At 40.2% G+C, this 143661-nt stretch overlaps 2 protein-coding genes across 4 annotated transcripts; one reads left to right on the forward strand and one right to left on the reverse strand.

Annotated features, from left to right (window-relative positions):
• Nucleotides 1–25287: 25287 nt before the first annotated feature.
• Nucleotides 25288–118300, reverse strand: LOC137866715 (spermatid perinuclear RNA-binding protein-like). Of its 3 annotated transcripts, XM_068702785.1 has the most exons (19): nucleotides 118073–118300; nucleotides 76814–76925; nucleotides 72530–72762; nucleotides 70419–70584; nucleotides 67312–67456; nucleotides 64103–64242; nucleotides 61606–61701; nucleotides 61409–61520; nucleotides 58682–58779; nucleotides 49925–50018; nucleotides 49761–49829; nucleotides 45551–45759; nucleotides 44319–44468; nucleotides 40705–40839; nucleotides 34406–34546; nucleotides 34189–34312; nucleotides 29115–29165; nucleotides 28901–29013; nucleotides 25717–25779 (listed from the first exon to the last, which is right to left on the reverse strand). In XM_068702785.1, exons 2-18 carry the CDS (start codon nucleotides 76814–76816, stop codon nucleotides 28928–28930), a joined length of 2052 nt encoding a protein of 683 aa, XP_068558886.1. In that variant the 5' UTR covers nucleotides 76817–76925; nucleotides 118073–118300; the 3' UTR covers nucleotides 25717–25779; nucleotides 28901–28927. The 3 variants fall into 3 exon arrangements, with proteins under 3 accessions (XP_068558884.1, XP_068558886.1, XP_068558885.1); XM_068702783.1 differs by lacking the exon at nucleotides 28901–29013 and having other exon boundaries at nucleotides 25288–25779; XM_068702784.1 differs by lacking the exon at nucleotides 25717–25779 and having other exon boundaries at nucleotides 27311–29013.
• On the forward strand, nucleotides 84158–91117 carry LOC137866716 (putative proline-rich protein 21). Its single transcript, XM_068702787.1, has 2 exons — nucleotides 84158–84920; nucleotides 90960–91117. The coding sequence occupies exons 1-2, from the start codon at nucleotides 84158–84160 to the stop codon at nucleotides 91115–91117; spliced, it is 921 nt and encodes a 306-aa protein (XP_068558888.1).
• Nucleotides 118301–143661: the final 25361 nt, after the last annotated feature.

Below are 143661 nucleotides of genomic sequence, written 5' to 3' on the forward strand. Positions count from 1 at the left end.
GAAACTAAAACTCACCAATAAATCTAGACTAAGAAAAGCTTTTTTTAACTTAAATTTTTTATGAAAGGTTGCTTTCATAAACTCCCTGGAGCAAACCCTCTGTACATTGTGTGGTAATGTGGTTATTTGATTAAACACTGTAACTATGAATACACTGTACATCATATAAGCAAATACAAAAAGAAAAGAAAAGAAACTGCTTTTGAAACTCGTCAATACAGGGCCTTACAATTAGAAAATGAGCCACAATTAAGCCTCCGGTATGTTGTTATCTTAGTACAGTTATAAGCCTGGGTGGAGATCATGCATTTGGTCATGTGTCTGTGCTAACATACTACTGGACCCATCTGTCTATATGCTCAAGGACATCTCGTGGTTGCAGTGATTCACAATTTTTTGTACCGACATTTACCACAAAAACTGACATTCATAAAAAAAGTTTGGCCTCTTTTTGAACTGTAGATTAATTCCATATCGCATTACAAGATGAATAAATCCCAATTTTTTGGATACCTTTGCCGTCATGCTGACTGTAAGCCTAGAAATCTTTGTTCATGAAATTCATAAATTCCTGTTATTACGAGAGATATCTGAAAAACTTTATCTTGCAAAAAATTGCGAATCAATTGAGGCAAAAGTGAAAGCAAAAAATTGAATAATTAAAATGATGATGATAACATTTTATTTTTCATGTATTTCATTTTGCCAATGCTTTTTTAAATTCGGTTGTGTGATTTTCTTCAACTCTTTCCACCTGTCTCCGACTTTAATTCATTTAATTAACTCATTATTTAGATTAGCTATTAATTGTTGCTCAGCAATGTATTAAAAAATGGTTAACAGTCTAAAACTTAAAGATATTTAATTGACAAAGATTTTGAACAAAAAATCTTGCAATTGCTCACATTTAGGAAACTTTCGTTTTAGCTTGAAAAAATTACTGAAAAAATTATCAAAATACTTCCCAATTATTTTCTCTGACAAATTAATGGATTAATTTTTAGGGCAAATATCAGTCCAAACCTGAGGCCTCTCTCGAGACCAGGCGGTGACCTCCCGTTCTGCCGATTAAAGCCGACGCTTCATGTCTAAAAGCTGCATTCTCTCTAGTGTCCATCAGGGGGCGACTCCTCTGGTTATATAGAAGTCTATGAGAAAATGACGTCACAACAACAATAAATCTGACTTGCAGTTATCCAGAGCTGCTGCTGTTATTGTAAACACCAGTTTACTAAAAGCAAAATAAACTTTCTGGGGATGAACTTTATAAGAATGAACTTTACATATCAAATAAAGCTGGACAGTCTCATTTAGGGAAGAAGAGCGATGGTGCAACGGACTGTAGTTGATTCTGTTATTAGTAAATTGATTAATCATCATATCTCAAAGGCCACAGTTATGTCTTCAATATTCTTGTTATGTTAACGGCATAATGACAAAACAATTTTAACTTACTGTCACATATGACAAAGAAAAGCAGCAAATCTGAAGGGCTGGATCCACGCAGTATGTTTTGGCCATTTCTGCTTGAAAATTAAATAATCTTGTTTATCAAAATAGTTCCAGATGAATTGCAAAATTTTGCCTCATGAATACTGCTGTGATTGTGGCCTGAGGGCCGAAGATAATCAGAGATGTACAAGAGAACGGAGCTAATTTGATAAAACCTAAATTAATTATGTTGCCTTCAATGTTCTAAAAACACTAACCAGATGATAACAATCTGGTGAGCTGGTCCCAGCTGACCTTTAGATATCGTAAACGACAATCTAATTTATGTTCATTCATGTTTGATTCAGCTGCCTTATGGAGAAGTTTAATGTTTTAACATTCAAATGAAGCAAAATATTTAAACTTTTTTGTTAAATTATTAAAGATTGGTGTCCTTTTGTGTTTGATGATAATCCAATTGTGTTTAAAAGGGATTCATGAAGGAGCCTTTAAATTAAGCTCAAATAAACCAATATTGGAGATAAGTGGTGGATGTCTAATTACACAACAGCTGACCTGCATGATAAAGGGATGTTTTGCCAAAAATAAAAAAACTCAATGAGAAAAGGAAATTCACTTTACTGATGGACCGTCAGTCATGATGGAAGAAGTACTCAGTAAAAGTACTAATACCACACTATGAGTCACACATTCAAAGCCTGACTTAAACACCCCAATCACTTTTTTTTCACCTGTATTTAGAAGTGTTGTTGGTGGATTCAGGTCCTAAACTTGACATTTCAGTGCAAAGTATTTTGATTCTACATATATATGAATATAAATACACATAGTGACTACTCTCTGGAGGCAGTTGATGTATATCGAGGCAGCTCCTTCCTATAAAACCAACTTCTACCAACTCTGTAGACTGTGGAGAGAGGATTATTTGTTAAGAGTAGCTGTTGCCCTTTCAATTAGCCTGTGAATTGCTAAGGCTAATCACTAGCATACACAAACATTCCAGCCTTGCATGTAGACTCAAATTCACAAATGTTTTTTAAAAGTTTATACTGTATTTTGTCACCATGACAGACCATTTACAGCACTGCACTACCTACTATAACCATAACAATAGCCTGCATGTTAGCAGTTAGCATTAATGTTTAGCATAAGCTAATTGAAAGGGTAATGGCCATCATAAACGGTAAGTTAAAAACAGGACAGACCAGCTACATCTTAAAGTAACTAAGGCCAAGCCCACCATTTCATGTGTGGCTGTTTATGTTCTGTATCTGTAGCATTAAAGCATGATGTAATTAACTAGCCAGCCCTACTTAATGCTTAATCCACATACTCTTGTCATAGCTAAGGTTAAAGCTTATTTCAGTGTGGAAGAGAAACATGAATTTGGAAGGTGTACGGTGGTATTTTAATATTGCCTTCATTGACGTTTTGGGAGTTTATTTTGTTTATCTATCAGCCGTAGCAATATCGCCTCTCGAGCGCAATGCATCCTGGTACATGTAGGCACAGCTGGAAATATCTTTGCAGCAGGAGAGCTCAGCTTTCAATATAGCACACGCTGGGGAATTTATTTCTTCAGTGGACTACATTTACCATCAGCACTGATTGGACATCCACTTAAAAATAAAAAAAGGTGGCAAATTTTAAATGTGCTTTGAGGCAATGCACAGCTGATCAGCACAGCAGCCCGTCCTGTAGGGGGCGGAGCTACAAGCAGGAAGTCCTGCAGATTTATAGTAAGACAGACACACACACACACACACACACACACACACACACACACACACACACACACACACACACACACACTGTGCATATTCTCAATACTGGTCCATAGATTACACTCCTGCTGTTTTCAATGATTAATTAGCTGTGCTGGTTCCATTATTGCCGTGTTTGTGTGCAGCAGAGAGGTCTCGCTGAATAATAGATTGAACCCTGACTCTGCTGCTGCTGCTGCTGCTGCATGCTTTTGGGGAAGGCAGGGAGGGGAGTAAGGGAGCAAGGAGGGTAGGGAACATAATAGGGTGGAAAGGAATAGAGGAAGGAAAAGGTCATGGGAAGAAGTCACGGTCTGCTATATTTACTTTGAAAACACTGAATGTGAGAATAAGAACGGTCTTTGTTTAAGAAATATTTTGGTTTAAATGGTATTTTTCTTTATTACATGTGGTTTGATGCCTTTTAAGTCCCCCCCTCCCCCTTTAACCAGTTTTCCCTTCTCATGTTGATCTTCTTTCACTGTTTGGTCTGTTTGTGTAGCGTTCAGTAATTAGCTGTGATTTTGACGCATGATTTTGATTTTCTCTTGCTCTACTCCCGCACGCTGTGCTGTCGGTGTGTAAATTAGGATTTTAGATTAGCTCCTGATGGGCGGGTCAGCAACTTGTAGTGCTGTGCTGCCAAAAGGCGATTGATCTACACTCAATACTGCGCCTGAACGCATCCTGTTTCTAGACAGTGATGGAGGACTGCTGCCACTACGATTTCAAAAGAATAATCTGACAATCCCAGTGTAGACTGGTGCCGTCTTTTAACCCTCTGAACCTCTAAACTCCCCCACGGGATGGAAAAGCATGTTTTCTTTAAACAATCGGCAAAGCGATACCGTTTATCTCAGCCAGAAGCTGTAAAATAATGTCATAATCGTCAGATTTTCATCTTTCCGACGGTACTTTAACACATCATGTGTGATGGATGCTTCGATCAGAAAGGGAAACCAAATCGAAGTTTAAAATTGTGATATTTCATAATCTTCAACATCTACAAGTCTCATTTAAAATCTCGCCCCAAATATACTGTTTGAAGTGATGACATCCCATAAAATACATTAAATTCTGAGCTCCTCAACGCAATGAAGCCATGATTGAATCTCCTGAGACAGTCAGTCATGTGACAAAAAAAACGGTGAAACTTTGACGAAAGTTCAGGCTGCTGAACACAGAGCAGAGAGGAGAGAGACTGGAAGTAGAGGTTGTAAAAATGATAGCTCAATGTATACAACACGTACAGCTTCCATTTTTTCCAACATTGGTAACACTTGTGGGCACTTGGAAACTCCATTGTTTTGCCAATTTTTGTATTATCTCTTTATATATAGAGAATAAATGTCTACCTGAGCAGAGAAGGAAGTCACTCTCCCTCTCTGTGTGTGTGTGTGTGTGTGTGTGTGTGTGTGTGTGTGTGTGTTTTGTAATCCTAGCCTTTCTGTGCTTTGTTGACGTAGCCGGGCTGTATGTATGATTGGAGTCTGGTGGCTTTGAGGAGAGCATCTTATCTGTATGTGTTGTGCGTAAATAAATTATATCAACTGTCCAAATACCTGTTGATTTTATTCATGATATATTGCAACACGAGTCACAGATGTTGCCAGATGTTAGTGGGTGTTGGTGATGTTTTTTTGTCCAGTGGGAGAGGGACCAATGTGCTGATTTAAGTCCTTTTATTATAGACATTTATGTAAAAGTATCAATATTTCAGTTGGATGTGAGTTGTGTTTTTTTGATCTGCGGAGCTGCTACAAACAGGCAGTTGACTGTTTGATTAATACTCAGCTAAAAACATTGAAGTGTCCCTTGAAGCGTGTTAGCGAAGGTTTCAGAATCCCCCCCCCCCCACAGTAGTTGAAAATAATTCAGGACCCTCCTCATGTAAACCCTCAGTGGAGCGGCTAAATGTCGTTTCACTGCAGAAAAGAAGGAAAAAAAGAGCAGCGCGAAGTCAACTTGGCCAAATGTTATCGCAGCCTTTATTCAAATCAATTTCCAAAGCGAAAACACAGCTTTGTTAGCGTGACAGCTGTGGTTCCGCTTCTGCCAACAACAATCTCATTTTCTGGAGCTTGGCAGGAGGAATGTGGAGTTTAACACCGATGAAAAGACTCATTATGAACCCGAGGAGAAACCATTAAAAAGGGCAGTCGTCCCGGCTATCTTTGGCTCCGTGGTTGTTAATTAGCAGTGTTTGTTATCCCGTCAGCTCGCTCGGTGTTTATCAGATTTCTGAATGTGTGTCTGCTTATGCTTAAATGCGCTGCCTTTTTTATTTTTTTATTTACAGTTGAGTGATAGTTTCCAAGTCTGTCTTAATATAATGCTCACATCTTGTATGTAAGTTCATTCTGTTCCTCCTCTTCATGCTGGTAACTGCATGTGAGTATTGTATCTAGCTCAACCTAGACAAAAACCGAGATACTGTTCCTCCCGGGGAAGGGTTGCCCGCACCGGGACCTGTCCATCACCATTGATGAAACCGTGGTGACGCCAACTCGGACTGCGAGGAACCTGGGTGTGACCCTGGATGACCAACTGTCATTGTCAGCAAATATTTCATCCGTTACACGCTCCTGCAGATTCCTGCTCTACAACATCAGGAGGATTTGTCCCTTCCTGACTGACAAGACGGCGCAGGTTCTCATCCAGGCTCTTGTCATCTCCCGCCTGGACTACTGCAACTCTCTATTCGCGCAGGCTGAAAACCCACCTCTTCAGGAAGTGCTACCCTGAGCCTTCCACTTAGCACTTATTGTATTCATACTAGCTTGTTGCACTTATTGTATTCGTATTACTTATAGCACTAACTGTTTTTCTTGTTTCTGCACTGTACTTTGGCTCTGAGTTATGCTCTGCTTCATGCTCTTAGATGCTTGTTTATAAAAGGAAATGTACTTATGACTTCTGGTGACTAGTAGTTCTTTTGATTACCAATGTTGAATGCACTTATTGTAAGTCGCTTTGGATAAAAACGTCTGCTAAATGACTGTAATGTAATGTAATGTATAAAGACCCCAAAATATCCAAAACATTTCCCCCTCTGATCCTCTTAAATGATTCCTCATCATCAGATTGTGACGTCCTTTTACATTCCAGGAGTTAGTCTGTGACGGTGTAATTTACTTTATCCATTCATTCCACCCAAATAGCTTGTGAACAGTACCGTGTGTCCAATAACATGCGTGCCCATTTAGGCTGGAATTTAAATTTAATACAGCCTTAAACTGTACAAGAGCTGAGAGGAGATGAGTGGAATCATCCGTCAGTGTCTCAGTTGACCTGACTTTTTTTTTTTTTTAAGAGGTTAGATCTGTGTGTCTGACAATGATAAACCTCTGGGCTCAGGGGATAATATTTGGGGTTCAGGTGTAACCAGTATTTTTAGGCGCAGCTCGCTACTTACGGTCCGAGAGACTGGAGTTAAGAGACGACGTGTTCATCTAGTTTACGAGCTAATTCTAAACCAATAAAAAGTTAAATCATTGTCAGACGATAGACAGTGGGTTCCCACATTACATTTCGGCCAACGCGTTCGCACTCTTTTGCTCGCCACACGGACCGTTTACTTGCATTCAACCAAACAATGCTGGAATTGGTTAATACAACGGAGACCAGAACATTTCGGATGCCAAAATGTCATCCACTTGCCTCCAGATTCTACAATGTGAATGCAGAATCGGTTGCAGTTTGATCTCTTTTAAACAGATTCTGCTTATAAAAGATTAAGATCATGAAGAAGTTTGTGCTCAAGTGAACAATTTAATCATAAACACATTGTTTTTTATAAATATGAATGGTGATGACACAACAAAAAAACAAGTCACGGTAGACGAGAATCAGATCTAGGGGTCTAGAGTTCTAGAGGTATGGAGTTTTAGAGGTCTAGGGGTATGGAGTTCTAGAGTAGAGGTCTGGAGTTTTAGAATTCTAGAGGTCTGGAGTTTTAGAGTTCTAGAAGTCTAGAGTTTTAGAGGTCTGGAGTTTTAGAGGTCTAGGGGTCTGGAGTTTTAGAGTTCTAGGGGTCTGGAGTTTTAGAGTTCTAGAGGTCTGGAGTTTTAGAGGTCTAGAGTTCTAGAAGTCTAGAGTTCCAGAAGTCTGGAGTTTTAGAGTTCTAGAGGTCTAGGGGTCTGGAGTTTTAGAGTTCTAGAGTTCTACAGCCGGTGGCGTTGCACAGCCATGGAGGAAAAACCCTGGCAAGATATTTTCTACAAAAGTGGACCTCATTATGTGGATGCAGCCCTCATGCAGCAATAACAAAAGTTTGAAAAATGTCGGGAAAATAAAATAAATTTAAATCATTACATTTCTTAGTGTTAAATATGTCCGCCATTGGACAGACGGAAGAGCCGCAATGCATTTTGGGGCAGAAAAGCTCACACTCAGAAATTCTTGGTTCTGTTCTCACATACACAAAATCCACATACTATGCACTACACACTCAATTGTACATCCACACCTTAGTATGAATATGTTAGTATGTGATATCGAACAGAGCCAGACAATTGATTTTTTTATATATAACAGCATCTCCTCCCCGCAGTCTGAACCAATGACCGAAGTATTACGTCTTTTCACAAGTCATTTAAATTTACCACTGTTATCTCATTAACTGAATGAAAAGCTTGTTCGGCCTGTAGACCACACGCACACACACACAGCCAGATAAGATGAAAAATTGCACTAACCAAGAAATGCTTGTTTGTTTTCTGGGAAGTCGACACTTTGGAGATATGAGTTTGATAATGAAGAGAGAAACCTCTCTCTCTCACAGCCTCCACACAAACTGCAAAACACACGTTTGGAATATTTCCATGACACATTTAACATTAAAGTTTCTACATTCATCCTTTATTTTCCCCTAAATGGCTCATTTGAACTGAGAACCAGCTGCTGCTCCGAATGTTAAGAATGTGAACGAACCACTTCATCTTTAAAAGCAACACTTTGCACTGTTGATTCAAACTTTAGATTTAGAAAACACACACCTGAAGTTTTGTTACATAAATCAGATTCTGGTATCAAGAGATGACAGCAAAATTATTTTTTATCAAGATACAAAAATCTCTAAAAATTCACAACAGCAGCCAAGTGTGACTGCTGTTTCTGGTACAGTAGAATCACTGAATCTGGGCCAGATGTTCTGACTGTACAGATTAATATGAGTTAAGCAGTTACTGTGCGTCATTATGTATTTTCTACCTTTGTTTTTCTACCTGTGTGAGGACCAATGTGTGTGTCACATTTTGTAAGACAACACATTCCACTTATTTCTGATCTAAATGCAATGACATTTTTTTCCGTTCCGATATGACATCTGGGCTACCGATCCGATACCAGAGTTAATTAAAGGGTAAATGCACACTTAAATGTGTTTTTTAAATTATAAACTAAACAATATGACTGTATCGTCATGACACGTATCAATACTGGTGTTATTAATGACATTTTGTATACAAAATATAATGAAATAAAATCAGCATTTCTTGGTTTAAAATGTCTCAAAATGCCATCTACTGTTTTAAATCAGTATTAAATCTTAAATCTTAAAAAGAGTCGACTGTTTGCCCTCTAATCAGCGGAGGAGAGTCACCCCCTGCTGGTCATTAGAGAGAATGCAAGTTTTTAAGACATTTCCGCATCGGCTTCACTCGGCAGAACCGGAGGTTGCCGCCTAATTTAAATGCGTGCTTGATATATATATATATATATATATATATATATATTTATATATGTGCCCGCATTGTGATCTGATCTCAATATGCAAATTACTGGTCACCAAACACGGTGCGTCCCAGGTCACATGAAAGCAACGCCCACACGCTGACATCACTTTTTAAAATGGGAATACTACACCGCTAGCATCGCTGAAAAAAACAATCACCCGAGTTCATCATGTCCAGGTGAGAGCAGTGTTCCCTATTGGACCCTTTTTTTAATTCTGTGAGACAAAACAGACCGTTTTAAAAACCCATAATCAGAGCCAGAAAATAAAGAACACTAAATTATATTCAAAATAACAACATTGACAGCAACTGATGACTTTTCTGAGATAACAAGACCACCAACAGAATCAACATAATGAGACTCCTGTACCTTTAAGACTTAATATTACAGCTGTGGGTCTGACTTTGTTTGTTTACGTGGATTCCTTTAACTCAGTAATGAAATCTTCTTTTAGAAAGTCCCTCCACAGATTAAAGTAGTGAACTCAGTCACTCTGAAACTCGGTCACTGAGTTCCTGCTGATGTAATGCTGTAGTTCAGCCTCTCTGCTCACCTTTGGTTTATACAACACAGTTCATGAAGTAGTTACGAAACGGAAATCTGTCGGTTTCGTGTACAACGACACAAATTGTCCAGTTTTTCGGCACACTTTTTTTTAAAGTTAGGTTTAGGTGACAAAACTACGTAGCTAGGTCAAGAAAAAAACATGAAATAACTATTAACAGTTAGGTTTAGGCAACATTAAAATAAAAAGTTACATTTTTTATTTTAAAATTGTGGAAAATTCCACAAAGCCCAAAGCTCAACTTAACTTGGAAAATGTCTGAAAACCTTCCATAAATATGCTGACCATTTGCAACAAACAGATACAAACTTAGCTTTAGATGGTAAATAATAAACAAACAAGGAAATCAGACTAAAGTCACAAAATGAAAGCATGACAACCTTTCTGTTTATTTCACAGTTACGCCGGTTTTATTTTTGTGACGACACACACTGAGAGAGAGAGAGAGAGAGAGAGAGAGAGAGAGAAAAGTGAGTGAGCGACAGAAGAAAGACAGGAAGTAAGAATGTGTGTTTGTATTGACTCTATTTCTTGTTATCACACACACACACACACACACACACACACACACACACACACACACACACACACACACACACACACACAGATTACATCATGCTGCTATAAATTAATTCTATTTTTGTCAACTGCAAATCTGCAACACAATAAACAGAAAATAGGCATAAAGAAGAAGTGTGTGTTCACTTTCGTACTTCCAATACATAGCACCACTGATTATTACAATGTTGTACCCAAAAGAAGGGTTGAGACCAAAACAAGTGAGAAGCCCTGTAGGCTCATTTTCTCATAGACAAAGATACAACCAGATTAGACCAATAGACCTGAAAGTGGGGCACTTTAATTTTTGTTTAATGGGTTAAACAAAAGGATTAGAGTTCTGTGGCCTCATAAGTATAGATGTAGAAATATATAATCAAACATGCATTTGTATGTGAAGACGGTCATCTGTGTATATCTGTCCTTGTATTTTATTTTTGTTGTTGTTTTAAGTCAAGTAAACCAAATCTGTCAGACAAATGTAGTACAGTAAATAGTACAATATTCACCTCTGAGATGTAATACTGTAAAAAGTACAATATCTACCTCTGAGATGTAGTACAGTAAAAAGTACAATATTCACCTCTGAGGTGTAGTACAGTAAAAAGTACAATATTCACCTCTGAGATGTAATACTGTAAAAAGTACAACATCTACCTCTGAGATGTAGTACAGTAAAAAGTACAATATTCACCTCTGAGATGTAATACTGTAAAAAGTACAACATCTACCTCTGAGATGTAGTACAGTAAAAAGTACAATATTTACCTCTGAGGTGTAGTACAGTAAAAAGTACAATATTTACCTTTGATATGTAGTACAGTAAAAAGTACAATATTTACCTTTGATATGTTGTACAGTAAAAAGTACAATATCTACCTTTGAGATGTAGTATTAGTATAGTATTAGAAGCAGAAAATAGAAATACTGAGGTAAAGTACCTCTGATTTGTACTTGAGCACAGTACTTAAGTAAATGTACTTAGTTACATTCCACCACTGTGCCTTCTGAACCTAAAGTTGAATAACATTATTTCTGTTTCTCAGAACTGTTCACATTATATGACTGTAGTCTTTGTTCCTGTGGTATGCAGGACGCCTATCTGTGCATATATATCTGTGTGCGTGTGTGTACATGTATAGTGTGTGTGTGTGTGTTCTCAGTCAGGTGAGTCGTCTTGGCTCCAGGCTCATCCTCGCCTCTAAGAATAACCGGCAGCATGAACAGACTGTTTTCACTCTCTGATTATAGATAGGACCTCCAGCTTCTTATCGCTCAGGTTCCCAACCACACACACACACACACACACACACACACACACACACACACACACACACACATATATACACACATACGCACACACAGCAAAGAAAATGTGACTAGTCAAACATCTTAGTTTTGTTTCCATACTCACATGGATGTTCATGTTACACAAACAACATAAATTTAGGAAATAATAAAATCCAAATACATTTATCAGATTAAAGAATAAGAGACTGATGATCTCATTTCGAAACCAAATTAACCAAATTAAAATAAATTACTAGAAATTAAAATAAAAAAGACTGAAAAATAAATAAATAAATAATAAATAAATACAAACGACGATCTTTTCGAACGAAAAAATGTTGTCTAAACTTAACTAGGTTGTTTCCTGTGAAGAGGGAACTTTATTTTGAAAAGACTGAAAAGACTTCATGTAATGAGCAGAAATATACACTTGTTGCTGGGCTTTCGTAAGAAGAATTAGTAACTTTTTTTGTAAGATATCATACGAACGGTTGTATGAGGATATGTTAAATTAAATCACATGCAGATAAGTAACAGGAGTAATTATGTAATATAATATTTAAGTTTACAGCCCTAAAAAACAACAATAACAACAACATGAGATGTAAATCTCCAGGTAAAGTCTCTCTAAATACCTTTTGACAAATACAGTTTTTAACATTAATAAGAGAGTTCTGCTTTCATGCCAGGAGCCATCACGTGTCAGATCTCACGTTGGACATGATGTTGTGTGGGCAGTTGAGAGCCGAGCTGGACCGTTCCAAGCTAAATACACATAATCCCCCCCTGCTCTCAGACCTGGTCCAAATTTGGCACTGTTGGTCTCTGTGAAAAGGCATTTCCCCCGGGGGGGGGGGGGGGATTGGAGGCTCTGTGAGTCTGACAACATGGTGATTTTCCCACAGGAAAATAAAAACATCAACTTTGATGCTTTTGGAATCAGGGGGAGATCAAAGCTGAGTCTGCGTGGGATCCGTGCGTGACACCCAAACCGAAAACCCAGCGTAAAGACAGGAAGCAGCTTCCAGCGTCAAAAAGTAATCAGAGAAACAATTCGACACGAAGTGAGACGGTGTTTGATCAGTAGCTTTGTGCTCAAGTAACAAGAGACCGGAGTGAATATTAGCGGACGTATCGGAGGAGTCTGACACGCAGGTTTTTAGGTTTCAAGAAAACTGATGATACAAGTTGAATGTGCAGATTTACACCACAGACTGTAAATAACAAGTAAACATAGTCGTCGTGGCATCACTCATTGGTTTGTGGACTAGACAAGTCATTTTTTCATAGACTTCTATACAAGTAGAGGAGTCGCCCCCTGATGGACATTAGAGAGAATGCAGCTTCAACACTTGAAGCTTTGACTTCACTGTTCAGAACTGGAGGTTGATGTCTGGTCTGCAGAAATCCACAATTAGCTGTAACAGTAAATAAGAGAAGATTAAATACTTTTCCCTTCTTGTTCTTCTTCTTTTTTCATTGAATGATTAATATTTTCATTCGGCGTGTCTGAAGTACATTTTTTTTTAAACTTAAAACTGTTAACTCTTCATTTTCCTTTTTATTTTCCGTCATTCATCTTTGAGTACAGTGCGAGTGGAGCACAGGTCTGTACAGTGAATATAAAGGTTGCATTAATATTTCAGTCTGCAGCCGGCGGCTGGAGAGGAAATGGACGCTTTAGTTCTGAGTAGAACAGTTTGAAATGTATTTTTAATGCGGTTAATTTTATCTCTTCCATTGACTGCATTTATTCCCCAGTGATGGACTAACCTGAGCCGTACCCTTGGAGCTATTTACCAGCAGTTCATATGAAAACATGTCTTCATTTCCTGCGTTTCTGTTTGAATTATACCTCCGACATTCCCTCATGTGTTTAAATATGTTATATTAAGTATATTAGCATGGGTTCAGGGGCAGAGAATCTCCACGACAGGACATATTATCACATAAAGAGACGTATCATAATCCAACGATTCGTATGATATCTCACATAAAAATGTATTTCTAATTTTTTGTATGTTCTCTTATGAATGTCCTGCGCAATCCTCTGCAGGGTTTAGGCAACAGAACAACTCGGTTGGGTTTAGGAAAAGTTTTGTGTTAATATCAGCACATCTGTTACGTAACAAAGGGAACAAACATCTTCTGAGTGAAAGTCCTTTTGTTTTTAGACTCGTTTAACCCATCTTGAGCTCCTCCCTACGTGGACTTAAAACTTTTTAAACAGCGTCACCTTACTTCTTTAGAGGCCGTTATATATGAATAATAGAGCTTTCCTTTTCTTAGCTATAAGTCAGGCAGCAAAAACTTGCATTCTCTCTAATGACCATCAGGGGGCGACTTCTCTGGTTGTATAAAAGTCTATGAAAAAATGACTCTACTTCTCTCTTGATTTATTCTCTCAGTAAACATTGTAAACATGAGTTTATGGTCTCAATCTCTAGTTTCAAGTCTCCTTCAATACAGCATGATGTTCATTTAGTAAATGACGGTCCATTTAGAGTCAAATAGACCATAGAGCAGGGTATGCTTTAGGGGCGGGGCTACACTGTGATTGACAGGTCCATATATGGTCACTTCCTGTTCACTGGTTGCTATAAAACAAAATGGCAGCAGCTGTGTCTGGTTGGTGTCCAAAACCCCAAAGATATTCCCTTTACTTTGTGTTTGACAGGTTTGTTTTCTGTCGATCAAGTGATTGACTAATCGACTAATCTCACCGTGTTCTCGCCGTGACTTTTCATACAGGAAATAAACACAGAGAATGAAACTTAACTCAAAATGCAGAGATTCAATAAGAAGCCACAAGAATACTGCTCTCTCTATAATCAGCATCGTTTGAGTCTTAATAGATATAATGTTCAACCTAAATGTAACCGTGCATCCTTTGTACTGTGGAAGTATTTGTGCACATACGTGACATAATAAGTATTTTAAATTTTTTGTCTTTCACTGACCTGTTTGGGAATTCTTTTCCACTGTTTTTCATGGATTTTTTCAAATGATTTAATATATGTTATTTCAGTTTGTTTTTAATTTTTTCCCCTCTTTTGGTCCATGACCGCCTTGTTTCTCCTCCTCTGGATGGATTAGCCTCCAGCTGTGTGGCTACAATACAGCTCAGTGTTGAGCAGAGAGACAGCGGCTCTGCTGTCGGTCCGTCTCATGATCTGCAGGTGCAGCAGAAACAGAAACGCCAACAAGAAGCTGCAGACAAAAACAGCTTGAGACCAAAAGATATTACATTTATTTTTATATTGGTCAAAACAAAGCAGGAAATATTTCCTGGAAACAACTAATTTTAGGCCTTTTTGATTTAAATTTGTTTTACTTGAAAGCCTCATTGATCAATTAACAAGACTTTCCTGCTCTGATTTGAGTATAAACACAAAAAAACATTTTATAACATTAATAAAGTAACTAATTAACTAAATTAAGATGTTAAATGTTGAGAGATATGTCCGAATCGATGGCCTCGGATATGAATTTGCATTAAACTTGATGTTTGATATTCTCAGAGCGTCCTCGTGATGAACAGTCGCAGCGTTTGTTTGCTGCTGGAGGTGAAAACACTCGCTACCTTTTAATAAATGAGTGACTCTGATCTAGAGGAGATAAAGACACCATGTGATTGCAGCCTGTGTGAAGCCACATATATATATATATATATATATATGTATTTGGCACAAAGAGAGATAAAGTGTTTAGTAAGTTCTCAGTGTCAGAAGAGACAAAGCAGCCAGTGTTTCTGATCTCAGGTCAGAGGTTTGCTGCCATCTAGTGGTTTGATTTAACTCCTGCTGAAACGATGAAGAGGAGAGTTTCTTTTCCATCTTTCTGCTTCTGTCCTCATGAAGATCTTTCCTCTCTTACTTCCAGTCTTCCTCCTTTCTGTCTTCCCTGTGTTGTTGTTTCTTATCCGATGCAAAGGTCCAAGAACAGATGTTCAGTACTCTGGGGAAAATTTGTGATATTAGGCTTTACAAATACAATTTAATTGATCTCTGTTTTCCTTCCATCCTCTTGTTCTTCCTCCTGTCTCCTCTTTTGTTTCTTTTCCTTTAGAGATGGTCCAATACCATTTTTTTCCTTTCCAATTCGAATTCCTAAACTTTTGTATCGGCCGATAAAGAGTAGCGATGATCCGATAGCAGCTAATAACAAACACACCAGTGCGCTTAAAACAAGCATAAAATATATATTTACATATGCATTTACATTTATGTATATTTATATATCCATTTATATTTATATATATTTATACATGCATTATATTTATATATATTCATATATATATATATATATATATTTATACATATTTTTTATATATATAGACATATTTTTGTTTAATATATATATATATATTTATATATATATATATACACATATATATATATTTGTTTATTTATAGATGTATTTATATTTTTATAGATACACTTTTATATTTTCTATAGATTTATATTTGTATATTTGTTTTTATATAAATATTTATTATATATATATATATATATATATATATATATAGGACCTGCTTAAGATGTACCAGAACACACCATTTGTTATAGCCTCTGTAAGGTTTCATGTCTTTCCCCAAAGCCTCCAAACTGAAAACATCACAACTAATATATAAAACCATGAGCCTTGTAACTCCACCAGCAGAGGAGGATGTGGTCTCATACTCGGAAGAACTGTTTGTATCAGAAAACTCAGTGTTGAATGTTAAAATGTCAGCAGAAGCATCGTGTTGTATATTTAATTTGTTACAGTCAGAGAATGAGGAACATCTGTTGAAAATAAAAGATGATTCAGTTACTTTCAGAACTGTAATAGTATTATTAAATACTCATATTGGTAATCATAAATATATAAATATAAAGTATTTGTGCATCCCTACATTTTAATATGTTTAACTTTATCAGGTATTTTTTTACAGATTCTGTGAAGCACTTTACCTCTAACTACTATTATAAAATGAACACTGATAAGTTATTTTGTTACCACCAATATAAAATATCAATTCACAAACATGCTATAAGTGAAACTCAACATAAAATACAAAAATAGCCATTTTTACAAACTTCATTTAAAAATGTGTGCGGGAAAAACAAAAACATTTGACTTTTATTATTTATTTATAATTATAGTTTGACTATGTGGGTCTCAAAAATCATCATAATAATCATAATAATCATAAAATATATATGATAATAATGTAATAATCATAATATTATAATAATCATAATAATATAATAATCATAATGATATAAGCATCATAATAATTATATAATCATAACAAGCATAACAATAATAATAATCATAATAATTAAAGCTGCAAGCAGCATTGATCGGGCCCTCGCAACTACGCACACGTCGAGGGTACTGGCAGGACTCTGGTTGATGCGGCAATGCATTTCTGTGACCATCATACACTGCATGCACAAGTTAGATGATATTTCCTGCGTCGACCAGCAGCATAGCAAGACCATGTTGCCAGGTCTTAAGCCTCAAATGTTTTGAGTGTACCTCCGATACAATCATAAATGTAAGCCTGTTAAGATCATTAAGAAAATGAACGTGTGAATGTGCTTCAGTATTTGTAACATAACAGACTGTCAGGTTACTGGGATGGAGTTCAACTCCCTGCAGTGTCCTACTGATTGTATTTGGACTTACATGAAAGTTAACAGAACAGCAGTGTCATTTGTTTTTACTTGAACACTTTAATTTGACACTGTTTTCATTTTAAGCTCTTCTGTAACTTTAGATTGTAGTGTGAAGCATTCATTGTAACATTTAACCTGATTCTCATGTAGAAGCTCTAGACAGATCATTTATACTAATGCCCACTGACATGGTTTGAAAAACACTGTTGATTAACTTTTGTTCTCCAAGCATCTTAGTTTGCACATATTTAGATCAGAGAAGTCTTTTTCTCATGGTGTGCCCACAAACCCTGTTTGGGCCGCTGTTATTATAGAATTTTGTTTACATCCGTGGTTGCCAGTAGGTGGCGCTATGACTATGAGTTAATATTGGCATGCAGAAGACCTAAAATCACGACAGCAATCAAGCATGTCAAGTTTGGGTCAGTTTTGACAAAGTAAGGTTGAGTTACAAAAGCTTGATGGATGATGGCGAATCATGTAAAATTGCCGCGACACCAAGTCCATGTTATCCGATGAAACATCAAGCTTTTAGTAACTTTTAATTGTTAAGGTCTTTAGGTTGTTCTGACCAAATTCTAAGCTGATCGGATTATTTCCCTAGGAGGAGTTCGTAGTGCAGCACCTGGAAAAGGAAATAAAACCACAAAAAATTCATACAAAATTCAAATTGGCTGACTTCCGGTTGGGTTTAGAGCATGGACCCCTAAGACTTTTTTTTAAGTCTACATGTGATACACCTGCTTACTTAATTTCATACATCTAGGTGAAACGTACTGCGAGGGCTGCATCGTGGAAATATTGTAGGGGGCGCTATCGAGCCGAGTTGCCACTCTGAAGCATTAAAATCACATCAGATAACTACATTCAGGATTTTAAATGTGTGTGACAAGTTTGATTTTGTTTTGAGTATTTTTAGCCCCTCAAAAACACCTTTGTTTTTCATGGCGATGAATGCATCGCCACGGCAACGGCATTTCACGAAACAACAAGCTTTGAGTAACTTTTAATCACAAACGTCTTTAGATTGTTCTGACCAAATTCTAAGTTGATCTGATTAGTTCCCTGGGAGGAGTTCGTTAAAGTAGAGCGCCTGGAAATTGAAAAAACGACACTAGAAATTCAGACTAAATACAAAATGGCTGACTTCCGGTTGGGTTTAGGGCATGGCCCCAAGAGACTTTTATTTAAGTCCACATGTGATACATGTGCCTCCCAAATTTTGTTAATCTATGTGAAACGTACTGCGAGGGCTGCTTTGTCGAAATTTTGTAGGGGGCGCTATTGAGCCGATTTAACACTCTGATTGAATAAAATCATATTATAGAGCTACATTTTGGCCTTGTGATCTGTGTGTCAAGTTTGCTTGTGTTTCGAGCTTTTTTAACCTCTCCAAATGACCATCGTTTTTCACGGCGAAGACTGCGTTACCACGGCAACGGCGTTTGACGAAACGTCAAAAACTTAGAGAACTGGCATTATGAACTTCTTACATTTGTGTGGAACAAATTTGATGTTGATCTGATTTTCCAACTAAGAGAAACAAGCCAAAGTATAAAGACTTTAACTTACTGTTGCCAGTAGGTGGCGCTATGACTATGATTCAAAATTGGCTTGCAGATGTCTTCAGGCCTGGAGTTTAATCAAACATGTGAAATCTGGTAAAGATCTGATGATGCAGAGTCGAGTTACATCAGTTTATTCGTTCATGGCGAAGGATCGAAATTCGCAGAGCCGCCACATCGCCACGCTTCGACAACTTCCTACAATTTTCACAATGAAGCATTATCAAGGTCTTAAGGCTTTTGTGACAAAATTTGAGAGGGATCCGATTAATCTGTGAGCAGTAGGGTGTCAAAGTACACAACCTATGACTTCCTGTTGCCACTAGGTGGCGCTATTACTATGATTCAAAATTGTCATATACATGTGTTCAGGGTCAGGATGTTATGACATCTGAGAAATTTGGAGCAGATTAGGCAATGTACAGCCGAGTTACAACAACTTCCTGTTTCATGGCGAATGGTGTTTTTTTGCCGCCACGCCACGGACACATAGTTTGATAACTTTTTGATCTTTGAGTATCGTTTCACTGCCAAGGTCTCAAGAGCATACTGACCAAATCTGAAGGCAGTCGGGTTTAATCTCTAGGAGGAGTTCGTTAAAGTACGGCGCCTTGAAACGGTCCAAAAACGTCATAAAATTCAAAATGGCCGACTTCCTGTTTGGTTTAGGATATACCTCCTTTTGACTTTTTTGTACGTCCCATCACGTTCCACATACCTACCAAATTTCATACAGCTAGGTGAAACCCAAAGTTGGGGCTACTCTGTAGGGGGCGCTATCGAGCCAAAATGTCATGCCGCAGCTGGACACCCCAATAATACTGGAATTTTCACCACGATTGAATTTTGTGCCAAATTTCAAAAGATTCCCAGTATCCCAAGCACCTCCTTTTTGCGATGAAACTGGTACGATAATAATAATAATAAAAAACATTAGAATAACAATAGGTCCTCCGCTCCGACTACGTCGGTGCTCGGGCCCTAATAATAATAATAATAATAATAATAATAATAATAATAATAATAATAAAAAACATTAGAATAACAATAGGTCCTCCGCTCCGACTACGTCGGTGCTCGGGCCCTAATAATAATAATAATAATAATAATAATAATAATAATAATAAAAAACATTAGAATAACAATAGGTCCTCCGCTCCGACTACGTTGGTGCTCGGGCCCTAATAATAATAAAAAACATTAGAATAACAATAGGTCCTCCGCTCCGACTACGTCGGTGCTCGGGCCCTAATAATATAAACATCATAATAATGACATAATAATATAATAAGCACCATAATAATTATATAATAATCATAACAATCATAATCATACAATAATTATAATCATAATAATATAATATTAATATAATAATAATCATAATATTTATAAACATGCATGCTTAATGTAAACAGTGTGATCAGGTGAACCAGGTGAACAAACTGCAGCAGCAGTGCATCGTGGTCCTGAGCGTTGGTACGAGGTGAACAAGCTGCAGCAGCAGTGCATCATGGTCCTGAGCGTCAGTACCAGGTGAACAAACTGCAGCAGCAGTGCATCATGGTTCTGAGCGTCGGTACGAGATGAACAAACTGCAGCAGCAGTGCATCATGGTCCTGAGCGTCAGTACCAGGTGAACAAACTGCCGTCTGTGAGGGCGACATGTTGCCGGCGTTGTGTAATCCAACACCTTCTGGCTTCTTTGTCGCCGCTAAAAATAGCAGCAGGATCTGGACCTCCATCTGAAAGTCCTCACCGTCTGCACCAACACAAACACTGAACATCCTTCTCCACCCATCTCAGACTAATATCTATTTTATATTCATGTGAAAACATCTTCAAAATACTGGATTTATTCAAGTTTATCACCTAAACTACATTTTACAGATTACATGTGAACATATCACGATAACGTTATAATTTACCTCCAGCCAGGACTCATGTTCACTGAGCAGAGCCTGAAGGCATCATAATGTAACGGAAGTGAACCTCCGTTGGTTAGCCGTAAATTTACTTTTAGCTCCGTCACAAATCTGAGAAAGTGCTGAGTGTCAATAAACACTGTTTACTGTTGGAACATGAAACCTTTTGGGCTCATAAAATGTTTCACAAGCTCTCTGGATGATGTAGAAATGTTCTGACATCAAGCTAAAATCAAAGACAGTCGACATTTTGGAGATTTAAAGTTTCACTTTAAGAGAAAACGTTAATAAAAAAGCACTTAACGGTTAAATAATGACGAGCTCAAAGGTGACATCAGTGGCTCAGTTTAAAATAAATGTCCATCCTCTGTTATTGTTCTTGGACGGCGAGAACATTAAAGTTAATTTCATGTGCAATGTTATATTTTATTACTTTTCTATTTTATTTTTTATTAGGCGGTGGTGTTAGTGTTGCTTCTTAGACACTTTTGTTGTACTTAACCTCTTCTATTTTAATTATTTAATTAAGTTGATCTTATTGCTATTCTATTTTGCATTGGTGTCAGTATTTTTTTATAAATGTAATATGTATTACTCTACATGTTTATTTTTAAATTTTTTAAATTATTTTTTTGTAATCTCTGGAAGAAGAATTTCCTTCAAGATGTATAAACTTCTATCTCATATTGTCTTATTTTATACATTATTTTTTATATTCTTTTTATATTAATATTTAACACTTTATTTCCATATAAATATAGTTGATAGGAATAAAGTTTGGGGAGGTCAATTGTTATTCAATTAACAAGTAATACTTACCACACACACACACACACACACACACACACACACTGGTCCTCTAGTCCAGCGTTCTCTCCACAGTAAATTGGTCGTCATACTCATCTCATCTCATCTTCAACCGCTTATCCGTGATCGGGTCGCGGGGGCAACAGCTCCAGCAGGGGACCCCAAACTTCCCTTTCCCGAGCCACATCAGCCAGCTCTGACTGGGGGATCCTGAGGTGCTCCCAGGCCAGTTTGGAGATATAGTCCCTCCACCTGGTCCTGGGCCTCCCTCAGGGTCTCCTCCCAGCTGGTCGTGCCTGGAACACCTCCCTAGGGAGGTGCCCAGGTGGCATCCTTACCAGATGCCCGAACCACCTCAACTGGCTCCGTTCCACGCAAAGGAGCAGCGGCTCTACTCCGAGTCCCTCACGGATGACGGAACTTCTCACCCTATCTCTAAGGGAGATGCCCGCCACCCTCCTGAGGAAACCCATTTCGGCTGCTTGTACCCGCGATCTAATTCTTTCGGTCATGACCCAGTCCACATGACCATAGGTGAGGGTAGGAACGAAGATTGCCCGGTAGATAGAGAGCTTTGCCTTGCGGCTCAGCTCTCTTTTCGTCACAACGGTGCGGTAGAGCGACTGCAATACTCTCAATTGGTCGTCATACTGTGAAATATTTAATTTTATGAATTATTAATTAAGTTTACAAAAACTAGCAGTTTACAGTCATTATTATAAATATTACTAAAACTGTTTGCACCCGTTTCCAGTCTTTGTGCTAAGCTAAGCTAAATGTCTGGTGGTGGTAGAACTTTTTAAACTCTTTCTCGTCACCCCTCTTTATTCCTCATTAATCAGACTTTAAGTTAAGATTATTTTTGTTAAACTCTTGTTCCCAAGAATGAACTGACGCTGATAACAAACGGTGCATATTGGTGAAGAGCTGTGCATGTTTTCAGCTCCAATGGCTGGCAGCTCATGGTGTCCTCAAAGTAAGAAATATGTTTTTATATATTTTATATTTAGCTGCACCTGAAATACTGTCACTCGACTTGACGGTGACCGCTGACCTTTCTGCAAGAGATGGAACATGTAGACACGACGTTCTTATTTATTATTGTTGAGAGCTGAAAACTTTCTCCACATGTCAGCTGTTGAGCATTTAAACCAGATACAGAAACTGTCAAACTGTGTTTTTAAAGAACAGGTTTTTGAGACATTTTTCCTTAGATCAAAGGTTTAGAATTTCCCCAAAAGACAAAGTTATTCAACATGAGTCATATGAGACTGACGCACTGCAAAGAAAACAACATTCACCATCGTCGTAGAAGCGAGAGTTTATTTAATAGAGTAAATAAATATTCCAGTCATAAACCAACAGGTAAACATTGTCACTTTGACTGATGGGAGTGTTTTTATTATTCCCTCTGCTGTGTGAAGCTTCTGGAAACAACAATAAACTGGATGTAACCTGGACTATAAGTGGTAATATTTCTAATCCAGGGTTCAAATTAAAACTCCTGTGTCGTTATGTTCTCACTGCTGTGTGGTCATGTAGCACCAAGGTGAGATTTCGTGGAACTTCAAAGACCAAATAAACCTCCTGCAGAGTTACAAACACATTTTCTTTTTCGTTCCTCATTAAAAGCTTCAGCGTTCCACAAACAGCTGGTTTGAATGTCTTATTATTTTATTCTCTCAGTGTGTAGTCAGATGTTTTCTTTCACTCTTTTCTCAGATGTAATTAGCTCTGCAGCAGCCGAGTGTGACCGGAGAAATAACCCCCCCCCCGATGAAGAAGAGGTCAGGAACTAAACACACATTTCTGAAACATCTCGCCTTTTCTTGTCACACGTTACAAAATCAGAAAACCTTCTGTGATTTCACAAAGTGAAGACAAAAAAAAATTCAACTCAAACTAAAATGCTGGAGCTCTGCAGAACTATGAGTATGGAAGTTCAGAAATGTCAAAACTATTGAGACAAACACGGAAAGCGAGTATCGGTAAATTAAGATTTAAGAGCATAGACAGATTTGTTTAACTTTTAACACAGAAATAATCTTTTGTTCTCAGTTCAGGCTGAGCGATATGATTTTATTGATGGATGATACGGAGAGAAAAGATTGTTTAGGGTCATGTCATCAGGTAAACAAGACAATTTTATGATTTAGAGTTTGTTTCAAAATATTGTGCATTGACAATGTAACACTGTGGCTGTGCTGCACCTACAGGGATTCATTTTTAAACCTGATTAAATGATGTTGCACCAAACTGTAAAACTAGCTTATAATTAAGAAAGATTCAATTCAAACATCTTGTTAAACGTCAGTTTCATTTTTACTTACTTAAAACTTACTTATACATTCTACCTTTGACGTTAGTGAACTTCCATACAATCAGAGGGCGGGACTTCAATTACAACTCAAGATGTTAAAAAGTAATATTTTTTTTTAGCCAAATCTAGAAACTTGTAGAAACGTTAGACTTTAAACTCCATGAAGTAAAAATAAATGTGGTTAACGATAGTAAACATAAACGGTAAACTCTCCTCTCATTCGGGCTCTTGACCTGTTGAATCAATGTGTGTTTACATTCTACCAGAGACATTCATCAACACTTGAACGTTACATAATATTACATCAGGTTTCATCGACAGTACAGAAGCTTTCCTTCATTTGTGTTCACGTCACATTGATCAGATAAAGTCGGGTTGAAGGTTCCTGAGGTTGAATATTGCTTTAGACATTTTGTGCTTTACAGTCAAGCTTTAATGCACCGAGAACATCTCAGCAGGTCATCTCGTCTGCTACAAATTCAACTTTATCACAGATTAAAGTGGCAATCTGGAGGATTTTCATTTAAGTAAATGTCTGTTGAAACCGTATTTACAGCCAAAGGAGGTAAAAACGAATAAATGCTGTTTTACAGTTTTTCTCCATTCTATAACATGTTGTATGAGACTCAGACTGTAAACTCAACCAGGACTAAAATCGTAAAGACATTTATAATGTTTCTCAGTATAAATACTCTTTTGTGCTCTAGGTTTCTGGTGTTTCGGTTAATTTTAGTCAATTGTTTTTTTTTACCAGTTTCTTGGCAATTAAGATTCATTTTGATAAATTCTCTTGAAGGAAATTTCCACATTTTACTTCCCAAAGAGGCTTCAGATCTTCTTTTAGAACATTAATTAAAGTTTTTCTGTGTTTTATTGGCATCAAAACCTGAAAACTATGAAAACAAACTTTATAAAAAGACTCCAAACTCTAAACAGTTTCTTTCTTCAGTCTTGTTTTGTTCTGAAGCTTCAACATCATGCTGTGGTTTTCTGAATAAATCTGTTAAACAATATTGCAGACATGTAAGGATAATTATTATTATTATTATTAATTGGATTAAATTAAAATTCATAAACCGTACCTCAATTGATCCTCTAAAATATTTACTATATTGCAATATACATTACAACGGTCTGTAAAAAATAAACATAATTCTCCCATTAAACATCCTGTGACCCATAACAGTTGTTCTGCGACCTGTTGTTGGGGCCCTTGCCCCCGGGTTGGGAACCATTGATCCAAACAAAACAGCAGAAGACAAACTTCAATTTAAGAGCTCATTTGTTGGATAAGAAGTCAAATTGAATGCAACATTTCTGATCTTGATGCTTTTGAAATGAACATTGTGTAATCATGTTTAAATAGAGATTATATAGCATCAACATACCAATACAGTTTAGTTATAAACAATTTGTAAAATGTATTTAACTCGTAATATAGATATCTGAGAGAGCTTTAAATACACTACTGTATTTACATTCAGAGATATATTATAAATATCTTTCTTTACCCATCGCTGGATTTTACATATTCAAACATATTTATACATGTTTTTTATATATATATATATATATATATATATATATATATATATATATATATATATAATCAAAACTCACATACATCCATATATATACAGATAGTAAATATCGTATTTACATACATTGGATCACATTGTTGTGAATGTGCTGATGGTCTGTTTGAATTTAACATCTCGAGTCTCTTTGGAGATTTCCCCGAAGGCAGAAGAAGTATTGCTTTGTGTTTTTTATTGACATTTTCTGAGCTAGCTGAGTCCAACAAAGTCTCTTCTTCACTACAAACCAGAACCTGGACTGGACAGCGGTACCCCGAGGTGGTTTTCTCTCCTCTATATTGCTTTCAATATTGCTGCTGTGTCTCTGAGGGAGAAACCCGGGGGATTGGGAGCCGCCAACAGAGTTTTCAATAAGTTGCGAGAGGGTTTAAACGGGAGGCAGGGGCCGCCGCCGGGGTCCAGTCTGGTCCGATCTGGTCTTGGTGTCGGTCTGGGTCCGTCGGCGGGGTCAGAAAAGGTCCTGAGGGCCCAGGTGGATGATGATGGGCGTGGCGATAGTCTGCGGCTGGTAATAAGCGCTGTCGATGTACAGGCCGCCTACAGAACGGGAGACACCAGCAGCCAGAGGTTAGCAAGAAATAATCAGCAGCACTTCATCTGGATGTTTGTTTTTGTGATAGATGGATGAGTTTAAACCAGTAAAGAGGAAAAAGTTCAGAGTTCAGAGTACATACTTTGTTGTAGCTGCTCTCAGGAGGCCTAAAGTAGCTCCCAGGGTTCTTAGCACTCGAGGGGGAAAATCAGCAGATTCACTGCAGCCGGTCACTTTGAATGTTTCTCTCTAGCACAGGTGAATTCTGGGTGTTTGGTCCAGATTTGTTGTTGTTATTTGAAGTTATACCAAACTTCTGATATTGTGTCAAACAACCCGGTACAGATTTAATTTAAGGGGTGAATCTGGTTATTAAAACGTTGCAGCCATCATTACTATCAATTAGCGGTGAACGCTAAGTTACAGCTTTCTGTTTTAAACACATTTGTAGTTTTATGATGATATTAACAGCATTTTTTAACAATGGATCCGCGATTTCAGGCTTCTCATTTTTAGCCAGCGACTGATTTTCCGCCCCTCGAGCGCAGACTGGCCAATTGTAGCGTAGCATCGTTTACATCTATCCGTCTCCACAGACTCTCATCAGTGGTTTCAGATGTTCTTCATGTTATGGTTTAGTGGATTTAGAGGTTGAAAGGAGATAAACGTTTCTAAAATTAAATGTTTCTACTTGCTAACGTTAGCACAACGTTAACTAGCGTTAGCATTTCTATGCTACCTGTTTTCATCCTGATAAATCCTTTAAAACATATATTTTAGACCCTTCTGTCTGCTTCTCTCTGAAATTGCTTTTTCCCCAAAAATTTGATATTTCTGCAGTTAGTGACAGTGTGGTCTCCATGGTAACGTAGCTTTTTGACAAACCTGTAGTTTCCTCGTTGCGGTTGCCGAGCTATGATTGGACGTTCGCTGTTTGGGGGGAGTGGAGTTTCCAAATTATTAATCGTAGTAGTATCGTAACTTTGTACTTCTTGGTACATAATACTACCTTTAAAACATGCTGACATCACTTAAAATGTCAAATAAACAAACCAACCACATCTTGATACAAACTGAAATGTGAGGAAAACTGTGCTCATCTATAAATGTGATATTTAGAAACAAAAAACAGTTTACAGTATGATTTTGTTTTTTAAATGCTTTTTGCTAACCCGTTTTCTCTTCTTTCTTTTTTTCTTTTTACTCTAGTTTCTTTCAGTACTTCCAGATCTCAGCGATGAACTTGGTGAGAACAATGTCATTGTTGTTATCATTGACAGAAATAATGACCAAAAGCATTGAAACTAAGTTGCAATAAAACAGAACTCTCCTTTCAGAGTGGACACCCAGTTATGTATCAGGAGTGAAGTTAATTTATGTTCAAATTATACAAATCAAACAAAACAGACAGGTTAGTAATGTAAAATACTATTTTTTTATGTATAGTGCTGCAGGCCATATAATTCCTTTTTGAAAATTAAGTAACTGCAAATCATATCTGGATGAAACCTTTACGAACCACAAGCTACTCAGCTGTTGACAAAAATATTAATTTATTCAAACAGAATATAACCTACAAACAGGTCAAAATAAAATCTCTCTCTGAAAAGAAAGTGTTTTCACTCAACAGCTCAAATACTCAACAACAGCAACTGTAAACAAAAGTCCAACAAAAGGAAAAAGTTCCTCAGTGCAAACGATTATTGTAAACCCATTTTTTTTTCAAATCTTATATCTTATCGCAGAAACTTAAAATATAAGAAAACAGAGACAAATCAAAATACAAAACAGAGTTCACATCCATGAGGGATAGTTAAAGAAACAATAACTCCTTTGACAAAGAAGCTTTCTGATCAAATACACTTTAAAGTCTACATGTTATCAGTTTTCTATCTGCACATTTGGTGTCACTTAGTTCCATACAGCAGATGTTTATCAAGCTCTCTACTTTTAGTAGTCAGGGGTTTTCTTTAGTTCCTTTTAGTGATTGATTTGAATTTGCTTTGGTGGTTGTTGAGTTAGTTCCCATACAGAAGATGTTTGGTTCCCTACTTTGTAGTTGTATGTACATGGACGTTTTTGTTTGTTCCCTACAATTTACTTTCATACCATTGATATTTAGTTGGTTAATAATTTATTTAGTTCCCCACTGAAGATGTTTAGATCCTTGCAGTTTATTTATTTAGTTCCCTGGTTTTCAACATTATGTATTTAGTAGTCTGTGTATGGTAGGTAGGTGTTATTTTAGTTCCCAAAACAAATAGTTGTAGTTCCCTAAGTTGCCTACTTTGATGCTATTTAAGTTCCCTGCAGTGAATATTTAGTCAGCCAATCTAGGGAACTGTTAACAACATAAATAGCTGTTAATATCTATAATAGATATTAATTTACTTTCTGACTTTGAATTTGGTGACCAGTTGTTCTTTTCCTCGCTGTGGTGAATATTTAGATGGTGTAGGGAACTTACTTACTTCTTTAGTTCCCATACAGAGGACGTTTGGTCCCCTACTTTGTAGTTGTTGGTAAGTGGTGGGCATTTTGGTTTGTTTGTTCCCTACGGTGACTGTTTAGTTTCATACCTTTGATTATTAGTTGGTTATTAATTAATTTAGTTCCCTACAGAAGATGTTTAGCTCCTTGCAGTTTATTTATTTAGTTCCCTGGTTTTCAACATTATATATTTAGTAGTCTGTGTATGGTAGGTCGGTGTTATTTTAGTTCCCAACAGAAATATTTTTAGTATCCTAAGTTGGCTACTTTGTTGCTACAGTTGATGCTATTTAAGTTCCCTAACAGTAAATATTTAGTCAGTTATTATTTTTATTAGGTCCATACAATTACTGTTTATTTAGTTTGTTTACTTCTGTGTTTGGCTGTTGTTTTCTATGGTAGGTAATTAATTAGTTCCCTATAGTGAATGTTCATTTAGTTCCCTACAGTGTGGAACCTTGCCCATCTTTCACTCTGCTGAACTTGAATAATGGTTTTGATGATCAAAGAGCTCATTTGTCAAACTCTGTGTTCTGACACACAATTTGTTTCAAGCTGGTTGCTAATGACGGAACGTTTTTTGGGTGTTTGAAGCTTGTGTCTTGAACATGAAGTAAAAGAAAGGGGATAAGTGACCTCCTGTGAGGGGGTGAGGTGAGGGTCCTAATAGGGGTAAAGGTGGGTGACGGGGTATGTTGTAGGGACTCTGATGACTGGGACAACTACTGAGGGCATTCTGGAGGGAAAACCTGAGGAAGAGCAAAGAAAAAGAAAACAAAAAAGAAAGAACTGAAATGTAGTGATGGACAAATCAAATGGATGGATTATTAATGAGTGACTGTGAGTTTACCGTAGGGAGGGAGGGCTCCTGCAGGGCTGTAACCGTAAGGAGCACCGAAACCTAGGAGGAAAGAGAGAGAAAGTAACATACAGTGTAATTAAGTGTGTTAATGTAGTCTTTTGTATTCTGACCATAACATTACAGAAGTTCACAGATAAAAAACAGAACTTTTATGGAGAGTGAGAATAATATATTATCTGGCTACTGTTAGCAGCCAGTTAGCTTAGCATAAAGACTGGAAATGGGGGGGAGACAGCTAGCTTGTCTCTGCCCAACAACAAAATCTATTTACCAGCACTTCTAAAGCTCATTGGAGAAATATTCTGGCTCTTAATTTCCCGTAAAATGACGAGTTGTTGTATTGTGAGACTCAGCTGATTTAATTACAGTTGTATAACCAGGTCAGTGTTTTCTTTATGCTAAGCTAATAGGCTGCTAGCTTTGTTTTAAGTTGCGTTAATTATTTAATCTATTTCTCCTCCAGAAAACAAATGAGTGTATTTCCCAACATTTTTCCTTTTCCCACACTTAATTATTGAACTTCACTATTAAACTGTAACTCAACAAATAATCCTGCATTTGTCTTCTGGTTATTTTTCAGATTATTAACTCCAGTAAGTTTTGGATCTGTGACACCATAATTAAGTACATAAACCTAAAACAAAAACTGTAATAGATAGATAGATAGATAGACTTTATTTCAGACTCGGGGTCCAGAGAGACAAATACATAAAAAGACATACACAAACAGTAAAGTACATAGGCCTAGCAATGCCTTACAAAGAGACAGCTGTACCAATGTCGCCACAGCTGGGACTGGTAGCGTGTGCTACTAAGCCTTATGTTGGTTAAAACAACTATGATGTCATTTTCAGAGTCATTAAGTCGACCAATGAATTTGTACATGAGATTTCTCAAAACAGCTTGGAAGGTATCGACTCATGCATTCACAGACATTTCACTAGCAGTACTCCATCTCGGTCTCTTCAGCAGTATCCTCATGCCGTCATTATAAGCTACTTGAAGTCTCTGTAAGCTCTTCTTTCTATAGTTTGACCACAAGTGTGCAGTGTAGAGTGGTGTACAATATGCTCTGAACAGAGACATCTTCACTTTATCTGTACACATACCAAACTTGCGTAAGAGACTGTTTGCTTGTGCATACATCATACGGCATTGCCTAGAAATGTCCTTGTCATCGGTCATGTGTTCTGTTATAAAATGACCAAGGTATTTTACTTCACCACAGACACCAAGATTTTTGTCAGACAATTTGAAGTCAGGGAAGTTTAAACATTTGTCCTCTTTGGTTTGACAGATCAAGATAGCACTCTTACTGGCGTTGTATTTGATGTCATGTTTGACACCATACACAGTACATATATTAAGGAGCTGTTGAAGACCAGTGCTAGATGGACTAAAAATCACCAGATCATCTGCATACATGATATGGTTAACCAGAGTATTTCCAATCATGCACCCAGTATTACAGGCTTTCAGTTGCTTGGACAGATCATCAATATATAGATTAAAAAGAATTGGGGACAAAATTCCCCCTTGTCGGACACCATTGCTAACCCCAAATGGGGCTGAGACACTTTTACCCCATTTTACTTGCATAGTCTGGTGAGCATACCAGTAAGCCAGAATTCTCACAATGTATGTGGGGATGCCTCTTTGGCTCAGTTTAAAGAACAACTTGCTATGATTAACACGATCAAAAGCTTTGGAGGCATTGATAAAACACATCAGAACTGATGAGTTTTGACCTCTGTATTTGTTGACAATTTCTTTTAAGGCATATATACATAAGTCAGTGCCATGTTTGGCTTTAAAGCCGAACTGGTTATCTGTGGAGGTGATAAAGTCATATATTCTGTCCAGCAGGATTCGTTCTAGGACTTTTGACAGTACGCTGGCCAAAGCAATGGGCCTGTAATGATCTAGGCTACATACTTTACCAGCTTTGTTTTTAATGACTGGCATTAAGAGAACAGACAGCATTGAGTCTGGTAGCAAGCCGTGAATCATGAAGCCAGTAAAACAAATAGCGAGGAGAGGAGCTAACCTCGGACTAGCATATTTAAGGTGTTCAGCAGTAATATGGTCTAAACCACTTGCTTTGCCTTCAGACAGCTTATTTATAGCTTGGTACACCTCATATGACATGATTGACATTGACTCATTACTCTCAAAATTGTCCACCTTATACAAATCACTTTTGATACAGTTGAATAAGGTGCTATAATGCTGTCGCCATAACTCTGCAATGTTGTCTGTTCCTGAAATTCCATCAACAGTGCATGGTAAAGATGTTCTACAGTTAAGAGCTCCCACTTCTTTCCAGAAATCAACAACGTTGTTGCTTAGCAGCTTCTTGGCCATGGAATCAGCCCTCATGAGTTGATCATTTTTGCAGATGAAGCGAATGGCATACTTATATCAAGCATTGGTGAGTTTCTTGTACTCGAGCACTGGCCCTTGTCTGGGTCTATCAGCTATAGCCCATGATTTGAAAGCTTCACAGGTTTCAGCACGATACTCGGCTACATACTCATTCCAACCAGGTTTGATGTTATGGGTCTTATTTTTATGCTTGTAGTAGGGCTTACTGTCTTTATACAGAGCACTTACTATATCATTGTACATGAAGCAGAGATCTCTCCTATGTGCCACATCCTTACAGTTAACGTCAGTACACATCGCTGCATCTCTAGGTAGATGAATATTACCTAAGGATTGGTCTGTATGAGCAGAATAGCCTAAGACGTCCTCTTCAGTGAGAGTTGACCAGTCAAGTTTTTCTGTGTTGACACTATTTCCATTTCTAGATAGTGCCGGTAGATGTTCAACATTTATCGACATAACAAAAGGTATATGATCAGTTGTTGCTGCTCCATAAAGAATGCCCATACATCCCAATGAAGCATGTGCATCAGCTGTACTAATACAATGGTCCAGCCATGATGTAGTGTGCCAGGCCTCACTAATGTATGTATAGCTATTTGTAGGCAAAAGCACTTCGCTTGACAATATAAAATGATTATCTTTACAGAACTGAGCCATGTGATTGGCAAATAATGAGCTTGTGTCTGAGATATCTGCATTCATATCACCAATGACATATATACTAGAAGAAGTATTATCTTGAATAAAGGAATTGATGAAGGCAAGCCTATTTAGATATTCATCCTCATTGTGATTGCACTCATAGGGTGTATAGACATTCAGGATAATGAATTCCTTATCATCATGAGTAAACTGTACAGCAATACACCAGTCAACACCAAGCCTGACCACATTTATTAATGAGTCAAGCTTCTTATTCCAGAGAATAGCCACACCCCCTGGTATCCTTCCTCTGACTATTCCCCTGCTGAGGTCGGTTGTAGACTCCCCAGCACCATGAAAGTTATCATTGAAAGAGTTCAGTGTTTCCAAGTCTTGCTTTGGTAACAATGTCTCTTGTAAACATAGTATGTCACAATTCTCCAAAAGGTTGTCAACAACCATGCGGCGAGCTTTATCCCCTACGCTCTGGCCCACACGCAGGCCACGACAGTTGTACGACAAAGCCCGGATAAACATTTAGCAAGGCAAGTGAGTGCCCATAGCACCAGCAGGCTCACTTATTCCCCCCACAGCAGGTGCATGGTTAGACCCGATAACTCCTGCCCTACGGGGCTTAAAATAGCGCCGGACAAATGCCCCTTCTGGCCAGAGCTCCGGAATGTACATTTCATCAAACTCATTGCATTCAGCAGATACTTTAAATGAGCTGAATCTGCTGTGGACAGTGTCAATCTTTTGACAGTTGACCTCATGGCCAAGTTTTTCCTTAAGATATACAGATAAAGTTTCAGCATCGAGATCTGGTGAGAACCTGGTAGCAAAGACACTCTCCAGCTTGGTCTTGACCGTTTTGATGGTGCTCACAGCTCCGGTCCCGACAACAGGCTTAACGTTGCCGGGTCTCTTTTTCCGCCCGGGGGCGACAGTATGCGATCCCGACTGAGCAGCAGCATTCTCTGGAACATGCATTAGCCGTCGGACTTTTTTCACGACATGACTCCATTTTGGGGAGCGTGACAAGGATATTAAACAATCGGAACTTCTCGCAGCCGCAGCCGCAGCCCTCTCTTCGTCCAGATCGCAGGGTCCCGCCTCAGCCTCAGCTAGGGTATCCCCAAGTCATCCATCGTCAGAGCCAGTGGTCCCAGCCTTCGCGCCTGCAGTGCCTCCGTCCAGCGTCGCTGACGCACCTATTCCACCACCCGGAGTCAGGTCAGTGGGGCGCTCCAGTGCACACAGTCGGCGATCAATTTCCACAGTGATGGCATGGAAATCTTCGCTTACATCAGCCTGTAGCTGCATTGACCGCTTCATTGTGCAGACCTCGGTGTGCTCCATTCTCCCAAGTAGGCTTGAAACGTCCATGTTGGAAAAAGTCACTGGAGGCAGGTAATGAGAGACAAATCTGGGAGTGGTTTCCCACTCATTCAGTACTTTAAGGCAACTCTTAATGTTGTTTATGTCCTTCTGTACCCCTTTATGGGAAACGTACCGCTGTGTAGTAGGGCAGAGATCAAACAAAATTTTTTTCGAGGACTCTATCCACTCGCAGTCAAACGTGTTTGCAGCCAACAGGACGATCTCGTCCTGGCTTAATGTCTTAATTTTCACGCCGAGAAAGTTAAGCAGCTCATCCTCAACAATAACTTTGCCGTCAACAGTTTTGTAAATCTCAGGTTTCATTCGAGACCGGTTAAAAGCAAGAGTGGCCAAGCCTCGACGTGCAACGTCCGCCATTTTTTCGACAGGCTATACTGTGACTGTTTTCGACAGGCTATACTACCAGGCAATCAACACATTGTTGAGTTCAGCCTTTATGTGTTGAATCATTTGGTTTAAAAGGTTAAAATTGGGTAAATAAATGTTGGAAAAGCCAACGATCCTCTGCTTTTAAGTTCAAACCCTTATGGTATGAGTCAGAAAATGTATTTTCTGAAACATAACTGTTTCTTTCCCCTCAGTCTTTTGCTTGTAAACAAACAAACAAACAAACAAACAAACCGTGACTCACCTTGGGGGAGGTATCCATGTGTGGGGGGGGTGCTGATGTAGGGAGCTCTGGGGATGACAGGGACACGTGGAGGTCTGGCTGTGAGAGCCGGAAGGGTCAACACCGAGGCTACTGGCCGCTTTGGCTACACAAACAAACACACACCAGATACCTATGAGCACCAAACATGATGCTGTTTAATTAAAAAGTTGACCCTAGAAGCACTGCATGTACTCACAGGAGGGTTGGGTCTCTTCTTCTTGTTGCTCGTAGACTTGGAGCCGGAGAACAGGCTGTTCAGGGCTGAGAGAGCTGCGCTGGCTTTGGCGACTTTCTTATTGGGACCCGTTCCCCGAAAAACCTGCTTGTCCACCTCCACCTGTTGCAAGACACAGAGAGGAGGATGTCTTCTGATGAAGTTTGTGAAAACAAGAAGTAAATCTAATGTTTATTTTTTTGTCTTGATGTTTGTCTCTTTGACTGAAATGATTAGTTGGTGAATTGATTTATAGAATCGGAGTTAAACTATTGCTATGAACAGAATTGTTCTGAAGTGACATCTTCATTCTGGAAGCAAATGAAGCTGAAAAAGTGTTAATGCTAAAATAGTAAAGAATGAGTATTCCACTTACTGTATTATTTGAGAGTAATGTCTATTAATTAGTTAAAATAAATAAATTAAATCTCATATTTTTTAACATAGTATGGTAAAAAAAAATTCCAAAACTTTTTTCCACATATTTTACCATCACTTTTTTATGACATGCTATACTTTTAGACTCTTTTAATGTTTTTCAACACTTTTTTCACAGTATATCATCATGCTATTCTAGTCAAAAATGGCATGAAAAAAGTCATAGTGTAGAATGTCGAAAGTATATCAGAAAAAATAATCCTTGGTGTCAACGTTCTCTCCATTCAGGACTTTTACACCTCTGGAGTCTGAAGCTGTCTGAAAACATCCCTGCTGACCGTCACAATCTGGACACAACCTGTTACAACTTCTCCCCTCTGGTGGGCGCTACAGAGCACCGTACACCAAAAACAACCACACATAGGAACCGTTTCCTCCCACAAGCCGACTCTGATGAATAATTAACTTCAATCAGTAACATGACACTTCATATTTTATTTTGTATCGTTTTATTGGCAAACTGTTTTGTTGTAACATGAACAAATCAATGTCAAATAGGCCTATGAATTAAAGCTGTCGTATATACTGAATAAACTGTAAACTGACTTGTTTACATGCATATACTGTACATACGCCAACATCATGTATATAAAGCAACCCGTTAAATAGGTCAATAAATATTTATTACAACATATTTGCACTTTCCACTATTGTACTACTGTATTATTGTCTATATTTTTAGAAGGAGTCTGACATGTGGACATTCAATGTTATTGTTTCTTGTATTGTTTATATATATTTACTTCAGCTATATGTACTGCCAATATAGCATATGCTAATTTTATCATGAACAAGTCTTCATATAGTATGTCAAAAAATGTCATGGAAAAAAAGTCAGTTTATTATGTTATAAAAATGACATGAAAAAAAGTCATAGTATAGTATGTCGAAAAAATGGTACGAAAAAAGTCATAGTATAGTATGGGGTCTAAATAGGTGCAGCAGAGAGAGCAGGTGAGAGTGATTGGGCTGAGTCCCCAGTCAGGTGGATGGAGGGGGTCTGGCGGTAGGGTTCCTTTGCCCCGGAGGAAGGGCCCTCATAGTCCGCACCGGGAACCTGCTGGGTCTTTCTGGCATGGTTCGGGGGTCGGAGATGTTACGAGCCGGCACCCATTGCCTCTCTTCCGGACCGTATCCTTCCCAGTCGACCAGGTACTGAAGACCTCGCCCCCAGCGGTCGGAGTGAAGCAGGCGATGAACCGTGTAGACAGGGCCTCCTTCGACGAGGCGAGGAGCGGAGGAGGAGGAGCAGCTGGCACCAATGGACTCTCCCGGACAGGTTTGACCTTGGATACGTGGAATGTGGGGTGAATGCGCATGGCTCTGGGGAGCTTGAGCCTCACTGCCGCCGGGTTGATGATCCTCTCGATCTCGAAAGGCCTGATGAATCTAGGGCCAAGTTTTCTGGACTCCACCCCCAAGGGTAGGTCCCGAGTCGACAACCACACCCTCTGACCCACCTGGTAGATGGGGGCTGGAGTGCGGTGTTGATTAGCTGCTGTTGCGTAACGGTCGGCAGACCGGAGCAGGGTTGCTCGGGCCTTTGTCCAGATCTGATAGCAGCGGCGGTCTGGATTGGCGGTCTGGATCGAAGAGCAAGAAACCTCCTTCTCCAACGCGGGGAACAGAGGCGGCTGGAACCCATATGAGCACTGGAAGGGTGACAAGCCTGTGGCGGAGCTGGTCAGGGAGTTGTGCGCGTATTCTACCCACATCAGCTGGCGGGACCAGGAGGCAGGGTTCTGGGAGACCAAGCAGCGGAGGGCTGTTTCCATCTCCTGGTTCTTCCTCTCAGTCTGGCCGTTGGATTGGGGGTGAAACCCAGAGGACAGACTGACGGTGGTCCCCAGCAGAGCACAGAATTCCCTCCAGAAGATGGAGGTGAACTGAGGACCTCGGTCGGAGACTACGTTGACTGGAATCCCATGCAGGCGGAAGATGTGCAGGGATATGAGTTTGGCAGTCTCTTTAGCAGACGGGGGTTTGGGCAGAGGAATAAAATGGGCCATCTTGCTAAATCCGTTGACCACAGTCAGGATGGCGGTGTGGCCCTCAGATGGTGGTAGCTCAGTGACAAAGTCCAGGGAGATGTGGGACCACGGACGATGAGGCACTGGGAGAGGCTGCAGGAGGCCGGCCGGAGCCTGGTGAGAAGGCTTGTGTTGATTGCAGACTGGGCAGGCGTTGATGAATTCCTTGGTGTTCTCGTTGAGCGAGACCCACGAGAAGCACTGCCGAAGAGCATCCTGGGTCCTTTGGACACCCGGGTGGCAGGTAAGTTTTGAGGAGTGGGTCCCTCAGACCGAAGGCCCTGAGGGACGAACAGACGGTTAGGAGGGCATGCGCTGGGACCGGCTTGACCCCTAGTTGTGGCCCTCACTGATTCCTCAATGTCCCAGGTGAGGACGGCTATTTGGCAGGAGGCAGGAAGGATGAACGAGGAGCCAGAGGTAGGTTCCTCCTCCCCCTGGAACTGACAGGAAATGGCATCAGGCTTGACATTGCGGGACCCGGGGCAATAGGAGAGCGTGAAGTGGAACCGTGTGAAGAATAACGACCTGTCGGGAATTGAGTCTCTTGGCTGTGCAGATGTACTCCAGGTTCTTGTGGTCGGTCCAAAGCAGAAATGGGAGCTTGGTCCCCTCCAACCAATGACGCCACTCCTCTAGGGCCAGCTTCACTGCTAGTAGTTCTCGGTTACCAATGTCATAGTTTCTCTCTGCGGAGGAAAGCCGACGCGAGAAAAAGGCGCAGTGATGGAGCTTTTGGTCAGTGGCTGAGCGCTGGGACAGAACACCCCCAACTCCTATGTCGGAGGCATCCACCTCCACCACAAATTGTCTGTCCAGATCTGGGACTTGGAGGATGGGTGCTGAAGTGAACCTGGACTTCAGGTTCTGGAAGACCTCTTCGGCTGCAGAGGTCCACAGGAAAGGGATCTTGGAGGAGGTGAGGGCAGTGAGTGGGTGTGAGTGTAATTCCTGATGAACCTCCGACAGAAATTGGCAAACCCCAGGAAACATTGAAGTTGCTTGCGGGAGTTAGTGCAGCCAGGTAGTGACGGCAGCAACTTTAGGGGGGTCCATCTGGATGCTGCCCTGGGAAACAATATATCCCAGGAATGAAACTGTGGGAACATGAAACTCGCACTTCTCCGCCTTCACAAACAGGGAGTTCTCCAGTAGGCGTTGAAGCACGGACTGGACGTGGTGCACATGTTCCTCTTGGTTCTTGGAGAAGATCAAGATGTCGTTGAGGTAGACAAATATGTACCGGTCCAACATGTCTCGGAGCACGTCGTTAACCAGGGCCTGGAAGATGGCGGGGGCATTGGTTAAGCCGAAGGGCATCACAAGGTATTCGTAATGTCCTTTAGGTGTATTGAATCCCATCTTCTACTCATCCCCTTCTCTAATCCCCGCCTCACATCTGTTATCTTCACACCAGGTGATAGGCGTTGCGGAGGTCGAGCTTGGAGAAGATGGTGGCTTCTTGAAGTAGCTCGAAGGCCGTCGCGATGAGTGGCAAGGGGTACCGGTTCTTAATCGTGATTTAATTGTTTTTTTTTCTTGTCTTTCTTCTCCACATAGAAGAATCCAGCCTGACATGGCCCTGGACTTGTTGAAAACCTCCTTAAAGTCAGCCAGGGGTATCCCAGAATGAGGGGGATGCAAGGGGTTTGCAATATGTGGAAGCTGATGGTCTCGTGGTGGTTGCAGAACAGCGGCATGTGGACCCCAGAAGATGACCGTCCAGGGCGCTGGCTGGAACAGCCTGGGGAAGAGGTATCCGGTCGATCCCCAACTGTGTCACGAGTTCCTCGTCCATAATGGACGCGTCTGCTCCAGAATCCAAGAAGGTGGAAATCGTATGGGAAGACCCAGTTAATAGTAGCTGGGCATGGAAAAGTGGTCGTTGACAGGCGGAGGGTCGGGAAAGTGCTCGGCTTACCAGTACTTCCCTTCTTACTGGCGAGCCCGGGCTTTTAACGGGCAATTGTGACTTGACTGTTCCTGCCGCTTTGCCAGCCGCCAGACCTGGATGCGGCGATCCACCCTGGAGGTTGCCTCAATAAGTCCGTCCAGAGATGTGGTTAGCTTGAACGCGATGAGTTCATCCTTGATGTAATCCACTAGACCGAGCAGATATGTGTCACACTGGGTGTCCATGTTCCATGAACTTAATCGTGCCTGGATCCGGAAATCAATGGCATAGTCTGTGACAGATCTGTGGCCCTGCTGGAGCCTCATTAGCCCTCCGGTGACATCCGGTCCCGTGGACACCAGTCCGAAAACCTTGCGTAGTTCGGCGGAGACGGACCGAAAGGAAGCACAGGCAGGAGTATGGCAATCCCATTCTGCCGTTCCCCACAGGCAAGCACTCCCCGTCAGGTGGTTGATAGTAAACGCCACCCTGGCATCTTCTGATGCGAAGGCGCGGGGCTGCAACGCAAACAGGATGGAACACTTCGTCAGAAATGCGTTTCAACCCTCAGGATCCCCAGCGTAACGTTCGGGCTCCCCCACCCGGGGCTCAGAGACCGCCATAGAAACAGCTGGAAACATTCCCGAGAGGAGCGGAGCAGGTGACGGAGATGCCGCTGTGTTGGTCTGAGCTGTGGTTGCCGTGAGTTGCCGTACCTGGTCAATCAAACTGGTGAGAATCTGGTTCTGATTTGCCAGGTTGTGGCTAACCTCGGCGGTGTTGGTGACCACCATGGCCTCGGTTCGCTGCATCGCCTCTTCGATCACCTCGAGCTGGGCCCATGGCGTGGTGCCGTCTGCTGGATCCATGTTATGGCCAGATCGTACTGCAACTGGTGTAGTAAGGACCCAGGAGCAGTACGATTTGAATCAAAGCTTTATTTTCTTCGTAACACACAACAGGTAGAATCTTAGAGTGACAGGAGAGAAGGGGCAGAGCTGTGACAGTATAGTATGTCGGAAAAAATCGAATGAAAAAGTCGTAGTACAGTATATATGCTATAAGAAGTCATAGTATAGTATGTTATAAGAAGTGAATATAGAATTTCATCCCTTTGCTTTCCTTTCTCTTACTGAGCCTTGGATCACACCACACACTTCCTCTCCTCAGCCTCCTCCTTCACCCATACGCCTCCTTCAACAATTCACTCCTCCTTTTGAATTTCTCACGTGTTACTTATCAGTGAAATTAAACACTGTGCCCTCCACGTCCTCTCTGGGAACTCTTACAGGAACTAGACGTCCTCCTATTGAACAAACCCCTGATGACGGCTTTCATTTGAACATCCAGACACAGAAGTTGACATCTGACTTTTCCACCTTTACCATCTTCTGCTTCTTCGCTCTTTCTCTACTCACAAAGCTGGTGACCAACTCGACCTTATGTTCACTAGGAACTACTAACTCCTCTTCATGTCCTTCTCTCTTATTCCCACTTCCTCTTCTGCAGCTAAAAGCTCATTCAATCCAAAATTCAACATGATTCTATGCTGATGACACTCTTTTCTTTCTTCATAATATTCTTTTGTTTCTTTTAAAAAAAAAACCCCAACAACCTTGAATCATCATCTAGATCTGCCAAATAATTTTTACCAGGAAAAGACATGGAAAAATGCCACACATTTATCAAAATAAATTCTGGAAACCAATAGAAGTATATTTGTACAAACTATATGTAAAGAATCATTCAGATTGATTTCACAGGATAAAACTGGTTTGATGTTCAGCTCTTATTTAAAGTGTGTGAAGACATTTTAATATGCAGGAAGCAGCGAACATCAAACACCCCCCCCCTCATCAATTCCTAATAAGACCCTCTGAAAGGAAGACAGGAAGTCTATGAAGTTTGTGTGTTTGTACCTCGATGATGAAGCGCTTGTCGTAGCTGCTGCCGCTCTCTGATATCAGCTCGTATTTGAGGCCACGCCGTTTCTCGTTCAGCTCCATCACCGGGTTTTTACCGCCGGCCGTCAGGATCGGACCTGGAGCTCTGGACTGTGGACAGACGGACAGAGTCACGCCTCACATCTGTTATCTTTACATCTGTTATATGTATTTCACATTTCCCATGAGCCCTCTCACATTACCCTCCTACATGTATTTACACATTTATATAAATAGTTTTACCTCCAAAATAAATTGTGAACCGCAACAACCAACATATTTAAATTCAAACAGTTCTGATCAAGATATTTTAGCCATGAATTGTTTTTTAACATAGCCACGAAACATTTTTATCCTTAAATTTGGTTATAAATGAATGACTATGATCTGTACCAAGCAACATTTGACTCTTTAGTATTTCTTGTTATATCAATATAATATTATTGACCGTGCAAATGGATCAGTCGGGCTTTGAGTTATGATGTTGTAAAAGAACAAAAGTATTAAATCTTCAACATCAGTGCTCATTATTTCAGAAGCTCCTTTGTTTTGTTGTGATGTTGTTTTGTGTTGGTTGTTCTTTTAACTGATTATTTTGTATCTTGTTTTTGTTGCACTTTTCACAACAAGATTACAAAGTGTTGTATGAATAAAGTTTATTATTTTAAAAGATGTACATATGTTATAGAGCATTATAATACACTGCCTGGCCAAAAAAAAAGTCGCCACCTGGATCATCATGCCTAGTGCCTACTGTAGAAGCCTGTGGGGGCAGTGCTATGATCTGGGGTTGCTGCAGTTGGTCAGGTCTAGGTTCAGCAACAGTATGTGCTCAAAGAATGAGGTCAGCTGACTACCTAAATATACTGAATGACCAGGTTATTCCATCAATGGATTTTTTCTTCCCTGATGGCACGGGCATATTCCAAGATGACAATGCCAGGATTCATCGGGCTCAAATTGTGAAAGAGTGGTTCAGGGAGCATGAGACATCATTTTCACACATGAATTGGCCACCACAGAGTCCAGACCTTAACCCCATTGAGAATCTTTGGGATGTGCTGGAGAAGGCTTTGCGCAGCGGTCAGACTCTGTCAGACATCATCAATACAAGATCTTGGTGAGAAATTAATGCAACACTGGATGGAAATAAATCTTGTGACATTGCAGAAGCTTATCGAAACAATGCCACAGTGAATGCGTGCCGTAATGAAAGCTAAAGGCGGTCCAACGAAATATTAGAGTGTGTGACCTTTTTTTTTTGGCCAGGCAGTGTATATTCTATATTTCAATTTTATTATTTTGCACTATTTTATATCTTTGAGTCTTTTTTTATACATATTTCATGAGCATCGTTTGAGGGAGCCTGAGATACATTTAGCTTCTCTGCTATTGTTATTAATAAATAACTTGAACCCGAGAGGATGAAGAAACTGACTGGGTATATAAAATGTCTCTAAAGAGTTGACAAAGTTCGGGTCTCTCCAGATTCATACTATTCATATATATATATATTAGGGGTGTAACGGTTCACAAAATTCTCGGTTCGGTTCAATACGATACAGTGGTGCCACGGTTCAGTACGTTTCAGTACAGTAAAAAAGCAGAAATGCCAAATCCTCGCTGGTGAGACTCTCAAGTAGTCTTTAATAATGAAAGGTCGTGTTTGATACTTAAGATCTTCTCTAAAATCTTCCTCTATAAACTCAAACAGACACATTTCCTGGAAAGTTTTATTTTTCAGACTTAGTTACAGCGCTGCGGGTCTCTCTCTCTCACCTCATATTTACTTTAATATTAACACTTACAAAGGTTTACTAGATTATGGGTCCATAAATGTGGTCAACACACGTGTCTCACTCATTTCCTCAGTGTCTTTGTTTCTGTTCTCACTCTTGTTTCTGTTCTCACTCATAGCTCTGCTGGTGGCTGAAGTCTCTGTCCTACTGGAGAACAATCCGTGTTTTGTTCCTTTATAGTTTATGGTTGTTAACTTGTTGTACATAGTTGTACAGAACAAATTAAACATTAATAAGAAAAGGAAAGTCCTCCGTTTTGTGTCCGTCCTCCCTAAAGCCGCTAACCATTACTTCAGAGGGCCGCTCCGTAGGTCTGATACCTCCGCTGGACACGCCGCTCACTAATCGCTCCATTAACAGCTGCTTCCTCCGCAGACATGCAGACTTTAACTGAACAGCAGCTGCTAGAAAAGACAACACGGTCAGCAACACCTGTAATCAGTTGTTCATATTGAATTAACCTGGTAGTCGATCGGTAATCAAGACTATTGTCGTTTGTGAACATCCGGGAACGGTCACGTGATAGGACCGTGGCGAATCAGGGAAGGACATCACGTTAAGTCGGGTGGGTTGCCATGTTTGAGCGCAGTGGCTCCACCAATTTCAGCTATATTTTATTTTTCAAAAGCAATTTAATATTATTCAAACGTATTGTTCTGTTCGAAATGCGTACCGAACCGTGAGCCCCGTACCGAACGGTTCAATACGAATATGTGTATTGTTACACCCCTAATGTGTGTGTGTGTATATATATATATATATATATATATATATATATATATGATTTACATTTTTGTCACATTTATTGTTATTATCTACCCAAGATGTTTCTCGTTGCCAGTGTTTTGGTACATTTTGTAAAAATAAATAAATAAGTTTAATGATATCTTAAGTAAAGAGGTAAAAATGAAACACCAAAGTATGGTTTACATTTTGTACTACCTTGTCATTTGCAAATGCCTTCATTATTTCAAGTGTTTATTGTAAATATAAATGTTTTTTATGTTATATAAATATATATTGTATCATACACCTTACTGTTTACTCTATATATAACTTTACTTACATGCTGTTTGGACACTAAACTGCACTTCATGCAATGAAAATAAAGTTTAATCTAATCAGTACAGTTTGTGTCTACTTATCATTATTCTGTTAAGCACTTCCTGTTTGTGAAATGCAATAAAAATACAGATCATTATGATTCTCTCTTGGTTGGTAAAAGTTGGAACATTTTATGAAATGATACTATTTTACTGCCAAAAGCTCGGAGTATTCAGGGATTCCTGCAGAAATATATTGATCTATAATTTATTTTTCAAGATAAAAAACCCCTCAAACAAATATTACATTTTACATGACACTCAGTTGACGGACCTTTAAGAACAAGAGCTAGAGGAATATTTTAGAGACCTGAAACAGAGGGAGGTGACTTAGTTGAGGGTTGTGTTATTTTGACAGAATGACACTAATTAATAAATATATTTTAATGTCTAATAAGCTCACTGATGTTTTTTACTGACGCATAGTTGTACTAAGAGAGGAACCTTCATCACATGACGGTTGGTGAGACTGTCCGTCTGTTCTCATGTCTACTTGTTATTGATGTGTGTGTGTGTGTGTGTGTGTGTGTGTTTGTGATTTAAGCAGACATTTGATATGTCGACACTAGCCGACACTAGCAGGACATTTGGTATTAGCAGGAAAGGTCAGTGTCCCGCTAATTCTGACAGTGTAGAAGTGTTTCTATGTGTGTGTGTGTGTGTGTGTGTGTGTGCGTGCTCCTCCCACCTCCTGTGTGTCTGTGGAGGAGGTGATGGAGGTGGAGCTGGAGCTGGTGGACATCCTGTCGTTCTTGCCCTCTCCGTCTGACTTCTCGTCGGCGCTCAGCGAGTCCACGTCTCCGTCGGCTCCGAGTACGAAGCCCAGAGCCTGCAGCGCCTGAGGGGGGGAAACGGGAGTCCGTCATTCCATCACCTTCAGTAAATAGTCTGGTCCCTAGTCTGTCATTCCATCACCTTCAGTAAATAGTTGGGTCCCTAGTCCGTCATTCCATCACCTTCAGTAAATAGTCGGGTCCCTAGTCCGTCATTCCATCACCTTCAGTAAATAGTCTGGTCCGACTGTAATTATAAAAGTACCCGGTACGCTTTCTCTAATGTCTCCGACATCCGTCATCTATGACTGAGCTCAAACCAGTGGACAGCTGCTGCTGTGAGGCTGCTAAGTGACCATCACCACCACAGAGACTGGGAGTACTGGGTGCACTGGGAGTACTGGGAGTACTGGGCAGCTCTGATGTGTGAATGTGGAACTGAGTGAATCAATGTGTGTGAACAACAGAACATGTGAGCAGTCAAACTTAACAAGTTCAGTTTGACTTTAAGTTTGTGTTAAACATCGACAGTAAAAGACAGAGAGACGACGAGCTTCTCAAGTGTTTTTTACTCCTTTCACTCACAGTCATTACACGTTTTAGTTCATCATGAATATATTTACTTTCTGGATATCTAAAGGAAGGGTAAGAGGCACAGAAAGAGAGTTTTTATGGAAAGAAAATATACAGAAATATATAAATATAAAGTAAACAAAACCGGAGTTACATTGAGCTTTCTATCTGAGAAGTTTAATTGATTTCCATAACACAGTTTTAATATATTAGTATGTTCATTCCTTGTAAACTAGATTAGTGTGTAGTACACATCGTGTGAAGTTAGTATGTAGGACGGAATTGGGTCACAGCTTTTGTTATAAGTAATAATTGTTAAAAACTAATAGTGGATGGTTATTTTCACTAAAGAGTAAAATGAACTGATTCTGATGCAAATACTCCTTTCCACATTTTATGATATTTATTTTGCTTTTATTCAGAAGACGTTAAAACTACAGCGGAGTCTCCACGATATGAATATTATCAAAATACTTAATTCAATACCATCTTTTGTATATTTTGTAAAGGTTTAATCTGTATTTGCTTATTAATAGTTTATATAATAAAAGATCAACACTTTTAAACTGAATACCTTGAGGGCCACCTGGAGCTTGGCGGTCCTCTTGGAGTTCCCTGTGGCCTGGTAGGTGGTTCCCTGGATCTCCACGGACATGGTAAAGACCGGAGCGTGGACTGGGCCGGACTGGGACAGCAGGCGGTACTGGAGGCCCGGGTGGATCTGGTTTAGACGCATCAGAGCGTTCATGGGGTGGTTCGGATCCATCATCCTCCAGTCCAGGACTGAAAGGAGGAGGGAGTTTAGATTGTGCTAACTCACAACAGAACCGGACTGTGAAGACCGGGTCCCTCTGGGTCACAGTGCGATGCTTCATAACACACAATCTGAGCCTCACACTGGTTTGTAAATACAGTTGATGTGAAGAAAAACCTTTGAAAGCTCATTTTGTCTCAAGGTTTTGTCTCAAACTGTATAAAAAACCTTTCACCACCTCCACATCTACGTAAATGAAATCTTTAGAGATCACATCCAACATTCAGTTTAATTAAACTCAACAACTGTGTGAGAGAACTGGAAGGATGACGTCGTTCGAGGCCGATATCGACCCAAACAAACTCCTCATCACAAGGTTGAAATTCAAGGTACAAACTGCAGCTTTAACTGCTGTTAATGATATTTCAAGAAGCAGCTTTCAGCTACAGTTCCATTCACTTCTGTACAAAAATGCATTAGCTTACTGTTGAAATGTTAGTGAGTTTTTGTAGTTCAATGGTTTCAGAACAGAAGGGAAAATATAGTGAATGTGAAGTTAAATAAATCTGATTAATGTGGGAACAATAGACGTCAGTGCTTCCAGGTATCAAGATTCAGGTTAATAATATTTATAATAATAAGTATAATAAACTATAACATGGGCACCATTAAAATATGATGAAGATCACTTTCGGTGCAGAAGGAGACAAATGTTTGCGACGGCCAGTAACTCATGTGAAGAGGAAAAGAAACGTGATACTCATATTCTTCAGAACGTTGTTTGACTTGTTTTGTTACTGATTTCCTCAATAGTGTTTAAGGTACAATGAGGAGGATTTTACTAAAAAACAAAGAAATAATCCCTCTCAATCATCTCTCATGACCTACTAGAAGTGTGTGGAGGTGTTCATGTTCTAACAGTTTTACATCGAAAGAAAACCAAAGGAGTTAAAACTACTAAACGGCCAAAAGTGTTTTTTTCACACATTAATTGTTTTAATGTTACAATTACAGAGAAGCAATGACGATGTCAGATCTCAGGCTCCAAGAAAGTTCATTAACCAAGTGAAAGAAAGAAATCACAAAATAAAAACAGCATCTAAGATATAAAATAGTACAGACGTTACAGTATGGGGATATAAAATATATAAAAAAATCAAGAAATGTATTTCAGCTGTAATCACAAACATACCGAATGATGTCGTCTTCTTTAAGTGTCTCTGTGTATAAAAGAACAGTGACCACCTTCAACATATTGATGAAGACAATACTGTGATAATTAATATTAATTCTCTCCATATGGACGCCCACAGATGTCCTCTCCTGTGTCACTGAGAGAACACCTACACACACTCTACACACACACACTTGTACACACACTGGTGTCTGTCCTGCAGTCACTGTGAGTATTGACTCAGACACTCTAGACTCCAGTGTGGTTCAGTATGAATATGGATGAAGATGGATGTGATGGACAGGTGCTGGGAGGAAGAGAGGGGGAGGTGTTAATGCACTGTGTGTGTGCAGTATTAATCCCTCTCTATTTCAGCCTTGTGTCACCTGCTTTAACCTGGAAGCAGATGAGAGTTTCTGAGGACGGTCGTCCCAGAGAGGACAATTTAATTACTGTGACACCAACGGGGGGGGTCGGCATAGTGTGAGGGGGAGAGAGAGAGATGGAGAGATATAGAGAGAGTGAGAAAAATTATGTGAGAGAGAGAGACAGAGAGAGAAAAATAAGGTGGGGGGAGAGAAAGAGGGGGAAAAGAGAGAGAGAGACAGAGACAAATAAGGTGAGGGGGGAGAGAGAGGGAGAAAGAGAGAGAGGAGAGAGAGAGAGAGAGAGAAAGAGAGAGAGAGAGAGAGAGAGAGAGAGAGAGCTCTGATAGATAAAACACATCAGCACAACATGAAGTTATGTCGGCCAAGAAATATGAGTTTATGAAAATGTAGTTGTAAACACATATCTGTAGTCATGATGTGAACCTCTACATGATGCTGTGAAGCTGTGGTTCACTATCAGATCATCTATGATGCTATAAAACATGGCCGCCGCAGCTGTACTGTGACAACATTATAGAAAGCGCGAAGTTAGTTGAACCTGCAGTGCTTCTTGTCATTTTTTACGTAATTGACTTATCGTACGATATATGGACATGAGCTCAATCATTTTCACATTATCCACCTATGTTATGATACATGTGTGAGAGTTTATTCAATATCTGGACCGTCTGTGTACTGGATCACTTCGGTACTAAAGACAAACATACAAAAACCTGATTATTCAAGTTCTGCAGTTATAAGGAAGAGTCATTTTTCAATGTTTTTTATATGCAGATTTATGGACATGGATTCATGAAGGACAGCTGAGGAAGTGATATCCTCGGTTACACTGAATATATAAATATGTGCATCATGTGTTAGATTGAGCTGCTGCTGCTGACTGTTGGTAAGCGGCACAAAACCAGCAGAACACTGTCATTTTACACACTATAATGTATATTCAGTATATAAACTGTTCTCTTTAAACATGTCTTTAATTTCTTATTTTCATTCAGGTAATTATAGCATTATAATTAGTCTCTATCAATAGTCTAATCTTGTCTTTATATATTTCATCATCGTTTCTCCTCCAACAGTGAGCTGAGTGAAGCTCTCTGATGAAGACATGGATGAAGAACACATGGAGCACCATTGAAGTGATTTTGTAACCGGTGTCATGCAGCTGGAATCCTCATATGACCCGGTGGAGATATCAGACATGAGTGCTGAATATCAAAACGCTGGCCAACAATGGTCCACCTCCCGGATGCTTTCCTCTCCTCTGATGCAGAGATTGAAGTGAAAATAAAGCGTCTGACACTTCAGCTTTAACCTGACGGCTCGTTGTGATCCTCAAACAGACAGAGAGCATTTCTCAGAGAGAGGTTCAGCCTCACTGATCTTCAGGCTCCACTGACTTGCTGTTATCTTCACCTTTTACACAAAGACTGTCAGACAGCACCTTGTTTACAGTCAACTGTGGCTCTCTCACACACACACACACACACACACACACACACACACACACACACACACACACACAGACTGACAGACACACACATAAAACACACACACACACACACACACACACACACACACACACACACACTCACACCCACACACCTACAAACACACACACATACACATAACACACAAATAACACACCCACACACACGCACACAAACATATCACACACACACAAAAATAACACACATACACATATAAAACACACACACACACACACACACACACACACACACACACACACGCTGAACACCGGAGCTTTCTGTTTTTGTCTTCAATCAATATCCACTTATCTGCTGTTAAGAAACGAACGCTTGGTTTCCTCCTGAGGATTCAGCCTCCAGGTGATGTGAGTTTGACCAATACCGGCTTCTAATACGCTGACACACAGTATTCTGTGCTTACGTTTAATATTCTGACTTAAACTCACAGTTTTCAATCGTATAATGGTGGAAAAAAGGGATCTTAAAAAGTATTAGGACACAAACTGAGATGTGGACTTTGGACATTTGCGACAAAGAGATTGAGTAATCATGTCTGATCCTACAAACACAGTGTTTACAAGTTACTACGAGGAACTTTAATCCCTGTGGACTAAAGTGGTAGTGTGTCTGAGTACCAGACTCCCTTTAGAAAACCTCTAATTTTTCTGCCCCTCTCAGTCCTGGTTCTGGTTCTCCCGTGCCTCGCTTAACTATATAGAAATAGACCATCTTCTCTCTAATGGTCTCTTTACTGATGGAGGTCACATAGAGGATCAGGACTACACTGAGACTGGTTCAGAACCAGTTGAAACCTTCTTATTTGAATATGAAGCTACTGTCTCACACATGTATCAGCCTTGCTTCAGCTATCTGTATTCTAGTCCTCTGTGGTGTGTCAGTATCTCAGAGGTGAGAGGATTCAGATCATCAGAGCGAACTGTGATTCTTTGAAACGAGCGAGAGGATCGGGTCAAAGTCACCTTTCATCCTTTTGATGAAGTCTCTGTCATCCGACCCGATGTCCTCCCGATGCCTCTTCTGACAGCCGCCTGCGGAGCGCAAACAAACACGCCGATCACCTCAACACACGGTTAGAACCATTATCTATTTAGACAGAAGAGCAGTAAAAAAACAGAACACACACCTTCTAACAGCCTCGGTGAGGGCTTGCTGGAGGGGAGAGGATCCATATTCAAGACCTTGTAAAGCTGTCCAAAGGCTAGGAGGCGTAACGCATGCTGAAAAACACCCCACACACACACACACACACACACACACACACACACACACACACACACACACACACACACACACACAGAATAAGGACACATCACGGTATTGGTAAAGCAACCCTCCTGAGGAGATATAATTTATTCTCCGATCAATGCGGTTTTAATTATCAGGGAAAAAAACTTGTGTGAGCAGCCGCGACGTTTGTGTAAACCAGCTAATTCTGTTTTTCATGCACTATAGATGATTAAAAAAACACACACACACTCAACAAATGAAAAGGAAGGAAAAAAAGATAAATATTCTCAGAGAGCAAAACAAAGGCAGCAACAAAGAGAGAGAGAGGTTTAAAGTATCTTTATTTCTAATTCAATTTTGTTTACAGTTTAAAATTACAACAAACCTAATTCATGCAAAAAAAAAAAAAAAAAACAACAACACAAATCATAAGTTCTGAACCAGAACATTCTCTCTGACTGAACACAGAACGTCTTTCAGACCCTAAATGTTCACAAAGAGTTCCGTGTTCTTTGTCTGTAAAAACCAAACTCCACCCTGAGCCGAGCAGCGAGCAGCGCAGTCAGCATCAAACACACGTCCTCTGACCCTTCACCCCTTACACGGTTTTTCCTTGTTTTCCAAATTGCTAGTTTGGCCAGTCCTGAAAGGAAGTTAATTAGTGTGTGGACAGATTTTTTAGCAGTAGTAGTTTAGACCATAGATAAAAAGATAGAAAGAAAAGTATTCTCCTAAGCCCTGAAACCACGCCTGCAGGCGGCTGAAGAGTCTCAGCAGTCTGGAGCACTCAACAAACAGATGGAAGATGGTTTTTGTCTGCGAGCAGAAAGGACAGCTATCTCCTGAGCCAGGATCGAGGTGCACCAGATACCCCCTGTGCACAATCCTCCACTGAAGGTCTCCTGTCTGTTTTTTCCACAGGGGGTTTGTACAGGGACCGCCAACAGCCCCTTGGGGAGGATCCCCTGCCAAAATCAGCCAGGGGTCTGAAGACATACTCACATTCATCGTCCCATTGGTCAGATATTGTACGGTCTCTAACAAACACTCTGAGGCCTTCTGGCAGAGAAGCACAGACCTCCTCCACCAGCCTGAGCAGCAGCCTGCTGGACCGGATGTTGATCAGCTCCGCTAGATGGGGGATGGTGGTCTTCATCAGATGACCCAGCTCTCAGTCTGGATCTCAGGCTGACGGACATCAGGACCTGGGATGTGATTTAGCTACTTCCAAACAGCGGCTCCTCAAAGAGCCACATCCCTGGTGTCATCACAGCTCTCCGCTGGACTGTAAAAACCTGCCACGCCTGTAAGACGGACTGGTAGAACGGTGTCAGACCAGTTAAATCCACTGACTGGAGCTGAAGTAGGAACAGGTGTTTGTCATAACCTAAGCGTCCAGCCCTCCTCAGCAGCACACAGGCAGTATCAGGCCATGGCAGGCTGAAACTGTACAGCAGTCTCTGAGCTGTCTGCAGTCTGAAGGCTGTGATGCGTGATGCAATGTCCACCAGGCCCTGTCCTCCCTCTGGTACACACTCTCTCCATAGCACCCCCCCAGTTCTGTCTTTGAAACTCCTCTGTTCCCAAAAAAACACCCAAAACCTTCAAGCCCTGCCTTCCCCATCTGGTGTTTCCTGGTAGCTTTGGTGTTTCTTTCTCTAACCACTGCCCAACCTGCAAAACTTCACTTTTCTCCCAGTTTACCTTTGCTGAAGATGCCCTCTCAAACAAAACTAAACTGCTACCTAGGAACTGGATATCCCTCTGGTCTTTGACGAACACATAAATAGCATCAGCATATGCTGACACCACCAGCGAGGGCCGCTGAGGCAGCCCAGGTAACATGAGTCCTGATAGACAGGATCTTAACCTGTTCAGAAGCGGCTCAATAGCAATGGAATATAGCTGTCCAGAGATAGGACATCCCTGTCTGATGGCTCTCTGGACCTGAACTGGACAGCTCAGCGCGCCCCCCACTTTCACCAGACAAGTAGCTTCCTTGTACATCAAACCTAACAGTGACACAAACCCTTCACCAAAACCAAATGCTCTTAAAGTGGAAAAAAGAAAACCATGATCAACCCTATCAAAAGCCTTCTCCTGATCTAATGATATAACACCAACATCAATACTGTACAAAGATCCAACAAGTCTCTCATGAGAAAAATGTTATCCATGATGGATCTGTCTGGTAAGCAGTAAGACTGGTCTCTGTGGATTATAATCTCTAGAAAGTTCTTAAATCGGTTGGCGAGCACCTTGGAAAGAAGTTTATAGTCTGTGCATAACAACACCACCGGTCTCCAGTTCTTCAGTAAGGACAAATCTCTTTTTTAGGGTAACAGCGACAGTACTGAATGCCGACATGTCGTCGGTAACAGGCCTGTCTGCAAACACTCCTGCAGCACCTCCCACAGGTCGGCTCCCAAACACTTCCAGAAGTGTTTATAGAAGTCCGCAGGCAGTCCGTCCCGTCCAGGAGCTCTGCCAGCAGCCTTCTGACCCACAGCAGTGGTCAGCTCCTCCAGGGAGATGTTGGCGTCCAGGACAGCTCTGTCCTCGGGGCCCAGCTGAGGAAGGTCCTGAAGCAGCTCATCAACACTCTCTCTGTGGTTGTCCTCCTTCCTGAAGAGGGCGCTGTAGAAGCTTACGGCATGTTGTCTCATTTCAATAGGGTCAGTCGTCATCTTACCATCAGGGAGGTAGAGACACACCATTTGTTTGGTCCGAGAGAGGGACTTCTCCAGATTGAAGAAGTAGGAGGTCGGAGCATCCATGTCCCTAACACCGGTGAACCTTGACCTGACCAAAGCTCCTTTAGTTCGTTCTCGTAGAAATTAACCTAGTTGTTGTTTCTTATGTTGAAGCCTGTGAGTGTCTGTGCTGGTGTGAGTGAACAGACTGTGCTCCAAATCCCTGATTTAATTTCCTAGATCCTCAATGACCCTTTTGATTTTTATTGTGGAGTGTATTGTTGAACAAAGACTCGTATATGTGCCTTTCCTGCGTCCCACCACTGACTCAGGGACTCAAAGTCACTCTTCTTTTGTCTCCAGATCCCCCAGAAAGCCTCAGACTTTTCACAGAAATCACTGTCCTGAAGCAGCTTGCCGTTAAAGTGCCAGTAAGTGCTGCATTTGGTGATTGGTGAGGTGTGCACATCTAAAGTGACTAGGTAATGGTCGGTGAATCCTACTGGGTAAATGTGACTGTTCAATAACCGGTTGCTGAAACTATGAGATATGTAAACCCTGTCCAGCCTGGCTGCCCTAATGTTCCCATCTAACACCTTCACCCATGTGTACTGTCTAACCTGGGGATGTTTGACCCTCCATACATCCACCACACTCGACTCTGCAATCACCTGTGATAAGGTGGCAGATGACTGTAGGTGAAGTTCCTCTCCTGTTCTATCCAATAAGGAATTTATGGTGCAATTCCAGTCCCCACCCCCATCACTACACACTCGTTCTGATCACACTGCTGCAGGAAATCCTTAAGTTTGTTGAAGATGTCTGTTCTGTGTGAGCCCTGGTTTGGAGCATAGATGTTAATAAAAACAAATGCAATGTTTTGTATTGATGCTCTGACCACTAGAGCCCTGCCTGTCACTATCTCTGTGGAGGAGATGATGTTAACATTCAGCCCAGGTGAGAACAGAACGGCTATACCTGCAGACAGATTGGTCCCATGAGACAGGACATACTGGCCCTTCCACCACAAACCCTTCTATCTCATTGAAGAAATGAAAAAGAGTGGTGATGTAGAGAGCTGGAAGAAACAGTAACAGCAAGATTAAGTGCAACACATCCATGACAGACTCACTTAGAGGTTCTCAACCTTTTCGAACCTTTCCCTTTATTTGTCTTCATTAGCTTTCTGAGACTCGTCATGTGTTTTTTAAGACGGAAACGTTTCTTTTCATCTAATGAATACATACCAACCACTCTCTGTAGTGTCAAAACACTTTTTATAAACTTGTCTGCGTCTGGAAAATACTCTAAAACTTTTACAGATTTTCCAAACGTTTCATCTAGGAAATGATTAATTTCCTCCAGCTTGAACAGATCTTCAATTAAAAACTGTGAGTCTGTGACAGAGAGACCGTCAGAGTCAGAGTCGTACTCCATCTCATCCTCCACAACACAAGCCCCCCCACTCACCTCTGGACCAGCAGCCTGACTTTGGTCAGTTTCAGCTGTAGGCCCTTTACTGCTGCCTGCTCCACTTTCCCTGATTCCTTCGTCTGCTCTTGCTGTCAGTGCTTCCTCTGCTACTTTCCTTTCCTCTGTTGTGAGACTCAGAATCAGCTCTCTGTTAACCAACCTGACTGTCTGTCTGCCCACTGTGTTCCTCCTCGGCCACAACCCAGCCCCACAGTTCTGAAGCTGCTCGCCAGCTTCCCGAAGCGCTGCAGCTCCCGCTCCAACACCTGGTTGGGAATGAACGGGGGAACACCAGAGACGGTGACCCGGGTGGAGGGCACTGCGAGCGGGGAAACCTGCAGATACACACCGTTCAACGTGACGCTGCTCGATATTAATTACGCCACAAAATGCCCCTCTTTAAAAAACACCACCACACCTCTGTTCATCCTGGAGACATAGCACAGGTTAGAGTGTCCCACACGGTCTCCCACAGCCAGGAGAACCGCCTCTACCGGGACACACGGGTCAGGCTGAACCTGAACTCCATGTCTCAAAGACAGGGACAGTGTCTCACAGGACGCCATCCCCGACAAGAAACACGATTCTCTGTCTGCCCAAACGCCACTAAACACACCAAAATACCCCGACAAACAACTATTAATCACCACAACTCAATCACACAGTGAACTATGAATGAAAATAGAAAAGTTTCAGAAAAATCACCAAACATTTAGCAACGCTCACCACGCTCTCCAACACCACGCTCTCCACCAGAGAGAGAGAGAGAGAGAGAGAGAGAGAGAGAGAGAGAGAGGAGGAAAATATGATAATATAAGGATGTCTTAATGTTTCTCAGTGCTGATCTTCCACCCCGGGGCAGACTTTGTTGTGTTCCATGTGTGGAAGTAGTAATAGTATGCTGGTGTTAGTGTGTGTGTGTGTGTGTGTGTGTGTGTGTGTGTGTGTGGGGGGGGGTCTTCTTATCTGAGGTCAGAGTCCTGGTTTCTGTGGATATTTCTAGTGCTGACGTGAGGCGTCGACCCGCTTTAAATGACCCCCTCCTTCAAAAGCATGCTTTGTTTTCCTGGAAGAAGCACTGACTTCGGTGCAGCGGGCCGGTGTGTTAAAGTGATGTTTTCAAGGTTTTGGGATCCAGCTAAGACCTGGAAAGCTGTGTGTCGGAGGTCAGAGACAACAGTTTAATGACACTTTTTTTAAATGTTCTTGGCCCCGGAGCAGACGGGACAATACAGAGGAGAGAAATGCTCCTGAACAGCTACTGTCACAAGTGCCCTGAAGCAAGGCGTTTAAACCTCCAGTGAATCAAATCTTCAAACTACCAGAGCTACAGGTGGAAACAATGAATACAATTTAGATATAACAGCTGTTTGCTGAGCTGTTTTTGCTAAATCGTGCCTGAGGTACATATTATTGTGGAATATATTGCACATGGATGTTTCAGGATATGGATAATTTCTTTGGAACCAGGAAAGAAAACCTTCTGCAGCAAGAGAAAGGAGAGAAGCTGCATTAACAGCCTTTAGTTAGTTAGTTAGTTAGTTTGTGGACTGACGTTTTAAAGCATCGAGTTCGGCGATTTCGCCGTCGCCATGTTGGATTACGGCCGTCGACATGTTGTTTTTTTTGCTACCAAAGAACAGAAGTGACCATATTTGGACTGAGGAGGAGTGGCGTGGAGACACTGTATATGTCTCTGGTAGAGACCTGTCAATTACAGTAAGCCCCGCCCCTAAAGCATACCCTGCTTTATGGTCTGTTTGACTCTAAATGGACCATAATTTACTAAACATCATTTAACATCATGCTGTATTGAAGAAGACTTGAAACTAGAGATTGAGACCATAAATTAATGTTTACAATGTTTACTGAGGTAATAAATCAAGAGAGAAGTAGAGTCATTTTCTCATAGACTTCTATACAACCAGAGGAGTTGCCCCCTGATGGACACTAGAGAGAATGCAAGTTTTAAGACATGAAGCATTGACTTCATTCTGCAGAACTGGAGGTTGCCGCCTGGTTGAAATGTTTTGATCTAACCGGTAACTGTTCTTATGGTTCCATTGTCTCAAACTTGAGAATTTTGGTAAATTTTCCTGTCTAACAGAATAAGAAAGGAATGTTTTTTTTGGATGAGTTTTGCAGGTTTTTTTCCATACAGATGTGCTGGCATGTCATTCCAGCACTGCCAGGATTTGCGTCTCCAACAACAGGGCTTCCTGCTTTAAGGTGCATCTTTAACTGATGAAGTTCTTGTCTTGAGTTGTTGACGTTTAAAAGCAGCGGGCCGATCCTTGGCTGTGACTGCTGGGCAAAGGATAAACACAGTTCATTTCCTATCATACTTTCACAATTGAAGTCCTCCGTTTAGTTCTGCTGCAAGTGTTTTTTTTCTCCCTCTCACAGCTCTGCAGGTAGAATAAGCTGTTTACCTGCTGCTGCAGCTCTTCATCTCACTGTGGCTGTTTCTGCAGAATCCTTTTAAAAACATCTTTTTCTCTCTGGTCTCCATCCATCTCGAGCATGACTCGGCTCTTTTAAACTGGTTATGGAAACGTGACTCAACGTGTCATGGTTTGACAAGACATTTGAAGACTGCAGATTAGTGGAGGATGAAAACTAATCACTAGTTGCAGCCCTATTAATAAAGTAATAGGCAACATCCAAATCAGCTGGTAAAATCCTGACACGATGTTCCGGTTCTGAAAAGTGAAGATGATGCTTCATGTCTTAAACTTGCATTCTCCCTAATATCCATCAGGGATTGAGAAAGTTTGAGTTTCAAGTCTTCTTCAATACAGCATAATGTTCATTTAGTAAATGATGGTCCATTTAGAGTCAAACAGACCATAAAGCAGGGTATGCTTTACTGTGATTGACAGGTCTTTACCAGAGATGTATACGGCATCTCTACGTAATATGGTCACTTCCTGTTCACTGATTGCAAAAAACCAAGATGGCGACGGCTGAAATGCCGAACTCACGTCGTACCGAACAGATGTCTCTTTAACCTTTTACAAACGAGGCCTATTTGCAGGCCTCAGCTAGAATAAATATAAGAAATACCTAATTAAGTGTATAATTAAATAAAAAAATAAAAAAATAAAAATATTTTTTTTTAATATATTTTTGAGATGAGAAAAATGATGGAACTATCAGAATACATGTTACAGGTTCACATAAGATAAGGATGGAACACAGCAGAACTTGGAAAACTCAAAAGCTCGCCCTGGAAAAACAGCACTTTTAGGATATTGTTTTTTGGAAAGTATGGAAATCCAAGACTTTAAATATGCTGAGCTCTTAGAACAACTGATATAGGCTCTATATACACAGCTATACATAGATACAGTGAAACATTTATAAAATATAGAGCATATAAAATTAGAAAACTGATCAAATATTCCAATATTTGAATAAAAAAACATTTTTTAAATTCAAAAACACTCTATATCACTTCTATGTATCACTCCTGATGTTCAATGAATCAATAGACAGAAGATTGGACCTTTTTTGAGTGTTTTAAGCTCTTTCTAAGCCCTTTTTAGTTGTTTAGTTTAAGGTCAAATACTGCTTCAGATTCAGCCCTTCTCTCTGTTCAGGGCTGTATCTCAGCCCCCCCTTCTCCGATTTTCACCATTGAGACATCCTTCGAACCGTAGGAGCCAATAGAATTGCCTGAAATTGAAAGCTAGATGATTGACAGCACTATTAGCCAATAAAGCTCAAAAACGTCCCATCTCTGAAATCTAATTTGCTGAGCTTCCAACCCTCCCAAGAATCCGAGGAGTGTCGGAGAGACACGAATCGAATGGATTCACACGGAGCACCAGCAGCTGGACATACATGCAGTGGAAGTACGGAGATATTTCATTTTTTCGCTGAGATTCGACCAAAAGTAAGTACAATATTCAATGAAAGCTGTGTGACTTTTTGTGTTCGAAGCTGAATATCTCTGCGATGGTTTACCGGGGAGAGAAATGGAAACTATGTCCGTAATCTCCGTCAGGCGGACATGCTTTTTCATGCTGCATGTTCGTAGGTAGCACGTTGCTAACGGAGTGTAGCAGCTGTTTTCTCTGGTCTGTCCCAGTCATATCGAGTATGATTTATGATATTTTGTTATTATTTGTTTGCTTGGCTGATGGGAGATGTGTTTGTCTCATGTAGAAGTGACCTAGTTCATGTTGTTCCCAGGACACTGAGGTTTCTGCAGAACTATAACATCATTATATTCGTTCTTCGTGGGTTCTCTGCCAGTTACTTTTAACACAAAACTCTCTAAGTTTTGATGTACTCTGCGTCCAAATGGGGGACCCTCGGGTGTTGCCTCGACTCCTCTCTCCTCACGTCTCTTCCTTGCTTCCTCCTGCTCACATCTGCTATTAAGACGCGAGGAGAGGAGGCAAGGAAAGGAATCGAGGATTGTACAAACAATGAGGCATCCTGACAGCAGCAGAAGGGGCTGATGGGTAAAGAGGACCGACCTGCGCGCTGTGCGTGATGGCGTCGGCCTGCTGGGCTCCAAGGTCGGACAGGACGTCGGTGGGTTCTCTCTCACACGGGTCGTGAACTCCTGGACCTCCTGGACAAAAAACAAAAAAACAGGTTCTGACTCAGACCGGAGAAGATCTCAAAATGGGCAACACACAGTTTCACTTCTCCTGAAAAACACACACACACAGAGAAATAATTGATCGACTCCCTGCTGAGTGTGCACTTCGAATGCAACAGTAACTCATCAATGATTCAGAGCATCCAGGGAACGAGCTGCCACTTCGACGCTGAGGGAGGAAAACCCTGAACCATGATTAAGAAACCCAATCACGTTGCCACAAAGACCAAACAGAGAGCAGAAGGATTAGAAAAAGAGAAAGAACAGAACAACTGAGTATGAAACCTTTTCACTCAAAAGGAGAAACGTTTACACGATGTAGAAGGTGGAGTAAATCTTTCTGAAATACTCCACCGCCAACTTTCACTGAAGGAAACACAAGTAATAGTTTAAATTAAACCATCGTTTACGCTGATGTGGATCCACTGGGACTCTCTTGTAGAGCCCTGAGGGAACCTGCACCCTAATTAATGCACTGTAGACCTCGACAAGACTGAGTGCAGGTGAGACCACACTGCATCATTGGAGACAGTCCACAGTCCAGGTCATGAATCTTTAGGACGCCAGCTCATCCTAAAACACATTTATTTAAAGATGCTTCTAAATGTTTCTCTCCTAAATGCTTCTTAGTTTATTTGCTTTGATTTTATTTTGATTTCACAGCAATCCATGTAATATTTTTTGAAATATTTCACTAAAATCATTAAATAACCTCAAGGGAAAAAAACTGAATCACCAAAGTCAGCATGATTCATTCTCTGGGGAACATGAATGGTTGAACAAAATGTCATGGCAATCCATCCAATTATTGTTGAGATATTTCACTAAAATCTTTAAATCAACCTCATAGGGGCGCTAAAGGAAAAAACAGAGGCTCACCAAAGTCAGCATGATTCATCCTCTGGGGAACATGAATGGTTGAAGAAAATACCATGGCAATCCATCCAATTTTTGTTGAGATATTTCACTAAAATCTTTAAATATCAACTTCATGGGGGCACTAGAGGAAAAAACTGAGAATTTCAAAATAAGCATGATTCATCCTCTGGGGAAAATGAATGTCTGAACAACATTTCATGGCAATCCATCCAACAGTTGTTGAGATATTTCAGTCTGGACCAAAGACTCCAGACTTACATTTCCACACATTCAAATTCAATAACACATATTTTGGTACCACGCTGATGATGGGATCGTCGCTTATTTTAATTTCAGTGTCAAAGTTTTTCATTTCATTTCACTCCCTGAGCAGAGAGTCTGATAACTGGATCCATTCACTGCGGTCGTCTCTTCACCACTGCCGGCTCACGTATATTAACTTCTGAGAGATTAAAACTGTTGAATGTCTCAAACAGAGGGTGTAATATATGCTGCTGCCTACATTAGGAGATACAATCACACATAAAAACTCATTTCAAAATGACTTAATGTTCTGCCACCAGAACAACAATCTTTTTATTCTACTTTTAATGTTTATTTTACCTCAGTTAATGGAGAATACTGTAAAATACACCATTTTTATTGGGGATTAGATCCACCATGTCAACGTTTAGGACTCAAACTAAAATTAAATCAACTTTTTTTGACATTTTTTGTGTACTTAACTATTGAAACAAAAAGTTTTGGGCCATAAAAGGAAAAGATTGATTTTGTATTTTTATTTTACTGTTGCTTCTCTACTACTACTGTGAACAAGTGGGACATTTTTTTTAAATAAACTCAAATAAGTGGAAGTTTTTTTTGCTGGCATGTGACTTTTTGGTGTCATATTTTGTCACAGCTAGTCAATTTGTTGATTTTTATGCCTCCATCGTCTGTAGGTCCGTCTGTACTTCACATTCTCATGAACATAATCAGCGGGACAGGATATCTTTAAATTGTTCACAAACATCCACTTGGACTCAAGGATGAACTGATAAAATTTTCACTGTGACCCCCCAAAAAAAACATGTTTTTGGCCATAACTCAAGAAATAACACACTAATTATGTTAATTTACACAAATATCTAACAGGATAAAATGATGAAGTGATTACATTTTGGAAGGACGAGGATGTAAACACAGTTTGTTGGTAATTCTAGTTTTACAAAGTAGTTTGAACTACATATTTTAAGTAGCTTTAGTTCACCAAACTAGATTCCTCTCTCTGGGAGCTGTAGTTCTTCCAGTGTGGAGTACTTGGTATCTTGGTACTTGGTATTAATCTCCACCGGGTCCTCCAGCTGTGTCTCCTCAGGAGTTCCTCGAGTCTAAAAACAGCCTCTCCTTAATGACTCATCCAGAGCAAAAACATCTGCTCACATCTGACTGCTGGTTTGTTTTCCCACGCTAAGCACAGACACTACAGACGTATTACTGATTTTAAAACTTACCAGGAACTTCTGTCTCTTTTTTTTGTTTTGCTTGAGTTTCCTACTGAAGAAGTTCCAAACAATGTAGCCCAAAATCTGTTTGTATCTATCTATAAATTCTGCCTCTTAGTTTCTTTCACCACATCTTTTATGGGCCATCCTCAAACAACCTCAAGCTCAGACGAGAGAAAGAGAAACGTAAACAGCTAACGGAGCTTTGAGGAGGCGGTGAAGGACCGGTCACTGACCTGGCAGCAGGATCCCCGAGGCGATGCACTCCATGATGCGACGTAGGGCCTCACCTGGACCCAGCGGACGGTTACAGGTGGCGATGGCCTTCTCACAGATCAGCTCCAGAGGCTGCAGAGGACGGACAGACGGAGAGGACACTCAACACACCCTGTCCTGATTCTGGTCCTGGGAAAACTAAGCTTGCTCCACCTACCCATCCTTTGAGAGGCTGCCACTCGGCCAGTCTGTTGCACATGTCCCGGAAAATCCTCAAGATGATGACGCAAGACTTGAGATCTGTGACTCTGGCCTGAGGAGGACAGATGGACAAAGAGACAGAGAGACAGAACTTAGTGACAGCAGTCAGCAGACTCTACAGATACCTAGGTACACGAGACTTCATGAGATCTGCAAAGAGGCGTCTTCGTGACCCCTGAAATCTCAACATGCTGCTGATACCAGTTATGAGTACCAACAGCAGCCATGTTTGTTATTTACGTTCGCCATGATCATTTTGGGGTAGTGGCTTCAGGAGGGACAGACTGACAATGACTTTGTCAAACTTTCTTGGCAACTTTCTCGCCACATTTTAGCGACTCTTAGTAGCTGGTGCCACTTTCATTGGTAAACAGTTGGTGACACTGGGCTATGGTTTTTAGGTTGGATCACTACCAACTCTAGCTTTGTTTATACTCGCGCTTGGTCGCCGTAGTGCGTTTATACTCTGTCTATTATTCTACAAAACACCAGGGGGCGTACCAACAATATTAACTGTGAGGAATCAAGAAGACAACGAGTGTAACTCAGAGATCTGCTCATAGACTGAAGGTGCAGCATCTAAAAACTAATTGTCCTTTTTTGTATAATCCCCAAACATGATAAAAGGGTTTTTAATCACTGAACTATTTGTCATGTGATCGCGTGCAGCGCTCATTTTCCGGCAAGTATAAACTAAGCTCAAGTCCTCTTCCCCCTGCACTCAACTGTGAACTGCTGAAAGTAGATTTCTGTGTCCAGCATCCTGGACATTTATTGTAGTTCTGTTAATCCTCAGAATAGTTAAAATGGTCTTTTTTTTTTTTAAAGCCGTGACAGTAATAATAGACCGTTGACCTCATCGCAGGACATTAAACATACATGGAATAATTCTAAGGAAGAGCTGGAGGAGGAGAAGAGCAACCGAAGATTATGACGTTTAAATCCAAACTTAATAGTGCTGCAGATTGTTGACACTTCAATTTGCACAGAGCGACTATTCGCCACATTAAAGTCTGTGATTTAATCCTTTCACTCAGAGCTCAGAGATGCTGTGGAGGAGAAGAACCACCGCAAACGGTCTCTGCGGTGATTACACGGAGGAGGTCCTCGGGTCAGATCGGTCCTGTCTGGATACGACTGCACTGCTTCAACCTTCGGTCCACGCTGCAGACACTCACTCTGATATCACTTGGCATCCAGCTCTCCTCCTCTCCTCACCTCCTCCCTCAAGGGAAGCTGCTCAGGCTTCACCTGACCTTCACTCATCTGCCTCCTCAGCGGCAGGAGGAGCGACTCTCAGCTCAGCAGCTCATCTGAAACCTTCAGTTACATCCCACTCTACGTGTTCTCCTTCTAACAGTTAAACAGCACGGCTGCAGCTCACAAGCCAAGTTTCCATACAAATGTGGAGCAAATTTTAGCAGAATTTTCCCCCAAAAATTCTGCTGAAAAAACTGTGAATTGATGCACATTTTCCATCCACGTCTGTTATGTGAATATTAGGAGTGTAGTGCATTGAAATAAACATGTTAGGTGACATTAAACCAGAGTTGTATGTATTAATGTGAGGAAGGTTAAAGTCTACTCATCGCTCCTCACAGATTTGATGTTTTTATGGAAGTCATAATTTATTGACCAAGTCTGGTTTACATTTTGTTGCATTTAGTCTTTTTCTCCGATGTGCATAAAAAGAAGTGGATGGATACATACATTATACCTGTTTATAGTACTGTTATGTTTGTTTGTGCACTATATTTTATTGTACATTTTAATATGTTTCTATTTTTTGCACTATGTTGATTGTTGTTGATTGTTTTAATGTTTTGCACATGTGCAACATACCTTGGCAAATAAACGGTTCTGATTCTGATTAACAGTTTACATCATTCATTCACAATACAACAAACAGTCCATAAGGTTATGAAAGTGATCAAATAATACTGAATTATTATCAATAATAAAAACCAGTCTGAGCTTATTGTGCCTTCCCTTAATACTTAACTCAGCTTTACTCTAACTTTTAACAAAAAATAGCAGCAAAACATACAAAATTAAATAACATAAAGAACCACAACATCATAAATCGTAAAGTAGACAAACAACAAAAAAAACAAACAAGAATTGACAAAGTAAAAGACAATAAAGAAACACAAATACAAATCAATAGAATGACACTTCAAATACAGATTTGCAGGAAGTGTAATTGATGACGGTGTTAGGGAAAGTCCCGTCTTCTGCTTCAAGTCACAGTTCACTTTATTTATATTAGTATTATATTATTTATGAGTGAGCCAATCACTGTGAGACAGCTGCTTCATCTTGTGTCTTCATGATGAAGAAGATCACGTTCCACTTCAAAACATTTAATCTGCCGTCTCAGCATTAAAGCCCACAAACGTAATAATCAGAGACGGGGCTGAAATGTTCCGTCACTAGCAACCAGCTGTTCTCACCTGGAACCATTTGGCGTGTCGGAGTGCTGCCAGCGCCGCCCGGCACTTCTTCCTGTCCAGGACGTCCTCCTCTTCCTCCTCCTCCTCTTCCTCCTTGTCCACCTCCACTTCCTCCTTGTCCTCGTCCCTATGGCCCTCCTCTGGAGAGACGGGACAGGATGAGACAGGAGTATGACCATACTGACCTCCCACAGTCCAAAACACACACACACACACACACACACACACACACACACACACACAGGTTAAACCCACCACTGATCTGACTGAATGAGCTGGGAAGAGGAGGAGGAGTCCATGATTTCTTTATTTTTTTGTGGGAGAGACGGGGGAGTTTGTCATGCACAAGGCAGGATCCTCATGACATTAGATGGGAGGGAACCTGGAGCAGACGTGGGGGGGGCGGGGTCTGGCAGATCAGTGGCTGGATTAGTGTTGTTATCAATCACGGCTGCAGGATGAAAATGAGAGCATGGCGACGCCTCGGGGACCCAACCAAAAAACGGGCAAGATTAAAGATTAAAATAACACTTTAGAGGACAGAAGGTGAGACCTTGTGGGACGTTCAAGCAGATGGACAACATGTGGGGGGGGGGGGCAGACTGCAGACCACACTGGTGAGCGCTCACCAGGATCTAAGACCACGTTATCTTTATTCTTCAGATATTAAATCTTGATAATTGTGCCATCGCTGTGGACTCAGAGCCATTAGGGTCCAAAGAGGAGATTAAATCACGGCTACTTTCTCCGAAGCCGACAGTAACGCTGACGCAGAGCGTTTTAAAACATGCTCCACTTCGTAGAGGCGGAGTCTCCTAATTTCGGATATATGCAGTATTTAAATCGCAATTCATCTGTCTGTGCGTGTGATTCATGGTCCGTAACGTGAACGCAGCAGCGAAGGCATTCAGCAGTCCTCCAAAGACCAGAGGACTGGACCTTCATGTTCTGCCCCTGGGACTTCTGGCCGGCATGGTTTTGTCAAAGTGAGCTGGGTTTTTAATCCAGACCTTTTTCAGGTGAACCTGGAGTCCTCAAAACAACTGAAATTGAGAATTTAAGTTACTTTTCTCTCTTTCAAAATACAAGAAACTAAAGTCAAAGTACAGAAGAGGTTCTTTAGATGCGGCCGGCTTTAGTGAACTGATGCCACATAATACAATAGAAAGTGAAGTATTTATCTTCTGCTGACATTTCTTAAATTCTAAACTCCAATAAGACAAAAAAAGTAATTTTATTTCCATTAATATAATTTTGTAACTGAAATCTATGGAGTCTCAAGAGTGACACAAAAAATAAATAAAGACCTTTTCTGTGTTAAATTATAATCAATTATATATTTGATGAATATATATATATATACAGATGTTTTTAAATATCCTTTAAACTTCTGACTTGGAAAATGGAATTCCTTATTTAATAAAAAAAACTGTTACATTTACATTATTTTACAATATTTTTTGACATTTAATAGTTAAAAGTTAAAATAAAAAATGATTTTGATAGTCACTGGGCAGAAGACACCAATAATGTGCAGGTTGATGTAGTAAAATAATTAACAATAACAATTCATACTTTAGGAATGAAAATAAAAAATGTCATTATTGACTATTCTGCCAATTAATTTAGATTAATCAATTGTTTAGTTTTAAGTGTCAAAGAATAGTGAAAAATACCACAAAAAAGAATCTAAATTCTGAAGGTCTCTTCATCTTCTATTGTTTGACATCAGTCTAAAACTTTAAAATGTTATAAAAGTGTTTCTGACCATAATTATTTTCTTTAGATCAACTAATCAGACAGTTAAATGTTTCAGCAGTTGAGAATCTGCTCTGAAGTTTCCATTTTCTGATTAGCTTTCACTTAATTAAGGAAATAATCCTCTTTAATTTAAACATTTCTCCTACAGAAGAAATCAGATCACAGTCATTAAACGCTCACTTGTTCCTGAGGCACTCTCAAGACTCCATAGAATAATACATGAATGAGGAATAAAGGCTTTATCGTAACTGAGGAACATTATTTTCTCATTCTTTTCTTCCAGATGAATCGTTCCCCATGAGAGCCATGAAAGAACGGATCAGTACCCTGGGGCTGCTGGGTAATGTAGTCAATGTTGTGCTCTGCAGACATGCACCAGAATTTCATGGTGACCCAGAAGAACACACCTTACATTTAAATGTCCTGAAACACTGTGAATAAAGAAAGTAACCTGTCAATCACTTTGTAGTAAATATGAGAGTCATGGGATAGATTCATTAGCTTCTGATCTGACAGTTCACAAACACGTTTTTGTGGCATAAACAGAAGTCGTGTTTATATTCACATATTTTAATAATAACTAGAAAAACTGCATGGAAAAAATATATATTTTTGCGATAAAGCTTTTGTGCTCGTTTGTGGTGGATTTTTCTCTTTGTAGAAAACGAGCATTACATTTGGTGAATAAAGTGTGACGAGGCGACTTGTTTTGTTTCCGGTTCTAAACCTCCACTTCTTCTTCTTCTTCTTCTTCTTCTTCTTCTTCTTCTTCTTCTCTGTTAACGGGCAGATTACAGCCAGTTAACTAAAGGAAGCCGAGCCGAGTCTATTCGGAAAACGCGGCTACTTTGCATTTATTTTTACCGACATTTCAAAAGTTAATTTAAAATTTGCTGTCTGACAGCAAAGTTAAGAAAATATTCTAAATATAGGGTCAACTTAAACTGATATTGATTCTTTAATTTGTCTAAAATACGTAATAAATAAGTAATACACTGACTGTGGAGAAGAACCTCACACAACTACACTTGTGTGAGTCCCTTTAAAATATATCAGATGTCGGTTTTCTAACACCAAAAGCAACAACTTCCATATTCAGTTTTTTGTTTATTGTAGTCTTTTCTCGTCAGATGCAGGAAGTCGAGAAGACACCTGAGAGAGAAGTCTCCTATTTCTGCCCAATCCAAAACAACCCCCCCGCCCACGGACATCATCCTTCACCGGCCATCTGCTCTTGACCCAGATCCATATCATCCCTCCTGATCTGCTCTCAGCTTTCAGCTCCTCTCCATGTTTTTTTTCTCTCTCTCTCTCTCTCTCTCTCTCTCTCTCTCTCTCATGGAGCTCAGGTGTCTCACATCCTCTCAGCCCTCTGCTGTCACACAAAGGTCAAATAAAAAGCATCTTCCCAAACAGGAAGCAAAGGAACGAGGGGGGGGGGGCACTACCTTCCTCTGTGGTGCCGTGTTCCTCCCTCATGGTTAGGGAGGAGAGGGTGATCTTCAGAGTGAGTCGGGGGTCTTTGGCGCTGCAGACCCGGATGGCCGCCTCGGGGACGCACGACTGCACCTCGTATTTGTCCTCCGTCATCGTCTGCAACACAGAGATGCACCATTAATTTAAAATATATTGAATATATCACAGAGGAAATACTGACAAACTGTTTGTGGAGAGCAAAGAGCTGCTGTTCAGGACAAAGTCTCACTGGCCTACGAATAAAACACTTAAATAAATATACTTTATTTACCTTAACGGAAGAGACAGAAAGTCCTCTATTTAAAACAGACTCATAATAAAACGCTTTCAGACGCTCAATGTAGTTTCACACGTCGGTTTAATGTGTGAATAAGACAGTTTTACACCAAAGGCATGATGGGAATTTTTTTACGAGATCAGACTTGGAACATTTCCAACACTTCCTGCACAGATGTTTTACAATAAAAGCCTTCTGAGGGTTCAAACTGAATAATCCCTCCATTTGCTGGCGACATTTTAATTTGAAAAGTACACAGGAAGTGTCGGGTTCATCGATGGTGTATTAAAGATATTATCCATCGTGATTTTTTATGAAATCAAACCATTTTCTTTGTTGAGCATTCAAAGCATTTATACAAAATAGTGATATTTAGGAGCTAAGAGAAGTGTTTTTTAATTTTTTTAAGATTTAGCAAATATTTTGCCTTTGTTTGTTTTACTTGATGATTTTACATAAAAAAAAAAAAGATTCTGTTATACCAAACAGGAAACGGAAACAAACTTTTCCTGTTTGGTGTTTGTTGTTATTGCCAGCCACATCCCAGCATGCCAAACTTTCTCATTTTTTTTATTCTTGTTGCCTTCAGCGGCATCTTTTAAAGTGGATTCTCTCTCTCTGACACTTTCTCAGTCTCTCGCTCTCTCTCTCTCTCTCTCTCTCTTTCACTCTCCCTCACTCTCTCTTGCACTCTCCCTCACTCTCTCTTGCTCACTCTCTCTCTCCCTCACTCTCACTCTCTCTCTCTCTCTCAGGCTCTCTCTTTCTCTCATTCTCTCTCTCTCTCATTCTCTCTCTCTCTCTCCCTCTCTCCCTCACTCTCATTCTCTCTCTCCCTCTCTCCCTCACTCACTCTCTATTTCTCACTCTTACTCGTGTCTCTTTTGAGAAATGACCCGTCAGCGCTCCTCCGCCTGTCACTCCCAGTCTGGACCAGGAAATAATCCTCAAATGGTTTCCTCCATTCATTCATGATGAAGCATGGCAGATATAGCCGGTCATTAAACCCGAGACGTTTAATACGACGTTAGCGGGGACGACATGAAGACACTGAAGGGTAAATTATTTTATACAGCTCAAGAGTTTAGGAGCTCTCAGGGTTTCTGGGATGCATCACTTCCAACTGAAAGAAGAAGTCAGAGCTGTAGAGAGAGAGAGAGAGTCTCAGTGGTCAGAGGTTTATCCTGCTGTCTGAGCTTCAGACATCTCAAGGAGACACAATGGCTAAAGATAAATCAAGTCTCAGGACACTTCCTTTTACATCATTTACACTTCAGACCCTCTCCTCTGTATCTCAAACCAACTTAAAATAATCCTTTTATCTGGTTAGAGAATAAAAAAATGTACATGAGGATGTTCTGCTGTCACACAAACTCCTTTAAGAAGTAATTTTTAATTCATCTTTATGATTTGGGGTGTGTTGAAATATTGACAGAGCCTTCTTCGTATCTGCCCCCTCCCAATGGAACTCTCTCCCCAAACACATCCGAGACTGCACTAAACTTTCCATATTCAAATCCCAAATCAAAACCCACCTTTTCAAAACTGCTTTTAATGTGTGACCATTATTGTGTGTTTTATGTTTTTTTAGAGTATAGCTTTTATATATGATGATTTTAATGTAAAGTGTCTTTGAGTACTGATGAAAAGCACTCAATAAATAAAATGTATTATTATCATTATTATTATTATTATTATTATTAATAAGACAATATATTTGTGTGTACAGTGGTTTCGTTGGAGGTATAATAGAAGGCATCGCTGGTATTTTTTTGCGATGGTTTTTAATTACTGAAGTTAATCCGCCGCTGATCTTGCAGGAGATTTGACTGTATAATGAACGTCACATGAAGACTCTTTAATCCAACGCTGATTGAGTGAGTTAATAAGGAGCAGACTGAAAAGATTACGGTTTTAGACCGTAAAACATACCAACGTGGCTCAATGTTTGAGTCTGACTCGGTTGAGCGGATCACTTTGTGACTCTCGTTCATGTTTACAAGTATTACTATAATACATTATTAGTTGTTGTGTACTTTTACATATTGCTCTAAATGCTTTGAATCTATTTCTACTGGAAGATTATTATCATCTTTTATTTTTTACATTTTTTTGTCCTTTTACTCATCCAGTTTAGGACAGAACTCCTTATGTCTATGTATTTTAGATACATATTATATCTTTCATTTGTACCAATTTTGTCTAAACATTTGTTTAGAATTTCAAATAATCTAAATCAGATTTTTTTAATGCAGTAATGCCTTGTTGTCTTTTGCATATCTGATGGAATGCATACCATTGTGAATTAAAAAAAGATCGACTTGCATTCATTTCTCAGAGAATGTTGAACATACAGGGATGTATATCATTAAAATGTGTAGAAATTAGTGTGACAATATAATCTGAGAGCTTCTCACGGGCTCATTTGTTTCCCGTATCACCTTTTCACTGATGAAAACACGCCCACCCGTCACAGCTAACGGGGTGCTTTCATCTTTTAAAGCTTCCTTTTTACCTTCTGCTGTTTTAATGCATCTGAAGGTAAAGAAAAACAGAACGGTGTGAGAAACGAAGAGTGGTTTCTGCACCTTTTTGTGACTAGTATATATAAAGTATAAACAATTCTGAATGTATTATATATTCTGCCGTCTACCACATGTAGTGTTTGTACTATTATTCTTCTCATCGTCATCCTCAGGATGTCAAACTCTTTCTTCCCACATAAAGAACTTCCTGGTTGTTCTCTGTGGACAAGAGTTTCCACTGAACCTCCGATCACAAAGAACCTCCTCCCGAGTGTACCTGGATCTGCAGCGGAAGGTTGGCGCTGACGGTGTAGAGCAGCAGCTTGGTGGGTTTCTCTCTGCACATCAGAACCAGCTCCAGGTCCATGTCTCCTTTGATCAGGAGGCCTTTGGCCACCAGGCCGACGCGCGTCACCCCGCACAGCGCCGGCGTCCGGTCGTGCCTGAGGGACACAAACACACATACGGACCGATTGTGTTTCTAAATGGACAAATGATTAACCATCTGAACCACAAAGCAGTCACATCTTTCTCTCTGTGGACTTGATTTTTACTGTATTCTAAAAGTCCTGCTCCTCTATGGAGACAGAACAATCATGACTAGAAGTAGAGAGAACTAGAACATGTCTTTAGTGCAGAATAACACAGTTAGAAGCAGCCTGAAGTCAAAGTTTCACAGATTTTTTGGCACGTGACTGTTGGTCTCAGTCGAGTCAATCATGGCTTCATAGCTGCATTGAAGAGCTCAGAATTTTATGTTTTTTACAGAATCTGGTTAAAGCACACGATTGATTTGTGACGTGAGTTTAAATGAGAGTTAAAATGTTTTTGATGGAATGTCACAATTTCAGGCTTAGTCTTCAGTTTCTTTCTCTGAGTGAAGCGCTCGTCACACACGATGTGTGTCTGATGCTGTTGCAGCTCCTGGCGAGGATGAAGGGTGTAGTTTTGGCGAATGTTTAAAGAAAATATGCTTTCCAATCCCACCGGCGGGTTTTGGGATTCAGAGGGTTAAAGGACGAATTCATGTACCAAGTCTGTCTTGATACAAAGTTCACATTCCTCATGAACAATGAAAGAGTTACGGGTTTTCCCTGTAATTCTTTTGTCTCTCCATACTAGCCTTGAAATAATCAGTTGAATCCATTTGGTTTGGGCAGCACGCTTTTTGATGTTTGCTGTATTAATTGTTAAAAAGTGGTTCCTACTGATGGCGACCGAAGGCCAAGAATCGGATGTTAACATTATGTCCAAAATTATGTAACGATCACTGTGCTAACATTGCAGACTGGACCTTCTCCTACATATCTATAATACAGTATGTTTCTGTTGTGTTTCTCCACAGAGACGATTCGTTAATCCAGAACCTGTGTGGATGTTTAGGCGACGGGCCAAAAGTTGATAATTTATGACTGTTTGTTGAGCTTGTTTAATCATCCAATCATCCCCCCGATGAAGATTTATAGCAGAGCTCCGTTTTATGAGGGGAAACGTTCTGCACTGTGTTGAGGAAAAAAGGCCAAAGGTTCAGAAAACAAACTGGAACGAGCAATAAATTCACTTCCTCTTACACTGAGAACACGATGCAGAGCAGTCATTATCTTGAGATAGACTTTATATATATATATATATATATATTTCTATAGACTTTCATCTTTCCGACGGTACTTGAACACATCATGTGTGACGAATGCTTCACTCAGAAAAAGTAACCAAAACAAAACTTAAAATTTTAAGATTTCATCGAAAAACATTTTATTCTACATGTCTCATGTCAAAAACTTGCCTCAAATAAACCGCTTGAACTAAACAGATTCTGCAAAAACATTAAATTCTGAGCTTCTCAACACAACTATGAAGGCATGATTGACTCTCCTGAGACCAACAGTCATGTGACAACAAATCAGAGAAACTTGGACTGAACTTCAGGCTGCTGAACACAGAGCAGAGAGGAGAGGCTGGAAGTAAAGGTTGTAAAAACAGTTCAATATATTTATAGCACGTGGAGCCTCCGTTGTTTTCCCCCAACATAGGTAACACTTGTGGACACTTCGAAAAATGTTGAATATATAGATTCCATTGTTTTCCAATTTTTGTAAAAGAAATTATCAAAGAAATTCTACTTGTGTCTTTTATAGATTTAAAAGATGTAAACTGCAGTTTTACTGCACTAAAGACATTTTTGAGTCCTCTCTTCTTCTAGTCATGGTTGTTCTGTTTCCACAGAGGTGCAGGTCTTTATATTGAAGTGAAAAATGAGACCACAGAGAGAAAAATGTGACAGGAACAAAAAACACCCCAAAGCTGCAGTGGGGCTCAAAAGGTTAATCAACGCGGTACAAACATTTAAAAACCCCTTAAAATAAAAACACATCCAGCGTGACGTACTTTGTCTCAGCAGCGTCTTCCTCCACCTTTTTGTCCCCCGTCTCCTCGTTGTTGGCGGAGGTCTTCCCTGAGGACTCATTGAGGCCATCCATCCAATCGGAGACCTTCTTGAGGGCTCCCTCCACGGTGGACACCAGCGTCTGGACGGCCTCCAGCTCCTCCGGCGCCGGGTAGATGCCGGCGTGCTTGGCCATGACGTGACGGTCGTCGTTCGCAAACGATCGGAACGACCTCTGGGGAAAAAGAGAGAGACACAATAATGTTGTTTATTAAATTAATTTCTTTCATTTCAGGCACGTTTTCACTTCCAGCTGACGCTCATATGAATCACACAGACGGAGCAGGTGGAGGTTCAGATGGAAGCTCAAGGACAGTCAGAGAGGAAACTAAATGGACTTCTGCAGGAATTAAACCCGAGGCCTCTGCGACCTCCGTCCGCCTCATCAGTGTCATCGATCGGCATAAATGTCATCGGTGAGCTCGCACTACCTAAAGAGCCTGTACTTCTTAAAGCAAAACACCGGAAAACAAGTATTAAAGACTAAAGAAGGAACAACGATATTAGTTATTCATATTTTTGGAGTTTCTGCTTTATCAGGGTCAGAATTGATTGAGAGGGTTTTCATGTAATAACAAACAAACAACTGTTTGGAGCCAAACGATGAAACATCAGAACAATAAAACCTAACAGAGTAATTCACAAAAGCATTACAGATTCTGTTAAATGTGGTCCAGAGAACTTTCTTCCACCAATACCTTCTTACTTTTACTCTTCTCTTAAGTAAGAGGACATTTTACGAGTGTTTGAAACATCTTGTCATCACACATTTTAGGAATGAATATCATTTAATGAAATTGAAAAACATCCCATTAACACTACAGAAAGCCGGCTTCTGAATGGCTTCAATACTCAACTGCTTTTAGATTTTCCTGTAACACCAGTAAGGTGCATCAGTTTCACTCCTGCTGAAAGTATTCTTCTTCTGACAGCGTTTTTTTGTTTGTTTGCACACGGCACAACAGCCATCCATATATGGGGTTTAAAGGGCATTACCTACGTTAATAACAAAATAATAAAATAAAGAGAAACATTTAAGAGAACGTTGCTGCATTAAGCCCAATGTGTTGCAGTAATATGCCACTTGTTCGAAACGGCTGAACAATAAATTCAAACAATAAATTCAAACTCAAAGCAACAGTTTTCATAACTCACTATGGCAACAAAAAATTAATTAAAGTAAGTCCATCTCCAGAATTACTAATGCCGACATTATTAAACAGTTCATTATGTTCCCATTGAGATGTATGTCTGCCAGCTACATATATGAATTAGTAAACACCGGGCCCCGACAGCGCCCCCGAGGAATCTCAGCCCACCCCGGGGGCTAATGGACTGAGACCCCACGGGAACGCCGCCAGAACCCGGCGCCCGGCCACGACCGACACCCGCACCAGGCCACAACAGCAAAAGGGCACTCCACCAAGCACCAAAGACAGCCTCTGTCATCGTCACTCTGTTTAACTGCAGAGAAACTAATCCTACATGTGTTGACGGTGAACTCGCAGCAGGAAGCAGCAGACGAAATCCAGAGCAAAATATAGATTTTCTTTCTTTCTTTATTCAACAACTGCTGCTGTTTTTCTCTCTGTCGACTTCCTCGCTCAAGACATTCTGGTGCAAAACGCAGGAGCTTGTTTTTTTGTGTGTTTTTTCCGGGTTTCATCATGACAGCGACACCTGAAGCGACCTGATGCTGCTGCCAATCTCTCCGTGTGGCCTAGATACCGCCGCCGTTACTTACCATTAACATTTATGACATGTACTTAAGAGGGATGGAGCCTCTGTGAGGGGGGGGGGGGGGGTGAGAAGAGAAGAAGAAACGGGCCGATGTGCTGAATGAGCTTGAGCATCAAACCATGCTTTCGGTCCAAGGTTAAACTGTTATATCTCTCTCAATCATCCCATCCTCTCTCTCTCTTTCCCCCTTCCTCTTCATCTCCCATCCTCTCTCTCTTCTACTTTCCTCTTCATCTCCCATCCTCTCTCTCTCTTCTCCCATCCTCTCTCTTCCACCTTCATTTCCCATCCTCTTTCTCTCTCATCTCCCATCCTCTCTCTCTCTTTCCCCCCTTCCTCTTCATCTCCCATCCTCTCTCTCTTCCACTTTCCTCTTCATCTCCCATCCTCTCTCTCTCTTCTCCCATCCTCTCTCTTCCACCTTCCTCTTCATCTCCCATCCTCTTTCTCTCTCATCTCCCATCCTCTCTCTCTCTTTTCCCCCTTCCTCTTCATCTCCCATCCTCTCTCTCATCCACCTTCCTCTTCCTCCACTTTCTCCCGTGAAAGCAAACCCTCATTATGGTGAGTTATTTATGATGGCGCTTTAATAATTCATGGCCACGAGTCTCGGGTGGAGGTGGGGGTGGGGGGGTTGCTGGAGTTGTGAGGGTCATTCATCACGACCTCGCTAATCTCTCGCCGAACTGTGTGTGTGTGTGTGTGTGTACGGGGGGGGGGGGGGGGGGGGGGGTATTCAAGGCAGCGTCAACAACCGCGACACAACAAAACGCACACTGTAACGAGATCTAAATGAAAGATTAAAGACTTCCACCCCCCACCCCCCCACCCCCCCTACAGTGATTGTGTATCGGGTCCCTTTTTTTAATTTGTTACCTACAACACGGACGTGTGTTTTCGGACCCTTCGTCACAAATTACGAGATAACGACATTCATTCCGTCTTTAATTAATTCCACTGCGGGGTTTTTGTCGGCAAATGCCATTTACTTAAATCTTGACGTGCTCATCACAAATAATTCCTTTCACATTTTCCTTTTTTTTCTTCCCGGAAGGTTCTATGTGTGACACACACACACACACACACACACACACACACACACACACACACACACACACACACACACACACACACACAGCAGCTCGTTTACAGAATATATGAAAACGTGCCGAGCATCTGTGAAGGCAACTGACAACACACATTTCAAAATGACATCATGACATTATGTTCTCTTAAAAATGATTCATCTCCATCCGTGTGCCTAAGAATAACATGCATCATGATATAAAGGAATATAATATTATTATTATTATATATAATATATACATTACATTATATAATATATGTATAAATATTAGGGGTGTAACGGTTCACAAAATTCTCGGTTCGGTTCAATACGATACAGTGGAGCCACGGTTCGGTACAGCATAAAAGCAGAAATGCCAAATCCTTGCTGGTGAGACTCTCAAGTAGTCTTTCATAATGAAAGGTCGTGTTTGATACTTAAGATCTTCTCTAAAATCTTCCTCTATAAACTCAAACAGACACATTTCCTGGAAAGTTTTAAAAGTTTTATTTTTCAGACTTAGTTACAGCGCTGCGGGTCTTGCTCTAGCTCTCTCACCTCATATTCACATTAAAATCAACACTTACACATACAAATTTACTAGATTATGGGTCCATAAATGTGGTCAACACACGTCTCTCACTTGTTCCCTCAGTGTCGTTGTTGTCTGTTCTCACTCGTAGCTCTGCTGAAGTCTCTGTCCTACTGGAGAGCAATCCATGTGTTGTTCCTTTATAGTTTGTGTGTTACCTTGTTGTACAGAACAAAACAAACATTAATAAGAAAAGGAAAGTCCTCCGTTTCGTGTCCCGCTCCGTAAGTCTGATATCTCCGCTGGTCACACCGCTCACTAATCGCTCCATTAACAGCTGTTTCCTCCGCAATAAAGCAGACTTCAACTGAACAGCAGCTGCTAGAAAAGACAACACGGTCAGCAACACCTGTAATCAGTTCTCCATGTTGAATTAACCTGGTAGGTGATCGGTAATCAAGACTGTTGTTGTTTGTGAACATCCGGTCACGTGATAGGAGCGTTGCGAATCAGGGAAGGACATCACGTTACGTCGGGTGGGTAGCCATGTTTGAGCGCAGTGGCTCCACCAATTTCAGCTATATATTTTTTTTCAAAAGCAATTTAATCTTATTCAAACGTATTGTTCGGTTCATAATGCGTACCGAACTGTGAGCCCCGTACCGAACGGTTCAATACGAATACGTGTATCGTTACACCCCTAATAAAAAAAACAACAACAAACATATATATATATATATATATATATATATATATATATATATATATATATATTACAGCTACAGTTTATGAAGCCTAAAATAGTTTTCATCGGTCAGAAAAATACCATCACCAGCAATGGCTAGAAAACACACAGCGTAAACAAACAGACATTCATTGGACACTCACCATGTCCAGGCAGTGGGGGTGGGGGGGTCTAGGTGAGGACCAGGGTCCCGGTACTCCACCTCTTCATGCAGTCGGATGTCTCTCGGCTGTCGGCCTCTCGGTCAGAGTTTCACTGTAGGAAGGAAATAAAAAACAAAGAAAAATTCCTGTAAGAAAATTGTTCTGAACTTTTTATTTCTCTATTATTAATATTATTAACATTCAGAGGAAACACGTCAGGCCCCCAAGAAGACCACCATTTTATATTACTGCTAAACGGTGGAACTACAACTTCCATGTTCGTCACCACAAATATTTTTTCCCATAGATGTACTGTATATTGAGAAAAAGACGTCTGTAACTCAGCGGATAATTGAAATTTTGTTAAGTGAATCAACTTCTGATTAGTAACACTTGAAAATGCCCTTATTTAAATCAATAGGTCCTAAAAGGTGTAAAATGCATTAATTGCTGAATCCAGAGTTAATTCATGAGAACGAGGCTGGACCGAGGGCTGGGAGGCGGGGCTAAAGGAAATGCTAGTGAGCATGCTCTATGGATCCAGCGGTGCCGAAGATTACCGGAAAGATCGAGATTTAATGTGAATTTTAATACGTGAAAGTCCACTGCCTCCGACGCCGTATCCGGTTCTCTTCATACATCCGTGACACGCGTTTATGTGACGCCTTCCTTTGGCGACGCAGCTTTAACCTTTTTGTATTTGTTGCCTATAATGACGGTGATCCCCCGATTTAAAGCTTATTCTAAACTGCTCTGAATGAGCGTCACCTAAAATGCTTGAAATGTGAGGATGCATTATCGAAGGCTGAAATGATAACAACCAATTGTGCTTCATAACACTTTCACGTTTTCTTGTAAACTAAAGTATTGTATCAGTATTGTTTTCAGTTTGTTCACCCGACAAACTTCATCCTGATGATGTGACCAAACTCCAAAACATTCTCACAATTATGTTAAACTGTTCATGTTTCTTTTTGTAATTAACGGCACTAATGATCATGTGACCCATCCTTATTTAAAAGGTAGATAAATCTGTATCCATGTGTCATATACATCTCAGTGGAAGTCACTCAGCTTTGTGTTTCTCTGTGTTGACTTAAAGATTTTACTGAACAGATGCTTCCTGTTTAAAATGGGACATTTACAAAAAAACGTCTTATCCTGATTAAAACTGCAGCCTTCAACAATACTCTGTTTTTGAGTCTGATGCCACTGTGAAATTGTTTTAACGTTATCTGGCCACATTAATTACATTACGGTGAATATGTTCCCCACTGTTAAATGCATTAGATGAAGACTGTTTTTGCCACACAAGGTCAAAATGCTGATGAGATGTGAGTCGATTAGATTCTCCGTCATCTTGAGCCAACTGCGGCTCATTGTTACAATCGTGTGTTTTAGAAATAAAACTGTTCTGAAGAGGAAAAATGGTGTTGATCAATACAGCAGTGCAATTACTGAGGCCAGCTGCTGAGCTTTCTGCTTTTTCAAATAGACCCCTCGTTCAAGCTCCCGGCCTCTTTTTTTTGGAACACAAAAAAAATAAATATAAAAACTCTCCCCAAACAGCAGAACTTCAAAGCGCTTACAACTGCTCAATAATGGAGGATGTTGCTACGTGAGAGAGAGAGAGAGACCGGAGGAGTCAACACATGAATGCTAACGAGACGCGTTCTCACACCGACGGTGAGAGAGGAGAGGGTTTGATGATGCATCATCACCTCTTCACATCTCTTCATTGACTGTCGATGACTGCGGAGGAGGAAGAGGAGGTAGGTGATGTGGAGGCAGATCGAGGGCGACATGTCGTAAGACACCTTGACACACATGCAGCCTTGAAATAATAATTTAAAAAAATAACCCGAAGGACGCAAACATCTCACTCATTTGGACCGGACATTAAAACAGACTTTACTCAGTACAAAAGTCTAAAGAATTCGGAGGTTGACGTTTCCAATGCAGCTGAATGCTAAACCAGGAAAAAACACACAAGGACAAAGAAGAGCAATAATATTTGTCAGACAAAATTACCAACCGGATATGTGACCGCGGTGTAATCACCTCCGGTTCTGCCGAGTGAAGCCGATGTTTCATGTGTCAAAGATGCATTCTCTCTAGTGACCATCAGGGGGCGACTCCTCTGGTTGTATAGAAGTCTATGAGAAAATGATTCTACTTCTCTCTTGATTTATTACCTCAGTAAACATTGTAAACATGAGTTTATGGTCTCAATCTCTAGTTTCAAGTCTTCTTCAATACAGCATGATGTTCATTTAGTAAATTATGGTCCATTTAGAGTCAAACAGACCATAAAGGGCGGGGTATGCTTTAGGGGCAGGGCTACACAGTGATTGACAGGTCTCTACCAAAGACGTATATGGCATCTCTATACGTCACTCCTCCTCAGTCACAATATGGTCACTTCCTGTTCATCGTTACCAAAAAAAAATGACGACGGCCATATTCCAAGACGGCGACTGCGAACTCAAGGCTTCAAAACATGTCCGCAAACCAATTGGTGACGTCACCATGACTACATCCACTTCCTGTGAATGCGAACTCTCCTGATGTGTGAAAGAGAAACTTCATCTGGACAGAGTTCATATGAGAAAACACAGCTATCGATTACTTTACTTGTAGGCCAACGGAAGTGACAAGTTAGTCTACAAAATAAATTCTGATCTAAATGGATTAACTGGGTTGTAGGCAGATAAAAAAAACACACATTACTGTGGTCGTATCTCATTTTTAAAGCTGCACATATACTGTATTTTAAATCACTTCTGTTCCTGCAGGACATGATACAAGATATCAGCTGCTCCAACCAAAAAAAAATTCAATTTTGGAGAATAAACTACAAAGCAAAAACCGTGATCCTAAATCATTTTCACTTTTAATTCATCTTAATTAAATCCTTCTGCAGGCCAGAGGCCACATTTTACAATTTAAAAACGTGCCCAACATGTGAATCAGTCGATTAGTCTACAATCAGATCTTAAACACCAACACACGGTGACTTTTTGGCTCACTGATAGACTTAGATAGAATAGAATTAAAAGAAGATTGTGATACTTGACTCGTTGGACCAGCTCTCTCTTCTCGTCTGTACGACAAGACGTTCAGGTGAGATTTAAAATCCAAATACACTACATAAACCCCATCCACGTCGACTCATTTTCTAATAACCTTTCATCTCCCTGAGGGGGGGGGGGGGATTAAACGGAGATAATTAAGAATACAGTGATGACTTTTTAAGGGCGTTGACGGCGCAGCAGAAGCAGCAGATGGCAAGCTCAGCGTGCAACGAAAAAGACAATGCTGATTTAAAAAAAAAAAAAGATGATTAAATAAAGAAACCAGAGAGTGAGAAGCAGGGATGTGTTTTTAAATATAGACTTTCTACACGACTTTCAGCACACATCATGAGACAATAAGTGAGAGACTCTCCACAACTTCACATCTTCAAGTGGGAAACAAAAAACATACCTCGTCGGAGCTCTTCAATTTTTATTTAAACCAAACAGCAATTAACGTCATTAAACTCCGGTCGCAGACGAATGTTTGGAACGATAAAGCAGCGAGAACTGAGTGAGGTTCATTAGAGTTTAGTGACGTGTTGCAGATGTCGGGCTTTGAAGAGCACGGAGCCCTCGTTGGGTATCAGGAGCGGTCGCATAGAGCTGCATGAGCTGGGTATGAACTCAGTAAAATTATATTGAAGATTATCCCATTCAAGTGAATGTCTTAGGAACGCCTTGATGGGATTTCTTCACATTTTTGCCACAAAACCTCCACATCACTTTCACAGAACACATTTTTATCTTTCTGCCCCGTAACTCAAGGATCAATGTGCTAATTATTGGACGTAATTCTAGCTTGAAATGTTTTGACCGTGTTGCCGGTTCAATGATGATCGCCCGATCCTTCATCCCAACCTTTTAATCATACCTGCAAACTCATCCTGGGGGCCTGCTCCCCCGGGACACTTTTATTTTAAATATGTAGTTTATTAGTAGTTTAATTATCTGTAGTTTGTATTATATCTGTGGAAAGGGCTCTGAACAAGAGAGTAGGATGCAAAGTGAAGCACTCTCACCAGTCTAACAGACCATGTAAGAGATTGCCAGTAATTACGAGGGAAAGTATGAATGATGCTTTCAGAACAACAAACAAAAACAATGTTTGACTCGTGCAACAGAAGCACATAGCTTCTTTATAATCCCCCCCCCTTCCCTCTCTAATGCCTCTCCCGTCCCCCGGCCTCCATCTTCAGGAAGGTGAGATGAACTGTTATTCCGGGGCCGTGTTTATTTAGGTCGTTTTCACTACGGGGAACTATTTTCATGAGCTGGCTTTTTATGTTCACACAGGACTTCCTCACATAATAACCCCCCCCCCCCCCCGTGCAATCCTGGGAGCTCGCACCGGGCGGGATGGGAAGTAAAAAAGGCCTTGTTCTCTGTTACAAAGCTTTTGTGACGAACATTTGATCCAACAACACAAGGTGCTGCAGATTCTCTCGTAATAATAACAATCCACATTTTTCTGGGGCAATCACATTTCTCAAAGTACTGAGTACTCAAAGCTCCAAAATCATAAGAAAATTGGTAGTTTTATATGAAATCTAAACAGGACGGCAGGTGAGTGAAGCTGCTTGCTGAAGGATAACAGGTAACAAGATATACTGTGACTGAAATGGAGACACTTTTTGTTAAATTACCCCGTTTATGAAGCGGTATGAAGTGGACTCACTCGACTGACTCAAACATGACGGCGTTACCAGCAGGTTCATTGTGTGTGTGTGTGTGTGTGTGAGTGAGTGTGTGTGAGTGTGCGAGAGAGAGAGAGACAGAGAGAGAGAGTGGGTGAGTGAGTGAGTGAGTGAGTGAGCGAGAGAGAGAGAGAGAGAGAGAGAGTGTGTGTGAGAGTGTGTGTGTGTGTGTGTGTGTGTGTGTGTGTGTGTGTGTGTGTGTGTGTGCAGATATCAGGGAATTAAGATTCAGGATGTGTGTCACATTTCTGCAGAGAAAGAATATTATTGTGTGGAGTTCTGTTAAAAAAAACTATAACTATAGTTAAAAAAAAAAACAATATTACACGTATACTTTACATTCATCATTCAGACAGTTCTATCCAGAGCAACTTAAATGTGGTGATTATTTATAGATTAGTCTTTTGTTCGCCACCTTCCAACAAAGACAAAAAGCTTGTGATTAAAGACCAGGTCACATGATTTTGAACGTTTACCATCAGATATTAACATCAGCTTTTATCAAACATATGATGTACTACTATTACTACTATGATATAAACATATTTGTGTATAAATCATCCAAGATTCGGTCAAAAACGTTCATTAATAATTGCAAACGCAGCATCTTTAACGGTTGAAGGACGGGAGCGAAGAAACAAAAAAAATCACAAGGTGAGGGGGAGGGGGGGTTACTTGATAAATTACAGACATGGCAGATTTGCAAAAAGACTCTTATTCATTACAAATCACTAAAGGACCTCAGGTTGTTCTAGTCCTCGGGGCTAAAGGGTCTTTTCACACCTGAATGTCTGAACCAGGGTCCACGTTATGTCTTTACATTGTACACATTTAATCCAGTTAGTTTTAGTTTCTTATTGAAGTCAGATCTTTTTATGACAATCCTACGTCATGTCCTCATCGCCTACGTCCTGTCCTCATCACCTACGTCCTGTCCTCATCGCCTATGTCCTGTCCTCATTACCTCATCACCTACGTCCTGTCCTCATCACCTACGTCCTGTCCTCATCACCTCATCACCTACGTCCTGTTCTCATCACCTCATCGCCTACGTCCTGTCCTCATCACCTATGTCCTGTCCTCATCACCTACGTCCTGTCCTCATTACCTCATCGCCTACGTCCTGTCCTCATCACCTACGTTCTGTCCTCATCACATACGTCCTGTCCTCACCTACGTCATGTCCTCATCACCTCTGTCCTGTTTTCATCACCTCATCACCTATGTCCTGTCCTCATCGCCTACGTCGTGTCCTCATCACCTACGTCCTGTCCTCATCACATACGTCCTGTCCTCACCTACGTCCTGTCCTCATCACCTACGTCCTGTCCTCATCGCCTATGTCCTGTCCTCATTACCTCATCACCTACGTCCTGTCCTCATCACCTACGTCCTGTCCTCATCACCTCATCACCTACGTCCTGTTCTCATCACCTCATCGCCTACGTCCTGTCCTCATCACCTATGTCCTGTCCTCATCACCTACGTCCTGTCCTCATTACCTCATCGCCTACGTCCTGTCCTCATCACCTACGTTCTGTCCTCATCACATACGTCCTGTCCTCACCTACGTCCTGTCCTCATCACCTCTGTCCTGTTTTCATCACCTCATCACCTATGTCCTGTCCTCATCGCCTACGTCGTGTCCTCATCACCTACGTCCTGTCCTCATCACATACGTCCTGTCCTCACCTACGTCCTGTCCTCATCACCTCTGTCCTGTCCTCATTACCTCATCACCTACGTCCTGTCCTCATCACCTCATCACCTACGTCCTGTTCTCATCACCTCATCGCCTACGTCCTGTCCTCATCTCCTACGTCCTGTCTCACCTACGTCCTGTCCTCATCGCCTACGTCCTGTCCTCATTACCGCATCACCTACGTCCTGTTCTCATCACCTCATCGCCTACGTCCTGTTCTCATCACCTACGTCCTGTCCTCATCACCTACGTCCTGTCTCACCTACGTCCTGTTCTCATCACCTACGTCCTGTCCTCATCGCCTACGTCCTGTCCTCATTACCTCATCACTTACGTCCTGTCCTCATCACCTCATCACCTACGTCCTGTTCTCATCACCTCATCGCCTACGTCCTGTCCTCACCTACGTCCTGTCCTCATCACCTACGTCCTGTCCTCATCACCTCATCACCTATGTCCTGTCCTCATCACCTACGTCCTGTCCTCATCGCCTACGTCCTGTCCTCATTACCTCATCGCCTACGTCCTGTTCTCATCACCTACGTCCTGTCCTCATCACCTACGTCCTGTCTCACCTACGTCCTGTTCTCATCACCTACGTCCTGTCCTCATCGCCTACGTCCTGTCCTCATTACCCTCATTACCTCATCACTTACGTCCTGTCCTCATCACCTCATCACCTACGTCCTGTTCTCATCACCTCATCGCCTACGTCCTGTCCTCACCTACGTCCTGTCCTCATCACCTACGTCCTGTCCTCATCACCTCATCACCTATGTCCTGTCCTCATCACCTACGTCCTGTCCTCATCGCCTACGTCCTGTCCTCATTACCTCATCACCTACGTCCTGTCCTCATCACCTCATCACCTATGTCCTGTCCTTATCACCTACGTCCTGTCCTCATCACCTACGTCCTGTCCTCATCACCTACGTCCTGTCCTCATCTCCTACGTCCTGTCCTCATCGCCTACGTTCTGTCCTTATCACCTCATCGCCTACGTCCTGTCCTCATCACCTCATCGCCTACGTCCTGTCCTCATTACCTACGTCCTGTCTCACCTACGTCCTGTCCTCATCGCCTACGTTCTGTCCTTATCACCTCATCACCTATGTCCTGCCCTTATCACCTACGTCCTGTCCTCATCACCTACGTCCTGTCCTCATCACCTACGTCCTGTCCTCATCTCCTACGTCCTGCCTCACCTACGTCCTGTCCTCATCACCTACGTCCTGTCTCACCTACGTCCTGTCCTCATCACCTACGTCCTGTCCTCATCACCTCATCACCTATGTCCTGTCCTTATCACCTACGTCCTGTCGTCATCACCTACGTCCTGTCCTCATCACCTACGTCCTGTCCTCATCTCCTACGTCCTGTCCTCATCGCCTACGTTCTGTCCTTATCACCTCATCGCCTACGTCCTGTCCTCATCACCTCATCGCCTACGCACTGTCCTCATTACCTACGTCCTGTCTCACCTACGTCCTGTCCTCATCGCCTACGTCCTGTCCTCATTACCTCATCACTTAAGTCCTGTCCTCATCACCTCCGTCCTGTTCTCATCACCTCATCGCCTACGTCCTGTCCTCATCGCCTACGTCCTGTCCTCATCACCTCATCACCTAAGTCCTGTCCTCATCACCTATGTCCTGTCCTCATCGCCTACGTCCTGTCCTCATTACCTCATCACCTACGTCCTGTCCTCATCACCTCATCACCTACGTCCTGTTCTCATCACCTCATCGCCTACGTCCTGTCTCACCTACGTCCTGTCCTCATCACCTACGTCCTGTCTCACCTACGTCCTGTCCTCATCGCCTACGTCCTGTCCTCATCACCTACGTCCTGTCTCACCTACGTCCTGTCGTCATCACCTACGTCCTGTCTCACCTACGTCCTGTCCTCATCGCCTACGTCCTGTCCTCATCACCTCATCACCTAAGTCCTGTCCTCATCACCTATGTCCTGTCCTCATCGCCTACGTCCTGTCCTCATTACCTCATCACCTACGTCCTGTCCTCATCACCTCATCACCTACGTCCTGTTCTCATCACCTCATCGCCTACGTTCTGTCCTCATCACCTACGTCCTGTCTCACCTACGTCCTGTCCTCATCGCCTACGTCCTGTCCTCATCACCTACGTCCTGTCTCACCTACGTCCTGTCGTCATCACCTACGTCCTGTCTCACCTACGTCCTGTCCTCATCGCCTACGTCCTGTCCTCATCACCTCATCACCTACGTCCTGTCCTCATCACCTCATCACCTATGTCCTGTCCTTATCACCTACGTCCTGTCCTCATCGCCTACGTCCTGTCCTCATCGCCTACGTCCTGTCCTCATCGCCTACGTCCTGTCCTCATCACCTACGTCCTGTCCTCATCGCCTATGTCCTGTCCTCATCGCCTATGTCCTGTCCTCATCACCTACGTCCTGTCCTCATTGCCTACGTCCTGTCCTCATCACCTACGTTATACATGCAGCTGATAGATTTGTATATCCTTAGAAGAAACCCCACAGAAACTCTCTTGTAATATCTCTGCTACATGTTACTGGTGACCAGTGTGCACAGACTCTGCTTCTTCAGACATCTTGCCTTGAGCGCACACGCGCCACGTTTAGCTCCGCTTGGAGAACACTGACGGATTGTTCTTAGTGGAGGATGTTGAAGGGAGGTCAGGAGAGTAAGAACTACTTCTGGTGCACCAGAACAAAGTGAGCCTTGAAGTGATCTGCTGACCTCCGGGTCCTGATGTATTTCGAGGGAGCTGTAACTCCGGCACATTAGAACATATTTCATTGGCTGCACAAATTCCCTGTGATCTCCTCGCAGAGCCGGAGAGATATCCGACTCTCTGCTGCAGAGCCCATAAAACTGACTACAGACTACAAGGGTTATATAAGTGAGAGCCACAGCTGGCGGGGGGGGGGGGGGGCTGCAGAGGAAAAAGACACACAGGAAGAAGGCTGGTACCTTTAAAAATACCGTAGTAATTTCTCAGCATACTCTGATTTTTACAGCCTGATCCTGAGCAGCAGCAGCTGAGGAGACGTGAAGCTCAAATCCAACCTTCCTGAGACTGCAATTTAATCTTTACATTCTGTTTATTAGTGTGGAATTAAAACCATTTTTTTAGAGCAGCGTGGGACACAAAGATGTGATTTAGTAGAGGAGAAATAAAAAGCCTGAAAGATTGGCGGTGAGTAAAAGTGAAATGTGTGATCAACAGCCGCTACTCTCTCTCTGATCTGCACGTGTTTTCTGCACATTTGGTTTTCTGTAGAAAGTGATAATTGGAGGCCGGCGGCTCTGACCATCAGGCGCCACGGAGGCGGCTGAAGCAGAACTGCGAAGGTGACGGACGCCTGCTCTAACGAGCCGATCAGCTATTAACCAAAGGGCCATTTTTTTGTGGTTTACACTTCTTCTATTAACAAGCTTACACCGCTATCGCTCTATATATTTAGCTGTTTTCAAAATAGCGAAGGCTAGAAATGTTTTTATGGCAAAATTGGGGATAACGGCACACACTCTGGTACAAACGAAAATTTGAATAAAGGAATTCAGAGGGTAAGATATTGAGTTTTTATTATTTATTATCTGGTTTGAATACACCTGGCTACATTCTTTTGAAAGTATTGTCTGTTGTTTTATTTAACACGTGTATCTGAGCACATTCGTGGATGAGTGAATGTACGGTGTGATCTCTGTTCCAGGTGTCTGAGCGTTGTGTTGTGTGATGCAGCAGCTTGGAGTCCAAGACACATTTCCACGTGGAACAATAAAGTAAATCTTATCCGTCTCATCTTCTACTAGGATCGTTAGTAGAAAACAACTTCTGTTTCCTGTGGATACCAAACAAGTGCTGATGGTCGCTGCTACTTCCAGCCTCTCCTCTCTGCTCTGTGTTCAGCAGCCTGAAGTTCAGTCAAAGTTTCACAGATTGTTTTGACATGTGACTGATGGTCTCAGAAGAATCAATCATGGCTTCATAGTTGCGTTGAGGAACTCAGAATTTTTTTACAGAATCTGATTACTTCAAACGGTTTATTTGTAACAAGATTTTAAAAGAGACTTGTAGAATAAAATGTTTTAGAATTTTAAGCTTTGTTTCGGTTGCTTTTTCTGACGGAAGCGTTTCGTCACACGTGATGTGTTCAAGGATCGTTGGAAAGATGAAAATGTGACGATTACTACAGTTTGTGGCTGTGATAAACAGTTTAGGCTATTGTTTTAAAGACAATTTTTAATCCCGCTTGCAGGTTTTAAACCAGGAAACGTAAGAGTAAAACTTTATAGTTTTAAGCACCCAGCTGGGTGACGCACACACACACACACACACACACACAGGGTTCCAGCAAACACAACTGCTTTGTTATGAAACAGCAGCTTCAGTGTGTGTTTTTTCCATGGGAGGATTAGACCTTCATTAATGCATTAATGGATCAGCGGGCCTGAAAACATCCTAGTAAGCACAGCACTCTCATCCCTGTCTGCTACTAAAAGCTGCAGCAGTGTGTGTTTGTGTGTGTGTCAAATTCTGGACATTTTGTGTTGTAGTAGTTTTTGTGTATCAGATGTGTGTTGAGGGGATGCAGTTTGTTGTTGATCCCAGAATAGATCCTCAGTTAAGGAATAAATATAAAGAACTAACCTGGTGGCTTCAGCTCAGAATGTAGAATCAGCAGTTTGTTTGTTTTCTGAGGCCGGATTAGGACGAACATGGCCGGTCATTACAAACGGAGAGAATTATTTTTAAAATCTGGAAGCACTGACTTATTGATGACTGATAGAATTAGGTATCGGAGGAATGTTGAAACACAATCTAGTATTACATCAGCTTCCCTGTGCTTTACGGGATGTTAACTCCCAGTTTAGTTTTTCTTGTTTAAAGTGTGATGGGGAACGTTTTACACATTCCCTGTTGGGTTGTGAACACCTGCTGAACTCATGTAACCCAAAACTAGAACAATTCAGAATCAGCGTTTTTTTGGAACTGAATCAGACATTTTGGAGGATTTTAGCTTCTTAAAAAGCTGAACTCATCAAAGTTTGTACATCAACAATGGATCAAACCATTCGCTTTGATGTGCAACATTTCAGTACGCCTCATGACCCAAAACTGAACAAAAATAGGTTATTAATATAATAGTATTAATAACACTCACACACCCGACACAGAACTTCTAGAGCACGAGATACCCAAAAGATTTGGGGAGAGACCGCAACGAGACCACAGATGTTTGTGTCTCTCTTTCAGAAGCGTCACAAATGGGTGCCATGTTCTTTTTTTCTGAGTTAAAATTTGACATGGTCGCATGCATGATGATAATTTATATTGCTGGTGTGTACGTAACGAGAGGAAAACATTATGAAAGAATCTATTTATCTGTTACCGTGTTTATAAAATAAAGCGGTCTATAACTGATTATTCAAAAAGACACCTACGTCCTGTCCTCATCACCTCATCACCTGCGTCCTGTTCTCATCACCTCATCGCCTATGTCCTGTCCTCATCGCTTACGTCCTGTCCACATCACCTACGTCCTGTTCTCATCACCTCATCGCCTACGTCCTGTCCTCATCACCTCATCGCCTACGTCCTGTCCTCATCGCTTACGTCCTGTCCTCATCACCTACGTCCTGTCCTCATCACCTCATCGCCTACGTCCTGTCCTCAACACCTCATCGCCTACGTCCTGTCCTCATCGCTTACGTCCTGTCCTCATCGCCTACGCCCTGTCCTCATCACCTCATCGCCTGTGAGGAATTTTAAGTTTTAAAGCATTCCTAGTGCTGGATATTATGTGTCACAGTGTGTTTACTTAGGAAGTGTTAAACCAAGGAGTGTGGTCATTGAATGTATATTGAGTCTGTGATGGGGGTTTGAGGAATGTCAGAAGGTGTAAATCTGCGGGGGAAGTGGGTAGTTCACAGAGGTGTCTGCCCAGGACAATGGGTCAGGATCCAAGGAGGAGCTCATTGGACTTCAGCCAATCGTGGAGCTGATCGATAGGTTGAGGAATGTAACTCTGGGGGGGCAAAGGAGCTGTTTGTCCCCTGAGAGAATCAGACTTCCTTCGTACCATGGGGCAGATACATCAATCTGTCCTGTGGTATGAACGGGGTCTCATATTTCTTGAAATATTTGACTATCGGTAGTGTAATTTGGTTTGTGATTGTTTTGGCTTCTGTTAACAATATTAAATACTTTTGATTTTGACCTGGACCTGCTGACTCCTGCCCTGCTTGCTGATGAAACAAAGAGTGCGAAGGGGGGCTGCTGCTTCTTCTCCTCAGTGGCCTTCTTCTCCACTATGGCCTTCTTCCTCTCTGTTTGAGAAATTTCTGAACATTACAATTTGGTGATCCCGACGTGATTTCTTGGAAGAACTGGGAGAGGGCTGAGGGGACGTGGATCGGTGGACACTTTTCGCGGAGGTGTCCGACAGTCTGCGTTTCTGAGAACTGGCTGCTGGGAGAAGCTGCAGGAGGCCGGTGAAGTATAATAACTTGAAATCTATTGTGATGAGACTAGTTACGGCTAAAGCCGCATTGTGATATTTGATTGTAGTCCAGCAAGAGTACAGCTTAGCTGTGTTAATGGCTTATTGTGTATGGACATAAGTAGCGTGTTGTTGTGTTGTTGAAATTGCATTGTAAAGGAGATTATGGTGATTAAGTAAGGCGTGAATTAATTGGTTGTACTGGAGGCTGCAGGCTCTGGTGTCTAACCTTATATATTTAGATAAAAGAGGAGATTATGAGAAATAACTGGTACGTTGGTGAAAGGCCAAGGTCCGGTCTAGTGAAATAGAGTGTGTGGATTTGGCAGGCTATTGAAGTAAAAGAACAATTGATAGCGTGATTAATTGGAGGAGGCTCATGGTTGTGGTAGCATGGCCTGTTGTGTTTGCACAAATTCATGCTCGTGGCAGCATGGCCTCTTGGGATAGCCCAGAGGAGGTTTGTTTAGCCTAGCTTTTGTGCTAGCTGCAGCCATGTGGTTGCCGTTAGCCTAGCCTAGCCTGTTGTGTTAGCTACAAAGCCCATGTCTTTCTAAAAATGTAGAAGAAGAAAAGAAACAACTCCGCCAACTAGCGGACAGGAGGAGTAATTGCTTGATAGTTACAGAAAACTCCATTACCCAGAAACCCTAGGGGCAATTACATAGAACTACAAAAAGTATGTTATCCAGTGGATCAGAAAGGAAATTACAATAGAGTGATTCTAGAGTGATTTCTTATTTTTGAATTTTCATTGTTTTATGATTTCATTTTTAATTCTATAATCCATCATTTTTCAGTTTTTTTGATTTATCAATTTTAAGTTTTGGCCTACGAAAAATTAAATCAACTTGGAGTGTGTTTGGAGCACAGAAAAAGGTGAAGCAGATAAAAATGAAATGATGTCCAAGAGGGAAAGAAAGAAATGTTTAAAGTGGACTGGAAAGCAAATGATATGTGGAGAGAAAGGAATGCAGGAGCAGAAAGGGGGGTGTCACACACACACACACACACACACACACACACACACATCTAAGAATTGGATTGTAAATTTTATCTTTACATGAGACAACGTTGTACTCAACTATAGATTAGCGAAGATGTATTCTAACGTTTACTGCTGATCTTTGGGTAGTTTTTGTTTTGTTTCGTTTGTTTTTTAGTTGAGGTACATGGTCAGTGGATCCTGATCTGGGGACTCCGCTTTGCTGCCATACGCTCCCCAGGCACAAACATCATGAACGACACCCACCACTCAACACTCGAGGATGAAGAAGACAAACGAGACTCATTCAAGATCTACAGTGTCGGCCCTGACTGAAGGCTTTCCGCCATCTATGAGCCTGGAAAACATCACACAAGAAAGTTGTGTGAGATGGACAGAGAAGTTTAGTCAGCACAGGCACTAGGATGCCCAGCTGATAATGTATCAGGTCATGAGAGAGGAAGCTGAAAGAGGGGCAGAGACTTTGAGACTTTGACACACACCAACTGGAGACTTTGGTTGCCATAAATGTGGCCGCTTGGACATTGGAGAAGAGGCTGCTCATTCTCCATGGAGCAAGAAGTGGTGGGAGGGATCGACAATCAGCCATCAGACTGAGGAGGGGCAGCAGGCAAGCGGAGTGGACCCTGGTGATGGACCAACGACGAGCACACACATTACAACACAGAGGGTGAGTTAACTTTAGATTCTTTAGATGACAAACTTGTACATGCAATACACACATTGGAAATTAGACAAACACCACTCACGCCCACATAGCACATGTATTCAAATGAAATTGAAGGATTTAGGAAGTTGAAGGTCAGAGGAAGTATGATTTAGAGAAGGGATAGAAGTGGAAATGTTCTAATGGTAGAATGAGAGTTTATTGGAAGAAATACTGCTGTTGTCTCTGTTTCTGTCTCCCACACAATCTGAGTTGTTTAAGACATTCTGGTACGAGGCCCAGGAATGGTGTGGAAGGACATCTCGGACCGGCAGCAAGTCAGACTCAATTCACCACCATTGGATGACGATGAAACATCGAGAACTATGTGGCCTCAGAGGCACAATGTGTTGTCTACTGTTTTTAACATGTCAATTGTAACACCTATTCTGCTTACACATCATGATGACACCTATGTGTAAGGAATGATCCTTTTCCCTCCATAGCTTGTACTTATTTCAGAAATGCTACACTAGAACTGTTAGAATACTTTTAAACGTATTTGTCTCATGGATTGTTAATGCAGATGTTCAAGTGGACTCCTGCAGAGATTAATTAACACTTAGTGAAGCAAATATACAGGGCAACCAGTTATGAGTAGATGATGCATTGATAGATACAACTGTTTAATAAACTCACTCTGAAGAGTGAGTTAGGGGGGAATTGTGAGGAATTTTAAATTTTAAAGCATTCCTAGTGCTGGATATTATGTGTCACAGTGTGTTTACTTAGGAAGTGTTAAACCAAGGAGTGTGGTCATTGAATGTATATTGAGTCTGTGATGGGGGTTTGAGGAATGTCAGAAGGTGTAAATGTGCGGGGGAAGTGGGTAGTTCACAGAGGTGTCTGCCCAGGACAATGGGTCAGGATCCAAGGAGGAGCTCATTGGACTTCAGCCAATCGTGGAGCTGATCGATAGGTTGAGGAATGTAACTCTGGGGGGGCAAAGGAGCTGTTTGTCCCCTGAGAGAATCAGACTTCCTTCGTACCATGGGGCAGATACATCAATCTGTCCTGTGGTATGAACGGGGTCTCATATTTCTTGAAATATTTGACTATCGGTAGTGTAATTTGGTTTGTGATTGTTTTGGCTTCTGTTAACAATATTAAATACTTTTGATTTTGACCTGGACCTGCTGACTCCTGCCCTGCTTGCTGATGAAACAAAGAGTGCGAAGGGGGGCTGCTGCTTCTTCTCCTCAGTGGCCTTCTTCTCCACTATGGCCTTCTTCCTCTCTGTTTGAGAAATTTCTGAACATTACACGCCTACGTCCTGTCCTCATCGCTTACGTCCTGTCCTCATCACCTACGTCCTGTCCTCATCACCTCATCGCCTACGTCCTGTCCTCAACACCTCATCGCCTACGTCCTGTCCTCATCGCTTACGTCCTGTCCTCATCGCCTACGCCCTGTCCTCATCACCTCATCGCCTACGTCCTGTCCTCATCGCTTACGTCCTGTCCTCATCACCTACGTCCTGTCCTCATCACCTCATCGCCTACGTCCTGTCCTCATCACCTACGTCCTGTCCTCATTTCATTGAGACAAGATCTTTCACTTCGGTAAAAATACTAACACCAGGATTTAAATAAACACTGTTACAGCTAAAAGTTCTGCATTCAAAATATAACTTCAGTAAAAGTATGTCAGTATATAATCAAGATGTACCTTAAGTATAAAAGTACTCACTATGGAGCCAAAAGGGCTCTTTAAGTGCTACATTATGGTAAATGGACGTTATAGTAGGACTGTATAGAACCTCTCTAGTCCCTCAAAGTGCTTTTACACTTCATGTCACTCACACACACACACACACTCACACACACACTCACATTCACATTCACACTTTGATGGCAGAGATGACCATGAAATACTCTTTCATTCCCCATCAACACCGGAGCAACTTGGGGTTAAGCGTCTTGCTCAAGGACACATCGACAATCTTTAGATTGGAAGACGACCCGCTCTGCCTCTGAGTCACAGGCGCTTTATGACTCCATACTATGTTATCATTTTAAATGATTATCACTGAAGCAGTACCATGTAAGATGCTTCTTTAAAGGCTGCAATTGAGCTCATTTAATTCATGTTTTTTAAACTGTAGGGTGGTTTGATTTACTGCATATCAATGCATTTTATTTCATATACTCACTACAAATAAATGTACAGAAGTTAGAGAGGTGAACAGGGCGTAGCATTTAGCAGCTGAAGAGACTCTCTGGAGCTGGTGGAAACTTAAGACAAAGCTCAAAGACAGAGAATGAGATTACATTGATCAGGTGACTCTATATCCAGTATTTCCCCTACCTTTATATTAGGGGATGCCCCGCCCCCCCCCCCCAAAGGCACCCTCCACCCCCCCTTGAAGGTCAAGTTAATTTTGTTTAATTTATTTTCTATATAGCGTCAGATCACACCAGAAGTCATTTAAGGTTAACTTTCCTATAGAACAGGTCTATACCTTGTTATTTTAACAACAAACTAAATAGCCTTATGTTATTTATCGTATTTACAGACGGCATGTCAGTTATATCTCTACATGGTCGAGCGTTTATAATTCTCCTCTGCTCTCTGTACCGAGCACGGCGGAGTTCCGCCCCAATGCGCGCGCACACACAGGTGAGCACACTTCCACCAGCGGACAGAGAGCACGTGTCAGAAAAGATGTCGCGTAGTGGTGTAACGGATCACCCCTCTCGGTTCGGATCACTTGTGAACCACGGATCAATTGAGTATTTTTTAAACAGTTTAATCATCATAGTGTGTAATAAAGTTTTACTGCTGCTGTTCCTTTTCAAGTAAAAAGTGGACAATGTAGATATTTTCATCTTTTTGAAAAAAAATGTAAAGTTGTAGATCAGTTCACAGTAATGTAAACATTATTGGAGTGTATTTGAATGACATAACCTGATAGGAAGTAAACATAGACCCAAGTTGTTGCCTAGCAGTTCAGTTCAGTTGAAACAGTGGAAGCTAGCTCACTGACTGTTTTTCTTTCAATATTGATCAGAGGAAGAGGGTATCAACATACCTCATGTTGCACTTTAACTTAACAGAATTGAGTATTCTTGAATGTTTTATTTTTATTTATTTATTTAATTTTGTTTCAAATTGGACATCTTAAAATTTTTAGTTTTTATGTAAGACTAAAGCCCAAAGTTCTTTGCTTTAAGTGTTCTTGAAGTTCTTTAATTAAGAAATGGAAAGCAAAGTTATATTTGTCTCCTCCCCTTTTCTTTGCTGATCTGAAAAAATATACGAACCGTGACTCAAGAACTGTGATCCGAACCGGACCGTGAAGTTTGTGATCCGTTGCACCCCTAATGTCGCGTCAACCACCTGAAAAGCAGACAACAATATCTGCGTTTTTTAACCTCTTCAACTCCGACCGCCTCCCCTTCCGTTCTGACCGCTTGCTCACGCAAACTACGTCATTAAAGATGGCCGTGTTTGGTATCCCAGCATGCACGAAATCCTCATCTTTGCAAAGAAAACATCGATTTCCTTTTATTTCTTATGGATTTTTCACAAGAGGAGCCCAAACACACACTGTCCAAAGTCGCCATAACCGCTGCAAGTCGGGTCTTGCAGCATTTCGACGGCAAAAGATACAGTACAGACCCGACTTTACTAGTGAATGTACTAGCGGATGTTACCATGGAACTAGGGCCTTCAGGAAAGGCAAGTACAAACCTAACAGGTCTTCCATATAAGCATTCAACCAACCTCATCATAATTTTCACTTTTCATGTGTGTTTTTTTTCTGATGATTCATTAGGGTGTGTTTGTGTCTAAAATGAATTTGGCAATCATAATGACGCCGGTTTTCAATATTGCACTATGTTAGCATCTAGCTAAGCTTTGTGTGTTCACTGACAGTAATGTATTGAAGCCAGGAGACTAAGATATCTCTACCGTGCCCTGAAAAACGTGGATTTGCTCCGTTATTATTTGACTGCATTTCATTAGTATCAGCTAGCGATAAGTTTAGGCTTGTCACACCCCTCATCTTGAGGAGACTTCAGGCATTCTAACAATATGTTGCATGTGCAAATTGAGCTTTCCTGGGGGCGTATAAAGTCACGCGTAACTGAGCCAACTGCATACTCGGCCGTGCGCTATTACGCACAGCAAGTCTGCTATTACAGATACCACGTCTTCGATCATATATACTTAGTTTTTGCAATTTACAATGGCTAAAAATAAAAGGAAAATAATATAATATCAAAATGTATAGGAATAAACACCTTTAGTGTGTCAGAATATCATTTGGTTACCATGTGTCCATTTGTTTCTCCAAATTTCTTTATAGAGCTCCGCCTGGATCTTTTCATGAATAAAACACTGTAGAATGGTAATACTTTGTCCTATCTTCTTCAAATTTGAGGCAGGTGTCCACAGATAGTGTAGTAGCAGCCCTATACTGTCCTTTACCTGTACAGATACAGCCACAGGCAGTTATTTATACTGAAAGATACTTTTTTATTTTAGACAGACACAAATCTTAAATTTTTACTGACTTCAAAGGCCCACTGCTCTGGTTCTGTATGACCTAAATGTTTTGTGACACTTTCACAAGGAACTTTAGGGGGTTTTCTTACTGGAAAGACCTCATTGATGCATATAGTCAGAGTGGTTCAGAAGCTACAGACATTTTAATTTGAGTATGTCATTTTAGGCGTTTTTGCTCCAAAAGTAGGGGGGGAGTGGAAGAGGTTAAAAGAAACACATGAAGCTGCTAAATGCTACGCTATGTTCACCTCTTTAACTTCTGTACATTTATTTGTAATGAGTATATGATTCCTTTAAGTGTTTGTGTCGGTGTCCTCCCCCCCAAGCTGTAAACCTAGGGGAAACACTGGTATCTCTTCCATTGCTGTGAATACAAACAAAGATGGTGCAGGATTTCTTTCTCAACCTCCAAGTTAGTTTAGCAAATACGTTTTTTTTCCATCTTTAAAGTTGCTAATTAAGACTTCCTTCGGGTATTTTAAACATTTCTTACCAAACAAACTGTCACCTCCTGCAGTGATGTTTAACAGTAAACTAATCAATCTGCCAGTCAATGAGCCACAAATAAAGGTTTTTCTGTGAAGACAAAGGAGAGTCAATCTCCTCTGTGGATATCGTCGTGAAGAACAAATGGATCCTCCGGTCGCCTCATCTCCCAGATATATAAAACGCTTTTGTATCGACGAAGACTCAAACCAGGATTCCTGCCAGGAAATTATGAGGAAGAACAGAGAGCTGAGAGAGCCGCCGTCTTCCTCCAGACCGACTTTATTATTCTGGTACACAAAAAGCTGCTTGCCTTGCATTTTTATTGCCTACCGTACTATCTTCTTTATTATCCCAATTCTCTTTGAAAAGCACTTTTGACTCGTCCGCCCTGGAAAGTTTTACACTCGTTTATACATGCAGATTAAGTTTACATTAATGCAGATTAAGTTTACATTAATCAGATTAAGTTAATATTAGACAGATGAAATTAATATTAGTCAGATTAAGTTTACATTAATGTAGATTAAGTTTACATTAATCAGATTAAGTTTACATTAATACAGATTAAGTTTACATTAATGCAGATTAAGTTTACATTAACCAGATTAAGTTTAGATTAATACAGATTAAGTTTACATTAATCTGACTAAATTTACATTAATGAAGATTAAGTTTACATGAATTTGATTAAGTTTACATTAATGCAGATTAAGTTGACATTAATCAGATTAAGTTTACATTAATCAGATTAACTTTACATTAATCAGATTAAGTTTACATTAATGCAGATTAAGTTTACATTAATCAGATTAAGTTAATATTAGTCAGATTAAGTTTACATGAATCTGATTAAATTTACATTAATGCAAATTAAGTTTACATTAATGCAGATTAAGTTTACATTAACCAGATTAAGTTTAGATTAATACAGATTAAATTTACATTAATCTGACTAAATTTACATTAATGAAGATTAAATTTACATGAATTTGATTAAGTTTACATGAATTAGATTAAGTTTACATGAATTTGATTAAGTTGACATTAATCAGATTAACTTTACATTAATCAGATTAACTTTACATTAATCTACATGTGGGTGTGTTTCTGTTCACAACTGACAATTGGAACCTCTGTGTCTAACGACTAATCATGGACTCTCTGCAGGTTTGTTGACCGTTTTCAAATGCTTGCTTTGCAGATTGTTATTCAATTTTTTATAGATTTACGTCACCATCTTAAGCATGTTGGTTTTCCAGTAATATCTACACACATATTTCTGTGTACATTCACGAGTGCAAGTAACTTTTAAAAATGACATGCACCAAATTTATTTTCTCTGCACCGTTTTCACTGAACCATTTGGTTTTTAACGCCAAAGAAATCCAACATGGAGAGCTATGTTGTTTTTTGTTAATGGCAGTTCAAATATGAGGCAATCATCACTATTATTAGGTAATTTGAGCCGACTTTCCATTTAATTTCCTCAAAAACTGTAAAGTGAAATAACTTCACAGACTGAATTACGTCCTCTGAAGGAAAAAATATTTATTTAATTCATTAGTTAAACATTGAGTAATTTAAAATATGTTATAAGATTGTTCGTGGGGACTTTCTCTGAGAAGTAATGTGGAATGAAAAGTACTTTGATTTGTATGGTTATAGGAGTATTTAAGTAAACAGTTTCATCATATTAAGACGTCTTTGGAGAAGTCACATATCTAACAAGATGTATTTAGTTTATGATTTTATTTATGACATTTTTTGCTGAAATGAGAGTCTTTCTTGGGACTTTTTGGGTACTCTGAGTACCGGTACCATACCAGCACTAATAGATGGACCAGGTTTTAAATAGTGTTTCCTCTTTTTGTGCCACAACGTTGCGTGAAAATACGTGCGGCATAAAAGCATGTGAGAAGTGTGAATTGCGTGAGTCTCACAGCCTCGTCACAACATCTCTTCCGTACCGGGGTCACGTGCACGGCTCTAATCTCTTGTGCACGCTAGTATTTCGAGGCCGTGGGGTATAAAAAAGCAGTTTGTGAGCTTTTGAAAACTTGCTATTGATGTGAAGTCCATCAAGTCTGCGTTCTTTGTCGAATTTTAAAGAGTTTGGAAATACATTTTTGTGAAATTAATGGGAACCAATAGTTGCCTGGAAATGTAAAATATTCAAAAGCATTCTGGTTTAAAGAATGTTCAGCTGTGATGTTAAATGATCTGTATTAAATGTGATAAAACCAGGAAAACCCAGATATGATCCATAAAGAGGAGTTCATTCTTCAGTCATAATTCTTCAGCCATAATACTGCACAACTAAGTACAACTAATAATATAAAAAATAATAACTTAAAAAGTGATTGTTCTCTGCCAGTATTCAGTAAAACATGTGTTTCTAGTCTCTGATATCTGATAATGTTTCTCTGTAAACAACCAATCAGTGTTTAAACCAACAGGAGGAGAGCTAGTAACTTTAGCAGCACCGCTAACGGCTAACCAACGGAGGTTCATTTCAGTTACATTATGATGCCTTCAGGCTCTGCTCAGTGAACATGAGTACTGGCTGAAGGTGAATTATAGTTATCATGATGTGTTCACATGTAATCTGTAAAATGTAGTTTTGGTGATAAACTTGAAGAAATCCAGTAGTTTGAAGGAGATGTTTTCACATGAATATAAAATAGATATTAGAGATGAATTATGAGCTGTTTAACTTCATAACACAAGCTCTAAACACACTATTATACATCTTTACAAATAATAATGACTGCATTTGTTTTAATCTACGAAAACATTATCTTGTATTTCCTAATCATTTGATTGCCTGTGGACAAATGTAACTTTTCTGCACGTTCAGCAGGCCGCCCAGTGAAGCAATCAATCGGAATTACTTCCCTGGAAGAATACCAATTACCAACTGAACCACGATATATAATAAGTGCCAGATCTTTCCACTTTAAAAAGGAAATCATTAATCAAGTCTTTAGCACACTGATACCTATCTATTGATTTGCCTTTTCTTTTAAAGTCTTTTAATTTCCAGACAAACAAGCTTCATTCTCCGTAGTTTCATCTACATTTTCAACATGTCAGCTGCTCATCGGGTGTTAGGAATCAGAAAAGATGAAACTTGCCGTAACAAAAGCATCACATCACATCACAACAGCAGCAGTTGGGACGTCCCAGATAGTCCATTTAGTAAACAACAACAAAAACGAGACAGTCAGGAGACTTCAGTATGTCACTGCACGTCACCTCCTGGATGCCATTTCAGCTCCCTGCACAAACCAATCAGAACAAAGTGACACAGCGAGACGCCTGTGGAGTGTGTAAGCAGCAGGTGTGTGTGTGTGTTGTGTGTCGGCCAGGTAATGAAGACATCATGTGGCCGTGCACGGCCAACTGCTCGGAGCTGAGAGGAGACTTACAGAGCGTTTACATTTCAAACGTCTCTGCTTCCTCCCGTCAGCGGCTACATCTCTGTGTAGCTGGAGGAGTTTTATATTTTTTTTCACTGGTAACTTGCTACAAGTACTTTGACATTTGAACAGTTGTATTTTTGTAGTTTTTATTTACTCAACGGATTTCGGTGCATTATTTTTCGTAGCTTTTGCTACGAATGTCGGATGAGAACACGTCAGTTTGTGGTCCGGATGACAGAAGTCACACTGAAAAGAGGAGTCTAACCGGAGCCTGAGTTTAAACTTGTTAAGACTACAGAGGAAAGTAGTCATTGGGAACATCTAGAGACACTTCATAGATGGAGTGTAATATCTGTGAATCAGTAGAAGTCAAAAAGCTACCGTATGTAGCACGGCTATCTGTTTTCTCATCGGTTTAACCGTTCTTACATCTCTTTTTAGTGCTGTTACACACATTATTGAGGACGTGGACAGAATTAAATATTTCCCAGACTTTGCCTGGCAGCCCTGTGTGAACTCTGAATAAAGTCCCACTGTAAGAAGCTAATTATAATATCTAGCAGCGTAGCATTGGGCATCGGTCCAGACAGACTCGGTTGGCTGAGGCCCATTCACTGCATCTATTCACCTAATCCACGTCCTGGGGGGAGGGGTACCCCCCCGTACCCTGTACCCCCGGCAGACACCCAAGGTGCCAAATGAAGCGGTGAGCAGCACTTCTTAAAAATCCACTTTTAAAGTCTGGAGTTCACAAAGGCTGATGGAGGAGAGAAGCTGTGGTTAACAGTCTGTCTCTACATCCTAAAACATGGAGGATTGGACGCTGGATTACGACACCAGTACCAACCCTTAAAGCGATACCAACAGGGCACTTAATTTGTCACACATCATGTTAAACCACCACCGCATTCATCTTTATCAGACGCCACAAGCGTGTACTATACTTTGGAAGGATTTAGTGGCATCTCGGCACGCTGAACTAACATTTCCTTCAAACGCCACACTCGTCTTCACCAAACCACAAACTGTTTGGGTTCTAGCTGAAACAGTAGAGGGCCAATCACACGTCACATTATTTATCTATTAATTTATTAATTTGACAGGGACAGTGCGCAGCTTCTTAAGCGTGGTTTATACTCGCCGTAGTGAAGCCCGGCATGAGGCACGTGCCAGAAAATGACGAAATGGCGTAATCACGTCCGGCAACTGGTGCTTGGTTGTGTGCCTCTAAATATTTGCAACTTAGCGCGTGCGATCAAGTGACCGTCACAAATAGTTCACTGGTAAAGACACTATTTACACGAGTAGGGATTATACAAAGACGGCCAATTCACTAATTCAGAAACACAAGGTTTTAAAAATCTACATTTGAGTAAATACTTTGCAGCCAAACCAAATTGTTCGTTTTTTTTATAATCCATTTAAAACTTGACTTCTTTCTTTACATGTTTCTTGTATAAAGGCAATAAAGTAGTCCATATGAAATATAAGTTTACACATAATTACAATCCCTCCTCATTGTGGAGGTTAGTTTATGGTGTTTTTGCCAGTTACACCTTCAAGTCTATGAGCATATCTATGAGTTACACTCATTAGGGCCCGAGCACCGACGTAGTCGGATCGGAGGACCTATTGTTATTCTAATGTTTTTTATTATTATTATTAGGGCCCGAGCACCGACGTAGTCGGAGCGGAGGACCTATTGTTATTCTAATGTTTTTTATTATTATTATTATCGTACCAGTTTCATCGCAAAAAGGAGGTGTAGCGGTCATTTTACATGGTTCGCCATCATCCATCAAACTGTTGTAACTCAACTGTTCTTTGTCAAAACTGTCCCAAAGTTGACATGCTTGATTACTGTCATGATTTTAGGACATCTGCATGCCAATATTAACTCATAGTCATAGCGCCACCTACTGGCAACCACGGACGTAAGCAGGATTCTATAATTACAGCGGCCCGAACACTGAACTTAATAAAAGGGTTTGTGGACACACCATGAGAAAAAGACTTCTCTGATCTAAATATGTGCAAACTAAGATGCTTGGAGAGCAAAAGTTAGACAACAGTGGTTCTCAAACCATGTCAGTGGGCATTAGTATAAATGATCGGTCCAGAGCTTCTACTCGAGAATCAGAATAAATGTTGCAATGAATGCTTCACACTACAATCTAAAGTTACAGAAGAGCTTAAAATGAAAACAGTGTTAAATTAAAGTGTTCAAGTAAAAGCAAATTACACTACTGTTCTGTTAACTTTCATGTGAGTCCAAATACAATCAGCACGACACTGCACCCAGTAAACTGACAAGTCTGTTATGTTACAAACACTGAAGCGCAATCACGCACATTCATTTTGTTAATGATCTTAACAGGCTTACATTTATGATTGCATCGGAGTAAACTCAAAACATTTGAGGCATAATGCCTGGCAATATGATCTTGCTACGCTGCTGTTCGATGCAGAAATATCATCTAACTTGTGCACGCAGTGTATGATGGTCACAGAAATGCATGACCGCGACAACCAGAGTCCTGCCGGTATCCTCAACGTGCGCGTAGTTGCGAGGGCCCGATCAATGCTGCTTGCAGCTTTAATTATTATTATTATTATTATTATTATTATCGTACCAGTTTCATCGCAAAAAGGAGGTGCTTGGGATACTGGGAATCTTTTGAAATTTGGCACAAAATTCAATCGTGGTGAAAATTCCAGTATTATTGGGGTGTCCAGCTGCGGCATGACATTTTGGCTCGATAGCGCCCCCTACAGAGTAGCCCCAACTTTGGGTTTCACCTAGCTGTATGAAATTTGGTAGGTATGTGGAACGTGATGGGACGTACAAAAAAGTCAAAAGGAGCTATATCCTAAACCAAACAGTAAGTCGGCCATTTTGAATTTTATGACGTTTTTGGACCGTTACAAGGTGCCGTACTTTAACGAACTCCTCCTAGAGATTAAACCCGATTGCCTTCAGATTTGGTCAGTATGCTCTTGAGACCTTGGCAGTGAAACGATACTCAAAGACCAAAAAGTTATCGAACTATGTGTCCGTGGCGTGGCGGCAAAAAAACACCATTCGCCATGAAACAGGAAGTTGTTGTAACTCGGCTGTACATTGCCTAATCTGCTCCAAATTTCTCATATGTCATAACATCCTGACCCTGAACACATGTATATGACAATTTTGAATCATAGTAATAGCGCCACCTAGTGGCAACAGGAAGTCATAGGTTGTGTACTTTGACACCCTACTGCTCACAGATTAATCGGATCCCTCTCAAATTTTGTCACAAAAGCCTTAAGACCTTGATAATGCTTCATTGTGAAAATTGTAGGAAGTTGTCGAAGCATGGCGACGTGGCGGCTCTGCGAATTTCGATCCTTCGCCATGAACGAATAAACTGATGTAACTCGACTCCGCATCATCAGATCTTTACCAGATTTCACATGTTTGATTAAACTCCAGGCCTGAAGACATCTGCAAGCCAATTTTGAATCATAGTCATAGCGCCACCTACTGGCAACAGTAAGTTAAAGTCTTTATACTTTGGCTTGTTTCTCTAAGTTGGAAAATCAGATCAACATCAAATTTGTTCCACACAAATGTAAGAAGTTCATAATGCCAGTTCTCTAAGCTTTTGATGTTTCGTCGAACGCCGTTGCCGTGGTAACGCAGTCTTCGCCGTGAAAAACGATGGTCATTTGGAGAGGTTAAAAAAGCTCGAAACACAAGCAAACTTGACACACAGATCACAAGGCCAAAATGTAGTTCTATAATATGATTTTAATCAATCAGAGTGTTAAATCGGCTCAATAGCGCCCCCTACAAAATTTCGACGAAGCAGCCCTCGCAGTACGTTTCACATAGATTAACAAAATTTGGTAGGCACATGTATCACATGTGGACTTTAATAAAAGTCTCTTGGGGCCATGCCCTAAACCCAACCGGAAGTCAGCCATTTTGAAATTTGTATGAATTTCTAGTGTCGTTTTAGACATTTCCAGGGGCTCTACTTTAACGAACTCCTCCTAGGGAATTAATCAGATCGACTTCAAATTTGGTCAGTACAATCTAAAGATCCTTGTGATGAAAAGTTACTCAAAGGTTGTTGTTTCGTGAAAGGCCGTTGCCGTGGCGACGCATTCTTCGCCACGAAAAACAAAAGTGTTTTTGAGGGGCTAAAAATGCTCAAAACGTAACCAAACTTGTCAAACACATTTAAAATCCTGAATGTAGTTATCTAATGTCATTTTAATGCTTCAGAGCGGCAAGTTGGCTCGATAGCGCCCCCTACAATTTTTTGACGATGCAGCCCTCGCAGTACGTTTCACCTAGCTGTATAAAATTTGGTAAGCAGATGTATCACATGTAGACTTAACAAAAAGTCTTAGGGGTTCATGCTCTAAACCCAACCGGAAGTCAGCCATTTTGAATTTTGTATGAATTTCTCCTGTTTTTTTCCATTTCCATGTGCTGTACTACGAACTCCTCCTAGAGAATTAATCCGATCAACTTAGAATTTGGTCAGAACAATCTAAAGACCGTAGCGATTAAAAGTTACTAAAAGCTTGAGGTTTCATCAAACAACATGGACTTGGTGTAGCAGCCATTTTACATGGTTCGCCATCATCCACCAAGCTGTTGTAACTCAACCTTACTTTGACAAAACTGTCCCAAACTTGACATGCTTGATTACCGTCATGATTTTAGGACTTTTGCATGCCAATATTAACTCATAGTCATAGCACCACCTACTGGCAACCACAGAAGTAAGCAGGATTCTTTAATTACAGCAGCCCAAACACTGAATTTATTTAAAGGGTTCGTGTGCACACCATGAGAAAAAGACTTATCTGATCTAAATATGTGCAAACTAAGATGCTTGGAGAGCAAAAGTTAGACAACAGTGGTTCTCAAACCATGTCAGTGTGCATTAGTATAAATGATCTGTCCAGAGCTTCTACATGAGAATCATGTTAAATGTTATAATGAATGCTTCACACTACAATCTAAAGTTACAGAAGAGCTTAAAATGAAAACAGTGTTAAATTAAAGTGTTCAAGTAAAAGCAAATTACACTACTGTTCTGTTAACTTTCATGTGAGTCCAAATACAATCAGCAGGACACTGCACCCAGTAAACTGACAAGTCTGTTATGTTACAAACACTGAAGCGCATTCACGCACATTCATTTTCTTAATGATCTTAACAGGCTTACATTTATGATTGCATCGGAGTAAACTCAAAACATTTGAGGCATAATGCCTGGCAACATGATGTTGCTACGCTGCTGGTCGACGCAGAAATATCATCTAACTCGTGCACGCAGTGTATGATGGTCACAGAAATGCATGACCACGTACATCAGAGTCCTGCCGGTATCCTCGACGTGCGTGTAGTTGCGAGGGCCCGATCAATGCTGTTTTTTTAATTTCCAGGCGCTCTACTTTAACGAACTCCTCCCAGGGAATTAATCAGATCAACTTAGAATTTGGTCAGAACAATCTAAAGACCTTTGTGATTAAAAGTTACTCAAAGCTTGTTGTTTCGTGAAATGCCGTTGCCGTGGGGATGCATTCCTCGCCATGAAAAACAAAGGTGTTTTTGAGGGCCTAAAAATACTCAAAACAAAATCAAACTTGTCACACACATTTAAAATCCTGAATGTAGTTATCTGATGTGATTTTAATGCTTCAGAGTGGCAACTCGGCTCGATAGCGCCCCCTACAATATTTCCACAATGCAGCCCTCGCAGTACGTTTCACCTAGATGTATGAAATTAAGTAAGCAGGTGTATCACATGTAGACTTCAAAAAAAGTCTTAGGGGTCCATGCTCTAAACCCAACCGGAAGTCAGCCAATTTTAATTTTGTATGAATTTCTTGTGGTTTTATTTCCTTTTCCAGGTGCTGCACTACGAACTCCTCCTAGGGAAATAATCCGATCAGCTTAGAATTTGGTCAGAACAACCTAAAGACCTTAACGATTAAAAGTTACTAAAAGCTTGATGTTTCATCGGATAACATGGACTTGGTGTCGCGGCAATTTTACATGATTCGCCATCATCCATCAAGCTTTTGTAACTCAACCTTACTTTGTCAAAACTGACCCAAACTTGACATGCTTGATTGCTGTCGTGATTTTAGGACTTCTGCAAGCCAATATTAACTCATAGTCATAGCGCCGCCTACTGGCAACCACGGACGTAAACAGAATTCTATAATAACAGCGGCCCAAACAGGGTTTGTGGGCACACCATGAGAAAAAGACTTCTCTGATCTAAATATGTGCAAACTAAAATGCTTGGAGAACAAAAGTTGATCAACAGTGTTTTTCAAACCATGTCAGTGGGCATTAGTATAAATGATCTGTCTAGAGCTTCTACATGAGAATCAGGTTAAATGTTACAATGAATGCTTCACACTACAATCTAAAGTTACAGAAGAGCTTAAAATGAAAACAGTGTCAAATTAAAGTGTTCAAGTAAAAACAAATGACACTGCTGTTCTGTTAACTTTCATGTAAGTCCAAATACAATCAGTAGGACACTGCAGGGAGTTGAACTCCATCCCAGTAACCTGACAGTCTGTTATGTTACAAATACTGAAGCACATTCACACGTTCATTTTCTTAATGATCTTAAAAGGCTTACATTTATGATTGTATCGGAGGTACACTCAAAACATTTGAGGCTTAAGACCTGGCAACATGGTCTTGCTATGCTGCTGGTCGACGCAGGAAATATCATCTAACTTGTGCATGCAGTGTATGATGGTCACAGAAATGCATTGCCGCATCAACCAGAGTCCTGCCAGTACCCTCGACGTGTGTGACGTTGCGAGGGCCCGATCAATGCTGCTTGCAGCTTTAATTATCTTTTTGATTCCTCACAGTTCATTTTGTTGGTACGCCTTCTGGCGATTCATAAAATAATGCAGCGAATAACACAGAGAGTACAAAAGGCTCCGTTCATGCTCGGAGTATAAACAAAAGCTTTAGATGTACCTGAGGTAGCTAATAGCTAATTTACATCTGTGGTCTCTGGGTGGAAAACAGAGAATATCATCTCTGTTAAAAGAACACTGTGGTGTGAAAAGACAAAGTACAAGGCAGTGAATATTCACTATACGATAACATTAAGGCAGCACAAAAGAAAGTTTGTTGTGTGTTAATGTGATTGGGTTGATTTTAGCCATGACTTTATCTTGAAAGCTGCCAGAAAAAAACATCCAGAGAGTCCATTTCTTCTAGATTTGGATGCAGAATAAGATAGAATCGAGTACAGACCCAGCCATAAATTCTAAAACATCAGTTCTCCCAAAACAGGAGTGTTGATATTGAACATTTTGCAACGGTTTGGCATCAAAATACAGAACTAATACAGCAGCTTCCCTGTGCTGTATGGATTGTGAGTGTTGCAAAAAACAAACCCTTTAAACTTCCCAGTTTAGTTTTTCTGTTTGAAACCGGTGTGATGGGAGAGGTTTTTAAGCATTCCCTCGCGGGTTGTGAACCCCCGCTGAGCTATGTAACCCTGACAAAACCCGTCTGGATCGACACAAAATCCCTCAACTGTCAAGCTAAAAACCAAAGCAAAAAAGTTGCTTTATTCACCAACAGTGCTGCTCCTTATTATAAGAGGAAATTTAGCATAATGTGTCAAATGCAGCATCCAGGAAACGTACAAGACAAAGATGAGTTTTCACGTTGCCAGAAACAACCTCAGCAGCTTTAGTGCATCAAAAGGTTGCACCCCAAAAAATATCGCTCAGCTGACTCAACTTCCTGTCTCCAATCAACCAATGTGACCTATCGAAGCTTTCTATTTTCTATTTAAATGATCTCTTTAACCAGACTTATGGGAACTTTAGTGATAAATTATACACACTTTATCTTTAGCTAATCCACTCATAATAAATCAGAAGGCTTTTACCTTTCTAACTGATTTTCCACAGATTCAAATAATTGACTGTATGATGCATTCAAATTCTACCAGTGGAAGGAAGCATTTCATTGCTTCTTTAAAGTGCAACTATTTAAGGCAACGTCCACACTAAAAAACAGCATATTTTGCTCCACATTTAGTGTTGGGTTCAGAACATTTCCTTTGACTCAAATCAAGTGTTTCCCGTTTATTATTTCTTGTCAAACCACTGCGACCCACTTCAGAGTAGACCTCATCTATAAATCGTAAGAACAGCAAGTTTGTGCGTCAATGAAGACTTTTTTCTGCCATTTCAGAGAGACACACGTTTGATAAATCACAACTTTGTTCTTTACGTGTGTTATTGAAAACATATCGCATGTTAAATGAAAACCAAATGAATGCATTTAGGTTGACCAGTGAAACAAACAGAATGTACGCTGGTCTTTCATATTAGATTCAATGTTATAAGTAGAGATTCTGTTCAATGATTTGCAACCCTACTAAAACGTCTTCAGTCTTTGTGAATCACTTCCTCCCAGACGTTGGCTCTAAAACACTATTTTATTTTGAGAACTTTGAGAACCAAACACTTTATTTTAAAATCTGACCGTCGTACTGCTGAAGAACACAGTGAGATGTGGACACACTATTCAGTTCCACATATATGTTGTTGTTTGTTATTAGTTATTTAGTTCCACACATTATTTATTTGTCTGTCTGTCAACTGAATGAGGAGAGAAACAAAGAGATGACGGTCTTTCTGTTGTTCAGAGTTCCGGTATGGAGATCACATGGTTTCACATGTAAAGAGTATTTTCAGGTTTAGCTTTGTGTGGATGTAATAATCTGAGCCACCAGGACAGACCCAAACACAGAGCCTGATCCCCCCCGGGTGTCAGAACCCAAACCCACCATGAAAAACACAAAGAAAGAGGAGCTTTTATGTCCTTGGCTGAAGAGATAAAAGCTCAAACCTCCGGCGGCTTTAGGGAGTGGTGATGTGGCTCCAGGTCTCCAGTGAGATCAGATGGAGCAGCAGGAGGCTCTTTGTCCACTAATGCTTTTCATCAGTGCTGCTCTGACTCCGACCTCATCACGCTCACAGCTCACGTACCGATTCACAGCACATCAAGCCAGAGAGAGACAGGAGCAGCCGGATCACCTCCACCTGCACAGGTGACCTCAGAGCTTTACTGTTCTCAGCTTTCATTTTTCCTTTACACCTAAAGCCTTTACACACAGAGGCCGTTGTTTTGTTTTTGTGTGTGCAAATAATTCACAAGTCAACATGTACTTCTTTACGAGTACTTTGACATGAAACACGAATATTAAGAGGTTGATTCTTCTGAGATTTCACACCCTGAATTAAGGCATCAACTAGAGGTGTTGATCCGTACGAACCCTCGTGGTTCAGCACCATGTGAACTGCAGATTAATTACACAGTTTAACCATTATAATGTGAAATAAAGTGTTTCTGATGATCTTCATCGGCCAATATTCAGTAAAACATGTGATCAGGACATCATTGATGTGTTTCTAGTCTCTGATCTCTGATAATGTTACATTGTAAACAACCAATGTTGTGTTTAAACCAACAGGAGAAGAGCTAGTAACGTTAGCAGCACCGCTAACGGCTAACCAACGAAGGTTCACTTCAGTTACATTATGATGCCTTCAGGCTCTGCTCAGTGAAAATTAATTCTGGCTGAAGGTAAATTATAACATTATCATGATGTGTTCACATGTAATCTGTAAAATGTAGTTTTGATGATAAACTTGAATAAATCCAGTAAATTGAAGGAGATGTTTTCACATGAATATAAAATAGATATTAGAGATGAATTATGAGTTGTTTAACTTCCTAACACGAGCTCTAAGAACATTATTATACATCATTCAACCTTGGCAAAGGCAGCACAGACCAGATCCACTCCTTCTGTTCTTACCTTTCACAATAAAAGCCCTAGACATACACACACTGTAACTGGGACTCGAGGACACTGACAATCAATGAGCACATCTTATTATATTGGACGTAGAGGATTTCTGCCTCAAGTAGATGATTTGTCGAGGTATTCAATTTGCTGGATGAAATTAAAACAGGAATTCCAATATTTTATGTTGCATATTAACAGTTTCTGGACCGAATTTTCAGAAGAAAAAAAAATACTTTACTGTCAAATATGTCAACTTTACATCTGTAGCCCAAACAACAAATACCACTATTGATAATTGTATTTAAAAACTATTTCTCATACACACTCAACATTCTCAAGCTCTGTTACTAAACATCCACTTAACTCGGTTATGAAAGAGCATGATTTGTCCTGAGAGGAACATTCTCTCTGTGACAGAGACACTGTTTGAACACATTTTTAGAATCTCTGCGCTTCAATTTCTTCTTACTAATCGACCGGCATTTTCCCCCATCTGCATAGAGTTCATATCGGCCGGTATATACGTTAGCTTTCTCATTATTGTCCTGCAATACAAGATTTTATTCTCATCCCAACATTAATCAAGAGATAATAGAAACTCTGATGCATTCCCCCCTTTTTAAATCAGTAAATAATTGACATTGCCGAGAAATGAAGGTTTAAAATGTGAAAAGAAGAACAATAAGTTCTGGTTTCTTTATGCATGTTCAGGGAGGATTAGCATGGTAGCGTATGGAAGGCCAAACATCGGTGCGTCAGTCTAACCCTGAAAAGCGTTCTCAATACTGAAGACTTTGTGAGACTCAACATGCTGTCCTTCACCTGGAGGAGCTGAGCTGAATGCTGCCACAGCACAGACGCTTGTGTGAGTATTTCAAATTCCTGGAGAATTTTTGCCCGGCAAAAAAGAGCTCTGCTTCTCTGAGGGTCTCTCTCGCAACATTCATCCTCCTGGAGGCCAGCGGCACTTAAAAGAGATGTGAGGGAGATCTTGAGAGAGAGAGAGGCGGCTGGTTTAACACCAGATGTACCGACTCAAAACCACGATGGGGTTAAAAAGAAAGCATTGTTCTATTCATATCACAATCAGGGATGTGTAAAACTGCAGTTGTGATGTTTTCCTGCCCGCAGATACTCAGCAGGCGTTCAAATCTGAACAACCAATGTGTTTATTAGGAATAGGTACCGGTACTCGATACCTTTTAAGGTTTAAGACCGAAATAACACAGAACCAAGTAGTATTGAAACTTCTCACAGACTGTATGTAAGAAGTGGACGTAGTCATCGTGACGTCATCCGTTGGTTTGTGGACTGATGCTTTGAAGCCTTGAGTTCGGCGATTTTCCCGTCGTCATTTTGTATTATAGCAACCAGTGAACAGGAAGTGACCATATCTGGACTGAGGAGGAGTGATGCCGTATACGTCTCTGAAAGAGACCTGTCAATCACTGTGTAGCCCCGCCCCTAAATCATACCCTGCTTTATGGTCTGTTTGACTTTAAATGGACCATAATTTACTAAATGAACATCATGCTGTATTGAAGACTTGAAACTAGAGATTGAGACCATAAACTCATGTTTACAATGTTTACTGAGGTAATAAATCAAGAGAGAAGTAGAGTCATTTTCTCATAGACTTCTATACAACCAGAGGAGTCACCCCCTGATGGACATTAGAGAGAATGCAGCTTTAAGACATGAAGCATTGACTTCACTCAGCAGAACCAGAGGTTGCCGCCTGCGACTCCTGCAATCAATCTTTTTGTTAACATTTGTATGGTTTTGCTGGCAGCCGATCACCGCAAGCATTCTTTGATTTAATGCGACGTGTGATTGGCTCGTAACCTTAACAGCTACGACCCATGCAGCCGATAGCGTTTACTGGTATTGGCTTTGTACCTTTTTTTAAACGACACCCTATATATCCTAGTGTTTGCGATTAAATAGTTTACTAGAGCATATGATTTATCTGGCCTCTTACTTTTGCTCCTAAAGTGCACCATTTAACTTTAACATGTAGCCTCCTGTATTATTTTTATATCTCAATATATAATCGCAGACAACAAACAATATTGCAATGTCAATACTTAAATATGCGCAGCCACAACTGGACTTGATCCAGCCCTCGACTGACTTACTCAACTCACTAAACTGATCAGACAGCAGTGTACTTTAATAAGAAATGTCATAGTTTAATACTATACTTATAAGACTAAAGGGTGAGTCAGCACACAGCGAGTAAAGAAGATATAACCTGAGCAGCTGAACAGACTAATACGTGTTCATTTATTATTAACAGAGCATTAGGAAAGTAGAAACTGATTCATCTGTTGCCAACTGCTGACTCTTAAAGCTCCACTCATCTATATGTATGTATTACAAATCCATCAATGTGAAAATGTGTAATGTGGAAGAGGTTTGCTCGTAATGACTTACGTCACAGAGGATTATCACCGACTCTGCACTTCCTATCAGCTCTACGAGCATTTTCTGCATCTTCAGCTCCCTGTCCTTGTCTTTACACTTTGCAATGTTTCTTGTTTTTGGTTCAGTCTCACAGCTCTCAACGTGTTTCCAGCTCTGATAGACTCACTGTGCACAGACAGACTTAGTTAGAGACCAGATAGTGAAACATAGTGGAGCTTTTAGCAGCTTAAGAGACAGAGATTTCCCTCAGGACGTGGTGGAGACCAAAACAGAGCTAAAAGAGTCACAACTTCATCAGTGTAGACAACACAAAGACCCCAAATGAACGATCAAGTTGCTCTTAGTCTGCTGGTTGTGTAAATAAACCCTTTTAACTTAATAAGGAGATAATATGTCACCTTTGTGGAAACAAAGTGGCTAAAACAAACAGAACGTAGAGAATACATCCACAGGATCGCCCAATTTAAGTTAGTTTCTTAGTATTAAAAGCATATTAATCTCTGTGCAGGTTGTTAACGTTGGTACTGGCATTATTACAGACCTGATTAAGTGGATCAGGTATGTGCGACCTCCTTAAATGAAGTTTCTTCATTAATGTCGGTATAGGATTCAGTGTTTATGCTAATGGACCACAAACTACTGCCACAGTAGTAAACTTAGCCTCATTTTTCTTTGCATAAAATGTGTTTCTAAGGGTGTCGCTGAGTGTGCAGAGTACACATTTGGGAGTAAAGAGCACTGGTATTAGAGATATATATATATATATATATATATATATATATATATATATATATATATAGATATAGATATTTATATATATATATATATATATATATATATATATATATAGATATAGATATTTATAGACGATAAATAAAAGGTTGGTGCATCAACAAAACTGTAGATCCAATGTATTAATTAATTCAGGAAAAATCCTTTAAACCAACTGATTTGCAGAAACATCATAATAGAGTTTTCTGTTGTTAGTCGAATAGCTCTGTGACCCCTCGGATGTGAGCTGATGGCCTGATGATGGAAGTCCACGAGGGGCTTGTTTTTTTTTTGGTGCGCCAGTCCTGGTGCTGGCCAGAAAAAAACAGCCGAATGGCAGCTTCCACAATTCAAACATCCAGAGTGCTGCAGGCCTTTTCTGTTTTTCAGAGCACATCAAACAGCTCAGGAGAAGAGTCGTCCTCGGGGGGACTCTCAAGAGGAAGAAAAAACAGAAAGAAAAACCACACCGTGTCCCCGGATGATGGAGGTATTTATTTCAAACAGGGCAAAGTCACAGAGATGGCTGGTGCAGATCCGATTGCTGAAACCAGGCTCTTAGTCTCTGAGGTTTACGGGGCTCAGACTCGTTGGGCGGGTGGAGGTGAAACGAGAGACCACGGCAGCAGCGACGTCTGCTCGGGTTTCACCGGTTCACCTCGACAGACCCGCTCAGTGACACCGAGGAGATGCAGTTAAGTAGCCGGTTTGGACGAGTAAACAATGTGCCGACGTAGATATCGCTAAATATTAATATCAATCCATAATTAATGTGGGTGCAATGTTGTGTGGCGTTGACGTTGTGCAGTTGTTCGGTCAACTACCAATGATGTTGATAGAAGATGGATAACACATGCCAGAGTTCCTCTATATGTACAGTATGTGTTGGCTCACTCTGCCAAATAGACATTAAGACATCTTAGTCTGATTCATGTGGAGAGATTTAGTAACGCACAACGGTCTGAATCCTGTTTCTAAATCTTGAGATTATCATAATCAAAGATGAAACAAAAACTGCTTCAGTCATATTCTTCCTTCGGTTCTGGCGAGCAAAGCCAATGCTTCATGTGTTAAAGCTGCATTCTCTCTCTAGTGTCCATCAGGGGGCGACTCATCTGGTTGTATAGAAGTCTATGAGAAAATGACAAGTCTTCTTCAATACAGCATGATGTTTATTTAGTAAATTATGGTCCATTTAGAGTCAAATATACCATAAAGCATGGTATGCTTTAGGGTGGGGCTACACGGTGATTGACAGGTCTGTAAAAGACTGTAAATCTACAATGATAATTTGTTTTCCTTGCCTGTTCTTGTAAAGCCTGTATTGTCATTGAACAGATGTGGAGCATCCTTCTGATTGTACCTTCCCATGAGCTCAATCTCTTTCTCAATGTGTTCTCTGAGGCTCTCCGTGCTGAAAAGACTTTTCTAAGACTCAGAATAAACGTTTTTTCCATCATGAAAATTGAAGAGTGGCAAGAAGGAATATCAAAACACCCCCGAGACATTCACTTACAGTAGATGGCCACGAATACGCTGAGAGGGCGAATCGGAAGCACTTGCAGAGCCACAAGTGGTCCACGGCAGCTAAAACTACATCTGTTTACCAGCTCCTGCATCTCAGTTTAATGTGTTAGCATGCTAACGTTTGCTAATTAGCGCTAGACACAAAGTGCAACTGAGGCTGATGGGAATGTCATAACTTTTGCAGAGAATTTTGCAAGATTACAATTCATATTGAGGACCATGACAGTCAGTAGTGTGAAGGCAACAAATGGTTGTTTTCATTGTCAGTTATTGTCATTAAATGTTGATATTGAAGGTGACGAATGTATGTTTTACAATCGCAGACAACAAAGACCAAAAATATTCAAATTTGAGAAGCTGGAACCAGGTATTCTATTTTCACAAAAAAAAAAAAAAAAAGACTCAAATTGCCAATAATAATGCAAACAAGCATCTCTGCAGCTCTGGTTTAATACTACATTTCTTGGCAGTAAATTGTACAGTTATTGATATATTTCAAATGTGTGGTGGCGCGAAAAGGAAAAGTCAAAAGAATTGATTTAACCTCGGGAGAACATGAGTAGGGATACAACAAATGGTTATTTTCATTCATTAAGAAATCGGTTAATCTCTTCTCTGTAAAGGATTCAAATGTCGTGTTTGTGCGATCAACAATCTTAAATCCGAAGATTGTTTTACGACTGGTGGAAGACAAAGAAAAACACAAAATATTCACATTTGAGCGGCTGGAACCAGAGAATCTGGGCTGTTATTTCCTTGTCTCAAACCGATTAATCATCGATCTAAATTACCAATGACAATATTTTTGTTAATTGAATAATCGACCAATTGCTGCAGCTCTGGTTAAGTACCATATTTTGAGTCGGTCCATTTCACAGATGTTGAGATACATCAATACTAAACAAAATGCCAGTGCACCAGAAGAAAAGCCAGAAGGATTTATCCTCTGGGGAACATGAATGTCTGAACAAACCTTTGAGCGGTTAATCAAGTAAAAGAATAACAAGTTACCTTGGCCAAAACCAACGCCATAAAACTGTTTTTTGGGCTAATAGAGTCAAGAAATGGAGTGTATTCCTTTATCATCAGATATTATTTATCATTATGTTTTCTATATTGATTGATAAACTAAGAGGTTGGCAAAGAGAAGCATGCAGGCAAAAATCGGACCCACATCTAACAAAGTTGGCCTGTTTTCAGAGCAATTAAAAACCTATTTTCTAAATCTAAAGTTACAACAATGAAGCTGACTGTAACTCTTCATTGAGAAATGTCCCTTTATCTAAATCTAATAGCCTAATCAATACTGCAGAGACTGTGCCTCGCTGCATACCGCATGCCAGATATAAATCACATTACGATGATGAAAATGAGGTTTTCCTTGTCCTCCCGTCATCTGTTTCAACCCTCTCACAGCTGGCGAACATCTGCCGTCCTGCGACTTGAAGTAATTAATCAAATATCAAAATAACCGTTGAGTCATTTCCTGTCTTAATAGATTCATCAAGTATTAGATTCAGCAGCACGAGACGGATCTTAATTACCATCAACTGCTCTGGACGTCACATAGTGAAATGTTTAATATTTCCCCGTTGTCAATCAACAATATCAATGGCAGGATATTTGTTTTATTCCTCAACTCATTAGAGCTGAAAACCCCCAAAACATCAAATCCCTCGACATCAACAGTCAAGGCTTTCTTTAGATTCAAAGCATCAAAAAGCAATGCAGCAGAACAGAATAACAGATGGTTAATACGGTAACGTTCCCAAACCACGTCTTGTGCCAACAAGCAATAACTATATATGATAATTCATCATCTGTCAATGGAACCACATCGTGACAAAATCATATCAAGATGTCGTGATACACAATTATGTCATAAAAACATCCAGAAATGTCCAAATACACTTATTTTTTCATGTTGAATTAATAGGAAACGTGTCTGAATTGACGCACAAAACAATTATAATTTATCATTTGTTGAAATGATGCAACCATAAAAGACAAAGTATGTCCAGGTTTAAACATTTCACTCTTATATCTGGAACTTGCAGAAACACAACACACAGCATTTTTCTCTAAATTGGAAAACAAAAAGTAATAAATTATACACAACAGGAAAATTCTCAGTGGTGTCGACCAGCTATACTGATCCATCGATTAAACCACTAGGTTGAAGCTTAAACGGACTTTTAGCCTGAACACACTGGTGTCTTTGCTGAGGATTAACTGTTAGGAAACATGTTTGTATTCCTTACACACAACTCTAATTGAAACTAAAATGTCACACACACACACACACACACACACACACACACACACACACTGGATTCTCATTAACCAGATCCAGCTTCTTCCTCGTCAACGCTTTTAGCAGGAGGCCGTGTTCAAACACCAGGCTCCGGTTACTGTTTCTATTTACATTCCTCCGGGCTCAGAGGGGCCACCTGCTCTGGGTCTTCTGGCTCTGATCTACCGAGACCTGCACCCACCGGTGAGTGTTTATCAGGTTAAAACCAGGCCGGCGACCCTCTGGTTAGAGAGGAAGATGTGGAAGCGTCTGAAAACCTGCATTCTCACTAGTGTCCATCAGGGGGCGACTCCTCTGGTTGTATAGAAGTCTATGAGAAAATGACTCTACTTCTCTCTTGATTTATTACCTCAGTAAACATGAGTTTATGGTCTCAATCTCTAGTTTCAAGTCTTCTTCAATACAGCATGATGTTCATTTAGTAAATTATGGTCAATTTAGAGTCAAATAGACCATAAAGCAGGGTATGCTTTAGCGCAGGGCTACACGGTGATTGACAGGTCTCTACTAGACACGTATATGGCGTCTCTACGTCACTCCTCCACAGTCCAGATATGGTCACTTCCTGTTCACTGGTTCCAAAACCAAGATAATCACCGAAATCGAGGCTTCAAAACATCCACAAACCAACGACTGACGTCACGATGACTACGTCCACTTCTTATATATATAATTTAAATATATGTATGCAGAATTAGGACGAATTGAAGCCATCCTTTAGCTGCTGTGATTTACTTCAATCACACTGAAATTTAAGCTTTTAAATTAAAAGTAACTGATATTTACATAAATATCTTTATGATTATCTTCTCATAGACTTCTATGGTGTAAATTTACCCTAAAAAACAACATCCGACTGTATTGATATGTATTAATATTAAGTTATTATGTCAATAATATAATAATATAACCCTGGAGGGTTTCAGGCTGTAAAGTGTTGATTACGTTAATAAATAATAAGTAATAAATCATTCAGTGCGCAGGTGCATCAGCACGAGGGGTCTACCTGTACAACAGGTGCACGTAAATACTTTAATTTTTAATATTTATTTTAACTTATTATTTTATTGTACCTGTGACAAAAGCCTTCGTCTGAAGGGTAAAATAATGTGTCGTCTTTTTTTTTTTTGCAGTAAAGTATGTCGCCCGTTCATCCCCCCCCCCCCCCCCCCCCCCCCTCTCTTCCTTCCACGCCGAAAAACTGTCACCAAAAGCGGACACTTAACCTACCTTCACCCGGACAGTCCGCTCACCACCTGGAGGAAAATAAAGAGGAGGAAGCTCGTGCGATCCAAAAAAACCTCCCAAAAAAGAAAATATATAATGTGCAATTGTATTGGTTGGTTGTTCTTGTGTCCTGTCACAGAAGAATAAAGTCCAGTTCTGGTGTCAGTTTGTATTCCGGGTCTCTGGAAAGCCGGCGGCGGACGCGGCAACAACAACGGCGGCAAACGGTCTCCGGCCAGCCTGCTGTCAGCGCTCGGAGAGGTTGCGGCTGCACATGCGCCCACCAACCGCTACTGCGAAACAAAGATCGTCTAATGACGAGATGAAGCACGTGGAGAGCTTTTTAGAGACAAACCGACGTAAGGTCATAGCCTCAGTTATATCTTTGACAGTATTTTATTACATTTTATAAATAATGTAATATATACCGATGGCATACTCAAATTGCTTTGTTTATTTAGAGGGTAGGCTGTTACTGTTTTAGCCTTTAATTAAATTAATGAATTACATTTAATTAAAATGAATTAATACTAAATAAATAAAAAGGTTAACATTTTAAGCATTCTTGTTAGATAATAAATAAATAAATATATTTTTGTATTAATTCATTTTAATTTAATTAAGTTTATGCATTTATTTAAAAGCTAAATAGAGCATTTTTAAGTAAAATAAGTTAGTAACAGTCTATCCACTAAATAAACAAAAGCAATTTGAGAAAATTGTGGGAAAAAAAACATCAAAAGAGCTCAAGTTGATACGTTAAAATGACTTGTTTTATTCCACCGCTCAACACTCAAATACAAGTTTATCACAAAATATTCTGAAAAAAATTAGGGCGATCAATTAATTATCGAAATAGATCTCATTGATCCACTAATTGATTGCTCTACAAATAATAGTTTAACTTATTCCGAACATAAAAGCCATACAGGCCTCACTATTTTGCTGACGAACATTAATGTCCTTCTATTCATCATATATTGAGGTTTTCATTGGCTCTGGGGGGATTTTCCATAAAGCAAAAGTTTCGAGCAGTTAAAGAATTTTGTAGTTTTCCTGCTCAACAAATAAAAAACTGTCGACGGAGACGGGGAGTTTCCTGCAGATGTGGCGGAGGGAGTGGAGGTATTCCTCATGAACTCTTTGATGTTGTTTCTAAATATAGACACAAAATTATAGCTTTATATGTCAAGAATGCCGGTAAAATCTGCTTGATTAATGGCTGATCATCCGTCACTATTTTTACTCTAGTATACAAGCTTGTTCCCCTCCAGCTGATTAAATGGCTGCAGCCGACTGGACTGATGTGCATGTTCCATGTGTAGCCTGTAATTTGAACGCTGTGCACTGTTTACCTTTAAATCATCGAGCTGCCCAGAAAAAACAGCAAATGAACTGCCATACAAACCTCTGTGGCTCCTCAGACTGGTTGGTTTAACCTGTTGGAGACACATTTCTACAAGAAAGTCACTCACAGCACATAATTATTGAGTGAATCACCAAGTTACTAAACCACAATATGCAGAAAACTGACTCAACTTTGACAGTCACGTCATCCGTCGTTGGCATCGCAGCGTATTTGCGATGCTGCATTATTTTCCATTCTTGGTGAAGTTGTTTTCATTATGCATCACTTTAACTTGCAGAGCAGATTGAAGTGTGAGAGTTCTGTGAGCGATCTTCTACAAATCATGTTCAGATGCTTCCAACGTGTGATGAGGTTTAGGCTGCAAAACTACTCTGGTGAAGTTAAATAACTAACAGGTACGTATCACCATGAAACATCTCCAGTTCATTACTGACATTAAGATGATTATTTTATGTATTACAAGCTTTCTGAAGTTGTATGTTTAAATATGCAAATTATGCATTATCTTATTAAATATGTGCAAAGTTTCATACGTTTCCAGAACATAAATGTGAACGTTGGATAAAACCAGGTTAAAAATTATTGTTTCATGTTGTTGACATATGAGAGTGAAGGGTTTTTACAGAGAGAATTTTAGATATCTGTTTGTTTCACTCCATAAATCTGAAAATACTGTCAACATCTATTTTCTCCATGTTTTTATTGATAAATGAGTCTCTGAATGACATGTGAACAAACCCCTCTGTAGAAAGCTTCAGAATATAGAGAGGAATGAAAGTGTAAAGTTTGGTGTTTGTAAGAGCTACTGAAGTGGAGATTTCTGGATCAGAGTCTGAGAAAAAAGTAATTTAGAGAAAATGTCCTAAAGAGATGTTTAGTTAAATTACAGACATTTAGAAGACTCTGGAGGTGAATAGGGTAAAAAAATGAACTCATAGATATCACCATGAAACTTCACCAGTTCTTTACTCACATTAAGAGGGTTATTTACTGTATTACAAGTTTTCTGAAATGTTATGTTTAAATATGCAAATGAGGCATTATGTAATGATAACTTGTGGTGACTTTAGGAGAAATCTACAGGCGTAAACAGACAAAATAGTGAAATAAAACCTAAATGTTTATATTGGATGTTTTCTTTCCACTAGTGTTAAAGAAGACGTGTTATGGAAGACTCAAAACACTAAAACATGTTTTTGCCTGTGTAACGTCTCCCTTTTTTTTCTCTCAGAGCTCTGAGTGACCCAAACAGAATGAAGACATGTCTTTGTTGTTGCAAATCAGTAGTAGTACGGATGAAGTGTTTTTAGGAGACGGATAGACGGCTTAGAGGATCCTTTACGTGCCTTGGTTTGTGCATAAAGCACCACATCTGTGAACTAAATTCACACCCTGTGCAACCTATGCACAGGGTACCGATACCATAAAATGTGGAGGATATAGAGTCGTGTACAACATGCATTAACCGTGTGTACGTGTGAAACACTTAAAAGTACATCTAATAACATCAATCCAAGGTCTCTGAGTACTCTAGAGAGTACACGTCACAGATTATTTTCAAAGTAACTCCACTTTACTGCAGTAATCATCTGAATAATCATCTGAATAAAAGAAAAGAACAGCGAGAGCTGTGTGATAACTCACAGGCGAGGTGTGAAGATTGTTTCAAGTTTCGTCTTCACAGAAACTAAACTACATTTCTGTGTTGGTCAGTCTCACTGTTTGTCTTAAATCCTCTCTTTACTAAACTTCTGCTGCAGAACAAAGAAAAACATCTTGACTCAAGCTCCCCTATATAATAATTATAACAATTATGCAATGATAAAATATTGTTAGATTATTGTTGGATTATAATTATAGATGGAATAATGTGTTAATCACTTTACTATTTCAACTGGTAAAGGTGGAGCACATCTCAACTCCTTTATTAATTATATATCATAATGAATTAGTTGATTTATATTGCGTATTAATAAGATAAATGTGCAAAGAGTAACTAGTAACTAAAGTTATAAGTGTACTGGAGTAAAAAGTACTTCAATACAATACATGAATAAATGTACTTAGTTACATTCCACCACTGGATATATATATATATATATATATATATATATATATATATATATATATATATATATATATATATATATATATCTACAGCTGGCTTGGTTGGTGCTTTTGGTTCCACGGATCAGCAGCAGAGTGACACCTCTCAGGTGCAAAAACACAGAAGCTTGTCCCCCAACGAAAGAGAGAGAGAGAGAGAGAGAGAGAGAGAGAGAGAGACAGAGAGAGAGAGAGAGAGAGAGAGAGCATATATTCAGGTACCACTAAAAGTAAGCCTGCTGGTGAGTCACCGCCTCATCCAACGTCACACACACACACACACACACACACACACACACACACACACACACACACACGCACACACATTAACCAGATGAGCAGACTTTATTCACATCAGCTCGTGTCTCAAACGTCAGTAATTGCATGAATTTGCACGCTCGGTTGGCCTTTTTATTTTTTCCTTCCCCTCGTTGATTAATTAACAATCACACACACATGTGAACGTCTCACTGATGAAGATGACAGCTGATCATTTCAGACTCCTGCTGTGTGTGAGCTGACGCGTCTTCATCGTCACACTCACATTCCCGTACTGTCATTCTTTTCTGCTTTACAAAAAAAAAACCAAAGCAAACTGTTTTTGTCCCATTCAAACTCGACTCTGGCTTCCTGTCTTTTCACACACACACACACACACACACACACACACACACATACACACACACACACACACACACACACACACACACACACACACACACACACACACACAGACGTCTATCTACAGCACCGGGCATCAGCAGCAGCAGAGGAGGAACGCTGCTTATCTTATCTGTCATGTTGCACCACTCTGAGGCCCCTCGTATACGCTCAAGTAACCCCGTTTAGATGGAGAGACACACTGGCTTGTTATTCTGCTGCATCAGCAAAGTGCTGGGTTACAAGGGGGTGAGCGTGTGTGTGTGTGTGTGTGTGTGTGTGTGTGTGTGAGCACTGTCTGCGTCACTTAGCAGCAGGTGGGACTGGAGAGAGAGAGAGAGAGAGAGAGAGAGAGAGAGAGAGAGAGAGAGAGAGAGAGAGAGAGAGAGAGCCTCCCTCTCTGCAGCAGACCAGAGCCTGTTTTCATACAAACACACACAAGTTTTTTGTGGTTTTCACACCATCTCTGGCGTGGTTTCACACTTATTACAGTCCTGTGGAGGTATGGAAGTTCTTTCACGGCAAAACTGCTGCTGCAAAATTCTCCTCTTGCTAAGTCCCGCCCCCTCCGATTGCAGAGTGGCCAATGTAGCATTCATTTTCAGGATGGTGGATTTTGTGGATTTGAATCAAGTTATGGTTAAATAGTCAGGCGACTCCTCTGGTTGTATAGAAGTCTATGAGAAAATGACTCTACTTCTCTCTTGATTTATTACCTCAGTAAACATTGTAAACATGAGTTTATGGTCTCAATCTCTAGTTTCAAGTCTTCTTCAATAGCATGATGTTCAGAAGAAGAAGAAGAAAAAAAGAAGAAGAAGAAGAAAAAGAAGAAGAATTCACACTTTAATTTAATCATTTAATCATTTTTGAGTTGTGGTATCAAATTAAATGGTTTTCCCTCTTTAATCTGATTTCCAGGTCTTGTTGCTGGACATTAATCATGTGAACCTCTTCAGTTTGGTTCAACTTCTGTCCTCCTGCTGAATGCTGATTACAGACCTTCCTCTCTGTCCTCAATCAAACCATAATATATAATAATAATAATATTAATAATAATAATAATGAAAGTTTCTCTGTGTTAAAGTTCATTCTTGTTTGTGTTTTCATGTTGTGAATTAGTTTCCTCTCCTAATCTGTGCCCACAGGGTGACAGTGTTGTCAGAGAAGGTCTCCTTTGTTTACAGCTAATTAATTCAGTCATTTATTTGTTTATTGATGTTAATGCTGCAGGTAGCCATCAGGCATGTGCCCTTAATTATCATCTGTGGGGGAGATATGCAACTGAAAGATCTATTCTTACATGTAAACTCTACACACAGTATTGTTATTTAAGGAGCTAACAAAGGATATCTCTTTGTATCACTCCATGAATCTGAAAATACTGTCAACAGCCATAAAATAAGTACATTTTCTCCATGTTTTTATTGATAAAACGTTGTATAAATGAGGCTCTGAATGATGTGTGAACAAACCCCTCTGTAGAAAGCTTCAGAATATAGAGAGGCATGAAAGTGGAAAAGTTGGTGTATGTAAGAGCTACTGAAGTGGAGATTTCTGGATCAGAAAAAAGTAATTTAGAGAAAACGTCCTTTAAAGAGATGTTTACTTAAATTACAGACATTTTGAAGACACTACAGGTGAATAGGGTCCAAAAATGAACTAATAGATATCACCATGAAACTTCACCAGTTCATTACTGACATTAAGATGAGTATTTTTTGCATTGCAAGTTGTCAGAAGTTTTATGTTTAAATATGCAAATTAAGCATTATCTAATCAAATGTACACAAACCGGTTTGTGGCAGCAGACTCATTTCAATACGAGACTAAACAAAACAGACACTGTGCGACACTGTGCAGCAAGTATGAAAAATATCACAGATGGTAAAGTATAGTGATAGTAAACATGTATTTAATACGGCTGGAGTCACGGCACCCTCATACTTCTATTAATGTGCTTCTCAAAGACTCTAAAGAGCTTCAGATGTGATGCACGTGTTCTTTTTAAGAATGACGAGAACAATAAGTATTTTAGGAAAAGATCGTGAAATATTTAAGTTAGGTTTAGGAAAAGATCATAAAATAGTTAGGTTTAAAAAAAGATTGTGAAATAGTTAGTTAGGTTTAGGAAAAGATTGTAAAATACTTTGTTTGGTTTAGGAAAAGACTGTGAAATACTTAGTTATGTTCAGGAAGAGATCGTCCTTTGGGTTAAAATAAGTAAAGTGCCGTAACTGCACTACACAATTTACGTGACAAACAAATCAACATGGACCTCTCGTTTCACAGGAGGAACGAACCAGAGGTCTCTTGGCTGAAAGATCTCTGTTTGTTCGACCCATCCACTGTCCCTGCAGCCCTGTGAGCGCTCCGGGTCTTTATTCTTCCTCGTTCTTGTTATTGTGGATTGTTGATGGTGTTTAAATTGTTGCACACGTTCCTGCTGCTCTGTGATTGTCAGTTGGTAGAGATCCACATCTGCCGCAGTGTCTCATAAGCTTTGAAAGCTTAATGTCGATGCTACTGATTCACGCCTCGGCGCTCCCTCAATAATAAATAAATGTTTTGTACAATGTTGAGTCTCTTGTGGCTGATCAAGTGAAGCCAGCTTTATTGATTGACTTCATTGAAGTGCTCGAATAGCCAGCGTCTTTCATTGAAAACATGAATGGGTCATTATACGACTTCAAAGGATGTGTCAGCTGCAGACACTTTGGAAAAGTACAAACGAGTTCATAAATGGAAAAACAAACAAAAGACAGAGTTAATGGATCTATAATCCTGATAATTCAAATGCAAATTAGAATTTCGTTGCATTTTAGTCTTCATTTGAAGAGCACAAAGAATCAGGACACATTTTATATTCAACTGCAGAAGTGCTAAAATGTTATTTCTCCATCGCCTACCTCTCTATAAAGCTCCATGAGATTTAGCTTTTATTCGTTCCTGTAAACTAATTGTTTACTCTTTTTGTGTCTCTCGCAGTTCATTATTTCTCACCTTTGACTTCACCAGAGATGATTCCTGCAGATGCCCAACGACTAATATGTCAGTACAGGTTTAGATCCTGTCACAGTCTCGGCTGACTTTTAGTATGAGTCACTGGTAATGTGTCACATGAGCTGCAGCAGAAACACCTCGAGACGCCATCACACCTTCAGCATCCATCTGTTTTGAATTGCTGCTCTCTAACAAGGACGCGTTAGTAATGCACATGTAGTGTGAGTGTACTGCATATAAAGAGACTCGATATGCTGTCAGTACATGTAAAGTCTGGTTTCTTGCATTTCACCTCAACATTCAGCGTGTTTCACTTCATTTCACGTGAATTTGTTTCCTCCAAGAGAAACTTGCCTTATGATTACAGCTCTACAAACAAAACAGAAGACATAAATACATAAAATATCAATCAGCGGTGGAATGAAACTACTGTGGACAAGTAGACAAGTTTACAAATTGAGCTCCACCTCGACCAGCTACAACAATAAAATGCTACATACACACAAACACATCAGATATGATAATCCAATTATCATGGGCCCAGACATGAAAAAGGCTCAACCACCTCTTAGAGGAGCGAGAAACACAGATTTATAGATGTTACGCCTCTTTTTGTCGATGGTTTGAGACTCTTTGTGCTTGTTTGGCGGTTGTTTTGAGTCCCTTTGTGGTCGTTTTTGTGGTAGTTTGGAATGTCTTTGAAGTAATTTTGAGTGTCTTTGAAGTCATTTTGTGTATCTTTGTAGCCATTGTGTTTGTTGTAGTTGCATTGTGTCTCTTTGTGGTCATTCTGATTCTATTTGTGGTCATGTTGTGTCTTTGTGGCCATTTTTCTTTGTAGTTAATTCGTTCTCTTTATAGTCATTGCCTCTGCCTGGTCGGCCTGTGGCATAGATGTAATCCATCTATGCCAATAATATAAATTGTGATATTGAATTCAATTTACAGTTTTTTTATAATCCATAATATATTTTGTCCAGTGATTTATGCTGAGAGACAATAAAATAAAACACAAAAAGATAAAATGATTATCAGGATCTCAGAGGGCAGACCTATCCAAGACTGAAGTCTAATGTCAGCAGTTATACAGATGTGAATGCAACTTAATGTTTTAACGGTTTGAAACCAACAATTTCCTGTTTATCACTCAGCAGTAAGCAGCAACAAACGCACCTGAAGAGTTGCACCATTGTAACTTTCACATCCATCAAATGTGGAGCAGTGAATTACGGGATTGTTCCAGGGTGTCGGTTTGTAAATATTTCCCACTCAGAAGACAATAGAGCGCATGGTAGTAAATGTGGAGAGTTGTGGACAAAGTCTACGGGAGTTGAACTGCAGCTTTAAATCTGTGCCACGTGTTCCTGACTATCAATGGCATAATAATAATAATAAGTCAAGTGTTTAAGGATCATTTATTGTCATTATGCAACACAGGGATGCATAGAGAACTGCAGTTGTAGCTCATTTGTAACAAACATGACAAACAAAACAAAACAAAACCAGTAGGACATTTTTTGAATGTGCATCATAAGGAATCACCTAAATTAAAACGAGATGCTGCTGGGAGTGTTCGGAGGTCTGAATGCAGGATCTTACCACTAAATACTTTCTTTTGGAGGCCACATTAATCCACAAATGATTTATTGTAGCCAACTCACAGGTTCTCCTCAACCACCACCACCACCACCACCACCACCACCACCACCACCACCACCACCACACACACACACACACACACACACACACACACACACACACACACACACACACACACACACACACACACACACACACACACACACACACACACACACACACACACACACACACACACACACACACACACACACACACACACACACGTCAGCAGTTAATGTTCCACAAACCTATTTTATTACAAACAAACAATTCACACTGCCATGCACACTGTCACGTCACCCAGCTCCTCGGAGTCCAGTGTCCACAAATCGGACCGACCCTCACGGGCTGGGGTTCCTCTCTCTTTGTCCTCTCTGTGTGTCGTCCGGCCACCAGAGCTCCAGCTTACTACTGCTTAAAAGGATGAGGGATGATTAGCAACAGGTTACAGCTGTGCCAATTAACACTGTTCCCTTGAACCAATCCCACACATCTCTTCCCTGTTTGTGGAATTTTGCTCTCAATTCCAGGATGTATTGATTTTCATTTTTGCTTGGTCTCGGACCCTCCTCCCAGTTTCCCTTAACCCTTGTGTTGTCTTAACTTTCTGTATACACTACTTGTCCTAGGGGTCAAAAATGACCTGCCTTCACTAAACCCCTAAAATAAAGCAACGTGATTGCATTTTAAACCCCAAATCTATTTTGCATGACGAAACAACTTGTCATTCATCACAAACTTTGTGAATATGTAGGTGTTTCCTCTTCACAGTGCAGAAAGACTGTGTTTAATCAGTGGAATCCTCTTCTCCCAGACCTCTCTTATGGCCGCAAGTTTGTCTGTCACACGCCTTGCAGGTCTTGACTCACGGTTATTATTATTGTTCTTGAGAAAGTATGAAAGACTTTCAGTGGCATTGTTGCACGGAAAATCGCCCTTCCACTCTCTGCATCACAAATGCAGCCTCGCCTCGGGACCTATACACACCTGCTAAGATTAGCAGCCCGATGTAGGCACGCAGGTCAATCTATGGCTGGTGTGATGAACAAGCTGAGTGTTGAGATGATATCCTGGGCAACTGCATGTCTTGTGGGCCCTTGCGTCATCCTTATGACATGTTGTGCTGCCATCCTGTCCTGGTCGTCATATGGTGACCAGGACCATGTTATTGTTCTGTTCTTTGACAAAAATGTCTCTCTTTCAAATTGGTCAATTTCTTCTTCATCTGAAGATGATTCATCATGCTCTGGATCATATTCTTCCTCATCTTCTTCTTCAGAAACCTCTTCCTGTTCTAAATCACCGTCCTCTTGTTCCTCCAGGACATCTAAATAAATCAGATTTTTCAGTTTTTGTTTTCCATGAGTTCAATCAGTAGCACACGTAAGCTCAATGTATTGTGTGTATGTGTGTGTGGTGTGTTTTCATGGTTTCTGTAGTATGAAAATGATTTTATAACTGCCGGGTCAAAAATGACCCCTAAGACAAGATTTGTACCCTTTTGGTGTACAGCTATTATGGAAATATGAACAAAGGCAATGTTTAACTTTTTCTCATGTTGGGGCCATTCTAGGAAAAGTCATTGAATTTCAAGTTGAAAAAATATCATTAAGGGGGTTTCCTATACTGTTAAACGTAGCGGCAGGTCATTTTTGACCCCTAAGACAACACAAGGGTTAACTAGGTACTGGACCCACCCCAACAGCAGCTCAAAGGGAGAAAATCCCATGGAGGTCTAGAGCACCTCCTGCACTGCAAACAACAGAGGGTCAAGCCACTTATTCCAATTATGGACATCATTGTGTATGAACTTACAGATCATGGGCTTCAAGGTCTTGTGGATGGTACACACTGGTCCCAATTGCCTTGACGCCCAATAATCCATACAGTTCCCCAAGTGTCCGTGACATGAACGAGGTGCCCTGGTCAGTCACAATCTCTTTCGGGATTCCAACTCGGGAGGTGACCTGAAACAATGCCTGCGCAACACTCTTTGCAGAGATACTGCGCAGCGGCACTGCTTCAGTGTGTCTACCAGGATTAACACAAAGCGATATCCCAGTGCACTCCGGTGAAATGGTCTGATGAGGTCCATGCCCAATGTGCTCAAATGGGACCTCAATTAGTGGTAATGGGTGCAACGGCGCTCTTGGGATGGCCGGTTGGTTCACTAGTTGGCATTCAGGGCAAGAGGCGCACATCTCCACGAAAACCCAGGCCAATAGAATCGGTTTTCATTATCCGGTCTACAGTGGTACCCCATGTGACCAGCCATTGAGTTACAGGGAGCTGCTCGGAAAACATTCAAAATGACCAGCTACATTGGTGCTGGGAGTGTTGCTCTGTGAACTCTGCTTGTATCCTCAATCCTGCTCAAATATATATATATATTATATACATTTATATATATATATATATATATATATAATATATATGTATACCTCAGCATTATCATCACCTCCTTCCTCTGCCTTCCTTTCCCTTTCACACATTCAAACTCGAACGCTTCCACACTCTCTCCGTTCCTTCGTGTTGTCGGAGTCACCTTCACCCTCGCCGTTAATCACTCCTTTCACTTGAGGGAGGCTCTTCCTCTGTTCCTCCTCACAGCAGATCTGTTCATCGCCTCCATCTGCCCTTCACCCGCACCGCTGAATCACAATCAAGGGATCAGGGCAGAGAAAAAAAAAAAAAAAGTGAAAGAGAGAAACAGCCGAGCAGCGGTGAAATAAATCAACAAAGGTGGTGGTTGCTGTGTGTCTGTGTGGGATTGTGCAGTGTGAAAATAGATGGACACATGCTGGTCTTCAGGCCTCTGACTGTGCCCTTAATACTTGATGACTGTGATTGTAAGCAGCACTGATATTAGCCGTGATGTTCTGTATTTACTGTAAATTGTACATAATAAAGCAGTGCTGCCATGACAGCGTGTGTGATGTTGCAAGTATGTTTATCTAGTGTATTCTTTCTCGATTTCAGGCCTACACAATTGTCATTGTTAGCTGGTGGGAAGCCGGTGAGGGATCACAAAGGAGGTCAGATCCATGGGAGGTAACACAGAGCTCAAACATGCAAATCCCTACTGATGAAGCTCGACACTGGAAGGTTAAAGGAAAGCCTGGATTACGTGCCATATCAGTGTTTAGAATCAAGGAAAATGAGAAATACTTGCCTGCAAAATTGCAGTCATGGTAAACAGCTACGCAGTATAAAAAGGGCTTTTATTGTGAAAGTTAGGATCAAATTGGAGTGGATCTGGTTTGCGTCGCCTTTGTCAAGCTCGAAAGGACTAATACAGTTTATACTCGTACTCGTGACAAAAACAATAGTTCTTAAAATATATATTGATGTTCAAAATGAATCACGCACACAACAAATTTAGAGAATGATTGGCCTGGTATTTGAAAGAGAACTTAAATATACAGGAAAATATCTACAGAATAAAAAAAGTCACCAAAATGATTTTATAGCTACAACTAAATATAGTATAGTATAGTATAGTATAGTTTTTTGAGGGAGCTCATGTCTCTTTCAGGGGAACAGAGCTCCACATAAACCCCTTTATTTATATCGCTGTAAACAATGTGATCGAACAGAAATATGTGAATGCTTAGCGCTCACTCGGCTACAATCAACCTAAATCGGGAGGTGCACTAAAAAAAACCTAGTAAAGTATTTAAAAAAATGCTGCTAAAACAAACCTCTTTGTGCTAACATTAGCATGCTAAAAGGCTTAGCTCTACATCGTCAGACTGGGCTCAGTAAGCTGGACTTTGTTTTTCATGTTAGCCAACATTTAGCATCGCCAAGCATGAAATGTTAGCATAGCATTGCGTGGTGATGGTTAGCTTGTTAATATCTTTACTTTGAGAAAAATGCTAACGCTGTTTTTTTAGGTATAGAAATCTTGGTATCTTGGTGTAAAGTTTGGGGATAACCAAAGTTATTAGGAGTCGTCCTCTGGGGACCATGAATGTCTGGCCTTTCATGAAAATCCAAAGTTCTGCTAAAAACTGTAAAATACAAACTTTGTCTTTCATATCTGTGAGTGAACCGTCCGTCCAGATCTAAATCTGGACTTGTCAGCGTTTGATTCTTCTCCTCTTTTATCCACTGAAGTTATTTTGGGTATTAAACATCCCAAACCGACGTCTCCTCCTCGCGGTATTTCTGTACGTGTGAACTGCCAAACATGTGAAGCAGCTTTTATCATCCAAACTCAGGTTGACTCTGTATAATCTACCGAAAAAACCCAGAGATGATGATAACACCTTTATATTTGGATGGAAACGGTGTCAGAACACATTCGCGCTCTGACTCGGAGCAGACTGGTGGGAGTTGTGCCTATTGAAGAAAAAAACCCAGTATAACCACAGCTTAGGAAGGAGAAAGTTGTTCATTTCTTTAGGGAACAAGTAAAGTAAACAATTGCATCACAGAGCCCCTCATGATTCCAATAACACTTAAAAACAGCAACCACATTAAATTATTCTACAATTCGTTGTAGTCTCGTGATTTATTGTTTCCTCCTTCGGTACAACCAATGTTTATTTTCCTCCTAAATCTATAGAGGATACATTGTCAGACATAATTTCATTGCAAAGTAGGGATTTGGCTTTGCTAAATCAGCAGGTGATAAATAACCATGACTACTAAATTATGCCCCAAACTCTGCAGTTTGACAAAAACAAACTGCATGGGGCATAATTCATTAAATACATAGAGGTTTAAAATAAAATATTAACAGATTTTTCTCCAACACTCTTAAAAAAACATCAGTACATAATTGAAACAACTATGTTGTTGCTAGAATTTGATTGTTCCAAGAATCAAACATTAAAATTAAAAACACTAGTGACATTATGAAGCAGTTTTTCTAAAAGTGGGCTCCTGTTTTCTTTAAACAAGAATGTAAACAATGCTGGATTTGAAATATATATCTCTATATATATCTTTATATATAAAGATATCTATATCTATATATAATCCTGACTTTATGGAGAGGACTTTGAAAAAGCATTTTGACAATAGAGCGATACAATTTACAGAAAATAAGGCAAAAATAAATTAAAATAGGGATTTTACAAATGTATTGCAGTGTTGTTTTAGGGTGCAATGAGGGAATCTGAACCCAGATCATCTGAGTTGAGGGGAAAATAAATAAATATAACAAACCACGAAGCAATCGAAAGTCTTTGTTCCTCTGTACATGTTTCCTCACTACAAATAGAAGACAGATTTGATCCATTAGCATGCTGCAACACATTCAAATGTTGTTGAGACCTTTCACTAAAAGACAATGATGTCAGGCTGCTGGTGGTGCCAGAGGAAAAGTCAGAGGATCACTAACCATGATAGGATTCATCCTCTGAGGAACATGAATGTCTGTATTACAATGTGTGCCAAACCATGTTACATTTGTTAGGATAATTTTACTCTAGACCAAATTGCTATCATGCAGCTCATTGTGGTTAAGAAGTAACAAATATTATTAATGTAAATAGAATATATTCCTCTATAAATTGTGAGAATGTTGCTTTTCTTTGTTATATATCTTAATAAACTGATTCTGTTTAGATTCTGGGCAAGACATTAAAAGAAAGAAACATTTTGAAATAATGTTTTTCTGTACATTTTATAGATAAAAAACATAAATTGCAAAAATAATCTTAGTTTTTAAAAAATTATAACAATCATTAATTCCAGCCCCAGATAAAACCATCTCTCATTTTTCATTTTCACACCAAAAGTTGGCCTCGAGTTCAAAGTATTCACCCAGAGAAATGCGTGTAACAGCTCATTATGGGATGCGGGTGTGAACGGTGCTTTCATGTGTTCACGGCGAGTCTTGGTGCTGATGTGTTTGCCTCTCTTCTCGTGCAGCCTGCAGCCAACAGCCCAAGGCCGGGGGAAGAAAAAGACCACATGAAGTCCTGAATTAGACGGAGCCGTAAATATTTGATGAGCCGCTGCGTGTTTTCAGCAGCTTAACAGTCAGCTTCCAAGGTCGGAAGAATCTGCAGTCTCTCTCACACGCAAGCAAACAATCAAACGTGCACACGCATGCACATGGGTATTTGTTTGCAGTACGTTTTACAAAGAGAAATGTGGACACAAACAAACACCCACACTGGCATGTCTGCCTATGCATAGATGTGTGTTTCTATCTTTGTGAGGACACTTATGTATTCCCTAGACGCTTAGTTCGACCTTCTTCTTTGTGTCGTTTATCTGTTACGGTCTCAGTGTGTGAAGGTCTTTAGAAAACATTTTTTTAAACCATCCTTACTTTCCACAGACATTTCCCCAAAAATGTCCTGAGTTTGAAAAAAATTGTCCTTGCTTTCCAAAATGTTCTCACCTTAAAACAACGTTGATGTCTTTCGTTTAAAAAACAAACAGACTGTTTGATGTTCATGGTAAAAGCCTATACACACTAGAGGCTCGACAAATAAACAACACTTCAATGCAAAATACTTGGTTGAGAATATTTTACATTAAAACTTTTCATACCGGCAGCAAACTTGCAGCAGTTGCAGCATTTTTTTCAGTGATTGTATAGATTCACAGAGGACCAAACCAGAGCAGCATCTGGCAGTCTCTCTGAGGTAAACTGTTGTATCGCATAAGCTACTGTACGATATTTTATTGAGTTTGAGCTCTGAGTGAATTTAAGTTCCTCTGTCTTTTATTGTGAAAGGTAAGAACAGAAGGAATGGTTCTGGTCTACGCTGCCTTTGACAAGGTTGAAAGGAGTAATAAAGTTTGACCATTTGGACGATGGAGCCCCCATGTTGTTGTACAGTGTACATTTTGACTATGTCCGTCTGCACAACATGATTGGTTGATGCCTTTATTCAAACAATGTGAAATCTCTGAATAAATCACTCCACATAATATTCACGTTCTGTGTGAAAATATTCAAAAAACTGTTCCCAAAAATATATTGACGTGCAAATTAATTGCACGACAAAAATAATGCCCTCGATGTGCAAAGGCCCAACCACCGGTCCTCACAAAGATAGAAGTACAAGAACACACACACACACACACACACACACACACAGACTCTTCAGCTTCCTGACTCCTCAACTGTTTGAAAAATACCTGATCAATTCATCAGTTCACGTTGTTCTCTCGTTCATCATTAAAGCGCCCTCAATGTTTTACTCATTTATAATTAAGAGCTGCCCAGAGAGAAAACAGCAGCTCACTAACCATCATCCGTCTCTCTGTTTGGGTCCATTATGCATGTCGCTGCCACTCACATCCATCTGCTGCGTGTTCGCTGAGATGTCAGACAGCTGATGGATGGAGCTCTGCCTGAGAGGATTGAGAGCGAGGAGATTAACGTGGACAGACGCATTATGATTTGGTCCACTAGGGGGCTAAAAAAACAGGACTAGCCGACAAACAAACAAGGATCATGTATTGTTATTATGCAACACAGGGATGCACAACAAAATTAAGTTGAAGCCCATTTTCAATATTAAAAAAACACGAAACAGTACTACATTCCTGCAGAGCATTTTTTGAACCTCCGTTGGTTAGCCGTTAGAGGTGCTGCTAACGTTACTAGCTCTCCTCCTGTTGGTTTGAACACTGATTGGTTGTTTACAGAGAAACATTATCAGATATCAGAGACTAGAAACACATCAGTGTTTTACTATTTGATCTGTTTATGTGTTATTGTAATTAAATACAGGCAAATATACCTAACGTTGCCTTTTAGTTGATAGTTTTCAATTAAGCTTACAATTTGTGCTTCCATTGTTGTGTGACATCCGACAACTGCTTCTTTGCAGGGTCACGATAACTCCGAAATAGTAACTTTGGCTTTAAGTTGCGTTCTATTGTCCTTTTTCTAGCAGGTCGTAAAATGTTGTAGTTTAGTTGCGTCTAACGCAGCATCAGTCTTTTGACTGGTATCTTCTCGTTTAACTCTCTGCAAGAAAGTGAACAGGTGTATTTGGTTAAAATCCTTAAAATAGATGTGTGTATAGATACATATATAGATATATATATATGTGTGTATATATAGATGTATATATATGTATGTATCTATATATATGTATAGAGAGATAAATATTAAGATATTGTGTTTACAGAGCCTGTAGAGAGACAATACTCATCTCTTTCCTATGACCCAAATCTTAGTTGATCCGAGATGCACCTCACAGTGATTGATTCATCAGTTATCTGCAGCATTTGTTCTTTCATATTGCAATAATCAAGATTATGTTCTGCATCCAGAACTGACTCACAAACCATCGTTTGCCTAAAAAACAAGAAGAGAAACCTCTTCAGTGACATGTGAGTCAGCTCAGCGGTGGAAATAAAAGTGCAGACAAAACACGTCGTCTCGGGGAACCAGGGGGGAGGGAAAGACTCACATATCCTCTGAAGCCTACTTCTGGCTGATAAGACTTCTATTTCGGGCGGTCGTTAAGACAGGTAGTGTCACCTGGGAATTACCCGAAAGCCCCTCAGAGCGGTAGATAAATCACAGCCTTAGAGATGTGCTCGGCAAACGCAGCCACATTAGAGAGAAGGGGATAATATTAGCAGCAGAACATGTTTCTATCAGGCTCCAGAAGGTACAAAAAGAAACAACAAAGACAGCATTTAAACAGCATCAAACTGGGCACGGATCGTAGTGAGATGAAAATAGTGGCAGGGTGGTCACCCCCTCCCGTGGGTTTTTCTTAAAAACATTCCCTGCACTGCAGCTTTTTGTTAACAGTAAACAAGTCTCCGTTGTTTGGCAAGAGAAAAAAAGAAAAAATACCACAGCGTTCATCAGTCAGAGACAAATATCTGAGACAGCGACAGCAAACAAGGGAGGCACATCAATATTTCAGAGCACGCAATAACAACAACAAAAAAAAGGAGGCCAGAGGCTTTAATGCTTAAGTTTCTGTGTTGTTATTTACTATGAGATCTCTGCTGTTCATTAATGCTTCAGGGTTTGTTACAGGGGGCTGACAGATCTGGGCTGTGTTTGAGTTCCAGTTTGGGGGGGCTACATATACAGGATGTACCACTTTTAGAATGAAAACAAAAAAAGACGTAAAAGGAGACACAATCGATGCAGAAACCAAAGCTTGTATTGATCCGCAACTGAAAACAGTCCCCAGCAAATGCACCATTTTTTCCTATTTTAGAAACATTAGATAAAAGCTACAGTGCCCACCTGTTTTAGGAAATCACAGAAGCCTGTTTTAGAAGTGAAAATATTTATTTACGAGTTGTTTTTTAGGATTTACATCTTCAGAGCTGAGAAACAGAAGTCAGATAGTATTGAGAGACGGACATTGGTTTTGGTCTTTTCAAAAGGATTTGTTAACAGAAAATATGGTCCTAGAGTGATTGTTCATCTTTAATTATTATTTTCACACATTAGTAACACACATATTGTTATGAACTATGGATGATCTTCCAAGAGTAGTCTGCTCCAGGCTCATTGATGAATTGTGGATTTCGACAGCCCTCAGGGAAGTCCGGACATTTGGTGTCAGCTACAGAAACACCGAATCCTACAGTCCCACAATGCAACTTGATGCCATCGTCTGTTATCTGTTAGATCCTCTCTGATTCGTTCTGACAAACACCCAGTAGGGGAATAATTAATCAGATCTTTTCCTTAAAAATCAGCGCGGTTTCACCAAATGGCGAATTAATGATACGACAATTTGCAGGGTTGCAAATTGTCGTATCATTAATTTGCATTAATTGTCATTAAGTATGCAATGACACGGCCATTATTGATTTTTCTTTAGTTTAATGTAAATGTGAATGCATACCTGTGAATATGCAACACTCTGAGCTAGTGACCTAGAGCACAAGACTTTCAGTCAAGAGGCTGTCAAGAGGCAGGACACTTCCTGTTCACTGGTTGCAGAAATCCAAGATGGCAACGCCCAAATCGACAAACTTGAGGCTTCAAAACGGCAGTTCACAAACCAATGAGTGACGTCACAACAACAACGTCCACTTCTTATATACAGTCTATTCGTCTAACGCACCCTTACTCCCCATCGCTACGGAGAAGGTCAAGCTACCTAGCTAACATACAGCTGGCTATTTAGTTAGCTACTTAGCTTCCACCATGCTTTAATGGTACACCGATTACAGAAAATGAGCCTAAAAGCGGGCTGGTGACTGTAGCTGCTGGGTCTAACGGTCCCTTCGCCTCACTCCCCCTCGTTTCGGAGAAGGACAAGCTTCTTAGCTAATTACCATACATTTGACTAGTTAGTTAGCTGGCTGGCTAATTCCACCATGCTTTAATGCTACACTGCTTATAGATGATAACGTTAGCTAACTCCGCTCTCTTCCCGTCAAGCTTTGCGGCCCCGTTGACGTGTGTTGTCACCAAAGCAACTTAAAAAACAACCTTTTTCTTTTGTACCAATCAGGGGTGTTTCTAGGATTCAAAGAAAGGGGGGGCTTAGCCCCAAGGGGAGTGGCATGTTTTATGCGCCAAATCCTAATTCATAATGGATGGAGAATGGACCTGACAGTGTCAACTTTTGAGTTGTTTACTTGTTTTATTACGAGCAGAAGGAAATAAGATTTTGATCAACATTTACATCTATTTTGTTGTCCGTGTAGTTTTTACATACCAGTGATATATATATATACCTGTACAATAGCGCTATGAGGGACACTATGACATTTAGTTTTCACTAGCATTAACTGATTATAAACAACAACAATTCTATAGGGACTGATATTATTGTTTCGAAATACTAGAGAGATATATTAATGCAAAGAATAGAGAGATGTCGATAGTTATTTCTTGTATTTCGAATTTGCTCGTTCACACTCTTGCTCACTGGAGACAGTTTCTAACAAAATAGCTAGCTAGCTAGCTAATTAGCTAGCTTAGTGTTAACATAGCCCACTACAATATTACCTTTCATTTACCTCAAGTAAACTTAAATTTAAGCAGGTAACAATTGTTAACAACTACAGATAGCCACATTCTGTAACTACTTGTACTTACAATTTCACTCCGTGCATCATTTACTTTGAGCTAAACTCCTTGGCTATAATCCTGGCTGTTGTTGAAGAGAGTTACTTGGCAGAGTGAGAAAGCCAGCGCAGCAGCCTCCCTAAGGTCCTAGTGCCTGGGGATTATATTGCTAAGTATGATGATAGGCTATTGGATTGTAATTTGAAGTGGGAGAAAACATACAAACCAGAACGTATGCACATATGTAGCATGTTAGAGTTATAAATAACTTGTCCATGTGAGAAACAATAGTTTAATATAATGACATCACCAATATATATATATATTTATATATATATATATATATATATATATATATATATATATATATATATATATATATATATATATATTAATTTTTATTTTTTTATTTTTTTAAAGCCAATAATGCCAAATTATTTGGGGGGGCTGAAGAACAAAAATAGGCCTAACGACGCCCCTGGTACCAGTCAAATGACCACAGAAAAGAGTTCAATGTCCGTACAACTCCTATTCTGTTTCTACTCTTTCTGTTCCTGATAGAGTCATCTGTGTTATTTTCTCAGACTTGACAAAGCCCCTCCAGAGTCACATTATAACACTTATTCTCAGGCTGAGAGAGGAACTCCTTGTGACTATAGTGGTCTCTCCTCCTGGTTTCAGGTTAATATTCTAGCTGCAGTGTTTTCTACAGTGATCCTGGGTAGAGCTGACAAAAGGTAATAAAAGGGGAGCGAGTGCATCAGGAGGGAATCGGGCCATGAATAATGCTCTTTTCACTCCACAACTCCCCCCCGAATTCTGTATTTCATTCAGAATCATTTGAGCCAAACATCTACAGGAAAATGACAATGTGTGTTTAAATAATGTGCAGTGATTTGGCATTTATTCACTTCAAGCGTAGTGAAGATGAAAAAAAAAAAGACATAAATTAGCAAGTTTGCAGCTCAGTGGGCCAGATGGTGCCGTTTGTTGGAGGGACACATTTTAATTTGATCAACCAGATGTCCTCATATTCTTCATGTTTATTTGTGGTAAAAGAGACCTTGACAACGTCGTGTTGGACGTCATGTTTCTTTACTGGCAGATGGTTCAGACAGGAGAAGTCCTCCAGCAACAACAAAATACTTTTAGGGAGACTCTCTGGTGACTTCTCCTTCTGAGCAGATTTAAAAACCTGAGACAGTGAAGTCCTTTCTACCGGTTTCAGCTCACCGGCGCAGAAAATTCACTGCATGGTTTAATTCAGTACAACTGAAAATATGTTGTGAGTTTGGATATTTTTTAGTAAAAGATGAGTACTTCTTCTCCAGACGTTTGATGAACTGTTTCTGTCTCTTTGTCTCTCTTTGGCTTTGTCTCATTGAGCTCCTGACTGAATGTGATGTTACAGATTTAAACTCATCGTCCATCTGGACTCGTTCGACATTAACTGTGAGCTAAACGCCTCGAATAAATACAAGTGACGTTGTGCAGCAGAGAGAACAGTAGGTGGACTGACCTGCTGGTCCAGGATCAAGATACAGAGAACGACTTCCTCCAACAGACAACTTCAGTGACTCATAACGGCAACAGACGGCATTATTGCACCACACAGGCTGAGTTTATTTGTTCTTGTTTGAGGACAAGTGAGCAGATTAAACGACATGTTGGGATGTATTATTCCTGCAGAGACTAATCTAATTTAGCAAAACACAAAAGCAGTACGTCTGCTTTCACATGTAAATGGAGGCCACGGCGTCTCCACTTTGATTTTCATAAAAGCTCAAAATCTTAATCTTAAAATCCGACTCCAAAGCCGCATGTTTTATATTCTGCTGCTTTATATGTCTGCTGTGTCCTTTTTCTTTGTACTTATGTTTTCTATAATCTCGCTGCAGAATGTATGAATCAACAACAACATTTGAATAATCTGGATTTATTTATGGAATTGACAGAATCAAGAAAATGAAAAACCATACATGTATATTTTTCAAAATCATCTTCTGCTTTGTAAAATAATAAATAAATCCCTTATTTTAAGGGAAAGTTAAAGTTCCTGCAATATTTGATATCAGGGTCACATCATATTTTTCTGTATGTAAATTATATATTTTTTAAAGTTTACAGCTGATCAGGTGATGTTTGGCTGGAATAATATACAATAAAATGGTGTTTTATCTTCCTAACTTTTGAAACTTTCTCTAAAGTAAAGTACACAAATGTTGAAACTGTACTGCAGTTCTTTTCTTCTTCTCCATCGAAACATTTCAGAAGGACATAATTAAACAGGTTCATCTGAAGGCTGCATCTTTTTTTCTGATATTATTCTTTTACTTTGTGTTAAGCAGTACAATACTCAAAGGCCCAGATGTACAATGACAGCATTAATATGAAACAAATAAAGAGGATATGTTCTAAAGTTAAAGTCTTTTTAGGACCAACGTTCAACAATGTCTGTAGAAACACAGAGTTTGGTTCAAACATGACGTTAACTTTGATTTGTTGAACTGAAGATTCAGATTAGCCTTCACTAAAGTAAAAGTAGAAATACCACAAACTTACTTCAATAAAATATTCATATCTTCCAGCTCTCTCTCTCTCGCTCTCTCTCTCTCTCTCTCTCTCTCTCTCTCTCTCTCTCTTTCTCTCTCTCTCTCTCTCTCTCTCTCTCTCTCTCTCTCTCTATATATATATATCTGTCTCTCTCTCCCTCTCTCTCTCCTCCTTCTAGTTTATCAGGATTCCTGCTGCCACCTAGTGTTTAAAACCACAATAATTCAACAAGTGATTCAAATATTTCTTTTAAAATTCGTTTAGAACATATATTTTTAAAGATATTTGATGTTTGTGTTGTTAAGGAAGAGTTCTCAGAGAGATTAATACACAGCATTAATACACAAAAACACATTTCCTGTGGCAAAGTTTATTTACTAATGTACAATTTTGAGGTACTTGTACTTTACTTGAGTATTACTATTTTATGTTCCTTTATACTTCTACTCTACATCTCAGCAGTAAATATTGTACTTTAACTTCTCTACATTCATTAATTTGTACTAGTTACTTAAGTCATAAAAATTATTCTGCATGAATGAGTACTTTTGCTTTTGGTACTTTAAGTACATGTTAATGCTGACTTTTACTTCAGTAAAAAAAATATATATATATACATATAATATGGTAGCATTACAACAATGAGTGGGACATTCTGCGTAAATGAAGGCAACAATTAAAAAGTCTCAAACCTCTCAGACTTTGTTAAAGGGCAGGGGCGTCATTAGGCCTATTTTAGGGGGGCTGAAGCATGCCACTCCCCTTGGGGCTAAGCCCCCCCTTTCTTTGAATCCTAGAAACGCCCCTGTTAAAGGGACAGTTTGTTTACGTCATGTATGAGCTGTTTCATTTAAATAAGATTAATTATGATAATAATCAGTCACTTTCTGTGCAGGGACAGTTTCATAATGAAAACCGCAAACAAGGCACTCAAGAGGTGAACTTTACAACTGAGAGCTGAATATCATGTTTTTTAATTTTTTTTAATTTTTTTTACAGTGCTTTACTTTGTCACTGTTCGTGATGGTGGAGTGACGACTAAAAGCACTAACTTTGCACGAGCATATGGAAGCCCACTGCTGACAATTAAATAAGAAAGTAGATTAAAATATTTTGAAAGAAAAGAGAAAGTCTGAGATAGAAAAACCTATCTCATAATTTTGAATTGAAAGTCAGATTTTCAAATTTCCGATGGTCCTTGAAATTATTCATGTGTGTGATGAATACGTCCACTTCTTATATACAGTCTACGGCGGGAAGCCATGATTAACTCGACTGAGACCAACTGTCAAAAGAGAGAGTACAAGAGAGGTTGTAAAAAGATAAATAGTTCAAGATGTAAAGCATGTGGAGCGACACGTAGAACTATCAAAGAAACTGTGTTTTTGTAATGATTTATGGTATTCTAACTGTTTTTTACTGCACAAAATACATGTTTGAGTTCATTTTACTTCCAGTCATCATTGTGCTTTTTCCATAGAGGTGTAGTAAAAAATGTAACAAGGCAAGTTTATTTAAATAGCACATTTCAGCTACAAGGCAAGTTAAAGTGCTTTACATAAAACATTAAAAATATAAGAAATAAAGCTTCAGAAGAAACACATTATAAAAGTCATGTAAGTACAATTAAAAACTGTCATTTAAGAACCAAAAACAAGATAAAAGAGAATAAGACAGGTATAAAAGACTGAAAATGTTTCGGGCTCAGAGGGTGAACATCATTTCTTTTTAACTTCAGAGTAATCACAGGTATATTTCTACACTCATCCAGCTACCGTTTCAAACTACCCCGATGACTAAAAGTTTCAAATCACTGACAGTAAACTTTGAAAGTCTGTAACCGCTGTGATGTCGCTCAGATTTTGAATCTTCTTGCAGATCTTCACTTATTTCCTTTTAAGGTGCAAAGAAAAAGAGAATTCGGCCTCAATTTATGACCAAATGTTCTGTGGTTGGTTGGTGAGATTTATTCTGTTTAGGCTTCAACACAGAATGTGCTCAGTTGATTTTGGGGATTGTTGCTCAACAGGAAATGTGGCAAGACGTTGCCGGCTGTGTGCCTCCTCCCTCAGAGAACATTTGTTTGTTTGTCAAAACATATTATCCTTAAATATACATAGATATAAATACACAGGTTCATAAAATAGTGCAGATTATTTTACAGGCAGGATCATTTAAAGTTTGACAAAAGGAAATTAAAATGTGTATATATATATTTAAAATGAATATATAAAAAAATATATTCATTTTGGGAGTTTTTTGTGGTATATACAGTATATATAAGTTATATTTATTTTGTTTCTTTCTACACGCTGAGCTCCACCCAATGATTTTAGGAACTGAAACAAGAAGTGAAATGTTCTCATGTGTAGTTTTTATTTTCATAAATCCTTTTGTGTCTTTTAATAACTTTAAAAGTGTTTCCTTATTCCTCCTTTTTACTGTAAACACTGACTTCATGTTAGCTTTATAATTTTCTGTGGAAAAAGGACAAAAAAGATTAAATTGTGTTATTGGTCATAGTTCTGGGAAATTGTTTCATAAAATAATATTTGTTGATCTTCTTCACTTTGGAGAAGTGGAACATCTTTTATGAATCAGGCAGTTTAAGATAAAATATCTACTTCATTTAACAAAATCAAAAACAAAGTTTGACATTTCAAAAAATGCTAAACAGCAATCAATGGTTAAACATTAAATGATGCCATATTAGATTTGTATTATTAGTATTTCCTCACACAAATGAATATTAACTGGAGGAAGTATTTAAACTCTTATATGTAAGATGTTTAAAATAAAGCACTCAAGTAAAAGTTCTACATTTAAGACTTCACTGGAGTAAAAGTGAAACATTTAGGGAGTTAAGTTCCTAGTCATAATGTCTGATCTGTGATGACATCATCATGCTAATAAATCAGTCATGTCAGTCATGTTGTTGCTTTTTAGGAGAAAACCTCCTCTTTCCTGTTCTCAGATTAGTTTCAGCTGATAGAATGTCCTTAAACTATTCATCTTATAACTGAGAGCAAATCATTTTAACATTAACAGAAGTTTTGTATCATCAAGACAAATTAAAAAACAACTGACATCTTGAATATTTTAGAGTACATTAATTACTTTCATTTTATCGAAATTTTAAATCTGTGGACTACAGTGGTAGTGTTTCTGAGCACCAGACTCCCTTTAGAAAACCTCTCATTCTACTGCAGCAGGGTCTGACAGTCTGCCCGGTGGACTGGTCTCTGTGGGAGGATCTGGGTCTGTCCACGGTGGACCGGTCTC

Source organism: Cebidichthys violaceus, unplaced genomic scaffold (assembly GCF_023349555.1).
Source record: "Cebidichthys violaceus isolate CVI_PGR_0920_01 unplaced genomic scaffold, fCebVio1.0.p SCAF_89, whole genome shotgun sequence".
Taxonomy (NCBI): domain Eukaryota; kingdom Metazoa; phylum Chordata; class Actinopteri; order Perciformes; family Stichaeidae; genus Cebidichthys; species Cebidichthys violaceus.

Bases quoted from the DNA above. Each gene is read 5' to 3' on its own strand.
- LOC137866715 (XM_068702783.1), bottom strand. The intron at 70,585-72,529 runs GTACGTCACGCT...TGTGTCCCTCAG, and splicing joins GAAGACGCTGCTGAGACAAA to GCACGACCGGACGCCGGCGC. The intron at 45,760-49,760 runs GTGACTTTGACC...TCCTCCTTTCAG, and splicing joins CTTCATCAAAAGGATGAAAG to TCCTGGACTGGAGGATGATG.
- LOC137866716 (XM_068702787.1), top strand. From the start codon at position 84,158: ATGTCCTGTCCTTATCACCTACGTCCTGTCCTCATCACCTACGTCCTG. The intron at 84,921-90,959 runs GTCCTCATCACC...TTTGTTTTTTAG, and splicing joins CACCTCATCACCTAAGTCCT to TTGAGGTACATGGTCAGTGG.